General features: G+C 42.2%; 1 protein-coding gene and 1 long non-coding RNA gene across 8 annotated transcripts; both read right to left on the bottom strand.

The window, feature by feature from the left end:
* Window positions 1-32,726: 32,726 nt before the first annotated feature.
* LOC128336560 (uncharacterized) lies at window positions 32,727-47,166 on the bottom strand. The gene is made up of 2 exons (XR_008312003.1): window positions 47,031-47,166; window positions 32,727-34,083 (listed from the first exon to the last, which is right to left on the bottom strand). It is a non-coding gene; the product is annotated as an uncharacterized LOC128336560 (long non-coding RNA).
* Window positions 47,167-58,593: 11,427 nt separating this feature from the next.
* On the bottom strand, window positions 58,594-122,220 carry SLC35F5 (solute carrier family 35 member F5). Of its 7 annotated transcripts, none has more exons than XM_053276404.1 (17): window positions 122,176-122,194; window positions 115,809-115,881; window positions 112,690-112,860; window positions 111,389-111,530; window positions 109,323-109,466; window positions 104,526-104,588; window positions 101,993-102,074; window positions 100,187-100,377; window positions 97,640-97,721; window positions 93,496-93,583; window positions 85,211-85,266; window positions 83,812-83,916; window positions 78,738-78,897; window positions 76,737-76,827; window positions 66,301-66,455; window positions 65,127-65,218; window positions 58,594-64,334 (listed from the first exon to the last, which is right to left on the bottom strand). In XM_053276404.1, exons 4-16 carry the CDS (start codon window positions 111,521-111,523, stop codon window positions 65,134-65,136), a joined length of 1,437 nt encoding a protein of 478 aa, XP_053132379.1. In that variant the 5' UTR covers window positions 111,524-111,530; window positions 112,690-112,860; window positions 115,809-115,881; window positions 122,176-122,194; the 3' UTR covers window positions 58,594-64,334; window positions 65,127-65,133. The 7 variants fall into 7 exon arrangements, with proteins under 7 accessions (XP_053132379.1, XP_053132370.1, XP_053132352.1 ...); XM_053276395.1 differs by lacking the exon at window positions 122,176-122,194 and adding an exon at window positions 121,979-122,160; XM_053276377.1 differs by lacking the exon at window positions 112,690-112,860 and having other exon boundaries at window positions 122,176-122,220.
* Between the last annotated feature and the right edge of the window lie 21,959 nt (window positions 122,221-144,179).

The raw sequence follows: 144,179 nt of genomic DNA, 5'->3' as shown, positions 1-144,179 counted from the left end.
ACTGAATGTTTTAGATGTTTGGTATCCCAGGCCTGTTTTGTTTAGTATTTGTGAAAGTGGGGTCATGGCGATTACAAACAACGGAGGGGATAGTGAGTCCCCTTGGAGAATGCCTCTTCTAATGCTAACCTGTCCAAGTGTCTTGCCATTGATTGTTAACTGTGTACTCCACATGCTCATTGCTTTTTTAATAAATATCTGAATGTTTTTGCTGACACCAGTTGTTTCTAAACATTTTAGTATCCATGTGTGAGGCAATGACTCGAAGGCTTTCTTGTAGTCAATCCATGCAACACTTAGATTTGTTTTTCTTCTCTTGCAATGTTCTAAAATCAGTTTGTCAATCAGCAGCTGGTCTTTTGTGCCTCTGGTGTTTGGGCAATTTCCTTTCTGTTCAACTGGAAGCTGTTTGTTAGTTAAGAAGTGTTCCATTACTTCATCTGCTATTATTCCAGTTAATAATTTGAACATGGTTGGCAGGCAGGTTATCGGTCTATAATTACTTGGAACTGCACCTTTTGCTGGGTCTTTCATTATGAGATGAGTTTTCCCAGTTGTTAGCCAATATAACCTCCTTGCAAAATGTGATCGAACTGCTTTGATAGTTGTTTATGAAGGCTTGTTAGGTTTTTAAGCCAAAAGCCATGCAGTTCATCGTCGCCTGGCACAGTCCAATTTTTAATTTTCTTTGCTCTTTCACTTATTAATTCTGGTGTTATTATTAGATCTTGCATTTGTTGGTTACATTTTTTGACCTCTTTCACCCAGCCTGCTTTTTATTATAATTTATTGGATTGTCTCATAATTTCCCCCAGAATTGCACTGGTTCTTCTTTATTTGGTGTTTCTACGCTTCTTGCAGTTTCTCCTTCAACGCTTTGGTAGAAACGTCTCTGATTCGATTGGAATTGAAGATTCTGCCTGTGTTGTGTAATTCTTGCTTTGTATCTGCTAATATTTTTGACACTGCTATTATGGTGCTTTATTATTTCCAGGACTTCTCTAATTTTCCTTGAATCTAGGTGGTATTTTTGGATCAGATACTGTTTGGTGTTTCCATTCTTCAGCTTCTTGTCTTTCATATCTTTCAGTTTACTAGCATCTGATCTAAGCCTGGAGATTTTATTTTCTAATCTAATCTTCCATTTTGGTGATGTACTAATTTCTTTTTTTTTTTACAGGTCCACTGATCTTATATCTGAGCTCTTGTGTTGTTATTGTTGCTGCACTGTACATTAGTTGGTTTGTTTCTTGCTAATTATTGGTTGTTATTTCTGCAAGTGCAGCATTGACAGCTTTTAATGCCTGAGAATTTTGGTGGGGGGGGGGCAACTGTTTTTAGAGCTGGAAGTCGAACCCTGGTGGTTGTTTTTGGTTCATATGCTCAGTTATTTTTTGCTTTAGTTCTTGTTGCTTTTCTGTTATTCAGGTTTTTGAGGTGAAGGCAAAGGGGAGGTTGCCTGGTTTTAATTTTGAAACAGTTCAGCAACAGTGGTATCCTCTATTTCCAACACCTCCTCCACCTGCGCCTGAGCAACTTCTTCAGTTGGTGGTAATTCTTCTTCCATATCTTGAGCCTGTGTTGCTCTTTGCAGTTCTTCCAGCTCAACTCCTGTGAATACTTTATTTCTTATTATGAATCTTCTCTGGTCTGCTAAGCTTTGTTCTGTTATTTCTGTATCTGGATGCTTCTCTTTCCAAATTTGGTACATTCTTTTAAAATAACTTCTTCTAGTTGGACTAGACTTGTAATAGCAGATCATTATTTCCTTGTTGGTGTTTTTCGTATTTTTCCGGTTAAGCAATGTTTCTCCCAGTAACCTTGCAGTCTCCAGAGCCCTGGTTGCTCAACTGAAGATCCTGATTCCTGTAGCCCACTTGCCACCAGATGTCCAGGGACTCCAGCAACTGGCGTGGTCCTTGTTGAACTGGGCGATGACCGATCCGGTATAGATTTATTAAAGTTACGTCTCACCATATTGTTGATGGGAGAGGCACTCTTTGTCTGGCTCCTCTGCTGAGACCTGTCCAGAATGGTTGGACCTCTGGCATAGCTCTCACCTTCCTCAGAGCACGCAAGCCCCACAATTACGCCAAGGTAGTGCCTCACTGGGGATTGTTGTTGTTGTTGTTGTTGTTTAAACTTCTATACCACCCTTAAAAAAATGGCTCAGGGCAGTTTATACAGAGAAATAACAAACAAATAAGATGGAACTCTGTCCCCAACCGGCTCACATTCCAATTTTCCAATTGTATCATTGGATCTGTTGGGCTGTGTTTGGGATCATTACAAACAATACAACTGAGGTACCCCTATGGAACACTCACTACAACTGTGCCAAATTTGGTTGAAATCAGTTAAACACTCCACAATTTAGCCCACTTGTACTTCCCCCATCTTGAATTGGGGTAGATGACATCCTTATGAACTATGCCATTGAGGTGTCCCTATATGTGCCTAAATTGTACCCAATTTGGTTCATATTGGTTCAGGCATTGTGAAGTTCCTAATGGGACACACACACACAGAGAAAGATGGAATGCTGGGTGATCTCATAAGCCTACTGGAAAATAGGCTAATAATAACTGTTGACTTCTTCATTATTCAGATAAGAAAGCAATACTTGCTTTCCAGGAGTAAATCCAAATCAAAACTACTGTACGATTTTGTATAATTGTGCATTTGCTGCTTATTGTTCTAATAAAATTTTCCCCTATATGCATCCTTACATAATTCACATAACTGCATCTGTGCATCCTATCACACCATCATACTGCCCTCATACATTTGACATAGGTTTTTGGAAAGGGTGGTGGGAGAGTAAACTCATGACAGAATGATGAAGCCTTTAAGTTTCAGAATACAATGTAGTTAGGTTTAGTTTCTGCTACAGACAAAAAGTACCAATGTTTCTAACAATAATAATGAACTGTGCAACAGGTTTATTACATTCATGTACAAAAGTATTTTCTAATGCATTTTTCCATTCTGAAAATGGCAGCAGTCTTGGATCACATAGTGATGGCTCCTGTAATGGCAGCAATCATGGCTCACATAATGAACATACTAACATAATGTTATGAAACAGCCAGTCAGATTTGATTATATGAAAATTTCTCAAAGCTTATTTAGAGTGAGGGAAATGTTTCCTATTCTTACTCTTAATGAGGAAAACTACATTGCTACATAGCCAAATCTGACTGACAGTGCCACAAAGTCAGTTCAGAGTGAGGGCAATACTTATTTCCATTTTCCCTCTGGATGTCTTTTGTCCTCCTGTCAATCCCTTTTTACATATATCCCTGAAAAATCATTGATATGGCAAGTGATGAAAATACTCTCCTTTTTGGGGTTCAGGTGTCTCACATGGTGAGGAATTTCAAGTCCAGGAAAGTTGACAGATGAGGGGGAGAACTGATCCTTGGGAGCAGTGGTGTTGGATGGAGCAGTAGTTTGGATGGAAGGAAGTAGGCTTAGCTGTTAATTACTGGTCCTAACACTGGCCCCTTCCCATCACATCCCAAGTGCAGAGGCTAGCCCTTCAAGTCATTTCTGTTTAGGCAAAACTTACTCTGTACTAAACCCAAGTTAGGTTATATATCAGAATTAATAAAAATTAATAAATATCGTACCAGCTGAGGAAATGGCCCACACTTATTTTAGGACTCCTTGTCCTTTTCCTTTCTGGAGATTTTTGGGTGAGAATACATTTTCAGGTTTTTTGGTCTGTAGTGAATGAGCAACTGGGATGCAAGATATAGTTTGGTAGAACATTTTCAAACGGAGAACTGTTTTCCATTGTGGTTATGTATATTGGAAAAATGTGAAAAGCATCTTTGCTATATGGAACAGAATATCATGAGAGGACATCTTCACCTCATATCTGAGATATTTTTGTAAGTATAAACTCCAGCATATTGACATTGATTGCACTCTTTGAAAGCTCTTTTTGACATTTTTTTTGGCATCACCTATATCTTGCATTCCAGTTGCCGATTCACTACAGACCAAAAAAGCTGGAGCACATGCTCCAGGTGCTCAATTAACAAAGCAAGGCAAAAATGCAGGGTTTTGCAACTGTTGTTTTTAACCACCAAGTTCCTCTCAGCAGTTGATATCAGAATCTGAAGTTTGGCAAGCAGAGCACAGCACATGATGGATTGACCCTATAGCAAAATGCACAGGATGTGCAGGGAATAACAGTCTATAAAATATCCTTCTCTGCTAGTTCCACTAGGTCAGAGAGAAAGACAAAGACATTTCTATATGTTACGTTCATTACTGGGATTAGACAGAAACAAACAAAATGCTTTCTAATTCATTGTAGTACAAGGAACACCTGCTTTCCTTCCAGTTTCCTGTTCAGATTACTGGGTATTGTAGCATACTCCATATTTGATCAACAAGTTTCTTTTCTAGGTAAAATATTTTGCTAGAACTTTTATTACCCATTTATAGTATCTGTAAAGTAAATACATGATGTTAGTGGAGGAATCATAAACCAGGAATAGTAAACGTAACCCCCATTGTAGGCAAATGGATTAAAATGCTGCTTATGATCATCATTATTTGAATGTTTTAAATTATTTTAACAGCTTGTTTTGTTTTGATTTTGTTGTGTTTCTTTTTGTAATCTGCCTAGAGCCTTTGGAGTCAGGTGGTATATAAATTAAATAAATAGTAATAGTAATAATAATAGTAATAATATTTCATATGAAAGCATTTCGCATATCTAAAACTCATCAAATATCATAATTCTAAGAGGCAAGTCTCATGATAGTGAGACTCACCAAAATGAGGTCTGCGTGCCCTGGGCGGCCGGATTGGCTGCCCACACAACTGCCAGCTCTGTCATGGAGCCGACAGGGACTGCGGGGATTGAGGGCCGTATGCCCCCCGGAAGTTCCAGGATGCTCTGCGCAAGCATGTGGGGCATGCTGGAGCCCCTCCTAACCTTGGCTAAGGGGAGGGGTACTTTGGGAGGTTTGCTGCCAGGAGCCACGCAGCTCCCGTTGCAGCACACGATTGGCTGAATTCGGGCTAGGCTCCTTTAGCCCAATTTTGGCCGACCGTGAGAATAGTCTCTAAGAATCACACACACGCTGCTTGCAAGGGACAACTCTAGTTCCCCTTTGAAGCACTGAATTGATACTGATAAAGATGCTGAGTGAGTACATATTGATTACTTAATGTTAGTCCAGGGTGATGCAGTTGATGTTTCAGCAGCTGAAGCTAATATCATGACAGGTTTCCCCATTACCTGGAAAACTCTCCAGCTCTGGGGATGTCATACCCAAAGTGAAACCATCTAGCTACTGGGAGAGTACAGAGGCACAATCTGGAATTTGCTTGCAGCTTGAATTTAGAAGCTATCCATATCTCCAACCTTTTGTAAAAAAGATTACAGCCTGCAACAAGCAAAACAAACAAACAAACAAACAACAAAACCCAAACACCAGGAATTAATTACAAAAAAGCAAACCAATGGACAAGTTCCAGCCTAAGTTTGCCATGACTAAACACCATTGAAAAAAATGTAATTAATTTCAGTGACTGACATACAGAGCAAGGATGCACCTATGCAGTGAGAGAGCAACCTAACAGCACTTCTCTACTAACTGCACCGGTGCAGCAGGGAAGTGCCAATTTTTGACACCATCCCCTTATCTAGGAAGCCCTCGGTGCCAACTAAAAATGTTTCTCTGGGAGTTGCACAGCCATTGGGAACAGGTGGCACCAAGGGCTCCCCAGGAAAGGGGAAAGCATCGAAAATGGCAGCTTCCCCACTGCACTGGTGCCGTTAGTGGAGCAGTTAGGCTGTTCTCTTGCTACACTGGCCGTACACATTGCTTTGTATGTCAGTCAGTGGAACTTAGTGATGACTTACTTAATCTAGAGCCTGTCCAATAATGCCACATGCAAACAGTAACCGCCATTTTCATGGAAGGCACGCCACTGGGCGAGTGCAGGGACTCTTTCAGAGAATCGGATGCAAGGTTAGTACATTTGTTGCCTTTGGTAGCAATGTAACTTGGCTTCCAGCGTGCTCTGCTTGTGCATTTCTGAATAAAATAATATTACAAAGACATCATATGTCCCCAAAGCCTGTCTGCCTAAAGAAACTAAACCCTGTAGCACTCCTAAGGCTTAACACCATTCAGGGATCTGGGGCACACATAACCGTACCAAGCTACATTGCTAACAGCCAGTTCAATAGATTAAACACAAAATAAATTGTTCCCACCTAAACGACATCTATTTATCAAATGACATTTTCCAATATCCATTCATTCCTTTCTTGTAATTAAATTATCCAACAGAACACATTTTTTAAAAAGACATTTAGCATAATTAGCTCTGAGTGGTCCTTCTGGTATCTAGCATAAGTCTGCCTTACCCAATATATGCATCTGCCATTGCAGACTGCTTCAAATCATAGCTTATTTCCAGTGTAAAAGTACTGGGGAAATGTAGATCATCAGATATTCCAATCGCTGATTGCATCTGTCCCTGTTTCAGTGCATCTACCACCTGAGATCAGGCTGCCTGTTTGACAAAGATATTTCCAAGTCTCTCAAAATGGGAACAATTCCCCATTAAATGGGGGAAATCCTCCAGCTCATTTTAGCTCTCCTTTAACTCTTAAAAAAAGGTTACAACCTCAGATAAAGAGAACAATGAACTTAATAATGTGTATTGTATTTTTCTAAAAAAAAAAGCCAATTCTTGCTTGTTACAATGGTATCAAATCCCATCATCTTGCATTTATGAGATCTGCTCCTTCCCATTCTTAATGTAGTTCTGAATAACTCCACTGCAACAAAGAAGCTCCACTACAGCAGGTGCTGCCACCCCTTCCAAAGTTCTTCCACGTAGTAATAGTCTTAGGGGTATTAAGCTGCTGCAAAGATGTTAGGGCTGAGCAGATCACCAGAGAGGAGGGCAAGCGGGTTTTTGGCTGTCTTCCTCGACTGATTTCCAGCTGTTGAAGTGACCTTCATGGTCCATAGGCAGCTGGCAGAAGTTAGCCCAGGGATCAAGCTTAGGACCACATTGGAACAGAGGCTGATCAGGCCATCATTTCTCACAACCTGCAAGGTTATTCTTCAGACTACAAATAAGAGGGATCATGATGAGATTTTAAAATGAAAGTACACACCGGATTTTAAGATCACATTTGTCTGCATTCTGCAAATGCGGCTTCTACCCTTCCAAGACAGACAGCACATTGCTGTTACATTAAATCATTGTGCAGCTTTCCCAGGCACCGATGATATCCTCGTTCTCCTTTGCTGCTGCTTATGAATTTTCAAGTCCTTATTCTGATGGTCTCCACCTGCAGTTCACAGGCAGGCAGCCAGCTCTTCAGCACATTTTGAGACCCAGCCAGAAGCTCCTGTGCTAATATATATTTGCTACCGACTCTGCCGGGCCATATCCTTTGATACCAACATGGTTTTGCTGTGACAGCAATGAAGATAAACCACCCTTTGTTGTATTAGCAAAAAAAGAAGAAGAAGCAGCTCTGAGTTATTAGAGGAAAGATGTTCTGCTTCTAAATAGCTAAAAGACCTACCTCTTTCAGAAGTAGCAAATTGTTGTTCATCTCCATTGCTGCCACTAGAGAGACATCAATATTAAAGGGCTTGGCCCAGCCATAACATAGAGATGCATTAGTCTTGGCATCACCAATTGGGACTCATTAAAAACTTAGAGAAGCAGGCAGCTTGCCTGGGCTGTGGAGGTAGAAGAAGAAGAGAATACAACAGAATACAAAGCAGTGGGGAGGGTGAGAGAAATGGACTCAGCTGCAGGTAAGTTGGCGAGAAATCTATCTTCAAGCTTCATTAACACCCTCTGAGTGCACAATAATTAATGATCAGATTAGTTTTCCAACAGCGCTTTTCATATGTCAATCTCAAAGTGATTCCTGAGCTCCTTAAAAAGTTGCCTTGCTGTTCCATTAGGGAATCCTGTGGACATACTGCATTTGTTGGACAGAACTGCCTTCGGGTGTGTTAGCCAAACAAAAATACATCTTCAGCACAGGGCTGGTGTATGTATAATTGGATAGGGCTTTTGCGCTTTTCAACAGTTATGTAGTGTGGAGGAATTCAACAGGTGCAACTTCTTTTACCCTTAGAGCTCCATATCAATAGAATGGACACTTCTTTTCTCTTTTGCACAAGGCCCTCATAAGACACTGCCATGGTGAAACAGAAGCCCAGTCCTATAAAGGACTGGATCTGATACTCCCAATTCCTTGTTGTCTCGGTTTTAAAATAATAATAATAATAATAAATCATAATTAATAAAGTTGCTTTTTGACCATCTAGAATTAACATGGAACCAATAATCTTATCCAACAGCCAGCATAGCTAAAATTAAAGTCCAGGAAAATAGTGGTTTCATTTCTGATAATTGGAAATTGGGTTCTTGATACCTAAATTGGGTTCTTGATACCATTGATGTTCCACATTATTTCTCATGGATTTGTTAATGTTTTACACTGATCACTGAATGGCTGATCACTGTTGCTGGATTTACCAGTAGTCAGATATAGTTGCCTTTTCCATGCAGAAGTATCATAAGCCCAAATCAGACATTATGGAGTACATGCATGTAGGTGTTGTACACATGTACGTGTTTATGTGTGAATTACTGGACATGTGCTCATTATAACAGTGAACCATGGTACAAGCCCCCTGAAATGCAGGGTTCAGATAGGAAGAGTATTGCTGTACAACTGTACTATTGAGCATAATGTGTGAATAACTGTGTGTGTACTGCACGGAGATCATACCTGCACTAAACACAACATACGGACAGTTCTCTTGAATTATAGGGTGGCTTCACATGGCATGCACCAAGCTGAACTGCTGGTTCCCAGGGAGTGTATGTCCTGATGTGAGCCACAAGTTTTGCTTGTGACAGCTGAACCCAGAGATGTCAGGTTCCTGAGCTGTACTTCCTTCACCTGACATCTGCCACTCAACTTAAAACCCTGAATAGAGATGTGAAGGAAGTGTGGTTCTGGAAGCAAACCTTATTGGGTTCTGACATCATGAAACAAGCAGAACTTGTGGCTCACACAGGAACACCACCTCCTGGGAACTGGTTGTCCATAGAGTATTAGACTTGAAAGGCACTCTGGAGTAAGTCCACTCCTTTTTCTATATGACAGCCCTTCAGACACTTGAAGACACCAAGCATAAGCCCCCACTTAGACAGTATATACACGACTGCCACTTGCTAGGATAAATACTTTGGCAGTTAGTTGACTATCTAGGCTCCCCAAAAGCTCATGGTGTGCATTCTACCATTTCCCCCCATCAACTGGAAGAAGCCTAGAGCACAAACACCCAAACGGAGGGAAATATCTTTCCCAACATAACAATCCCTCTGCCTTTCTGCCAAAGACACAAAACAAACCCACACTCTTGCCCTGTACCAAAGTGGTTATGGCTTTCCATGTATCACAGCCTAGACTGTGGGTGGCAAACCTCTGGATGTGTGCAAGACTCATGTTCACTTGCCTACTGGTACAATAGGCAGTTTCTAGTCATTTTGCATATAGTCATTTTGCATTAATCCTAATGGTGACTAAAGAGAAAAACCAAATCAAGCTTCATATATCTGCACCCGTATTGTGTGTATGCAAGCAAAAGGGTTTCTCACAGAAGTGGATTTAGAATTAATGTGACCCTGTGCTCAGTTTCATGTCATTTGCAAGACAATTAGACTTTACCTATTTACAAACCAACTAGCCTGCATGGTTAAACTATGGCTTAACTACAAAACTCTTACTTGCCCCAATTCAGTTTTAGCTCTCAGATGTATTACATGGCAAAAACCACCCGACCCAGCACCCTTGAGCTGGACCCAAATAAAGTGAGGTATTTAAGTCAATAAAGTGAGTTGCCTATCTTCATTGTTCTTGTAGCGCACACACACACACCCCATACACACCACAGACCAATTGAATAATGCATGACACATGTATATAAAATAGAAAAATAAAAATAAGTTTCTCTGAAGAAAGGATTTGGCATCAATCTCCAGCTGATTTTTGAAGACAAGCTAGAGATATGATGAAAAATACTGGGGTGGGAGGAATCTCCAGGAAGAAACAGCTTCAGGCAGACTTGACAATCATTTTACAAGCATTCCTTTTTGTAATGTGAACATGCATTTTATTATTATTATTATTATTATTATTATTATTATTATTATTAACATTACAAATACTTGGGCATTCTCCAGGCTGATAACATTGCACACGGTAAAGTTAAAAGAAAAATTGGAAGTGAATACATCAGGAGAGTTAGAAAAATCCTCAAGTCCAAACTCAATGGCGGGAACACCATACAAGCCATAAACACCTGGGCTATACCTGTTATCAGATACACTGCAGGAATAATAGACTGGACCCAGGCAGAGCTAGAGAAGCTAGATCGTAAGACCAGGAAAATCATGACCATCAATCATGCTCTGCACCCCCACAGTGATGTAGATAGGCTATACCTCCCTCGCAGCTCAGGTGGAAGAGGAATGCTGCAAGTCCATCGAACAGTAGAGGAGGAGAAAAAGAGGCCTAGCAGAATATATAAGGGACAGTGAAGAAGATGCACTTAAAATGGTCAATAAAGAGAAACTATTCAACATCAATGAAACAAAGCAGGCCTACAAGAAAGAACAAGTCAGGAACCGAGCAGAAAAATGGAGAAATAAGCCACTGCATGGTCAATATTTGCACAATATAACTGGAAAATCAGACATCACCAAGACCTGGCAATGGCTTAAGAATGGCAACTTGAAGAAAGAAACAGAGGGTTTAATACTGGCTGCACAAGAACAGGCATTAAGAACAAATGCAATAAGAGCAAAAGTCGAAAAGTCAACAACAAACAGCAAGTGCCGCCTTTGTAAAGAAGCAGATGAAACCATGGACCACCTAATCAGCTGTTGCAAAAAGATTGCACAGACTGACTACAAACAAAGGCATGACAAGGTAGCAGGGATGATACACTGGAACATCTGCAAAAAATACAAGCTACCTGTAGCCAAAAATTGGTGGGACCATAACATTGAAAAAGTGGTAGAAAATGAAGATGTAAAAATATTATGGGACTTCCGACTATAAACAGACAAACATCTGCCACACAATACACCAGATATAACTGTAGTTGAGAAGCTTTTTGACTGAAACAAAGTGTTTGGCTGAGTCCTTTTTAACTTACATGCATTTTATCTATTCTGTTTGTGTTTTATATCATGTTTTAAAATTTTGTATTTTTAGATTCCCTCCCCCTCAGTCTTAATGCTACATCAGTTTTAATCTCCGTAATACTGCAACATTCTCTTTATATTGCATTTACTGTATAGTATTACTGTTTTACAACTTGTGCTGGTCAACGACCGTAATAAAGATTATTATTTATTTATTTAAGAAAGAAAAACAAGTGAAAATAATCGACATAGCAATACCAGGGGATAGCAGAATAGAAGAAAAAGAAATAGAAAAAATCACAAAATACAAAGATCTACAAATTGAAATTGAAAGGCTGTGGCAGAAAAAGACCAAAACAATCCCAGTGGTAATTGGCACCCTAGGTGCAATTCCAAAAGACCTTGAAGAGCACCTCAACACCATAGGGGCCACAGAAATCACCATCAGCTAATTACAAAAAGCAGCTTTACTGGGAACAGCTTATATTTTGCGATGATATCTATAATAACCAGCAGTATTGATGATAGAAATTCTGCCATCCCAGGTCCTTGGGAAGGGCTCGATGTCTGGATAAAACAAACCAGTCAATAACACCTTTCTGACTGTGTAAACAAGAAATCATCATCATCATCATCATCACAAAATACAAAGATCTACAAATTGAAATTGAAAGGCTGTGGCAGAAAAAGACCAAAATAATCCCAGTGGTAACTGGTGCCTTGGGTGCAGTTCCAAAAGACCTTGAAGAGCACCTCAACACCATAGGGGCCACAGAAATCACCATCAGCCAATTACAAAAAGCAGCTTTACTGGGAACAGCCTTTATTCTGTGACGATATCTATAACAACAGCAACAACACTGACAATAAAATTCAGCCATCCCAGGTCCTTGGGAAGGACTCGATGTCTGGATAAAACAAACCAGTCAATAACACCTGTCTGACTTTGTAAACAAGAAATGATGATGATGATGATGATGATGATGATGATGATGATGATGTTAGTGTACATTAGCAAACATCCCAATTATAGTCTGAAACCACCACCCACACACTGCAGGAGCCTCAACTAAATACTTCCTTGCTCAAATAGTCACATACACAATCATTATATTCTCAAGTATTTTAAAAGCATCAAGTGCAAGATAATTAAGTAAAGTACAGTGTTCTGTCGAGTTGGTGTCGACTCCTGGCACCCACAGAGCCCTGTGGTTGTCTTTTGTTAGAATACAAGAGGGGTTTTCCATTGTCATCTCCCGTGCAGTATGAGATGATGCCTTTCAGCATCTTCCTATATCGCTGCTGCCAGATATAGGCATTTCCCATAGTCTGGGAAACATACCAGCAGAGATTTGAACCAGCAAGCTCTGGCTTGCTAGTCAAGTCATTTCCCTGCTGTGCCATTAGGTGGCTGCTGCAAGACAATTAGACTTTACCTATTTACAAACCAACCATCCTGCACAGTTAAACTATGGCTTAACTGTAAAACTCGTATTCGCCCCATTTCAGTTTTGGCTCTCAGATGTATTACATGGCAAACAATTAAAACAGCCATAATTATTACAAGATGACAGAAACCAGCACCACTGTTAACAACAACAACAACAACAACAACCACAACAAGCTTAATCGATGCAGAGCATCTGTGCGTTAATACTTGAGTGCTCCCCTCACCCCCTGCCACAGCCCCCCTTACCTCAAAGATCTTTCCTCTCTCACCTGAGCCGCATTCCTGCTCCTCTTCCTCCATCCAGTTGCTTCCATCCCCCTCCCACTCTTGGTCACTCCTCCATCTCTTTACTCTACCCCCCTCACCCCTCTTGGTCATGACTGCAGTGTTGCTGGCACCTATTGGCCAAGCTGCAGCCCCTTATCCTCAGAGACCTCTTCACCTGAGCCCTGCTCCAAGAACAGCAGCAGCAGCAGTTGACCGAGCCCTTCCTTGCTGCTGTCACCGCCATGGCTGCTCGTTCCCCTCAGGCTGCTGACAGGCCCAGGCTTGTCCCTTACTTGCCTGCCTCCCTCCGCCAATGGCCCAAACAGCAGAAGTGGTTGACTGGGCCCTTCCTTTCTGCTGCCATCATGGCCGCTCGTTCCCCTCAGGCTCGGGCCCATCCCTCGCCCTTCCTTCTTTCTCTATTGCCCTCCTTTTCTTTCTTTTCCTCTCTCCTCCACTTGCTTTCCCCCTCTGTCTGTCTGTCTCCCCCTCCCTTAATTCATTCTCTCTCTCTCTCTCTCTCTCTCCCTCCCCCCCCTTTCCTGAGTTAACAGACCTTGTTCATCTTGTTTCAGTTCACACAACAGCAGCCTCCTTCTCCTGAAGGGGCTCTTTCCTCCCTCACAACCCCTCTCTTCGCCCACTATCCTTTTATATATAGATAGATTCCTCTCCTCTACAATCAAGAACATCTTCCGACCAGTAACAGTTGCATTCCAACTGACCTTAACGAGCACAGGCTCCTCCTCCTCCCGATCTGGCCTTATCCACCCCCAGCACAGTACCTCCAGTGACTGTTGCTGGTGTCTATTGTGTGTTTCTTTTTAGATTGTGAGCCCTTTGGGGACAGGGATCCATCTTATTTATTTACTATTTGTCTGTGTAAACCACCCTGAGCCATTTTTGGAAGAGCGGTATATAAATTGAATTAATAATAAATAACACGAACTCTTGCAAGAGCTGGCACACAGGGATTAGCCATGGGTATGGTTTAGAGAATTAAATATATAGATAATAATAATTTTATCAATGCCCAAGGTGTCAAGATGGTAGTACAGTACCAAAAGAACTTGAACACCATCTTGATACCTTGGGCATCGATAAAGTTACAACACATCAACTACAGAAGGCCACACTACTCGGGACAGCACAAATACTATGACACTGTCTTTTATTTTTTTAGTTGTCCTAGACCTTTGGAAAGGGCCTGATAATTAAAGTACCAAATCCAGTCAACAGGGGCGTATCTAGGGGTAGGGCAGGCAGGGAACGTGCCCCGGGCACCACTTGAAGGGGGCGCCATTTTGTAAATTTTTTTTTAAAAAAATGGCTGCCAAAAACAAAATGGCCACCGTGCATGCTCAAATGGCCTCTGTGAGGCTCTAGGTCATGCCAGGCTTTGCAGAGGCCATTTGAGCATGTGTGGTGGCCATTTTGTTTTCAGTGGCCTTTAAAAAAAAAAGATTATTTTTAAAAACGGCCACTGCAAATGCTCAAATGGTCCCTGCGAGGCCCTAGAGGCCAGCAGGGTGAGGGGGAATCTTTGCAAACCCCCTCCCCCAGCCTTTAGGAAGCCCCCCAAAGGGGCTACGGGTAAAAATAATAATAATAAAAATATAATATAAGACACTGTACACATATTCAGTTTGGCACTATGTACAGAGAATCAGGGCTTGTGAATACTGAGCTGACGCTTAAGAGCTAGGATTGTATTCATTTGCTCTTACTTTGCTTCTTGTGATAAGTGAGTTAAATGTGATGTCTTGCTAATATGGCTATTAATGGTGAGTTTGTCTTTGAATCAGTGTGAAACCCTTAATATTAAGGCCCACTGGGAGTTTCTTGCTCTCTTTTAACTGTCTTTCTGAAAGACTAGAATATATTCCAACAGTGACACAGTTTACTCTGCATATCCTTTAATTATTTACAGAGTATCTGGGAAAAGTCAAATTCTCCATTGATTTTTAAAACTTATGTAATGGTGATGCTACAATGCATAGTAGAGAATTAGATGGGCACTTCTGTTTAGTTTTCCAAGTACATCTCCACATAGTATTTGGGTATTTCATGAGCCCCCACATACTGAAATTTGTAGTTTTCCAGCATTTTTTCGGCTGGCTAAGTCCACTGCTAAATTGTTTTCGAAATATTAAAAGATTAACGAACTTGACTTGTATTTTTCAGCTGATATTATGGTAAAGTTATCTGAAAGATGGGTGTCAGATTATTGGACAGGGGGCACAATTTCAGTGTTTGCCCTAGGCTCTATTTTCCCTAGATGCGCCTCTGCCAGTCAATAACAACTGGTAGGCTGTTTGTAAATATATGATGATGATGATGATGATGATGATGATGATGATGATGTCACAATCAATGGCACAAAGTGGATAAGCATATGGAGGACTTAGAAGTTATTGTGATCACATCCCCATCCCCATCCCCCAAATGTGTCACTGAGAGAAAATAATCCAGGAGGAGTGAATAATAAGATAAGAAGCAGAACTGAAAGGGAGGGAGGGAGGGAGGGAGGGAAAATTAATGTAAATGGGTTATTTTTGCCATTTGTTTCTCAAGTTAAACCTGGCTTTGGCTTCAGAGGCGGTGGCTGCTGCTCTTAAGGAGCTACTACATCCAACTCTCCTTCCCTCCCTCATCTTGTGTGCGCATGCCCAAGCATGGATACTAGCCAGGTAAGCTAAGGATGGGACAGGGGCATCAAACAGCCCACCAGCAAAGTGCATGTGCACGTGCTGGTGTTGGTGTTAGAAGGGCTGTGTATAGCAGCAGCTGCGTAAACTTCCACACTGCCTTTGCTGAAGAGAAGAGAGCTGGTGAAGGCTCCACCCCTGTCAACTCCGCCCCTGTCAGTAAAGATAATGATGTGTTGCTTTGGAATGTTTACTCCCAGCTGCTTTGCACCAAAACATGTTCACGCACACACAAGCACCACCCAGCACCTCCTCCTGAAGCACCTTTGTTCTCCTCACCACCCCTCCCCCCACTGGGTGCCCCAGCCTTCTAATCACGGAAAGAATCTCTCCAAACTTGTGTTTTCCTCTTCAGGTGCAGACAGTGCAGGGAGCTGCCATAAGGGTCGACAGTACAGTGTGGGTAAGGCTTTTGGGGCATCAGTGCCACAGCTGAGCTTTCGGGTGTGCTCCCAAGACATTGTACATGCATACGCTGCACCTTTAAAAAAAAAAACATTTGACGTAAGGGATGGTCTTGCAACCATCTCCTACAGTCATTCTCACCCAGCAATTCAATGTGAGCAGTGACCTCTCTGCTCCGCTAGACACCAACCATGTGGAGACCCTCTTGTCCCTTCAGGGGTCCCATGCCACTGGACAATCCATGCCACTGGACCACTACCACACAACCAGAACACACACACACACACACACACACACACACACACACACACACACATAAATTCCTGGGCCAGGGGGACTAGCTCTGGCCCTCATTGTCCCCCAAAGTGGCTCCCCCAAAGGGACGACCTTTGGTATTACCCTGTTGGCGACAACCCCACTGGTGGCAGGCCTGCCACCACAGGAAGCATTCCTATATAGGCTCAGAGTCGGCTAGTCTAGGCAGGTGGTACACAGGAACTAATGACTCACCATGGGCCCTAGTCCTGCACAAACTTCCCAAAGAGCTTCTTGGCCTTTTGGCTAAGATCACGTGCAGTGGGCATCAGCAGGGAGCAAGTAGGCAGTAGGGATGTACACAAAACCAGCTTGGCCTGTTCGGTTTGAATTTGAACCAGCTTTGAACCAGGGTGGGTGGTTTGGTTTTGCTTGAACACCTCCCCCCCCCAGTTCCGTTTGAATTTGAACCCAGTTCAAAACGGTTCTAAAAGGTTCTACATGGGGTATAATGGGGACTCAAACTGGCCTGTTACTCCCTATGTAGAGTGCCTGGGGCAAAAAACTGGGGTAGCTGTAGGCACCCAGGGGTATCAACCACCCACCAAACCCCAAAGCAATTGGACACTCCTACGATTTTTAATGAATTTTTGAAGATTTTTTTTCCAGTTTTTGCATTTCTCCCATAGGAAATAATGGGGATTTGAGGCAGCCCCATCCCCACTTTTGGGGGTGCCAGGGCACCCCAAAGTGGATCTGGAGGCACAGTGGGTTGTACCACAACTCCCCCCAGGCAGCCCCGAGCCACAAATTGGATTCTTGGTGGCTGTATGAGTTCTCTCAATGAATCACAATCATTCATATATAATCTATATCTATATCTATATCTATATCTATATCTATATCTATATCTATATCTATATCTATATCTATATCTATATCCAGACCAGAGAAGCTACTCTGATCACTTGTTAAAAGGACAGTAACTGGAAAAAATCCTGGAGGGAAAACCATGAACTCCAATGGCTTGGGGCTGCCTGGGGGGGGGGGAGTTGTGATACAACCCATCATGCCCCCAGACCCACTTTGGGGTAACCTGGCACACACACACACACACACACACACACCCCGGGGAGAATGGGCTGGCTGGGCAACATCAAATCCCCATTATTCTCTATGGGAGAAATGCAAAAATTGGAAAAATCTAAAATCATAGAAGTGTTCAATTGGTTTGGGGTTTGGTGGGTGATTGGCAACCCTGGGTGCCCACCACCCACCCCAGTTTTGTGCCCCTAGCAGGCCACCATACCAACACACAGTGACACAACTAAGAAGACAACCAACTGGAAACCAAAAAACCACCACAGAAACAGACCTCTTGCTGTGCCCGCACTACAGCAAAGCCAAGGGGACCAAACCAAACAACAACACAGACTACACAACAGCCACAAACCAACAAGACCTAACTAGACGATGCAAGGCAGTAAAACCAACCTGGCACACAAACTGCAAAGAAAGAGGGACGAAACAAAAACACACCAACACACTGGAGAACTTAAAGTAACACGCTCTTGGTTCTTCTGCTCTTCTCTTCGTGTGCATTGCATGTGTTTTGCCTGTGGGGAAAGAAATGCCTCAGAGTGTCTGGTCCACCACATCTTTGCTGGAGGCCACTCAGGGCCCCAGGCACATGGTGGCACCAGCGGTGTGCATGCGTATTTGCATTTGGTGTGTGCATGTGTAGCACATGTCTAGCTAGAAGAGGGGAAAGAGAAGAGGGGTCTGAAAAAATTAAAGGGATAGGAAAGTCCGGCTCAGAGGCAGGTCAGTGGAGGACGTGGTGTGGCGGAAGACCACTTACTCATCATGGCCGGTGCATGCATTTCTGGTGTGTGTGTGTGTGTGTGTGTGTGTGTGTGTGTGTGTGTGTGTGTGTCAGCAGAACCAAACTGGAGAGGGGAAAAAAGCAGGGCAAATGCCGAGACTCCCACAAACTGTGCAAGGCGCCAAGGCAGACCCACTTAAACCACTGGACTGATTTAGCAGGAGGAACTGCCTGTTGCACTGGTGCTGCTGCCTGGGATGCCATGCCACTGGACTGGGAAGAAAAAGGGGTGGGAGCTGAAGGGTCGCTTGCACTGCTGCTGCTGGGTGTGGGTCACGCAAGCTCAGGGAGTGCACCATCACCACCCTCCTGGCTTCTGCCAGGGCTAGTGACCTCCTCTTTCCTAACTCTATCGACCAAGAGGTCCCTCCACCTAGGCAAGTCATTGGCACAAACGGCATTGCCCTTGATGGTTGGGTCACAAAGACAAGCCAGGACATACTCCTCCCTGTCACCCAGCTCATCGACCAGCCTGTCGACAACCCCTGCACTCAGCCTTCCAGCCAGAACACTTCCCTCTGGCGTGGTCAGCGAAGTCTGGAGTTCACCCATCAGCTTCTCCAGGAGGAGAGCCGTGGGCAGTGCCTGGCTCAGAGGAGTGGTGTCGCCACACAAGGTCTTCATGGCAAACAGGAAGGGCTTGAGTGCCGACACCATCTCGGACATGAGCTTCCACTCCACATTGGATAGGTCGCATAAGCCCAAGGACTCGTTCCTCGCCAGGTCGTCAAGGGCTACTTCCTGTTCCAGCAGTAGCTGGAACAAGAGGAAGGTGGAGTTCTACTGAGTATCTGCATTCGTGGGGATGAGGATGTTGGAAGCCCATGTGCATGCTGCCGCTTGGAAGCCCATGGACATGCTGCCGCTTGCAAAGCAGGAGCCTGAACTTCTCACTCGAGTGGAAGTGGGCTGCAGTCTTGTGGGACTTCTCCACAAGCACAGCCGTGGCAGCAACAGCATCAACCATGGGCGTCCCTGACAGTCAGGTGGAGTGTGTGTGCCATGCAGAGGATGCTCACACACTCCAGCACTGACTCTACCACTGCCGTTACGTTGGAGACATTGTCTGTCACAATAAAGCCCCGGGAGAGGTGTGGCAACCCACCTATCCACTCCTCAATTTGGTGGTCGAGTACGGCTGCCATCTCCTCCTTGGTGTGATTGACATCCAAGATCTCCACCTGCAAGACGGCCCACCTATGCTGAAATGTGCTGTGGAATGTGCTGGGGCCAGAGGCAGTACCAGAGGTCCCCTCTCTCTCTGGAACCCAACAGTGGTTGGTCAGGGCCAGGAAAGCAGCATGCATCCCTCTCACATTGTTCCACAGATCAGTGGTGAAATGCACGCTGGTGCCAGCCGGTGCTGCACGCAGCATGGCTGACACAAGCTCCCTGCACCGCCTGTACAGGGAGGGGACTACATTCCGGCTGAACACGGTCCTTGAGAGGATTATTATTATTATTATTTATTTACACAGTCAGACAGGTGCTATTGACTGGTTTGTTTTATCCAGACATCGAGTCCTTCCAAAGGACCTAGGATGGCTGAATTTTATTGTCAATGTTGTTGCTGTTGTTATAGATATTGTCGCAGAATAAAGGCTGTTCCCAGTAAAGCTGCTTTTTGTAATTGGCTGATGGTGATTTCTGTGGCCCCTATGGTGTTGAGGTGCTCTTCAAGGTCTTTTGGAACTGCACCCAGGGCGCCAATGACCACTGGGATTATTTTGGTCTTCTTCTGCCACAGCCTTTCAATTTCAATTTGTAGGTCTTTGTATTTGGTGATTTTTTTTCTATTTCTTTTTCTTCTATTCTGCTATCCCCTGGTATTGCTATGTCGATTATTTTAACTTGTTTTTCTTTCTGCTCGACTACAGTTATATCCAGTGTATTGTGTGGCAGATGTTTGTCTGTTTGTAGTTGGAAGTCCCATAATATTTTTACATCTTCATTTTCTTCAACATTTTCAATGTTATGGTCCCACCAATTCTTGGCTGCAGGTATCTTGTATTTTTTGCAGATGTTCCAGTGTATCATCCCTGCTACCATGTCATGCCTTTGTATGTAGTCAGTCTGTGCAATCTTTTTACAACAGCTGATTAGGTGGTCCACTGTTTCATCTGCTTCTTTACAAAGGCAGCACTTGCTGTTTGTTGTTGATTTTTCGACTTTTGCTCTTATTGCATTTGTTCTTAGTGCCTGTTCTTGTGCAGCCAGTATTAAACCCTCTGTTTCTTTCTTCAAGTTGACATTCTTAAGCCATTGCCAGGTCTTGGTGATGTCTGATTTTCCAGTTATATTGTGCAAATATTGACCATGCAGTGGCTTATTTCTCCATTTTTCTGCTCGGTTCCTGACTTGTTCTTTCTTGTAGGCCTGCTTTGTTTCATTGGTGCTGAATAGTTTCTCGTTCTTGACCATTTTAAGTGCATCTTCTTCACTGTCCCTTATATATTCTGCTAGGCCTCTTTTCTCCTCCTCTACTGTTTGATGGACTTGCAGCATTCCTCTTCCACCTGAGCTGTGAGGGAGGTCTAGCCTATCTACATCACTGCGGGGGTGCAGAGCATGATTGATGGTCATGATTTTCTTGGTCTTACGATCTAGTGTCTCTAGCTCTGCCTGGGTCCAGTCTATTATTGCTGCAGTGTATCTGATAACAGGTATAGCCCAGGTGTTTATGGCTTGTATGGAGTTCTAGCCATTGAGTTTGGACTTGAGAATTTTTCTAACTCTCCTGATGTATTCAATTCCAATTTTTCTTTTAACTTCAGTGTGTGCTATGTTATCAGCCTGGAGAATGCCCAAGTATTTGTAATGTTCTTTCTCTTCCAGGTTCTTGATGTTGCTTCCATTGAGTAGTTCTATTCCTTCTGTTTTTGTTATTTTCCCTCAGTTCATAATTAATGCAGCACACTTGTCTAGTCCAAACTCCATTGCTATATCGCTACTGAATATACGGACAGTGTTTAGCAGTGATTCAATTTCGGACTGGGACTTTCCATACAACTTCAGATCGTCCATAAATAGCAGATGGTTTATTTGACTTGATGTTTTAGATGTTTGGTATCCGAGGCCTGTTTTGTTTAGTATTTGTGAAAGTGGGGTCATGGCGATTACAAACAACAGAGGGGATAGTGAGTCCCCTTGGAGAATGCCTCTTCTAATGCTAACCTGTCCAAGTGTCTTGCCATTGATTGTTAACTGTGTACTCCACATGCTCATGGCTTTTTTTAAAATAAATATCTGAATGTTTTTGCTGACACCAGTTGTCTGAACATGGTTGGCAGGCAGGTTTTCGGTCTATAATTACTTGGAACTGCACCTTTTACTGAGTCTTTCATTATGAGATGAGTTTTCCCAGTTGTTAGCCATTGTTCAATATCACCTCCTTGCAAAATGTGAGTGAACTGTTTTGATAGTTGTTTATGAAGGCTTGTTAGGTTTTTAAGCCAAAAGCCATGCAGTTCATCGTCGCCTGGCACAGTCCAATTTTTAATTTTCTTTGCTCTTTCACTTATTTATTCTGGTGTTATTATTAGATCTTGCATTTGTTGGTTACATTTTTTGACCTCTTTCACCCAGCCTGCTTTTTTATTATAATCTATTGGATTGTCCCATAATTTCCCCCCAAATTGCACGGTTTCTTCTTTATTCGGTGTTTCTAGGTTTCTTGCAGTTTCTCCTTCTATGCTTTGGTAGAAACGTCTCTGATTCGACTGGAATTGGAGATTCTGCCTGTGTTGTGTGATTCTGGCTTCGTATCTGCTAATCTTCTTTGACACTGCTGTTATTTGCTGCTTTATTTTTTCCAGGACTTCTCTAATTTTCCTTGAATCTAGGTGGTATTTTTGGATCAGATAATGTGTGGTGTTTTCATTCTTCAGCTTCTTGTCTTTTATATCTTTCAATTTACTAGCATCTGATCTGAGCCTGGAGATTTTGTTTTCTAATCTAATCTTCCATTTAGGTGATGTACTAATTTCTTATTTTTATAGGTCCACTGATCTTATATCCGAGCTCTTGTGTTGTTATTGTTGCTGCCCTGTACATTGGTTGGCTTGTTTCTTGCTAATTATTGGTTGTTATTTCTGCAAGTGCAGCATTGACAGCTTTTAATGCCTGAGCAAGTTGTTTTTTGGCAACTGTTTTTAGAGCTGGAAGTCAAACCCTGGTGGTTGTTCGGTTCATGTGCTCAGTTATTTTTTGCTTTAGTTCTTGTTGCTTTTCTGTTAAATGGCATTGGGTTTTTTGAGTTGAAGGCAAAGGGGAGGTTGCCTGGTTTTGATTTTGAAACAGTTCAGCAACAGTGGCATCCTCGATTTCCAACACCTCCTCCACCTGCACCTGAGCAACTTCTTCAGTTGCTGGTAATTCTTCTTCCATATCTTGAGCCTGTGTTGCTCTTTGCAGTTCTTCCAGCTCAACTCCTGTGAATACTTTGTTTCTTATTATGAATCTTCTCTGGTCTGCTAGCCTTTGTTCTGTTTTTTCTGTATCTGGATGCTTCTCTTTCCAAATTTGGTACATTCTTTTTAAATAACCTCTTCTATTTGGACTAGACTTGTAATAGCAGATCATTATTTCCTTGTTGGCATTTTTTGTATACTTTTTCCGGTTAAGCGATGTTTCTCCCAGTAACCTTGCAGTCTCCAGAGCCCTGGTTGCTCAACTGAAGATCCTGAGTCCTGTTGCCCACTTGTCACCAGATGTTCTGGGACTCCAGCACCTGGCACGGTCCTTGTTGACCTGGGCGACGACTGATCCGGTATAGATTTATTAAAGTTACGTCTCATCATATTGTTGATGGGAGAGGCACTCTTTGTCTGGCTCCTCTGCTGAGACCTGTCCAGAATGGTTGGACCTCTGGCATAGCTCTCACCTTCCTCAGAGCATGCAAGCCCCACAACCACGCCAAGGTAGTGTCTCACTGGGGGATGATGATGATGATGATGATGATGATGATGATGATGATGATGATTTAACATATTTTTATGCCACCCAAAACTATAGGTTATAACCAGCACCTTGTATTTTGCCCAGAAACTTATTGGCAGCCATTGTAGCTCTTTCAATACAGGAGTGATATGGTTTCTCCGAGATGACCCAGAGACCAACCTGGCTGCCGCATTCTGGACCAGCTGTAGTTCCTGGACTACATACAAAGGCAGCCCCAAATAAAGCATATTAGAATAATGTAATCTGGAGGCTACCAGCATATGTATCACTGTCCTGAGGTCATTTATCGCATGAAACGGATGCAGATGGCGTATCAGCTGAAGCTGATAAAAGGCACCTCTGGTCACCACCTCAACTTGGGACACCAGGGAAAGGCTCAGATCCAGGAGCACCCCTAGACTGCGCACCTGTTCCTTCTGTGGAAATGTGACCCCATCCAGAACAGGCAGATCAAAATCATCTCCCGATTTTCGACCCCGTACAATAAGTACCTCCATCTTATCTGGATTCAGCCTCAGTTTGTTATCCCTTATCCAGCCCATCACTGCCTCCAGGCAGACATTTAGGGAGGTTATGACTTCCCTGATGAGGCTGACATGGAGAAATAGATTTGGGTGTCATCAGCATACTGATAGCACCCTGCACCAAATCTCCTGATGATCTCTCCCAGTGGTTTCATGTAGACGGAGAAACCATACGAAAGTTCAGATTTTGAAGAACAACAGTCTCCAAGGGACACCATCTGGAACCTGCCCAGAAGGTAGGAGTGGAAACACTGCAAAGCAGTGCCCACCCCACCTCACTCTCAAACCCTTCAGACCCTCCAGAAGGATACTATGGTCAATAGTATTGAAATCCGTCGAGAGGTCCAAAAAACCCAACTGAGTCAAACTTCCTCCATCAATTTCCAATTGGAGATCTTCCATCATCTGCCGAAAGCCAGTCTGAAATGGATTTAGATAATTGGTTTCTTCCAAGACTGTCTGGAGCTGGCAAGCCATGACCCTCTTAATTACCTTGCCCAACCACGGAATGTTGGAGACAGGCCTGTAGTTACTCTGCTCTGAGGGATCCAAGGCAGGCTTCTTTAGAAGTGGTCTAATAATTGCCTCCTTAAGACAAGGAGGCATCCGTCCCTCCCTCAGAAAAGCATTTATAATCTCTACCAGGCCTCCTACAACAATTCCCCTTCTAGACAGTATAAGCTATGTCGGGCAAGGGTCAAGAGAACAGGTGGAAGGCTGCACCTCTCCAAGCCGCTTGCCCACGTCCTCAGGAGTCACAAACTGGAACTGATCCAACCTAACCACACAAGAGGAGTCGCTGGACACCTCCACATCAGACAATGATGTAACTGTGGAGACTGAGTCTAAGTTGGTGCAAATACGAGAGATTTCCCCCACAAAGAATTCATTAAACATGTCACAGCGGGTAATCGATGGTTCCAGATTCTTATTCAAAGGAGGAGGGGCACGTACTAGCCCTTTCACAACCCTGAAAAACTCTGCCAGACGTGAACTTGCATATGCAATACGGGCAGAAAAGAATCTCTTCTTTGCCACACTTATTGCCTGAGCATAGATCTTCAAATGTACTCTATGTTGCAGTTTGTTGGATTCATGTCAAGTCTTTCTCCACTTGCACTCCAGTAGTCTACTTTGCTGCTTCAGCCCCCGTAGTTCTTCTGTATACCAAGGGGCAAATTTTGCAGTGGGTCGGAGAGGATGTTTAGGAGCAATCATGTCTACAGCTCTGGTGAATTTGCTGTTCCAGTTCTCCACCAGAGCATCAACAGGATCGTCAGCAGAGCCAACACTAAATCCCACCAGGGCTTCTTGGAATCCTATTGGATCCAATAACCTTTTGGGTGGACAATCCTAATAGACCCTTCAGCCCTGTGAAAGAGTGAAATGATTGTGCATCCAACCTTAACCAGATGGTGGTCCATCCATTGTTTATTATTATTATTATTAATAATAATAATAATAATAATAATAATTCGATTTCTATACCGCCCTTCCAAAAATGGCTCAGGGCGGTTTACACAGAGATATAATAAATAAATAAGATGGATCCCTGTCCTTAAAGGTCTCACAACCTAAAAAGAAACATAAGATAGACACCAGCAACTGCTGGTGGTACTGTGCTGGGGAGTGATAGGTCCAGTTACTCTCCCCCTGCTAAATAAAGAGAATCACCACATTCAAAGGTGCCTCTTTGCCAGGTTAGCAGGGGTCCACATCCATGACAATGGGGAAATCTCAGGAGTCTCCACCCACAGAACACCACCCTGATCAGAGTGAAAGACCAAATCATGCATTTGACCAGCAGTGTGCGTTGGTCCTAAGACCACTTGGGATAGGCCCATAGTCATCATGGCCTCTATGAATTCCTGAGCCATCCCAGACAAATTGGTCCCAAAATGAATATTGAAGTCGCCCAGCACCACAAGCCTTGGGGTCTCCAACACCAAGCCCGAGACCAAGTCCATCAGCACAGTTAGGGACTCCATTGAGCAGTGGGGCAATTGGTACACCAACAAAAGTCCCAGTATATCCCTGGTCCCCAAACTTAGGCACACACATTCAATATGGTCTGGCACTTCAACAGGGATCCTGGTAAGGGAAATGTTATTCTTATAGACCACAGCCACTCCACCTCCCCACTCACGGTCCCTCTGGGATGGTGTAGTTGGGCGTTAGCAGCTGGAGTATCTGGCAGAAGACAAAGTTCTTGACCACATGAAAAGGTTGGTCGTCAGTGGCCATCATCTCCCCTGTGAGGCAGGTGAGGAGACGTGGGTCCATGTGACCAGGCCACTTCTTGTCCGACGAGTGCGTCCACCGCTTGACTGGCTTTCATGGAAGCTGGCACACCACCCTTGTCAGTACTAGTAGTAGGCACATAAGATGCATTAGCACTGCTAGCGGAGTCAAGAAGGTCCAGGTGACACCATCGCATGTGTCACTACATGAAGGCCATCGGCAGATGTTTAGCATCCTTGCCCCAAATAACCTGTGCCCTGTAATGGACACAGCGAGCAGTGGTTGGGGCATCTTGAGGGACCACAAAATGCCACCAATCACTGCTCTGGGTGACCTCCGATGCACTGGGTGCCATCTTTGGCCTCTTGGGTGATGGCAGACCTAGGGAGGGGGCTGCTGGTGCTCACCCACTGCCACCCCCCCTTCTGCCCTCTGCGGAAGAAGAAGGGCCTGGCTTCACTGGCAGAGGGGCTGCCCCCTCCACCTCAGCAGCAGACCCATCCCCCTCAGAGCCAGACTGTGAGGACCCAGTACTGGACTCAATTATGACCTGGGCACCGTCAGGGGGCCCCCACTGAGTGGTGAGAAGAGGGTTGGAGGGGCCGCAAGAGGGAGGGAAAATCTGGCTGTCAGGCCCATGCCCTCCACCCCCACCACAGAAGAAGATTCCCTGGCAGGAGAGCCCCCCTGCACTGCCAGGCTCTGCACCGGGCACCAGCCCCAGCAGTGCACCACCCGATGGACCTGCCACTGGTCCAGGACCTGGCTTGGCAGCAGCTAGCTCCTCCAGATAGGAGAGCCTTTGTGCCACAGCCTCACGTGGACCAAAGAATTTGCCAATTGGGTCCTGTGGGACCCCAGGATGGCGTATTCTCTGCCCCCACCCTCGCCTCCTGCACCAGCTTGGGGATCCCTCCCAACTTCGCCTGCCATCCTGCTGCAAGCTTTGCTCACCACACGGCACTCAGACATTTCCGAAGATCCTGGGGGCTTTTTTTTTTTTTTTAAAAATGGGAAAATGTTTTTTTTTTTTTTAAACGGAGGGGGGATTTAAAACAGCCACCACCACAACAACCACCCTATTTAGGGGGAAAACTATTTTTTTAAGCCTATTGGGAGAACCTAAAAATACCCACCCCTATTTGGAGGGGGAAACCCCCCTTTTAAAAAAATAAACCCTATTTAAAGAAAACTCTTAAAAACAAGCATACCCAACCACTCCACCCACAACAATACAATACAATTAAAAACAATGCAATAAAATACACAATGGGAGGGAAACTAAGGGAGAAGCTGTGAAAACAAGAAACAACCTGTAAATAAATATATATATGTACATCCCCACACCCAAACATGAAAGGAGGCCCTATTTAAGGAACACTAAAGGGGGAAAGGGGGACTACAAAAAGTAACCACTGACCCCCCTCATTGTTCTGGAGATCTTATGCCTCACACAATGGTCAGGAGAAAGAAGAAGGAATTCCAGACCAGTGGCAGGCTGGCACAGCGCAGACTGGCAGGCACAGCCGGGGTGGGGGGTAGGGCAGAATGAAAAGCTTTTCAGCTATTTCACCCACCCCAAAAATAAATTAAAAGTAAAAAATACTGAATAAATAGATCAAAAGGCTGGTGGAAAAAAGGCTGTGGGGATGAGGAAGGTGGGGATGAAAGGAAAAGGGAGGACAGAGGCGCTGGAGTCTGGAGCAGGTGGTGTGCTAAGCACAGCAAGAAAAGGATTAACAAAGAAAAGCACCTGCACCAGAGAAAACAAGGAGGGAAAAACCCCAAAGAACCCAGAATAAAATAAAAACAACTGGCAGTGGCTTCTGAGCTAAAGAGGACTCTCTCTCTCTCTCTCTCTCTCTCTCTCTCTCTCTCTCAACTCAGCCAACAGATTTAAAGGCAGCAGCCACCAAAAGCAAAAAAGGGGGGAGGGAGAGGAATGGGTTAGGGAAATGGGCCAGAGAGAGGCCTCAGGCCAAAGGGCCTGGGCCCCCCTGGCCCAGAGGAGAGGGGAGAGAGAGAGAGACTGACACTCACTCGGGGAAAAAAATAAAAGCAGCAGAACAAACACACACACAGTCACACCAGGTGGAAAAAGGATTAAAGCAGGGGAGAGAAAGGGTGGAGGCAGAGAAACAGGCAGAAGGGAGGATTGGGAACAAAAACACAACAGTCTGCCAAGCTGACTCTCACCACACCAGCAGTAGCTGCAGCAGGCCAGAAGGAAGCCTAAGATCACTACATCCAGTGATTTTGCTAGGCCAGAGGCTTGGCTTTAAATAGGATTTGAAACTCCCTCCTTTGGGAGCCCCCACCTTTGCCCTCCCCCCTGGTCAATAGGGTGCCAGTTCTCAAGGACCGGTACAGTGCAGAGCCTACCAGAGAGCCAGACCCATCTGGTCAATCAGGGAAGCCATAGCTCAGCCAATGAAATCAAGCAACACAAGTCACACAAAATGGAAGACGGCATCTAAAATGGCCTCTAGAACCTTTGAACCGGCTCGAACAGGCTCGAACTGAAACTGGCTCTATCGGTTCAAACTCGGACTGGCATTGCCAATACAATGCTGTTTGGTTCAAGTTTGAACCTTCGAACCGAACTGGTCCGAGTTCAAACCTTTGAACCAAACCGGTTCAAATTCAAACCGGCTTGCGCATCCCTAGTAGGCAAACAGCAGCAGCAGACCAACAGCAATGCAAGCTCTCACTCTGGGGGCCATCAGGGAAGTAGATGTTCTGTTTCTCTCCTGCAGGGCTTCTTATTCCTTGAACAAGAATGTATAAGTTTCTATTTAAAAATAAATAATAACCTCTTTAGTTTTAAATCTTACTCAGTATCCTTGTTGGTTCTTGCCATGCCTAACCTATACCACCTCCTGGATGTAGGTTTTTAAAGAGGAAAGTTTGTAAGGCTTTCGTATCCTAGACTATGGGTAACTGGTAGCAGCACAGACACATTCAGAGGTAGAATTGGGGGTCCTGGTTAGGGCAAACTCTTAGATAGATAGCAGTAGGATCCTTTAAAGGAGGGTCTGTCAGTGTGTAAGTGCACACTTATAATCAAAGATACAATCCAGTCGGTATATCATGGCCACTATTACAAGTATTCCCCTGTACCTAGTCTCTTGTATACTATACACTATAAGTAATCAATAAACACCATATCCATAGCAGTAATGTGAGAATTACTAGCTGGCATTCTGACTAATGAAGTCCATGCACTTTGAAGGACTGCAGGGTGCAATGGGAGCCTTTGTGCAGTCCCCCTGATTCCCCTCACATACACACGGTTTCACAAGAGTCATTGGAGTCAAAACACTTCCCATGCTCTGGAAGGGCTCTTTGAGATCAGAAACTTGTTGCTGACCTTCAGTGATGGGTTTCCAATCTTAGAGAGCCTTTCCAGAGCTCAAGGGACACTTGGAACTCTAATGGCTCTTGCACATCAGCACATGTTCAGGGGAATAAGGGAGTTGCACAAGGGAGCTGTGTTACCCCCCTAATCCCTCAAAGTGTGTAGGTTTTATTAGTCAGGATATAGCCACTGTCCCCACCATCTCTTGACCAGCCTCTTACACAGCACTGGCGTACTGAAGCATAGCCAAGGGTCATTCATATAAAACAGGCTACTCGGGCAAACCTCTTCCTACCCAAGCAGCCTGTGTTGTCTGGGAGACCAGGAGATCTCCCAACCCAGCAGCTGCAGTCCTGGGCAAAATACAGTATGAGGTGGGACAGAAAAGGAGCCTGTCCTACCACACTTGTTGATCATGTGCTGCATCGGGACTCTGAAAACAGGTACCTGGAGTGGTGGCCGTAGAGCCCCAATTGCAGCCTGGCCAGGCTGCCTATGTGGGGCATTGTGGGATGCAGGAGGACTTCCTGCCACTTCGAGCAACCATTGCAGCATTGCTTGTGTGGGTGTGTGAGTGGTGATGCCCCAAAGGAACAATGCTCATGCAGGGGAAGTTAGGTAGAATCCTGCCTTCAACCTCAACCTCCCGACCCAAGCCCTGTGGGTCATGTGAACAACCTTATTACGTAGCAAATGGTCCTTCTTACTCAGTGCTTTTCAGAACTACCCATGTGGTACTTCTGAAAAGCACTGAATAAGAGGAAGAGGTTGCAAAATTGCCACTGAGAGAACCACTCACTATTTGACCCTGAACAATTTGAGACCAGAATGCCACACTAGAGGGTCTGGTCATAAAGCATTAACTAGTGGGCCTGGGTGCAGAGCATCTGTGCCTCTAGTTGGGCCCAGCCACTCCCCCTCCCCCCATGCTGCAATGCCTGGCTTTCTGGCTGGGTGACTGGCCGCTCCCCACCCCCCACCGCCCCCCTGGGCCAGGCCGTCCTGCTGCCGCCAGCCAGGCTAGGCTGGCCCACCAGCGCTTTCTCCATGCAGCCGGATCAGGGCCTGCTGCCGCCTCACCCCAGTGGGTGGGCTAGAGCCAGGCCATCCTGCCGCCACCTCCCACCTCCTCCTCCCAGCTGGCAGGGCTTTGCCCGCCATCCACACACCTCCTCACCACCGCCATTATTTCTCCCTGCCGCCTCCTCTTTCTGGCTGGCAGGGCTTCACCCGCCATCTGCCCATCTCTTCCAGATGGTGGGGCTTTGCCCGCTGGCCCTCCACCTATGCATCCTGGCTGCTGCCATTATTTCTCTCCGCTTCAATGCCGGAACTCTCATGTGCTCTAGAGCAGCGATTCCCCAGTGGCCTTTGGTTGGGGATTATGGGAGTTGAAGTCCAATAACATCTGGGGACCCAACGTTGAGAATCCCTGCTCTAGAGCATCTGTGCGTTAGTACTTGATTGCTCCCCTCACCTCAGAGATCTCCCCACCCTCACCTGAGCTGCACTCCTGCTCCTCCTCCATCCCGTTGCTTCCATCCCCCTCACCCTTCGTGGCTGCAGCATTGCTGCCGCCTATTGGCCAAGGTGCAGCCCCCTATCCCCAGAGACCTCTCCACCCGCACCTGAGTCCCGCTCCTGCTCCTCCTCCCAGGAGCAGCAGCAGTTGACCAGGCCGTTCCTCACTGCTGCCACCACCATGGCCGCTTTCCCCCCTCAGTCCGCTGACAGGCCCGTGCCCGTCCCTTGCCTGCCCGCCTCCCTCTGACTATGACCTCGGTAGCCCCAAACAGCAGCATTGGTTGACTGTGCCCTTCCTTGCTCCTAGTACTGCCATGGCTGCTCATTCCCCTCAGGCTGCTGACAGGCTCGGGCCCGTCCCTTGCACTTCCTTCTGTCTCTCTTCTCCCTCCCTTCTTTCTCTCTCTTTCTCTCTCCTCCACTTGCTCTTCCCCACTCTTTCTTCCTCCTCCCTTCATGTTTTTTCTCTCCCTCCCTCCCTCCCTCCCTCCCTGAGTTAAGATTTTGTTCATCTTGTTTCCTCATCTAATTCACACAATGGCAGCCTCCTTCTCTTGAGGGGCTCTTTCCTCCTTCATGACCCGTCTCTTTGCAGACCACTGTCAGCTATCCTTTGGTAGATCGATAGATCCCTCTCCTCTACAATCAGGAACATCTTCTGACCAGTAACAGTTGCATTCCAACTGACCTTAACCATCACAGGCTCCTCATCTGTATATGGGATCCCCACTGCGCAATCACCACAGTGCCACAGGCTCCACCTCTCTATCTGTATATGGAATCCCCACTGCCCAATCACCATGGCACTTCTGCTCTCATAGGCACCTTCTCCCCATCTGCATATGGAATCCCCACTGCCCAATCAGGTGCTTCTGCATGTGAACTCTGTCATCCAATCACCTCCTCCCCCTCTGTCAGCCAATCGCCTCCTTTCTGCCACGTCCCCACACATGGCCCGTCTTGGAGAATTAATAATATAGATGATGGTAAAAGAACAGAGTGGGCATGATGGTCTATTTCAGCTTGATTGATTTTTGCACATTGGTGTGATACTGTGAAGATTGAAAAGGGTTCTGTTTTAACATTGGCAAGATATTGTAAACATTGGGGGAAAGTTGCCACTGGTTTGAAGTGACTGAAAGATGTTATGAGATTAAAATAAGTTCTTCTTTCAGGTTTTTCTAAAAGCTCACCTGTTTCTTTGGGGGGGGGTAGCATTCCTTTCTAGGAGTAGTTCATCATATGTTATGAAATAACTGATGCCTTCCTTGCATTGTGTAAACAATTGTTTACATTTGCATAGTATAATAATGGGTTTTACTCTTCACTGTTAACACTTTAATTCTAGTAATTAAGTCAAATAAGCATAGCAAACGATGCAGCATCTGTAAGCTTCCAGAGAATAATATCCCTCCACCATCAATTTAAGTCATTAATCAGCCTTTATGGAAGGGCCATCATGTCACTGGAAAATTGCTACACACCAACAATACAATAGGAATAAAGGAAATTCTATCTCCACCTCTCCAGCTATTCTTTTTGTCCCTCGTTAAAAACATCTAAACGCCTTTTTAAGAAGGAAAAAAAGCATCCTTGATCTCTGTAAATTGATGGCAGTTACTTAAAAATGTAATAGTCTTGCCACAATTACTAAGTCAATATAAATGTGGCATTCTTTTGTATTTTAGGTATTGCTAAAAATTGACCAGGATGTCTTGTGTCTAATTTTTCCTATTAAGCAGAATACAAAAATGTCTGGCTATAAAACCTCTCATGTGGAAGATTGTTACAAATACAATATGTACTCATCACAAAGAGATAGTGACTGGGTTCTCAGAGGCAGAACAGTACAAGCCCTGGTTCTCCAAAGTGACAAATGAAATATAGGCAATAGGGTCTCTCAAAGGAAGAGGCAGTAAAGAAGAGTTTGGAACTGTCAGTGTTTATAAAAAGAAGAAAATGGAATAATCCACACCAATCCTAATTCCTACATGTAAATAATGTAACTGGCTGATTTCCTTTTGTGACTGTAGGAACTAATAACATAGCAGTAAACAAACAAAAAAACACCTTTCTGAGTTGGGTACTAAATTGAACCCCAGTAATGTAGCTGGTATTATCAATCATACCCACCTAGGAATATTCCAGTTGCACCGCCCCACTTATTTTTGTTATGCTTTAGACCCTAGCCAACACATGCTAACTGATGCATGCTATAACATCTTCTTATAACTGATGTGTGAAAAGTCTTGTTGGAGTGTGGAACTTCTGCTGCTTGTAACTTCTAAAGATGTGTGCTTAAGCCTGGAAAGGTGGACTGCACAGCCTTCCAAAAAGCAGACAAGCCAGAAAAGAAAAATGGAAAAATGCCTTGCTGGGCAATGGAGTAGGGATGGGGGGGGTGGTACCAGCTTTGCTGGTATTTTTGAAAGACTAAATGGGTTTTCTGGGCTTAAAAGGTAAAGCAGAGAGACACTTAACTTCTAAAGAGGAGAGGTTAAGGACCTGGCCTAAGACCCATACAACCCATGCAAGGACATCATTTGAATTGTGAGTCTCATGCAAGCCCCCCCCCCCCCCTGGCCAATTCTCTGTTTTGGAGCACCCAGTAAGAAAGAAAGAGCTGCTGGTCCTTGGAAGGACATCTGGGTGAACTGTATTCATTTCCGAATGAGACTCAAATTGGCAAGAGCTCATTTCTATCCCCTCTCCTCTTTCAAAGCCTCTCTGAGGCCACTGTGCAATTAATAGGAAATTAACGACTTCGACATCAATATGCTGCTGAAAAACACAGCTTTATCTCTGTTTTCACAGTGCTGCCCTGGCCTACGTGTGCGTCTGACATCTGCCTGTCTTGGCAAGGCCTTTGGAATGGGTCTGCAAAAGACTTTAGACAAATAATTTAAACCCCACTGAACATTCAGATTTATGCTCAAAGGTCAGCCCACTGTGCTGATTAACTCTAGAACCAAGGTCAGAAATCGATGACTCATGGTCTTTGTATGGTTAATGTCATTTTGGAAGGCTGACTGCGACAGCACAGCAGATGTGCACTGCAGTAGCTCCCTCTGCTGGCTGAAGAAGATAAAAGTCTCTATGGAGAAAACTGAGAGCAAGAAAAGACACAAGGGATTACAAATCTCCACATTTTTGGAAGAAAGCTTTGCGTGTAGTGTGAATTCATCATGTCCCTTGTGTCCCTGTCTTTTCCATTAGCTCCTGCTGTTGAAATGTTGTCCGTAGGGTCTGGAGTTCAAGCTAATCAACTAGAAATATATCTGTAAAAGGAGGAAAAGATGATACAATAAAGTTAGAAATTGTAAGTGATAAAGGAATAGATTAGTAACTGCTTTAACTAGGTAGTTTTTCAGAATATTAAGAAATAAATTGGAATTATATGTATAGTCAAATTAAAGGAAACATAAATAACTTTATCATGTATTAACTGTTACTATGAAGCTCTAGGTTCAATCATTGTCATACTGTACATTGACTATTTTAAAAAATGTATATACTGTTAGCATAACTTTAAAGAACCCATGGTACAGTTTACAAAGCATGGCATCAGCAGCTATAAAACTTCACATCAATAAAATCTCACACTCAATCAATAAACAAACTGCAGCATTACTGCGATAATAATAAAAAACTATAACTAAATCCATAGCAGCTGAAAAAATCCTTATTTAAATATAAACAAACAAATAAATAAAACAGATGTCTATGAAACAATTGATTTTCATAGGTTTGCTGGTTGTCACTTGTCTTTTAAACAACATGATTTATTGGGCCTGTCAAGCTTCTTCACAAAAACGCTTTGCTTCCACCTAGAAGGTTCTGCCATGTCTGTCAACGTGACTGTGTATAACAGTAACCAGCTCGTCCTTCTTTAGATGGCAGCAGCTGAAGCAAACAGAAAGCACTGCTGGCTTTGGATGCTTGCTGGGCTAGCAGAAGATGTCAAGAGCCAAATTCAGACACATCCCTAACAGCAGAACTTCTATAAATGCCTGCTTGGAGGCAGTAATGGGCTAGATGAGGGGTAACAAACTGAAGTTTACGCCAAATAAGACTGACTGTGTGGGGTCGGGACCCAAGAGAGTTTAGATCTGCCTGTTTTGGATGGGGTTACACTCCCCCTGAAAGATCAAGTGCATAGCTTGGGAGTGCTCCTGGATCCAAAACTCTCTCTCTCTGGTTTCTCAGGTTGAGGCAGTGGCCAGGAGTGCTTTTTATCAGCTTCAGCAGATACATCAGCTACATCTATTTCTGGAGGTAAAAGACCTTAAAACAGTGGTGCATATACTGGTAATCTCCAGGCTCAACTACTGTAATGCACTCTATATGGGGCTGCCTTTGTACGTAATCAAGAAACTACCTTTGGTACAGAGTGCGGCAGCCAGACTGGTCTCTGGAAGAGACCATATAACATCAATTATCCAAACAGACTATATAACACCAATTTTAAAATAATTCCACTAGCTGCTGCTATGTTTCTGAGCAAAATACAAAGTGCTGGTTACAAAGCCGTCAATGGTACTTGAGAGTGCCTTCTTTGTCATGAACCCTGTCACCTATGTTCTTATGCATCTGAATACCAGTTGCAGGGGAGAAACAGCAGGAGAAAGGGCATGCCCTCACCTCTTGCTTGTGGCCTTCCCAGAGGCATTTAAGAACATAAGAACATCCTGGCTGGATCAAGCCCAAGGCCCATCTAGTCCAGCATCCTGTTTCGCACAGTGGCCCCTGTGGAGATCTGGTTACGGTTGCCACTATCTCATTTTGTGGAGACTCAGGACCGCGCTTTCTCTGTGGCTGCCCCAGAGCTCCGTGTCAAAATAAGAGCATCTCCATTGATTGCTTTTTAAAAGACCCTCAAGACACAGCTGTTTTCTTGGGCTTTTAATTGAAATTAATTTAAAACTGCTTCATTGTTTTTATTCTATGGAATTGTTTTAGACTTTTTATTCTGTGAAATTATTTTAATTGTTTTTACTCTGTTTTAATTTTTGTGTTTTAAATTGTGTACACCTTCTAGAGATACACAACATATCAGGAGGTATATAAATATGGTAAATTTAAAAAAACAACAACCCAAAAACAAACCAGTGACCTGATCCAGAACTGTGGACACCTAAAATCTGCTGTCCAGGGAACATTTCCACCATTTCTCTTTTGTTTCTTTATCTTCATCCAATCCATGAATGGTTCCAACTATCTGTTGGAAACTGCTGCTTCACGTGGCACCAATACCTAGACATAGAGTGTGGAGAGTCATTAGCACAGGGTCAGCTTGGGCAATGAGTCTCCTGGCCATCATAGACTTGTGGAGGACAAGCGTGACTGCTCATGTCTCCCCTCAATATGGTGTGCCATAGTAACTGCATGGAGGATTATTTGTGTAAACTGGCCTCCACTCAATAAGGAGGTGAGTGCTAGGTGTGAGAATAGATTGTGTACCTACACTCTTCCCCATGGGTCTGAGAGACTGGTTTGGAGTATCACTTAAACTAGCCTATACAGATGGCAGCTATCTTCTCTCAATAAATTTGGAGAGCCTTGCAAATGGGTGTGGTGCCAGAAGAATGGAGATGAGTTGATGTCATCCTTGTTTTTAAAAAAAGCGGGGGGGAGGAGGTTGTGGAAAACTACAATGGTCAGCTTGACGTTGATACATTACATGGTCCTAGAACAGAATTCATTCTGGAGAGAATCTTATCTAGGTGGTCACTAAGAGTCAAGTCCAACTTGACGGTACTCAATCAATCAATCAATCAATCAGAACAGATTAAACAGTTTCTGTGAGCACTTTATAATCAGTGGCGATCAGTAGGAATCAATATAGGTTTGCCCAAAATAAGTCATACTAGACTAATATTATCTCCTTTAAACAAAACAAAACAGAGTTGGTCGTTTAGTAGATTGTGAGAATAATGACTGTATCTAGAGTAGTTGGTCATTACTAAGCTCATTAATTTCAATGTGAGCCAGAGCATCTTGATTTCAGCAAAGTCTTCCACGATACCTTCATTGGCAAGATAGTAAAATACAGGCTAGATCTGGTTAGGTAGATTCACAGCTGGCTGAACAACCATAATGGTGCCCTGTCAACCTAAGGGTAGGTATTGAGTGGAGTTGCACAGGGCTCTGTTCTGAGCCCGGCAGTATTCAACATTTTAATAAAGGAACTGGTGAAGAAATAGAAGGGATGCTTACCTAATGTGCCGATGGCACAAAGGATGGCAGGAGAAGCTGTCTTAGAAGAGAGAATCAAGATTCAAAACAACTGAATTGTTTCTCAAACAGTGTTCCCTCTAAGGCATGCACACGTATGTGTGCTCACACATTTTTTGATGTCTGCTCAGTTAATTTTAGATCCGGCTCAGGTTGAATCAGGAAGGCCCCACTCTGAAGGCATGTGTGCACACATTGCCTTGATACTGCCGTCCAGAACAAAACTCATTCTGCACACAGATGAAAAAGAATTAGAGAAACACTGTTCTCAAGCTTTGGGCTAGAATCAACAAGATGAAGTTCAAGAAATATAAATCTAAAGTAGTGGTGCTCTTACCCTTGGGCACCCTCTGGGGCCCCCCAAATCCTCTTTAGATTGTCCCAGTGGGTGTGGTCACTTCTGGCCTGCATTGCGCCAGGTGGCCGAGTGTGATTGTGGCCTGAGCTGGGTGGTTTAGAGATAGAGCGGGGAGTGGAGAAAGAAAATTGTGGGATGGGAATATGTTAAATTGGCATTGAAATGTTTCTGCTACTGCATATTTGCATCAATATACTCCACATGTTAAAAATACTGTGTTTGTCATGGGGTGTGTGTGTGGGGGGGGGTGATGCTTAACTTGCAGTGGTAGGGGGGCTCCAACGGCCTTTAAGTCCAGGTTCCAAAATTACTTAAGTGCATCTCTGAGCTAAAGTCCTGCTTTTAAGCATTCTAAGATGGGTATACTATCTGGCTTGGCAGCAATACATGTGAAAAGGATCTGGGTGTCTTAGTGAGCCACATACTGAACATAACCGAGCAGTGTGATGTAGCTGCTAAAAAAGTTAATAAAATCCTGGGCTGAGTCAACAGAGGCAAAGGATACCTTCCAAAGTAATGCCCCTACAACATGCACTGGCAGAAGGCACCCTCCCCACCCTTTCTCTCTAGCCTAAGCCTACCTTGGGTCCCCCTCTGCAGCACAATCTAGGCCATTGCTGAAGGTCTCCCAACCCTATACTGCAGTGTTTGGGGGCGCCCAGAGTAGGCTTAGTAGGGAAGAGAGAAAGGGGGAGGTGTTTTTTGCTGGTGCACATTGTGCTAGCAATCTTGTAGATGCTGATTGATTGATTGATTGATTGATTGATTGATTGATTAAGTGCCGTCAAGTCGGTGTTGACTCTTAGCGACTACATAGATAGATTCTCTCCAGGATAATCTGTCTTCAACTTGGCCTTCAAGGTCTCTCAGTGGTGCATTCATTGCTGTTGTAATTGAGTCCATTTACCTTGCTGCTGGTAGTCCTCTTCTTCTCTTTCCTTCAACTTTCCCCAGCATTATGGACTTCTCAAGGGAGCTGAATCTTTGCATAATGTGTCCCAAGTATGGTAGTTTGAGCCTGGTCATTTGTGCCTCAAGTGAAAATTCTGGACTGATTTGTTCTTTGATCCATTTGTTTGTTTTCCTGGCTGTCCATGGTATCCTCAAAAGTCTTCTCCAGCACCAAAGTTCAAAAGCATCAATGCTTTTTTCTATCTTGCTTCTTCAAAGTCCAGCTTTCGTTGTAAATGCTACTCATCATGAAAAGTTATTGTTCCACTCTATTCTACATTGGTCAGACCTCAGTGACTGACATCCTGACTAACAAGGCACATGTGTAAAGACTAAAGCACAACTAGGAGTCCTTCTATACATATGTTGTTGCACAAAATGTCCCCACTCTGCCTGTGTTCCACAACTGATCTGGAGGAGAGAAAACATGTTGCTGTGGGCCAATGACATATTTCCTCTCTTCTGGGTTGCTTCTGGAGTGTGGGAAGAATGGGTACATTTCACCCAGTTGTGCAACTGTTAAAATTAAAAATTGGACTACTCCAGGCGACGATGAACTGCATGGCTTTGGGCTTAAACACCCAACAAGCCTTCATAAACAACTATCAAAACAGTTCAATCACATTTTGCAAGGAGGAGATATTGAACAATGGCTAACAACTGGGAAAACTCATCTCATAATGAAAGACTCAGCAAAAGGTGTGGTTCCAAGTAATTATAGACCGATAACCTGCCTGCCAACCATGTTCAAATTATTAACTGGAATAATAACAGATGAAGTGATGCAACACTAATTAACTAACAAACAGCTTCCAGTTGAACAGAAAGGAAATTGCCCGAACACCAGAGGCACAAAGACCAGCTGCTGATTGACACAATGATTTTAGAAAACTGCAAGAGAAGAAAAACCAATCTAAGTGTTGCATGGATTGACTACAAGAAAGCCTTCGATTAATTGCTTCACACATGGATACTAAAATGTTTAGAAACAACTGGTGTCAGCAAAAACATTCAGATATTTATAAAAAAAGCAATGAACATGTGGAGTACACAGTTAACAATCAATGGTGAGACACTTGGACAGGTTAGCATTAGAAGAGGCATTCTCCAAGGGGACTCACTATCCCCTCTGTTGTTTGTAATCACCATGACCCCACTTTCACAAATACTAAACAAAACAGGCCTCGGATACCAAACATCTAAAACATCAAGTAAAAGCAACCATCTGCTGTACATGGACAATCTGAAGTTGTATGGAAAGTCCCAGTCAGAAATCGAATCACTGCTAAACACTGTCCGTATATTCAGTAGCGATATAGCAATGGAGTTTGGACTAGACAAGTGTGCTGCATTAATAATGAAAAGAGGGAAAATAACAAAAACAGAAGGAATAGAACTGCCCAATGGAAGCAAGATCAAGAACCTGGAAGAGAAAGAACATTACAAATACTTGGGCATTCTCCAGGCTGATAACATCGCACACACTGAAATTAAACGAAAAATTGGAAGTGAATACATCAGGAGAGGTAGAAAAATCCTCAAGTCCAAACTCAATGGCTGGAACTCTATACAAGCCATAAACACCTGGGCTATACCTGTTATCAGATACACTGCAGGAATAATAGACTGGACCCAGGCAGAGCTAGACGCTGGATCGTAAGACCAGGAAAATCATGACCATCAATCATGCTCTGCACCCCCGCAGTGATGTAGATAGGCTATACCTCCCTCGCAGCTCAGGTGGAAGAGGAATGCTGCAAGTCCATCAAACAGTCGAGGAGGAGAAAAGAGGCCTTGAAGAATATATCAAAGACAGTGAAGAAGATGCACTTCAAATGGTCAATAACGCGAAACTATTCAACACCAATGAAATAAAGCAGGCCTACAAGAAAGAACAAGTCAAGAACCAAGCAGAAAAATGGAAAAATAAGCCCCTGAATGGTCAATATTTGCACAATATAAGTGGAAAATCAGACATCACCAAGACCTGGCAATGGCTTAAGAATGTCAACTTGAAGAAAGAAACAGAGGGTTTAATACTGGCTGCACAAGAACAGGCATTAAGAACAAATGCAATAAGAGCAAAAGTTGAAAAATCCACAACAAACAGCAAGTGCCACCTTCATAAAGAAGCAGATGAAACCATGGACCACCTAATCAGCTGTTGTAAAAAGATCGCACAGACTGACTACAAACAAAGGCATGACATGGTAGCAGGGATGATACACTGGAACATCTGCAAAAAATACAAGCTACCTGTAGCCAAGAATTGGTGGGACCATAACACTGAAAAAGTTGAAGAAAATGAAGATGTAAAAATATTATGGGACTTCCGACTACAAACAGACAAACATCTGCCACACAATACACCAGATATAACTGTAGTCGAGCAGAAAGAAAAACAAGTGAATATACAAAGATCTACAAATTGAAATTGAAAGGCTGTGGCAGAAAAAGACCAGAACAATCCCAGTGGTAATTAGCGCCCTGTGTGCATTTCCAAAAGACCTTGAAGAGCACCTCAACACCATAGGGGCCACAGAAATCACCATCAGCCAATTACAAAAAGCAGCTTTACTGGGAACAGCCTATATTTTGCGACGATATCTATAATAACCAACAGTATTGATGATAAAATTCAGCCATCCCAGGTCCTTGGGAAGGACTCGATGTCTGGATAAAACAAACCAGTCAATAACACCTGTCTGACTGTGTAAACAAGAAATAATAATAATAATAATAATAATAATAATAATAATAATAATAATAATTATTATTATTATTTTTAATTCTCCTGTGCTTTTTAACTAGACTTGTGGCTTTAAATCATTTTAAGGTTTTCATTTCTGTTTTATGTTGTTGCAAACTGCCCAGAGACAGAAGTTTGGGGCAGTGTACAAATATAATAAATATAAAATAGAGGGGAGATTGTAGCTGTCTTCTGATATCTGAAGGGCTGTCACACAGAGGCTGGAGTTTTCTCTGTTGCTCCTGAGGGCTGGACTAGAACTAGTCAGTTGGAATTACAAGGGAGCAGATTTAGGCTAACTGTCTATCTGTAAGAGTGGCTCGACGGTGGTACAGTCCACATTGTGTAGTGATGGGCTCTCCTTCATTGGAGGTTTTAAACAGTGCCTGGACAGCCATCTCTCGGGGTGAGCTTCCAGCACTGATCAGGATGAGGGAGGGTTGGACTAGAAGGCCTCCCAGATCTCTTCCAGCTTCAGAACTCTTATGATCCTATGGTCTTAACACAGACTTCCAGGTGACATCTCCTAGCACTTTCATTTAAATCTTAGAAGGAGACACAAAAACAAACCTTGCAGCAATCCAAATTATTGGTTTGTGAGCCGCCCAGAGACACAAGTTGGGGGGGGGGGTAGAAATATATCAAATAAATAATAAATAAATAAATAAAGCGATCTATAGCTCAAGCCTATTTAGGTTTACTCAGAAGTAAGTCTCATTATGTTCAGTAACGTTGCTGGCAATGTCATTGTAATGTGGAACACAAGTTCCTTCCCATCTGCCCATCCATAGGAGGTAAGAGATTCCATTGCTCTGGAGTTCTTTTCTTTTTCAATTTTCTACTGTGTGCTTATGGCTATAAATGACCTCAGAAGAGTAGTGCATATGTTGGTAACCTCCAGACCCTATCTAGCAAGGCTAGATGCACCCTATTTTCTGTACATAGAGATGAGGATACTGCAGCAGATGGCTAGTGTTGTGCTAGCCAAAGGTTCAGGATTAGACATAGGATGAGAAATATTCTATCTGGAAATGCACAAAGTAGTCTCAATATAAATCTAAGAATGAACATTACAGAGAAAATAAAAGGAATACCAACATCAGATCATTGTATGATCACTTGATGCTAATAAAGAGCAGCATAACTAGGTGCAAAAGGGACCACAATATATAAAAATACAAAGTACAATAAATGCATCAAATTAAAAATGTAGTTCAAACTCTTCGATAAATCTAACAAGTAAGAGCAGAAACCTATCCAAAATCTAGTCAATACTATATTTCACCAGATACAAAATTAATTTTTTTTCAATTAATAAGATTTAATTTCCCCCCCTCTCAGTTAACCCTACCTATGTTGACATGAAAAAACATGCACAGCCCTTGTACACTACCCAGGATTAATGAATCCCAATTAACAGCTTTAGTTCAGTACTCAGAATCATACCTCAGGATTAGAATAACTCCTTTTCACTTCAATATTCTCCTGTGTTCTGTAGTAAAATGTAACAATGTAATAAACTTAAGTGATTTTTCCCCAAATGTGATCTTTGAAAATTGCTTTTACCTAACAGCACATTACAACATTAGTGTATTATGGCTGAACAAGTCCTACAGCAAGGCTTTTAAAAGTGGAGAAGTGTAGTTGTAAACAGAAAATGCAAACTTTGGTGTTCAATTTCTCTCTCACACACTCTTCACTTCTAATAAATAGTCGAAAGGGTAATTGTTCATGTTGAAACAGGACAGGAATCCTAAACAGTGTTCCCTCTAATAGGGATTCCCAGATGTTGTTGACTACAACTCCCAGAATCCCCAGCTTCAATAGCTTTTGTTTGGGGATTATGGGAGTTGTAGTCAACAACGTCTGGGAATCTATGTTAGAGGGAACACTGTACCTAAACCATTTTTGCTGATGATTTATTTTTAATGAGTCAGCTGACCACACAAACAAAATACGCCCTCCAACTTGCATTAGCGTCTGTTTCTTTGGATGACTATCGTTTCAAAACAATCCCAATCCATAAATCTGTATGCAGGTCACTGTCAATGTCCGTCTGTATATACTCTGGCAAGACCAATTGCCTGTGTAAAGGAAAGCAGCCTGAATGCAGGCTTTCCAGCCACCACCAAAAATGTTTTTAGTGCTGCCAAACCAAATAACTTGGCTATCTGTGTAGTTTTTCTTCATATAGGCAGGGGTCATTGCACAGTGGTGCTCACATGCTTTGTATCCAGAAACTCCCAGGCTCAGTCCTTGATGCTTCTAGTTAAAACTTCATTCCGGGGTCAGGACTTTGAGAGATCTCTACTTGACACCCTGGAAGGTAATGGAAGACATTGACTCCTGACTGCGATGAACCAGTAGCCTGACTTGGTATAAGGCAGATTAATGTAGTGTGTACAACAGTAGCAATCGTGATACCCTTGGGTGTTGAGTGTAGTAATCCAGGCACAGAAATTCTGCATGGTGTTACCACACCAGATTGTGTGTGCAAGCTCTAATTCAAGAGGAGATTGTTCTGCATCAACCTTCTGCACGATATATATTTATAATTATATTTATAACCATCATTTAAATAACCTATATGTATATAACCATAATCACACAGTGAAAATCTAAAATAATCATCTTGTCCTTTTTATTCTGAATGATGTCTATATTCTCTGCTTAAATGAAGTCACTATGAACATTAATGAAAGATCACATGAAACAATCTCATGGTAAAGCTAAGATTGTGTGAAGGGTCGATTTCTCATGATTTAAAACTTATATCAAAGAGAACAGAACACAAAGGGTTGACAAAAGAAGGGCAGGCGGAAACAGTGGGGAAGGGCTGAGATGGTTCCCAAGGAGACAAACACATTTATATCGAAATTACTAAATCCATCCTGCTATTTCTTGGTATTGAAAAATTGTTTCATGCACAGAACGTTACTATTAGCATGTTATTCTCTGCATGCACATTTTCATTATGGAATTGAAATCCAAACAAGATGTAGCATTTTCTCCCAGTACAAATAGTTAGCGAACCTTTTGATATCAAAGTTTATGTACATGCAAATATATTCTACCTGGGTGAATAATAATTGAAGCAATCATTTTACCAAGGAAAAAGAGTTAAAAATTGTATTGTGTGCTGCTGAGATCTGTATGTGCATTTAAACCACATAGGAACATAGGAAACTGCCATTTACTGAGTCAGACCATTGGTCTATCTAGCTCAGTATTGTCTTCACAGACTGGCAGTGGCTTTTCCAAGGTTTCAGGCAGGAATCTCTCTCAGCCCTATCTTGGAGAAGCCAGGGAGGGAACTTGGAACCTTCTGCTCTCCCCAGAGCGGCTTCATCCCCTGAAGGGAATATCTCACAGTGCTCACACATCAAGTCTCCCATTCATATGCAACCAAGGCAGACCCTGCTTAGCTATGGGGACAAGTCATGCTTGCTACCACAAGACCAGCTCTCCACCACAGATGGCACAATCACACCAGAAAAGAAAGGGTCCAAAGTAGTATAGAGACATTCCTGTTGTCAAACGCCATGTGCTTTTGTTTACAAACAAATGCACGTGGCTGGAGGATGACGCCATAGTGACGTCACAGGGGCGGGGCATGCAACTGTCAAAATGCACTTACGTCACCGGAAATGCGTCAGCGGATATGCGTCAGCGGAAAGAGCCAGAGGAGACCCCCACGTGGCAGGAAAGGGTCAGAAGTGGGGGTACGCCCTCACCCTGGAAGTTTTGTACCCACCCTACCACACCTACCCCAGAATATGTCCCAAAGGTGGGCATGTGACCCCTCTACAAACATGCCTAGACACCCTGGACCAATGGGAACAGGTTTCAGGCCCCGGAAAGGTCCAAGTGCTCAAGTGTGATAATGGTTGGGTGGCCATTTTGTGTAACTTTATTGACTGAATCGGGGTCAAGTGATCCCTCTACGAACACGCCTGGCCATCCTGATTCTGTAGGAATAGTCTGTGTCTCTCTGAGCCACTTTGTTTTTGCAGACTCACTGTTTGTGCGATCATGGGTTCCCCAGAGAGATCCTTGGAGGTTATTGTACAAGAAACAATTGTAAAGCATAGCCCAAGAAAGCATTCTATTAGCACAAGTTCTGATGATAACTTTCCACCAAAGCCCCCTAATTTCCTTTCTTCTCACAAATACGCACATGCACACTTTTTTTTTTAAAGCAAGACTTTTCTCTCTCTCTCACACACACACACACACACACACACAATATAAACATTTCTGGGATATATATCCTTTGGTTGCAAAGCTAAGCACACAACAGTTACCTGGGAGTAAGCCCTCATGGGTTCATTAAGGCTTTGACTTAGAAACTGTATAGAATGGTTGCAATCTGGGCTGCTATGATTTAAATCACTCCACAGAACTTAGTTTTAATGATTTAAATCTCAATTTAAAGCACCATTTCCTATTAAAAGTAAATTCTTGTTGTCTAATATAACCTTAGTACGTATTCAGAGATGTAATACGTATTCAGAGATCATAATGCTGTTTCATTCGGGCAACCAGACCTTGCATTTCTTTGTTGCACTGTTTGCATTTTTGCACACATGCCTGACTTACCCACATGTACAGAAACTTGATTAAAATACTCCCAAGTGAGGTCTCTTTTAAGCGTGCAACCCTGATAGGTGTTTCCCTTCTAAAATGGAGGATACACTTGGAAAAGGTTTCCTCCATGTTCCTGTTGCTTGCCCAGATCTATTCCAACCTCCCCAGATCTCCTAGGCCTTCTTTATCCCGATTCAGACACTATTCTGTGGAGGTGTACACAAGTTGGTGTGAATTACTGTACCTGGGTTCATTTTAAAATTCAAACCGGGATACAGGCCCTTCAAGTGCATGGTACAGATAGGAAGTATAATGCTGTACCTGTGTAACATATGAATGACTGTACGTGTGCACAGATTTGTACCTACAGTATGCATACATTCATTGTACAATTGTTGAACATAATGTGTGAATGGACCAACAAGTTCACAGAATATAATTAGGAGTTATGATTAATACTCTTGTTCATGATATCTTTGACCTAGGTTCTTTAAATAAATAAATAAATAAATAAATAAATAGGTTTAAGAAAGAAATCCAATTTAAATTTAAAAATCTGGATTGTTAAAAACAACAACAACAAATCATTGTTTTCTATCAACCCCAGCTGCAATTCTAGACAGAAGATTACCAGAAGACAGTCCTCAAACTCTATAATGATCTGTCTGAGGCCTTCAAGTTTCAGAAATTAACAAAAAATGAGTACATGTATTCCTGTAGCACCACACATTGGGAGGGGGGAGGGGGGACATGCACACTCGTAGGGGCCCAAAAGCAGAGGGAACACATTTTTCAACCAGCACGGAGGGCATAGGAATGCTTCTGTTTCTTCAGATGCGTTTTTAACCATCAGAGGTGTCACATAGTGGCCCCGGTCCTCAGAATGCCTTTACTGAAGAGTGTGCAACCCAGAATGGTGCCTCTCGAGTAGGTATGGCCTCTGATGTTGACCCAAATGTCTGCCCTGAAAAGTGTGCTACCCAGAATGGAGCCTCTCAGGGAGGTATGGCATTCGATGTTGACCCTGCAGGGGGTTCCCAACCACTCTCTTCTGAAGAATCAGCAGGCATTCATGAAGAACCCCCACCCATATTCGAGGGGGGGGGGTGTTATCTGTTTTAACAGTATCCCCCCCCCCGCTGTGTTGGCAGTGTATCTCAACCGGTCCCAGTCCCCAGGAAGATCCCGGGGGCCTTGCTAACTGGGTAGTAAGGGCCCCAACCTGTGTTCTTGCTAGCTTTACAGGTGAGGGTAATGTAAAGTTGCCTGTCACCCTTTTATAACGGTTCCGGGGATGCAGGGGGGCAAGGGGGGCACCGTCCACCTGCAGATGGCCTGTTACCCACCTGATTATAAGTTGCAGGCATCATTTTGAATTCAGTAACATATGCACCCCTCTGTCTCTCAACTTTACTGCTCCAGGATCTACAGTTTGTGTGGCTATGGTGGGGCTCCAGCTTTTGCTGGGAGCTTTTCTCTTTTCCTTTCATTTTCCCCATCTTCTATAATTTCACTAGCAAATCTTAGTAACACTCAGAAATCTAGAAAAGCCTGTTGCGAGCTTCCTCAGCTCTCCTCTCGAGGGGGTGGTTTAAAAAATAATAATGATATTTTAACTGAAATTACTCCTTGGATAATTTCAAACCTATCCTGTCTGAAATGTGTCTTTAAAACAGAAATACTTGTTTTTAATTTTTAAGAAATCTGACATTTTTGCCTTCTATTTATGAGCCAGCCTAACAGGTATAGCTTAGAAACCAGGCAAGTCCAAAATATTTAAGTAGCTGCACCTCTCTCTATAGTCCTTAATTGTACCAAGATTTTTTGTTTGCCGTTGGCTGGTTATTTTGTTTTTTTTAAACTTTGGTGACTGTAGTAGTATTGAAAGGAGAGATCTTCAGCATAAATTCTCTCTCAGGGCTGTGATCTACATGGCTTAATTTTTCAAAACTGATAAAATAAATGTTGCATAGAATTGCAGCTGGGGTTGATAGAAAACAATGATTTGTTGTTGTTGTTTTTAACAATCCAGATTTTTAAATTTAAATTGGATTTCTTTCTTAAACCTATTTATTTATTTATTTATTTATTTATTTAAAGAACCTAGGTCAAAGATATCATGAACAAGAGTATTAATCATAACTCCTAATTATATTCTGTGAACTTGTTGGTCCATTCACACATTATGTTCAACAATTGTACAATGAATGTATGCATACTGTAGGTACAAATCTGTGCACACGTACAGTCATTCATATGTTACACAGGTACAGCATTATACTTCCTATCTGTACCATGCACTTGAAGGGCCTGTATCCCGGTTTGAATTTTAAAATGAACCCAGGTACAGTAATTCACACCAACTTGTGTACACCTCCACAGAATAGTGTCTGAATCGGGATAAAGAAGGCCTAGGAGATCTGGGGAGGTTGGAATAGATCTGGGCAAGCAACAGGAACATGGAGGAAACCTTTTCCAAGTGTATCCTCCATTTTAGAAGGGAAACACCTATCAGGGTTGCACGCTTAAAAGAGACCTCACTTGGGAGTATTTTAATCAAGTTTCTGTACATGTGGGTAAGTCAGGCATGTGTGCAAAAATGCAAACAGTGCAACAAAGAAATGCAAGGTCTGGTTGCCCGAATGAAACAGCATTATGATCTCTGAATACGTATTACATCTCTGAATACGTACTAAGGTTATATTAGACAACAAGAATTTACTTTTAATAGGAAATGGTGCTTTAAATTGAGATTTAAATCATTAAAACTAAGTTCTGTGGAGTGATTTAAATCATAGCAGCCCAGATTGCAACCATTCTATACAGTTTCTAAGTCAAAGCCTTAATGAACCCATGAGGGCTTACTCCCAGGTAACTGTTGTGTGCTTAGCTTTGCAACCAAAGGATATATATCCCAGAAATGTTTATATTGTGTGTGTGTGTGTGTGTGAGAGAGAAAAGTCTTGCTTTAAAAAAAAAAGTGTGCATGTGCGTATTTGTGAGAAGAAAGGAAATTAGGGGGCTTTGGTGGAAAGTTATCATCAGAACTTGTGCTAATAGAATGCTTTCTCGGGCTATGCTTTACAATTGTTTCTTGTACAATAACCTCCAAGGATCTCTCTGGGGAACCCATGATCGCACAAACAGTGAGTCTGCAAAAACAAAGTGGCTCAGAGAGACACAGACTATTCCTACAGAATCAGGATGGCCAGGCGTGTTCGTAGAGGGATCACTTGACCCCGATTCAGTCAATAAAGTTACACAAAATGGCCACCCAACCATTATCACACTTGAGCACTTGGACCTTTCCGGGGCCTGAAACCTGTTCCCATTGGTCCAGGGTGTCTAGGCATGTTTGTAGAGGGGTCACATGCCCACCTTTGGGACATATTCTGGGGTAGGTGTGGTAGGGTGGGTACAAAACTTCCAGGGTGAGGGCGTACCCCCACTTCTGACCCTTTCCTGCCACGTGGGGGTCTCCTCTGGCTCTTTCCGCTGACGCATATCCGCTGACGCATTTCCGGTGACGTAAGTGCATTTTGACAGTTGCATGCCCCGCCCCTGTGACGTCACTATGGCGTCATCCTCCAGCCACGTGCATTTGTTTGTAAACAAAAGCACATGGCGTTTGACAACAGGAATGTCTCTATACTACTTTGGACCCTTTCTTTTCTGGTGTGATTGTGCCATCTGTGGTGGAGAGCTGGTCTTGTGGTAGCAAGCATGACTTGTCCCCATAGCTAAGCAGGGTCTGCCTTGGTTGCATATGAATGGGAGACTTGATGTGTGAGCACTGTGAGATATTCCCTTCAGGGGATGAAGCCGCTCTGGGGAGAGCAGAAGGTTCCAAGTTCCCTCCCTGGCTTCTCCAAGATAGGGCTGAGAGAGATTCCTGCCTGAAACCTTGGAAAAGCCACTGCCAGTCTGTGAAGACAATACTGAGCTAGATAGACCAATGGTCTGACTCAGTAAATGGCAGTTTCCTATGTTCCTATGTGGTTTAAATGCACATACAGATCTCAGCAGCACACAATACAATTTTTAACTCTTTTTCCTTGGTAAAATGATTGCTTCAATTATTATTCACCCAGGTAGAATATATTTGCATGTACATAAACTTTGATATCAAAAGGTTCGCTAACTATTTGTACTGGGAGAAAATGCTACATCTTGTTTGGATTTCAATTCCATAATGAAAATGTGCATGCAGAGAATAACATGCTAATAGTAACGTTCTGTGCATGAAACAATTTTTCAATACCAAGAAATAGCAGGATGGATTTAGTAATTTCGATATAAATGTGTTTGTCTCCTTGGGAACCATCTCAGCCCTTCCCCACTGTTTCCGCCTGCCCTTCTTTTGTCTACCCTTTGTGTTCTGTTCTCTTTGATATAAGTTTTAAATCATGAGAAATCGACCCTTCACACAATCTTAGCTTTACCATGAGATTGTTTCATGTGATCTTTCATTAATGTTCATAGTGACTTCATTTAAGCAGAGAATATAGACATCATTCAGAATAAAAAGGACAAGATGATTATTTTAGATTTTCACTGTGTGATTATGGTTATATACATATAGGTTATTTAAATGATGGTTATAAATATAAATATAAATATATATCGTGCCTCCAGTGGCTGTTGCTGGTATGTATACTTATGTTTCTTTTTTAGACTGTGAGCCCTTTGGGGACAGGGAGCCATTTAAAAAAAATAATTAATTAATTAATATCTGTGTGAACCATTTTGGGAACTTTTGTTGAAAAGTGGTATATAAATATTTGTCCTATTCGTATTTGTCCTATTCATCTTCGTCTTCATATTCCCAGTCACTGTGGTCAGTAGCCAGGGATGAGAATGGTAGGCCAACAAATTGTAGGCTGCAGTTTGACTTAGAAAAAATAAGACATTAAGAGGAGCTAGCTTTGTGGGGGGCAGCTCATAAGCTAGAGCAAGTGTGGCTATGCCTATTTTAGGCATACTTTAACTATGGTGACATTCTGCTCACCAAACACAGGAACATAGGAAGCTGCCCTATACTGAGTCAGACCATTGGTCCACTCATTATTGTCTACACAGACTGGCAGCAGCTTCTCAGAGCTTGCCTCTCAGCTTCTCTCTCAGCCCTATCTTGGAGATGCCAGGGAGGGAACTTGGAACCTAGATGTTCTTCCCAGAGCGGCTCCATCCCCTGAGGGGAATATCTTACAGAGCTCACACTTCTAGTCTCCCTTTCATATGCAACCAGGGAAGACCTTGCTTATTTTAAGGGGACAAGGTACGCTTGTTACCACAAGACCAGCTCTCTTCCCTTACTCCTTGTGAACAGGGGAAGGTTATGCCATTGATATATAGGTGTACTGAAAGCCATGGGATTTGATGAGATCACCAAGGGACAGTGCGTGTGTAGTGGGGGAAGGGAGAATGCGTGCACACAACATGGCACAGAACATATGCCTAAGGGGCTGCGATTCAGGGAAGAGGCTACTTTCCTACAGGGAAAGCAAAGCATCCCTGTAGGAACACCAAAAGAATAACTAGGTAGGTAAGAAGAGAACCATCTGAGGTCAGAATCAGAAACTGAGGACAAAAAAGGGAGTCAAGCAAAACAGAGTGGTCAATTGTATCAAATGGATTTGAGAAGTCAAGAAAGGTGGAGATGTAGCTCAGGGACAGAACGTCTGCTTTTTATGCAGGTCCCAGGTTCAGTTCCCAGCCTATCTAGGCAGGGCTGGGAAAGACTCCCTGGTTTCAAGTGAAGTTCTGCATAATGTCTGAACCAGCCTAGTGGCATGTTTGAATGCAGTAGGGTAGGAGCCAGAAGAGAAAGGCAGACTGATGATGTGGTGAAGAGGAGATGGTAATCAGAGTCTGAAGGGAATAGGGTCAAGAGAACACATTAGGGAACTGGATAAGGAGAGCAGGGTAGTCAATGGATCGAATGAGATGGGGGAAAAAAAAAGGGTTGAGGGAAGTGAAGGAGGAGGAGTGCCAGAAGAGGAAGGGAAACAGAGGCACAGCAATGAAAATGGATGGTTTCATTGTAGACACTGTTGCCAGCAAGCTATATTTCAGGATAGAACAGCGAGCACCCCTCTACCAAAATAACTCAATTGCACTGGATCATGGGCTCATGATCCTAGTTTGTTTGTTTGTTTAACATATTTTATACTGCCCAAAACTTATGTCTCTGGGCAGTTTACAAAATAAAAACAGAAAGTAAAACATTAGTTAAAAGAAAAACAAAAAGTTTAAAACATTACAACAATTTAAAATTTTTTAAACTATATTTTAAAACAGCATTAAAACCATTAAAACAATATTAATTGTATTGAGTACTCACTTTACTCAGCCTAGACAAAAGAACTTGACTCTTGGCTCAAAGCAAGTCAATGACACAGGTTATCCTGGCAGCGTGCCTTCAGGTCTAAACTATCAAGGCAGACCAAAACTAGTATGCGCCCACACCTCACTAATGAGGAATGCCAGGCTATTCAGACTATACTTCAAAGGCAACCCACTGACAGGAGGAGTCTCTTCATCTAAAAGAGATAACAGTGTAGCACTCTAGGGAGTAATGCAGATAAAGTGGAACATTTCCCAAACCCAGTCTGAATTATCAAATTGCTGGCAAGGACTCAGTGGAGAGGCCCATAAAAGCTATAGATATGTAATCTTTCCACACCTGGTCTTAAGGTAGTCAACCAAGTACAGTCCTATTCGCCATGTACACCACATTTACCTAGCTTCTTCCTTCCTTTGTTGGGCAAGTTACGCTCAGAGTGATTATGTTTGAGTGGCCATAGTTTCTTTCATGAAATCTGTCACCTGCTGGGTAAGTAGAATGGTGTGGAAACTGCCTCAGGGCACATTTCAAGGTATATCTACCTCTAGGCAAAGGACATGGCCTTGGAATCTGCTTGGATAACTATCCTATGGACTTTCATACATGCTCTCACTCTCTCCGCTACGCCCACAGGGGGCAAGCCAAGCCACCACATCCCACAGGTGAACAGCTCACCCTCCTAAAACCCAGAGGAAGGGAGCCACCCACGGCTTGCCCTGCTACGCCCACAGGGGGCAAGCCAAGCCACCACATCCCACAGGGGAACGGCTCGCCCTCCTAAAACCCAGAGGAGGGGAGCCACCCATGGCTTGCCCTGCTACACCCACAGGGGGCAAGCCAAGCCACCACATCCCATGGGGAAACAGCTTGCCCTCCTAAAACCCATTGGAGGGGAGCCACCTATGGCTTGCCCTGCTACGCCCATGGGGGGCAAGCCACCACACACTCCACCCTACCCTGGTAGGGAGGAGCTCCACCAGAGCTGCAGACAAGCCCAGTGAGGTATCTTTTTTCCCTGCAGGAGGATGCCAGACCACCTGGAAACCCCCAGAGGACACCTCAGATGATGTGCCACCTCCCACTCACAAGTTGAGACCAGATTTTTCCGCTCTCCTGGCTTGGACTCTACCCTGGACTCTTTCCAGATTCACATACACATGGAACCAAAGGAAGACTTACATACATTGGCGATGCCTTGCAGCTCGTGACTAACTCAGATGGACACTTATCTTCTTATGGCTGTCTTGACCTGCATGTATGTATGTATGTATGTAACCTCCCACCTTGGAAACGTGATCTATAACATATCTGCGTGCTAAATGAACTATGCCAGTACAGCGGCTGACCATGCCAGGAACTCCTGCTGACAACACCCCTGGAGGACCCCCTGGACCTGGAGAAGACCCTCCGCCATCAAGGACCCACGCCCAGAGGCTGCAATTGGCAGAAGAAGACTGGCACCGCCCTGCCGGCCACATGTAAGGTGAGGCTGGGATCTGTCCCTCCCTTGGACCTTTTGGACATTCCTCTCACTGAACTCTTTTAACCAGACTCTACCCAAACCCGTAGGAACTTGTGTACAGTGCTATAGTCTCTCTACCATTGCAACCACACATTTGTTAGTACGCGGCCGTGTTTTATCGGGAAATTCTATTCACTTTTGCTTTTGTAAACCATATGTTAAACATTCTCTGATAAAAGTCATCCTATGGACTTTCATACATGCTCTCACTTCTCCCCTATCTTCCATCTACAGACTTCACTGCATTCTCTGCTCCATGTCAGGAGCAGACAAAGCAGGCAGGTTGGTTGGTGGGAGAGGGGGCACTAGCACTGACTGTATGCAAGCTCGGTCCTCACTGCTGCTGCATCTGGCCTAAAACATCAGCATGCTAGGAAGGTGAGGCCAGTCCAGTGAGGGGAAGGGGGAGAGCGGTAAGGCTGGCGAGAAAGGTGGGACCAGTGTCAGCATCAGTGGACAAGGTGGCATCAAAGCGAGGGGCAGGCATCTCATTGCCTTTTGCCGGAAGCAGCAAAAAGTGATGTGCCAGTACTGAATGGTGCAAACATGTCAAGAGATGGAGAATATTGTAGGTGGAAGCTGCTGCATTTCCAGCTAGAAGTGGTGGTAAAGGTGATGAAGAAGCAAATCCTCCAGAGAAAGTAATCAGAGGTATAGATTGCAGATTGCAAATTTGTATTACAAATCAGAGCTCTTTTGCTTTTGAATGTAATTGCCTGTCTTGGATGACCCCCTCTCTCCATTTCAGAAATGGGTTGAGATTTGACCTTGAGACATTGTAATAGAATTACTTCAATTCTTTGGCTTTCCACCTTGAAGGATGACGCTTACAGAACATGAACACAAATCTCCCCATTTGACCTTGAATATGAGGATTCCCCCCCCCCCAGATCAGCAGTGCAGGAGCACTGTTAATTTAATGCAATTAAAATATACAGTAAAACTATTGATAGGTTAAAATTAATAGACTATGTTAGTATCAAGCTGAGAGTTGGATTATACATTCAAATCTACACGTTAGGGAGGATTTGGACAAAATGTCCCTTAATGGAATGAAATAGACTATAAAAACCCACATAGTGTTGAGTATTTAAGTGCAACTGCAGGTGGCTGGCAATTAATCTTCAAATCATACCATTGGACCTAATTGATAAACTCATCATATTATACAAGACCATCCACCCTGACAAATTATTAAACATAAGAGTCAGCATTAAGTAAGGACACACCACTAAGTGGAAACATTTTATGGAATGCAGTTCTTAATGTGGTGCTACTCTCTGAAACAAAACTGAAAAGATCCTAAGAAATATTAGTCCAACAAAATCTAAACTAACTCCATGATAGGATGATGGGTTGTAACATTGCCCCAGATAAGTATGCTTGAACCCATTGAGTTAGATGCATGTGCTGCATATATATTACACAGTAGATGTGTTTGCCATTGTGAACATCATATGTATGAAGGGGAGATGTATGTTTGTACACATGATGCATCAGCCAGGTAGTTATGTTCATTTCAACTGTGATCTCTGTGTTGAAATGTACTGTATCTTCCCTTTACCATATTCACTTGGAGACTTGGAGTGGAGACATGTAGCAAACGTGTGCATCATACATGTGAACTGGCTAAAAATATCTGCAGAAACAGAGGATTTAGCTATTATTGTCCACATCCTTTTTTAAAGTTATATTTTCAGTACTACTGTTTCCGTTGGTCTACATACACACAAGTGTTCCACTAGTGTAATACCCTCACATTAGCACAAGGACATAGCACAATAAGGTGCAAAGAAAGGCACATGGGTTCCAAAATCGTTCTTGCCCTAGCAGAGGATTTTGACACGTTATAGTGCATTGGAAAACACACTGCATAATGCCTTTCACAACTTTATATTGGGGTGTGCAAACAGGTTCGGAACTGAATCGGTCCGACTTTGAGCCAGTTCAGTAGGACACTTCGAGGCTGAGCCGAACCATACCCGGTTTGGATGAATCTTGGACCATACTCCCCTGGCCATTTGGGGGGGTTGAGAACCAAAAAGTTAAAAGATTTTTTTTAAAAAAAATCCAACTTACCCCCTCGGGGGGGCTTCTCCAAGACAGCGGGTGTGTGTGTGTTCTGTGGAGGTTCCCGCTTCCCCCGCCAGCATCCATTATGCACCCATTTCCCAGTTCAGTCAGTCCCTTTCCGGGCCTTTCTCCCAGTGTGGCAGCGATTTTGGAGGCTGCTGCGCATGTGCAAATGGCCCTGACGTGGCCTAGCTCCCATCTCTGTGAAGCTATCAGCCATTCATTAGTCAGCCATTGATTCTCTGTAGAAATATTTCCCAGTCACAAACTAAAGTGTGGAAAAATATCTACCCCAGTTTACTGTGAAAAACAAGTAATAGCTCAGCTCCATAAATGTGTATCTAAGCCTTAAATAGGAAAACTTTTGTACATTTTATATTTCTTACATGGTTCATTCTTTTGAAAGCATCTTCAATAGGTTGTGTTCCTTGTTGCAAAATACCTAATCCATGATACATTATAATTGTGGATATATTATAATCCGTCTGTTGCTTCAATACCACTATAAAAGTGTTACAGCTTGTTTTAAGTTTGTTCCCTTAAATATCCCTTGAGCAGAGGCCAACAGCACCTTTTAGCTGAAAAGGATTCCCCAAATCCTCTCTGAACAATAGGAGTATTCAAAGTACCACTGTGCAGATTTAAACAGGATTATCTAGATTCTGTGAAAGAAGTCGAAAGCAAAACGGCAAAGATCTTCCGTGTTCAAGGCATGTTGTGATAAGATTTCCCTCTGCGCTAACAGCACCCAAATGCAGTGCACTCTCACGTCCGTTATTCCCATTCCTAGTTAAAGAGGGTGTAAAGTAAAGTGTGCCGGTGTCGACTCCTGGCGACTAGAGCCCTGTGGTTGTCTTTTGGTAGAATACAGGAGGGTTTACTATTGCCACCTCCTGTACAGTATGAGATGATGCCTTTCAGCATCTTCCTATATCTCTGCTGCCAGATATAGGTGTTTCCCATAGTCTGGGAAACATACCAGGGGGATTCGAACCGGCAACCTCTGGCTTGCTAGTCAAGTCATTTCCCCGCTGTAGAGTCATGGAATTTTCGCATTGGAAGAGACCTTGAACATCCTCTAGTCTAACTCCCTACTTAAGTGCAGGGAACTGCTGCTGAGAATCACTGACAGATCGCCATCCTGCCTTTGTCTGAAAACCTCTGGGGAGAGGGAAAGCCCACTATTACATGAGGCAGCATTTGTAGATGGTGAATCTGTTGGGGACAGAGAACTGTTTTCTCATTCCTCTTCCTAGGTAAACTGCTTTGAGACCATTTTTTTTTGGTGAATGCTGAAAAGCATATACATATTTTAAATAACAGAACAGTGATTTCAAAGAGCTACCACGATGTCCACTTCAATAGCAGGGCCAGTGCAGCAAAACCCTGCACTAACAGTGAGGCAGAGTAGATTTACTGCTGTAAAAAGTAAATCTTGCATTAACCTGTTGCATACCTTAGGAATACACTGCATGTAACTTGGGTTTTGTTTGAAATGGCCCCCTCTAACCCCTAAATTATACTTGTTCCTAAAAAAAACCACATTCATTATCAACACGATGAATGGGATAACCTTCTGTTTTCCTAATTCTTTGGCCCAAGAGCTGCCAACAGGGGGTACTATTGCCCCATGGGACTTGAAGGGTTTTCCTAGGGGGTACTCGGAGTCCTTCCTCCCCAGACTGCAGCCACACTATTTGCTCCCAATCTGAGAATTGCTGGCTTGAAGCCAACATATCCATAATGATGTGTCCACTGCAGAAGGGTTGGAGGGGGGGAACCCTCCTCTTTTGCTCCCGACTGGTGAGCTACATTATGAAGTTTAGCATACCCCTCCTCTCAGCCTGACTGACAAGCTTCAGAAAATTAGCACTCATGAAGACTCCCCTTGAAATTAATGGGACAAGTGAATCTATCTCATTAAATGCAACAAGACTGCTTATGAGTAGTTTTAATATGGATGTGAGCCAGTAACCTTTCTTCCTAACTAACACTTCGCTTTCTGTACGTTTGTGTGTACACACACACACACACACACACGCATACACACACTTTAATATTAGTTATGAGATGGCCTACTACAATCACTGGCTTACATTAAGATCACATTACTCATAAGTAGTCTTAGTGAAATTAAGTTTACTTGTCCCATTAGGTTCAAGGGGAGTAGCCACAAGTCATTTAGTCTGGATATAAGCCAGTGACTGGAGTATCATGTTCCATAACTGTAACATTTAAATCTGTGTGTATACACACTAAAATCTCGCTGGGGTACCTGAACTGAAGGTTTGCAGCAGAAGGGGTACACTTGTTTAAAAAGGTTTGGAACCACTGCTTTAGCCTTCTTTTTAAAAAGGAAGGTGGCTGATGAGATCATGATGTTTGTCACCTTCTAGTAACTTTTGGGTTTACAGTCCAATACAAACCATATTCAAGCATGTCATAGGGGACCACAAGAGCAGTATTATTGTTTTGCTGATCTACCATCTTGTTTTTAAATAGCAACCAACATATAGGCCACAGCCCTCGTAACCAATGTGCTGTCAGTTGGATGCAAACCATGTTAAAAGAAGCATAAAAGGAAGCTCCGTTAGTTCTGCTTAGAACTACTTGTTTTGTCTGCTCTGCTCTGTATCTTTATATAGACTGTACAAAGCTCAAGACCTCATACCCAATATAAGCTGTTCATAATTCCCCAGAAAAAGAGTGACAGATGTTTCTTCTAACTGTGCTATCTTATAAAACTCTCTGCAGGCACCCACCTATGCTGGTGTTTTTACTTTTGTTTCAGATGCTCTTACTTATGCTAATTTATAACCACCTGCCAAAAGTTCTGGCCTTGGGGGAAGCCAGCCATCTTAATCAAAAATGCCAATCTAGAGATAGGGGCATGTAGTGCAACCAAGGTCATGTCCCTGAGACACCCTCAAGGGACCAGAACGCATGAATAAAACAAGGCAGAGAGAAAGCAGAGGAGGTGGAATTTATTTATAGGAATCATGGGAAATGAGAAAACAACCAGGGGTGGGAGTTCATTATCATTGATCTAGCCGGGAAAGAAAAGAGCAACCAAGTCCCAAGCAAGCTGCTTATACTGGGATAAATTCAGGTAAACAAAGGCTCCTGAAGCAGAAGGAGCTTCAGGAGCACAAGCAGCACTTGTTCAAGTGCTAGCAAGGCCACTTATAGTAAATGCCCCTCAGTTGGGCATAGCCTACTTTTCTGTTTTGGTCTGATCCATTTTAGTCTGTGAAAGACCAATACCTGAAATGGACTTTAATCTAAAAGGTGGCATACAGAAAATACATTAGCCCACATTCCCTCTTTCTTAATGAAATTATATGACATTACTTCACCGCTTTGCACTATTGCCATTATAAAAAATGATGGCGAAAAACTCAGAAGTGGGACACAAGGTCATGTGGTATTACTCTCAGTCTTGAAAGTATACAGAGAAAGGAGCCTTGGTTACTTACTGTGAAGGCTTCTTCCTGCTGTGGGATAGGACAATATCTCGTGGGTTATACTTCCCTGTTGCTCCATTTGCAGGACTACACAAATTAGTTTAGAAAGCTTTAATCCTACCCAGTCCTGAGTAGCCAAGTAGAGATAACAGAGAACAAAAAATACTAATTTAGGGGACAACTTTGAAGTACAGTACTGTAGAGAAAACAGGCAGTTCTCTCACTAGACATGGACAGCCCAAGCAGGTGAGCTGAGACATCTTCATAACCAGCAGAAGGAAGAAGCCTTCACGGAAAGTAATCAATGCTCCTTTCCCTGCTGCTGAAAGGGGACATCTCGTGGAACATGTCACAGCTGATGAGCCTGGTTGGGAAATGTCTAGAATCACCTGCTGTAGTACTCGTATATTGAAGGCAGCTTTGGCAGAGCATTGGATGTCCATCTTGTAATGTCTTGTGAAGGTAGACAGAGATGACCATGTTGCTGCTTTGCAAATCTTTAACAGGGGAACATTTGTAGAGAAGGCGGCAGCGGCTGCTGCTCTGGTTGAATAAGCTAAGATACGTAGAGGTGTTGGTATTTTTAAATGTGTCATGCGCCAGGGATATGCAGGCTTTGATCCACAAGGAAACGGTGGTTTTTGAGACCTCCTGGCCCATGGAAGGGAGGTATGACACAAACAAGGCATCTGAGGTCTGGTATGGCTCAGTAGGTTCGATGTAGGTTTTTAAGCATCATCAGATGTCTAGCTTGTGCCTTGCACTCTGACAGATGTTAGGGCAAAAAGAGGGCAGGATAACATCCTGGGAACTGTCAGTCAGAGTCTGGTGAGATTATGCATAAGTGTTTGTTTACAGATAGGGCCTGAAGCTCTGACACTCTTCTGGTGGAGGCAATAGCTACTAGGAATGCCAGTTTATAGGGACAGAAGGTGGAATGGAAGTGAGTGGATGGGTTCAAATGGGGCGGGGGGCGCCTTGTAGTTCCTGAATTGTGTGGAGATATCATTTCAGGAAATGATGTACAGTAGGCAGTGAAAGCAGTGTAGGTCCTCTGGGGAAACATTTGAAGTGAGATTGTATGAGGCGTTGTTGATGGGTGTTAGAGGCCAACAGTCCTGCATGCTGCTGCTTGTCGTTTCAGCATATTCTCTTTTAGACCCTTGTCTAAATCCTGCTATAAGATTTATAAATTAGTTTGTATAGTCCTGCCTCTGGAACAAGTATAACCCATGAGATGTCATCTTTCAACAGCAATAAGGAGCAGCACTTTTCACATCCAACACTGAAATTCAGATTCAGTTCAGTTTTGAAAAACAAAATGAGGCATTGAAATGAGGGAGAAAATCATAATTTGAGTTACTCCTTGTATTAAAACAAAATTGACCAATACTTGCTGTTCTAGAACGTGGATACAGGTTGGTTTATCATTTACCTTATAAGCATAGTTAATAAAGTTCTTCCTGCATGTTCTAAATTAGTATATTTGATATACAATATGGGACTTTAAAAAAATAGAAATATTGAGAGTAACATTTATCCTAGAAATAACAGTGCAGCCATGAAGAGTTTTAATTGTTCCAAAAAACCACAATTAAATGTAGAAAAAAACCACATTTTATTAAATGCAGGTCCAATGTCATATATAATGTGTATGTTCAGTAACTAATACTGTAACATGTACATTTTAACACACTGAAATCACTGTTTAAAAACCTAAAGAGATTTTCAGAGATTTTACACTCCACTCCCAGCTGTGAAATAGTAAGAAAAGTCTGGTATTTTTGTTTTGCTTTGTTTGTAGGCTGGCCTTTCTGAGCATATTGAAATGAATATAGTGTAATGAGATGGTCCCAGTACTGGAGATTTTTTATTGAAAAGTGTGTGTCAATAAGTAGTATTATAGGACATACAAAAAATTTAAATCTTTATCAGAAAGGTCAATTTATTGGGTTATTATTGCTATGCATTTAAAAAAACACCACCACCTCTTCCATCAGTGTTTAAAGAGTATTTTTGATGCGATGTGAGCATAAGGACAGGGTTTTTTTTTTTTTGCTAATAGCCATAGCTGAATGCTATATTTTTTTGTGTCTTGGGTGGCTGATGAGGATTAGCATTTATTTTCTTCTTATAAACATTGCAACCTTACCTATCTGAAAACAGAATGGTCCTCAGGAAGCAATTTAATACAGATGAAACCAAAGTTACTGCTCCAGTAGCCATGAAAACAATGTACTAGAGGACTTTTACTAACCAAGTATGACTGACATTTTTCTTTCTCAATCAAAGTGAAAAACATTAATGGTGCAAATCATTGCTATTGTTTACTTTCTCTACTGCCTAACATGTTAACAGAACCCCTCCAGAGGGGTTCAAGCTTTCAAGCAAATTCACTTTCCTAAAGCAATTTATCATCTTATAGGGCAGAAAAATCCTGTTCCTGCCAATGGCCAGAATATTAGCCAAGGTTGAAATCACAAATCAATCCAAGTCAGAAATCAAATGGCATAAAAACACCTACTCTTTTCATGAGGCATCTGTGGATGTGAAAGCTGCAATGACCAGCAGCTAGACACATATTTTTAAAAATATTCATGTGTACAAAAGTTGGCAGGTTATGTGCTATGATTGCCATTTACAACTAGGAATATATATTAAGATTATGAAAAAAATAATTTACTTAATGAAGTATACAAAACAAATCAGTCAAGTTACTTTCTGCACTCAAATTGTCAAGCTCTGTTCTTATTTCCATTATCTTATTGTGTTTGGAAACATCATTGTATGGGTATTATCAGCCTCAAGTACAGCGATTTCTTCAGTAACAATATTCTCTAGTGGGAGAGTGGAATGTATAAGCTGACAATGCCACTTTAGAGTATGAGTGTGGAGGATTTGAATAATAGATGGGCTTAGAAGCATGCAATTTTCATATAATAAATGCTGGGGCTTATATAGATATATTCAGTTCCTAGCTTCCAAACTTTGAAGGCACATTGCCTTTGTTTTCAGGGTTCTTCAGTCATTAGTGTTAAATCAGCAAATTAAATCCCAGTATATCATGATTCTTAAAGGATTTTCTGGGATTGACAGAAGTGCTTTATTGCCAGCATCCTACATTCAATCTCTTCCCCTACCATTTAAGCCCCTGCCTTGTGCTCTACTGCACTAGCTAATTGATCTGTAGTTGTCTTATGTATTAGGAGTCACTGCCAACCAGAACTTTAACATATGGTATGCCAAATAGTTTGAAAAATACAAATAGTAGCAGGGTATTTCCCCCCCATACAGATATACCATTCCTACTACCACTGACTCCCCTAAAATGCTGTTCAACTGTGCATTTTAAAGTTATCACATCTGTGACATGATCCAGAAGAGCAAGTTTAGATGCATGCAAGGACTTGTTGCTGAGCAGTAGACTTTGGCCCTTTTTCCTTTCAAATAGCATCTCTTGCACATCTTACTGTTAAAATCCTCTTAACTTCAAAACTGGCCTCTCCTGCATCCAGAGACCTTTGTTTGTGGGGGGAACAGGCATCAAAACCTCCACTGAACATGAATCATGACATGTGTATGGCTCTGCATGAGAGGGCCAAACTGCATGTGATGGACAATTCCAAATAAGATTCCTATTTGACTTTAAAAAAAGCAAAGGTTCCCCTATATCTTTTTTCTGCAGGTGGCAATTTTGAATGGAAAAAGAAAATGCGAAGGAGCCCCTCTCCCCCTACTAGTATTAGACACCCAATTTCAGTGCTCCTGAAGCTGCTTTTCAACAACAAAACCAATTAGAAGGCAGGAGGAGGAATCACGGACCTGCCCTAATTCCTGAAAACTGGGCCAAGGGGTACCTTTTAAAGTGGTGGATCACTTATATTTATTTTTAGTAGAGGGTCAGCAACTTTCCTTGTTCACTCCAGCACAACAACTCTCCAGTGGAGGTTGCTGTTATCCCCTGTATGATTCTAAGCCATTTTGGGACAGGGAACCATTTTTTATTTTCTTATGCTACATAAACTGCTTTGACAAGGTTTTTGTTAAAAAGTGGTATATAAATATTAATAAGAGTAGTGTGTCGTTTGGTCCACAGTCCAAGTATACAACTTAGACATTTTATCTCTCTACTATTGCCACTTGAACCATGAACATGCTTGTTTGTATAGAATAATTTGATTTGGCACATTTTAAAAATTGTATTTGTATCAAATGATTTTAAATTAAAGGTTCATTAACTGTAACTACCTTCCCAATCTAACGTATATACACACTTTGGCACTATTTATTTTTTCTGTTAACAGTTCTTTAAAATCTTGAATTCATTGGACGCAATGGATATTTTAAACATAAGGCACCCAAACTGTTACAAGAACTCACATAGATAAGAGGGTATATGTAGTGCTGGGAGCCATAATAGCTTCTGCAATAATGAAGTCATTAAATATATTAAAATATGTTCTTTCTTTTGTTATTATTCAAGTAGAGCTTATACATCACATAATGGTAACTCGTACCTATAACAGGTAATTGGTATTACTAGCTGACATCCAGACCAACGCTGCATTAGTGCAATGAGCAAGAATGCACACAGGCAAGGAAAATGCGTAGCTGAGTGGATGCCCCAAATTCCTCACTCTCTTGTGCTCTCAGTCTGCTTGTGCACGTGCTTCACTTGTGCAACTAGGATAGTGGATAGCTTTACATAATTTCTTGCAAAGCATGTGGACTGAGGAAGAGGTTTCACAGCAGGTGGTGTGCCACAAATTGCACAAACACAAGCCTGGAATGTAAGCTCCTGGAACTAGCCAGTGCAACATGTTTGCACTAGTGCAGTGTTAATCTGGATGTCAGCAACTTAGTTTTTCATTTTAAACCTTGTACAAAATTATGATTCACAATTTGTTTTTACAGAATTTGAAAACTATTTGTAAGAACATTGTCCAGCACTTAAAAATATGGAAGCTTAAAAAAAAAATCACTAGATCAGCACTCGTTTCCTTGATTATGTCAAGTAATTTCACCAGCTAAGTACTATAAGGCAGGCTGGTTTCTTAAAAGAACTGGACTTTTTTATAGTAAAGTAGCTCTTTAATAAAACTGATTCAAGATTGGGAACTAGGAGGAAAGAACTGTATTTAAGTTTCAAAAGAACTGAAACATTTAAAGATTCAGAAGAGGCACTGAAACATGATTCCATGGGGACTTTCCAGGTGATTGTCTCTTTGCTGAGTTCTCTCTTCAACTATGGAAAAAAGGGGGGGAAAGTAGTAAGGAATAAAAAATTACAATTGCACTTCTTTGATTTGACTTGATTAATCCACATATTCTAATTATGTTACTAAAGATTGAACAGTCCTAAGGGAATGGGCATGAAAATTTGATCAACGTTTTTGTACATAAAGGGAACTAAAGGAAGCATTTTTGGAAAAAGCAGGAGCTTTTGTCAAGCAACATTCTTGTGCTGATACTTGGACAAACATACTTGTCAGTGGCCAACATCCAGACTAATGACAGACATGAAAGAAAGCTTTGCACATGCAATGGAAGAAGGATGATTTTTGCAAATATCCCCTATCCATCTGTGCTCCTGAAAATATGTTCTTGAGGGCTGAGGTACCCTCAGGACATATTTTTAAGAAAGAAAGAGGGATGCAGTTGGAATGGAGGAGGGAGGTTCAGCAGAAATCCCTTCCTCCATTGTTCAAAACTTTCTTCTGTGCACTTGTCATTAGTATGGATGTTGGCTAGTGTTATGAACCCAAATCGGCAGCAGTTATTAACTAATAAGTTGTTATAATCTGATAGCCAAGAGAATCCATCCCATTATTTTAATAATGCAACTTTTAGAAGTACAACACTGAAGTTAAAGATCACAGGTCTTCTGAGTGATGTTTCAGATATAGTGATCTTCAGCTAGCACTATAAGCAGCTTATTATCATGCAGAACAAAAGTCATGAAGAAAAACAGAATCATTATATTCGGGAAACCCAATGTATTTTATGTATTTAAAAAAGATTTGAATATTACACACACCTGTTGTCTAAGAACAGTCAACTTCTCCATCTTCTTGAGAAACACTATGCATTGTGATGAGACTTTCACATTGCTCACTTTCTTCTGGTATTCTACATGATGATATGGATTGATGAAATTATTTGGGTTTGATGGAATCAATTTTGAGGAACTTTGCTAGATGCCATATTTGATGTCTCTATCTTGAACAACTGTATCTTAAAACCGTCAAAGGATCAGAATAATTTTGGTTTTGCCCTTCTATATTTCTCTTAAGTCAGACCTGCACAACCTAAGTCCTGGGGATCAGATATGGCAGGCGGGGGCCTTTTTTGCTGGTCCTCAAGTGGGCATATTATGCAGCAACAGTGGGAGCCATGAAGGGCTCTTGGCCCATTTTGCTGATGAGCAGCAGCGGCTCAATGCAGACACCCCTTGCCTCAATGGCTGGCCCTGGGCTACTGGGCTACTGACACCAACCCTCTGCCCCCTTGCTGGCTTCCTCATGCTGGCAGAGGCCTACCTGTCACTGCTGCTGCTATGGCTGTAGAAGTAACTCTCTTGCCTGTCCCTCTCTCCTGCCACTCACTGTTACTGCTTTCTCCCCAGGAGCACATTTGTATGCCTTAAAGCAACCCACAAAGGCCTCTTCTGTGGGATGCTTGAATGGAAGAGGCAAAGTCCAAAAGGTATGTTGCTTGGGAGACAGCAACGTCTGAGAGGAACTGCTGCAGCATCAGGAGGGCACAGGCAGAGCATACCCCAGAGAGGGACAGAGGTAACTCTTCTAGTCTTCTTCTCCGAGGGGAACCATCCTCTGTCCTCTCTGGAAACTGTCTAACAGCCTATACTATGAATGTTTCCCTGGAAATATGTCCCATGGTGTAACCAGTGTGGCTTACTCCCAAGTTAGCATGGCTATAGACGACCTCCAGTCTCAGAGGTAAGGTGCCTCTAAATACCAGCTGCAGGGGAGCAACAACAAGAGAGGGGACATGCCCTCACCTCTTGCCTGTATGCTTCTCAGAGGCATCTGGTGGGTCACTGAGTGAAACAGGATGCTGGACTAGACAGGCCTTCAGCCTGATCCAACAGGGCTGTTCTTATGTTCTTAAATTAGGATTATTTAAAAATATACATCAAAGGGGTCAGATAGTAAAAATAATGAGAGGAAATTGAAAAGAGTTAATCTTACCTCTGAATGCGATGCTTTCTGCAGATGAATGCAAAAACTCTTCTAATTCCTACCATTACTGGATCCCAGTTGTTGTAGTGACATAAGAGTGTTGCAATGAAAAATGAAAAAAATACAGGAATTGCCCCTGCAAAAAATAACCAAGAAAATTGGACCTGGGGGAAAAAACACACAAGAGCATTATTATTAATTTAAAAATTTATATTTAAATTTATATACCGCCCAACTCATGACGACTCTGGGCAGTGCACAAAATATAACAAAAGGTTTTTAAAAAGTAGTACTGAATTTAAAAAAAAAGAAAAGGCTTATTCATTCATAATAAAAGTAGAGTGAAGGAAGGACAAACTGTGTACATATAGTTTTATGTATATACAGTGTGTATATATAGTTGTATAGACTGGATAGAAAATTTATTTAAACACACTTCCCAAGGAATAGCATCACAATCATTCACACTTCATTCAAGATACCTACCAGTGGTTTATACAACTAAAGATGGCTTACAAAAACAGAAGTCAAACATCCAAGGGCATTCCAATGTCACTATCCACTTGCTAAAATTAGTGTAGAACAAAGCAAGTATGAAGCTCATGTGGATTTAGGTCAGAGTTTCCAAATTCCCAAGGCAAAATGTAGGAATATTTAAGATCTGCTACAGGGGGCTCATCTCTCTGGCCCACCTCTGACAGAAATTTGGTTGGTGAGTACCAGAGAAAGGCCTTTTCCAGTAGTGGCACTACAGTTATGATATTTCATCCTCAGAGAGTTCAGGCTAGCTCCCTCTATGATGGTCTTCAGACAAAAAGTAAACATTACTGTTCCAGAAGGCTTTTTTACTTCATGGTTCACTCTTGTTTTAATATTGCTTTTAGCATTGTTGATTTAGTCTGTGTTCTGATGTTGGTTGTTTTAATTGTATTTAATTGTTATCCTGCATAACAGCTTTATCATCAATGATTAAAAACAGGGTATAAACAATTATGTATATATTCTCAAAAAAGAGCTGGTCTTGTGGTAGCAAGAATGAATTGTCCCCTTTGCTAAGCAAGGTCTGTCCTGGTTTGCATTTGAAATGGAGACTACATGTAGGCACTGTAAGATATTCCCCTTAGGGGATGGGGTAGCTCTGGGAAGAGCTTGCATGCAGAAGCTTCCAGTTCCCTCCCTGGCATCTCCAAGATAGCACTGAGAGATGCCTGCCTGTAACCATGGAGAAGCCACTGCCAGTCTACATAGACAATACTGAGCTAACTGGACCAATGGTCTGACTTAGAATAAGGCAGCTTCCTATGTTAAGAACATCTGGAGAGTTCCGATTGCCACCAACCTGTTTCGCGGCAACTTGGGACCGGGCCTTCTCTGTGGCTGCCCCAGGGCTTTGGAACATGCTCCTTGCTGAAATAAGAGCATCTCCTTCTCTGTTTGTTTTTAGGAGGACCCCGAGGACGTACCTATTCAACCAAGACTAAACTTTTAAATTTTAATGTGCTTTTATTTATTATGATTTTTATCTTTTTATGAATTTTAAATCTTTTATATTATGCTTTATGTTTTAATTCTGTTTAATTCTGGTTTAATTCTGTACACCGCCTTGAGATTTTTATACTAGACGGTATATAAATTCAATAAATAAGTGAATAACAAAATAGAAAAAAATGGACAAATCTTGATGTAAAAACATAACATGCAATCTCACCAATACACTGTTGTATTACAGACTGAATACTGAAAGACAGGTGAAATATCTATATCTATCACTGCTTTGGTCTTGAAAAAGCCTATCTGGTTAGTGAATATTTTAAGTATTTCTCAACATCTGCTGATTAAGTGTGACTAAACTGGGGTTTTTGATGATCTGAAATTATTTGATATTTCATACTTCATTACAGCAATTCTTAAATTTGCATCAAAAAAACTGTAACTGTAAGTAATTTGGGAGGAATTACACAACAGAAATCGAGGCATTATCAAGTAATTCCATTTTTTAAAGTTGAGAATGTTGGGATGAAGGTCAGAAAAGAACTAATTTTAATACTGGGACAAAGAAAGCTTTCACAGCTACATGGCTTATTTATCGCCTATGCTGATGACTGAAATTGTATTAATGAGCAAGTTACTTCAAATTGTTCTAGTTATAGTAAGAGAAAAAGTCTTACCATTATAAAACAACTATTCTAAAGTCTGCTTTTTATTTATTTATTTAAAACATTTATATACCACCCCAAACCAAAGTCTCGGGGTGGTTCACAATAATAAAACAACAATACAGATAAATAAAACATTAAAATCAATTAAAACTCAAAAAAAGCTACTTAAAATGAAAAATTTACAATATTTAAAATTACAAAAGCTAAAAGGCCTGGTTAAAAAGATTAGTCTTCAAAGATCTTTTAAAAATCACTAGAGATGGGGAGTCATATCAGCGGGAAGCACATTCCAAAGTCTCAGAGCGACAACTGAGAAGGCCTGTCTCTGAGTGGCCACCAAACGACTTGAAGGTAGCCACAGACGGGCCTCCCCTGATGAACAAAGTGGACAATGGGGATCGTGCAGAAGAAGATGCTCTCTTAAATACTGTGGGCCTAAGCTGTTTAGGGCTTTATAGGTTATAACCAGCACTTTGTATTTTGCCTGGAAACCTATTGGCAGCCAGTGTAACTCCTGTAATATAGGAGTAATATGGTCTCTTCGAGATGACACGGAGACCAACCCGGCTGCCGTGTTCTGAACTAACTGTAGTTTCTGGACTATGTACAAACGCAGCCTCACATAGAGCGCATTGCAGTAATCAAGTTTGGAGGTTACCAGCAAATGTACTACTGTTCTGAGGTCATGAATCTCAAGAATTGAGATTGTTTTTAATGAAAGGTGGCATATAAATTCAACAACAAATAAATAAATGCAGCTGGCGTATCAACCGAAGCTGATAAAAAGCACTTCTGGCCACTGCCTCAATCTGAGGAACCAGGGAGAGGCGTGAATCCAGAAGCACTCCCAAACTGTGTACCTGTTCCTTCTGAGGAAGTGTGACCCCCATCTAGAACAGGCAGGTCAATATCGTTTCCTGAGTAACTACCCCACACAACAAGTACTTCTGTCTTGTCTGGATTGAGTCTCAGCTTGTCATCCCTCATCCAGCCCATTACCACCTCCAGGCAGGCATTCAGGGAGGATATGCCTTCTCCTGATGAAGTTGACATGGAGAAGTCGATTTGGGTGTCATCAGTGTACTAACAGTACCCAGCACCAAATCCCCAGATGATCGCTCCCAGCGGTTTCATGTAGATGTTAAAAAGCATTGGAGACAATATGGAGCCCTTAGGGACCCCATATAAAAGCTCAATTTTTGAAGAGCAACAGTCTCCAAATGACACCATCTGGAATCTGCCCAAGAGATAGGAGTGCAACCACTGCAAAGCAGTGCCTCCTACATCCAACTCCTTCAGACGTTCCAGAAGGATACTATGGTCAATAGTATCGAAAGCTGCCAAGAGATTCAAAAGGACCAACAGAGTCACACTTCCTCTGTCAAGTCCTAGTTGGAGATCATCCATCAGGCTGACCAAAGCAGTCTCCACCCCGTAGCCCACCCCAAAACCGGTTTGAAATGGGTCTAGATCAGGGATTCTCAACGTGTGGGTCCTCACATGTATTTGGACTTCAACTCCCATAATCCCCAGCACCAGTGGCCTTTGATTGGGAATTATGGGAGTTGAAGTCCAATTACATCTGGGGACCCACCTGTTGAGAATCCCTGGTCTAGATCAGTGATTCTCAAACTTGGGTCCTCAGGTGTTATTGGACTTCAACTCCCATAATCCCCAACCAAAGGCCACTGAGGCTGGGGATTATGGGAGTTGAAGTCCAATAACACCTGAGGACCCAAGTTTGAGAATCACTGATCTAGATAATCAGTTTCTTCCAAGACCACCAGGAGCTGGGAAGCCACCACCTTCTCAATCACCTTCCCAACCATCGGAGGTTGGAGACAGGCCTGTAGTTATTAAACTCTGAGGGATCCAAGATGGGCTTCTTAAGAACAGGTCTAATAATTGCCTCCTTTAAACAAGGGGGCATCCTGCCCTCCCTCAGAGAGGCATTAATAATTGCCACCAGGCCCTCCACAACAACCTCCCTGCCAGACAGTGTAAGCCACGCCGGGCAAGGATCAAGTAGACAAGTGGTGGGACGCACCGTTCCAAGCAGCTTGTCCACTTCCTCAGGAGTCACAAACTGAAACTGATCCAGTTTAACCACACAAGAGGAGTTGCTCTTTACTTTGATTTAATATTTCCTTATGCAAGTGTATCTTTTAGAAGTTATTTTATGATAGATGTAAATTATATGTTCATTAATCATAAGAAATGACTATGTACATTATATGTACAAATTATATGATATAAATTAAGCCAGTAGGTGACAAAGAACCAATATCTGATGAAAACAGAAAATAAAGATCCAAAGTAATCTGAGAGAATTTAAAAAACCCCAAACCCAACTGATAGAATTTTTGAATGTTAACTTACATTGTATAAATACACTGGCGGTCATCTTCTCTCTCTCTCTCTCATATGTACCCACCGCTAATACCATGTGTGGCAGCTCTCGCGAGAGTTCGCAAGCAGCTGCCGGATAGCGATGGGGGCGGGCGGGTGGGGGAAAAGAAACTGCTGGCCAGGAGAATGGCCGAGCGGCAACCATCGGGCAGGGAGGACAGAGGAAAGCGGTGGCCAACTTCCAGGGAGGGCAAGAGGAAAGCTGAGAAGAGAACTAGAGGCACAGATGCTCTGCGCCCAGTTCAGCTAGTTTTGATTAATGCAACATGTGCATTAACAGGGTCTACAGAGATGCAACAGGAACCTTACACAACTCCTGTGCTTGTGCTGTTGCACAAGAGTGCTAATATGTCTGAGTGCTGCCATGCTCTGTAAGTGCTCTGGAAAAGCAGAAATACATCACTGAGAAACAGTGACGTGTTTCCAGGCTTCCAGCATGCGGGGAGCATTCAGAAGTATTAGGACTCTTGCACAACAGGGTTGGTGGAGTTGTGTGAGGCTCCTGCTGCATCCCCACAGACCCTATTAATGTGTGTGTTTCATTAATCAGAATGTCTGCCACTGGAAACATTACAGAGAAAAAAGAATGTAAAGAAGAACCACGTTAGATAGTGAATCTGGGAACAACAGGCGTTAAAGTCAATGTAAATTGGGGGCTGAGGTTCCCACACTACCCAAAATCGCACCCCAGATGACAAAACTGGCCAAATAAAGTGCCCTACTGTGCTCCACTACCCCTTTAGGAATCCAAGGATGCCCCTCCCCCAAATACCATGTACCCCCTTTTTAAAAAAGAGCCATAAAATGACTCCTGAACTTAAATAGCGGCAGCCAGAAATGACCTCTGAGGTCATTTCTGGCCACCTCCAACCCACAGATATGCATGTTTAACCCCCTTTTTGCTTATTTTTTCTATGTATACCGGGGTCGGTTGTCCATTACAAAACTGCAGATACGCAAAACCGGATGGTGAGTCCGCGATTAACAAGGTTCTCCTGTATAGCACAATGTCTTATGGTCAGCTTACAAATGCAATCACAGAAAGGCAAAAGTCACTGAAAAAGGGGTTACATAGGAAGCTGACTTACCAAGTCAGACCATTGGTCCATTTAGCTCAGGATTGTCTACACAGACTGGCAGCAGATTCTCCAAGGTGACAGGCAGGAGTCTCTCTCAGCCCTATCTGGAGATGCCAGGGAGGGAACTTGGAACCTTCTGCATGCAATCATACAGATGCTCTTCCATGCTCTAGAACAGTGTTTCTCAACCACCAGTCCGTGGACTGGTGCCGGTCCGCGAGGCATTTGTGTACCGGTCAGTGAGGCATCACTAATAAAATCCCCCCCCCCAAAAAAAAAACCAATTTTGGGCTGGCAGGGCCTACCGGGAGCTCTCGGGAGCTCATTGTCGGGGATCCCTTGCTGATGGATAATCTTTATTTCATGTCCTCGAAATGAACATTATCCAGCAGTGAGGGCTGCATGGAAAAGAACTCCGGAAAGCTGCCCGAAATTGTTTTTTGGGGGGTGCCTGGTGGTGGGGTTGGGGCGAGGGGGGGTGTTCCCCTTACTAACTGCTGGTCCAGGAAATTGCACATGAATAATGTCCATTACTCCAAAAATGTTGAGAAACACTGCTCTAGAATATTATTTTCCTGCCAGAACGGCATCTGTTCTAATGTTGTGGTACTTCCTCTTGCAATGGCAATTCACCGTTACTATTATCCTATAATCACCAGCAGAAAATATTTTGGGTTGCTGGGCCTTGAAGACAAGGGATGGAATTATTCCCCAAGATAAGTAACAAGAGTTCTCATTCTAGGTATCTGAAGCATGTTGACAGTGGATACAGTGGAAAGAAGTGTGAACTATTTAATTTTAGGGTTTGAATTGTGCAAATTACTTGGACATCAATCTAAAGTCATTGTTGACTGTAAAGACTAGTAACTGTTAAGCTGGTCATGGACCGTAATAAACTTGATTTGATTTGACTGGTAGCTCCGTGGATGCTAATATCTCATGATCTGAAACATATGACTTTTATTCTACAGAGTCACAATGAGGGCAAATTTTGCCAGCATTAAAATTGACTGTGATGAAAAAGCCAAACACTTCCATTGCAACAGGTAAAACACAACCTGTTCATACTTGGATCATTAAGTGATATAATGGATTTCTAAAATAGTTTGTTTCAATTGCTATTCTGCAAGAAGTCTCTGAAACACTGATGCAGTGATTTCATTTCTCAAAATACATTCCCATGATCTCTGCATCTCTCTATCAAATCAGTCTGAATCAATGAAATCATTCCTATTCTATAAGACAATCAAAACTTCAACTTGAAAGTCATTTTAATGATATGACAACTGCCAGCCTAATTCAACAGCTTAATGCTTGTGGACAACTTTTTGTAGCACCTTTTGCACCTCTTGTAGCAACTTCACAGTTGCACCTTTTGTTATGTTCGGCGCATGTTACAAATGCCAAACATTTGTAATAAAAGTTTTCACTGCCAACTAGAACAAAGTGTGTATAAATGCTAAACATGGCATATCAGTTTGTCTGCAATTAAGATGCACAGCAACAGAAAAGGGCAGTCTAAACAACTACTTCCATAAAAAAAAATCTTGACATGCTTTGGCTCCTATTCCATTTCTGCTACTACAACCGCTAGCATTCTAAGATTTTCTATAGAAAGCTTTATACCATATTTACCCAAATAGCAAACAAGTCTGAATTTAAGATAACACTCTTTAAAAAGACAGGTTAAATGCAGGCTATACCTGTATTTACCCAAAAGGAGGAAGCCTCTGAATTAAAGACTATTCACACACACAAACACGTCCCCCCCATCCTAATATCAAAGACCCTGGGGAAAAACTAGTCTTGGACAGTAAATATGGTATTTTCAAGGCCTCCTTGAAAACACAATTTAAAATATATCCCTTACCACAATCTCTCAGCCCATAAAAAGCATATCATACAAGATCAAACAACTGATTTCGCCAGCTGGCTCAACTCCTAATAACAGCTATAATATACCAAGCTATCAATTAAAGATATCTATTTTTATTTGTAAAATTAAAGTTTATTTTAGAACTTATGGGGCTTCATTCTTCTTACTCAGGTACAATGCTATGAAAAAACTCCTCACAGAGCAAAAAGAACTCTATTTCCCCCAGTTGATGCCTATGGGCATGTTGGACTAGGCAGTTTCGGAAACGGGAGGTCAGCCCACCTCTCTTGTCTTCTAAGAAACTCTCATTTCCTAGACTACCCCTGTGACGGTGCCTGAATGTGGAGTCAATTATACTTGACTATGCTGTGCTGGTGTGAGAATCAGGACTCAATTGTACCCTACTTGTGTTATGGCCACAGATCCCCTGTGAGTAAAGGAGTGTGCCCTTATACTTATTTCATTTTGCAAAACTTCATTTTACATTTGTCATCTTTGTCATCATTTTATTCTGGCAACCTTATTTTATTTTAGAAATTTTTACCCTGGCTTTTCATACAAGTGGTTCAGTATGGCTTATGGCATAGATATAAAACATAGTACACAAAGAATAAAAGACTGAGAACTATAAATGCTTCTCCCCTCTGGGAATGGCTACAAAATGGGATGACATGTTCATGAGCAAGCTCTTGCTAATAATCAGTCTGGAAATAGAGTACTATTCCAACCTTTGTTAGGAATTGGTAACTTTTTATGAAATAATAAATTTAATCAGAGCAATGTTAGAGGACAAGTAGTTTGTGCTAATGTATATTGTATAGTTCCTAATTGGTTACTATTTTTAAAAATATAAGCACAATAATGTCAACAATGAGGGTTTTTTTTATTTGTACACACTAAACAATTATGGAAGAGAGGCCATTAATAATTTTATTTCATCATATTTATATTATATGATTTTCATCTAGTTTGCTAGTTTCATCCTTTTCTGGAGAAAGCAGATCTGGCCACTATCACCCATATCTTAGTCACATCCCAGCTGAACATACTCTACATAGAACTACCCTTGAAAGCTATTTGGAAACTACGGATGGTGCAAAATGCAGCAGAGGAGCTTGTAATCGATTTCTGACAGGGAACACATTAGTCCCATCTTGTTCCACCTGTACTGGCTTCCAGTTTGTTTCCAAGTGCAATGCAAGGTACTGATCATTGCCATTAAAATCCTAAAAGGCTTGAACCCAGGGTATCTGAAGGACTGTCTGTCTGTGTATCAGTCTACCTGCTCATTATGATCTTCTCTGTGTTCCAACACCTGCAGAGGTCCCACTGGCATGCACGGACAGTCTTTCTGATGGCTGTACCGAGACGATGGAACTTCCTGTCCTGCTTGGCCCAGACTGTCTCATCACTCTCTGTCTTCTAACAGTTGGTGAAAACAAGTTTCTTCCACTGGTTTTTTAGGGTGGCTGCTTTCTGTTGATGCTTTTCAAAATATATTTGTCTGGCAAATGGTTTTTAATCGTTTCTTTGTTTCAAATGTTTTATATGTTGCTTTGAGACTTGTGCAAAAAGTGATTGATAAAGTAAAAATATATTTAGGGCCATTTGTCAAGGATTAATTCTTCTAATAATCTGCATAGTTTTAATTATTTGTGATGATGGTACTTGCAATTTTGCTGTAATTAATACTATTAAACATAAAGAGACATTCAATAAACCATCATAAATGGGTAGCTAAATGACAGTGTCAGTAGTCAGCTAGATTGGGCATTAGCCTAAGGGTCCATGCCTATCTGAAGGCCCAGCCGGCCAAACACTAAAGCCCCAGCATGCACTGCTATCCATCACTTCCTGGTAACCCGCCCCACTGAGCCCTGGGCAAGCTTACCTGGGTGATGGTGGGCAGCACAGGAGCAATGGATTTACACCTCCTTCAATAATGGAGCCATTTTAGATTTCCCAGATGCCACAGCTCCCTGACACAACATCATAGGGTTCAGCATGGGAAATTAAAAACAGCCCTTTGTGCTGCTAACTGGGCAAAGAGGCACCTTTTTAATGTGGTGATTCTCTTTATTTAGCAGGAGGAGAGTAACTGGCCCTATCCACCCCCAGCACAGTTCCTCCAGTAACTGCAGCTGGTGTCTATCTTATGTTTCTTTTTATATTATGAGCCCTTTGGGGACAGGGATCCATCTTATTCATTTATTTGTTATTTCTCTATGTAAACCACTTTGGAAACATTTGTTGAAAAGCAGTATATAAATATTTGTATTTGTTGTTTGTTGTTGATGATGGAGGAGGATGTCCACTGCTGTTGCTCACCATCACCTCATTAAATTTGCCAGGGCAGGGCCAAACAGGAAGGGGCTCACCAGGTGGCAGTGGGTGGACTTCCTCCTTATTCAGTGCTACTGTTCTAGTGGCGGTACTGAGGGAAGGCAATGTCCACTGATTTTCTGTCACCAGGTACCATCAGGGGATGCAGTGCAGGGCTTTGCCCCTTAGCCTCGCACGACTTAGCACCAGGTCCGAGAGAGCTAAACATATTCTTAAAACCTAAAGGTGCTGAAATGTGATATTTCACTGATGAAAAGAAGAAGGAATAGTTTAAGGCAGAAAACATTAAATGCTATTGCTGAAGAAATAAAAGTCAGTATTTGCAATTAAGTACAATTTATGAACTAGTTCCCTCTATCAAAGGTATACTAAATTGTCCTCTGACAGAGTTTCTGGATAATCTATTTATTGAAATGGAAAGGTGGAATACACATCTTTAAATAAAATAAATAAATGTCTAATGCAGATTACAATATATAACAAAACAACAATCTTTCATAATTCAGAAAGACTAAAAGAACTATAAATGTTTAGGATTCTAGCAGTGCTCACAACTGTCATCAATAAAGTTTATATTACCTTATTCATGCACATATCAGCTATTATGGACAGAGGTATTGTAAGGCTCAAGGCAAGTGTGCCTATCAGTGAGGAGGTAAGAAAGCAGCCCCTAGGAAAATATTAAAATAGAAAAAGAGTTTAAAAGCTAAAACAGCTAAAGCACTGTTGAGGTGAAGAAGCAATTTCCGTGCATGTACACTATAAGCTTTTTATGATCATGTAAATACATAAGTGCTAGTTACTTATAAAACTCGTAAGATTTTTTTTATTCATCTACTTATTTACAGCCTTACTAGGCTCGTGGAAGATAATGCTGGAACACCCAATACACCAAGATCAAAACATCCAAAACTAAAAGTCCAGTTCAATTGTTCCCTTACCTACCAATCCCCAAATCTAACTATTTTCAATTTCAATTAATGAATTCTAATTTTATACATTCCGGTTCAAAAATTCTAAAAATATAAGGTGACTAGCAAATGCAATTTCACACAGATATAATTAGTGTTAATATTGATATTTTAGTTCTATAAACACTAAGTCTCTAAACACTAACTTTTCAATCTTACTCACATGGTGCCCCTCCCTAATGTTACCATTGCTTACATGGCTGGGACTAGAGCTAAATTGGCACTTAGTTGGTAAGCACCTGCCCACAAACAGGGACTAACTAAGCTTCTGCCCCGAACGCTCAAGCCTCGGCATATGTGATCAGATAATTCTATTTTACAAAAGGAGCACTATACATCCTGGCTGCTATTAAATTGTGTACTGCCAGGGTTTATCCTCAACTATTATATGGAGCTCAGCTTGGCCCTTATAATAATTTTGTATCTCTGGAAGCTGTCCAAACAGAATTCATTAGGACTATATTACAGCTTCCCAGATGTGTACCTAATGTTGTTATCAGGCAGGAAGTGGGCCTTGACTCGATGGAAGCGGAGTACTGGAAGTGCATTTTTGCATTCTAGTTAAAACTGGTCTTTCTTCAACCCAGACTTGCCCATTTGGTATTAACTGATCCTTTTGATTCCACTTGGAAACACTTTGTCAAAACAAAATCCCAATGTTACGGGCTTTCACTTGACACCCTTATCAGTCTGGGGCATGATACTGCGGGGAAAGTTATCAAGCAACCTATTTCCAACACTGATTTACAGTCTGAAGTTGCTAAAATTCTGAAAGGCTTGTACTTAGGAGATCAGATTTTCAGTAGTAAACCAGCTACCTATTTAATTAACATCACTCTCCCTAAGTTTAGGCGGGCCTTGTCTTTAGCACGTTTAAATGTGCTACTCTCAGCAGTACTTTTTGGGAGGTTTAGAGGAGTGCCATATACATCTCGCCTTTGCCTTTGTGGAATGAGTGTTATTGAATCTATTGAGCATGTTATCCTACATGGTGCACTTTACAAGGATGATTGTTTAAATCTTATTGCTCCTTTGCTTGAGAGGTTTCCAGGACATTCAGATGAATTTTATTTAGTCTTTTTATTAGCAAATTTTAATTATAGTGGCCATGTTTTGTCACATTTTATGTAAATTGCAATTGGCTATTGTGTAATGTGATGTTTTTGGTCAATGACTGAAATAAATTGATTGATTGATAAGCTTCTGTCCCCAAACAGGGACTAACTGATTTCCATTATAGCAAACTAGCATTATTTTAATATGAGGGGGGGAAAGCAACTCCTCTCCTATGAGAGACAAAAACTAAATAAATAATAACTGAGCATTAATCTCTCAGTTGAACAAACCAGGGAAGTACTAAGATGGGCTAGACCTGCCAACAGAAAGCTTTCATTAAGCACTAGAAAGAACCCTTGCTGAATGAAACTTATTGTACAGAAGGATCTTGGCTCTGGTGTAGGGCACTGCAAGTTAAGATATGAGATTAAATGCCATGAGGAACTTCTGCTTCAGTTCCACTTGCAGCTAATTGCACATAAGCAATGTTTTGGAAGCACTAACAGACTCTAGTGTGGAAGCACCCAGAGTGGACACAGAAAGATGTACATACCACAGCCAGAGGAATTCAGACAGAACAGTTCCAACAAGGCCATTCAGGACAATGCACCTGAGTTCTAATTTATTGGGAAATTCAAATTTCTCAAATCCAGTATAATGGAATAGGAAGAAACCTGGCCAGAGCAGCAGCAAATTAAACAAACCAACAAAACCTGCAAAAACCCAGATTAATAATAAATGTTAGTAACAAAAGAACCAAAGAACAAAAACAATACTCACACAATTTACCACATTTTTAAAGTGCTATATTTTTCTTAAAGGGAACTACTAATGTATTATATATTCTTCTGACTAGAAGGCTGATCTTCATTTGAAACTGGAGATATTCAGTTAAGAAATGAGAAATAAACCTTATTTTTGAACTTCTACTGCTAAAGTCTCAGATCAATTGTACCAATTTTATTAACTTAGTCTTTCTTTTTAACAATATAACCAAATTGTTAAAAATCTCACCACTATAAACAAATTAAAAAGCTAAAACAAAATACCAGAGGCATAACTGAACATCAAAGCAAATAAAGCTTAACAACTGGGCAGTTCCAAAAGTTCAGAGTACTCTCTATCAGACATCCAAAACACTAAAAGAGAAGCAGCAACATGGGCTTCTCTTGGACAGAAGTTCCATAAACGTAGTGCCTTTGTTGAAACAGGTCTTGTATAGCCATCCAACCCAAATCAGATGGCATATACAGCATGGACCGCGCAAAAAAGAATCTTCACATGAGGCTAGGTTCAGAAGGATTAGTACAAATAGGCAATTTCAGAGAAAGGTAGCAGCTAGACAGCAATGCAAAGTTGTCCTTACTGCAGAACCTGGTAAAAAAACTAAGATGCTATCCAATTCATATAGTTAACAAGTGTATTACTGGCTGATTACAATGGTGAAGTGGAACTGAAGACAGGAAGAGTCAACACAAATACAACTAAATTCTTGGAAGCCTACAGGCAGGAGTTGAGGGCATGCCCTCACTCCTGCTGTTACTCCCCTGCAACTGAGGCATCCTGCCTTTGTGGCTGGAGGTGGCCTATAGCCCTCCGACTTGTAGCCATTGATAGACCTCTCCTCTATGAAGTTATCCAAACCCCTCTTAAAGCTATCCAGGTTGTTGGCTGTCACCACATCTTGTGGCAGAGAATTGCACAAGTAGATTATGTGTTGTGAGAAAAAAAAACTTCCGTTCGTTCGTCCTAAATTTCCTGGCAATCAATTTCATGTGATGACCCCTGGTTCCAGTGTTATGTGAAGGAGAAGAATTTCTCTCTATCCACTTTCTCCACATCATGCATGATTTTATAGGCCTCTATCAAGTCTCCCTGCAGTCGTCTTTTTTCTAAACTAAATAGGCCCAGGTGTTGTAGCCTTGCCTCATAAGAAAGGTGCTCTAGGCCTCTGATCATCTTGGTTGCCCTCTTCTGCACCTTTTCTAGTTCTACAATGTCCTTTTTTAGATGTGGTGACCAGAATTGTACGCAGTAGCCCAGGTGTGGCCGCACCATAGTTTTGTATAAGGGCATGATAATATTAGCCGTTTTATTTTCAATCCCCCTCCTAATGATCCCTAGCATGGAATTAGCCTTTTTCAAAGCTGCCGCACATTGAGTCAACACTTTCAACGAGATATCCACCATGACCCCAAGATCCCTCTCCTGGTCAGTCACCGACCGCTCAGATCCCATCAATGTATACTTGAAGTTGGGGTTTTTCATCCCAATGTGCATCACTTTACACTTGCCAACACTGAACTGCATTTGCCATTCTGTTGCCCACTCTCCCAGTTTGGAGAGATCCTTTTGGAGCTCCTCACAATCAGTTTTGGATTTCACTACCCAATAGAGTTTGCTATCATCTGCAAATTTGGCCACCTCATTACTTACCCTACTTCTAGATCATTTATGAATAAATTTAAAAGCACCAGTCCCAGTACAGATCCCTGGGGGGACGCCACTTCTTACTTCCCTCCTTTGTGAGAGCTCTCCATTTATCCATACCCCCTGTTTCCTGTGCTTCAACCAGTTAGCAATCCACACATGTACTTGTCCCATTATCCCTTGACTGCTAAGTTTCCTCAGGGGTCTTTGATGAGGAACTTGGTCAAAAGCTTTTTGGAAGTCTAAGTATACTGTCACCTGGATCACAAAAAGGTTTGTGAGGTAAGATTGACCTTTGCAGAAGCCATGCTGGTTCTCTCCCAGCAGGGCCTGTTGTTCTATGTGTTTTACAATTTTATCCTTGAGGATGCTTTCCATCAATTTGTCTGGAATGGACGTTAAGCTAACCGGCCTGTAACTTCCTGGATCCCTCTTTGAAAATCGGTGTTACATTTGCTACTTTCCAGTCCTCTGGTACAGAGCCCGATTGTAGGGATAAGTTATATATTTTTGCAAAGTCAGCAATTTCACATTTGAGTTCTTTGAGGACTCTTAGATGGAAGCCATTTGGCCCTGGAGATTTGCTAGTTTTCAGTTTTTCCCCAGAGAGTTTAGAACATCATCTCTTGTCACTTCTACCTGACTCAGTTCCTTAAGCCTCCATCCCCGAAAAGCCTGGTTCAGGAACAGGTATATGCTCAGTATCCTCCGCTGTGAAGACGGACGCAAAGAACTCATTAGCTTCTCTGAAACCTCCATATCCTCCTTTATTATCCCTTTCACTCACTCATTGTCTAACGGTCCAACCTCCTCCCTGGCAGGTTTCCTGCATCTGATGTATTTAAAGAAGTTTTTGTTATTCCCCTTGATGCTTTAAGGTAGATGTTCCTCAAACTCTCTTTTTGCCTCCATTATTGTCACCTTGCATTTTCTTTTGCCAGAGTTTGTGTTCCTTTCTGTTCTCATTTGGGCAGGTCTTCCAATTTTGGAAGGAAGTATTTTCCCCTTTTATGGCTTCCTTGACTTTACCTGTTAGCCATGCTGACATCCTCCTGGACTTAGTGGCACCTTTCCTCCTTTTGGGTATACAAACCAACTGGGCTTCTAGTATTGTGGTTTTAAGTAAACTCCATGCATTCTGGAGTGAAGTGATACTCCTGATTTTCCCTTTCAGCTTTCTTTTCACCATACTCCTCATTTTGGAGAGGTTTCCTCTTCTGAGATTCAAAATGTCTGTGTTAGACCTCTTTGGTGATTCTCTCCCCAAATGTATGCTGAATTTGATTACACTATGGTCATTGTTCCCTAAAGGGTCGATGACACTGACATCATGCACCAGGTCTCGGGTGCCACTCAGGATTAGGTCCAAGGTTGCCTTCTGTCTGGTTGGTTCCAAGACTAACTATTCTAGGGCACAGTCATCCAGCGTATCTAGAAATGTGACCTCTTTCACCTTACTGTAAATTCACCTTACTGTGAATTTACCCAGTCTATGTGTGGGTAACTGAAGTCTCCCATTATTACAGCCCTACCTATCCTTGACGCATCCCCGATTTCCTCCTGCAACTCCCAGTCACTGTCAGCATTTTGATCTGGAGGGTGCTAGCACGTCCCCAGTAGCACATTTCCTTTCAGGCCTTGTATTATCACCCACAGGGTTTCTGTGTAGGACTGGGGTGCTCCTAGGTTTTCTAGCTTGTTAGATTCTATCCTTTCTTTAACATAAAATGCTACTCCCCCTCCAAGGCACCTTCTCTGTCCTTTCTATAGAGTTTATATCCAGGGATAACAGTGTCCCACTGGTTCTCACTGTTCCACCATGTTTCTGTTATGCCCACTATATCTATTTCTGTGTTAGCAACCAAGCACTCTAGCTCACCCATCTTGGCTCGGAGGCTTCTGGCACTGGTATATAAGCACCTATATGCTGAATCTCTCACCTGGTGTATGCTATCTTTCTTTTGACTCTTTGACCAGCTGGCACAGGCTCCTGTCTGCTCTTTATGTGGTTCTGCTCTATCCCCTTCTGTTTTATCTGAATGCTCTGCACCCTCGCACTTTAAAAGGTGGTATTTGCCAAACCGGATATTGCCCAGCTTCTTTCGGCTCTTCCCTAGACGTCATTTTAAAAACTGCTCTGCAACCTTTTTTATTTTAAGTGCCAGCAGTCTGTTTCCATCTTGGTTCAAGTGAAGCCCATCCCTTTTGTACAAGCCTTGCTTTCCCCAAAATGTATCCCAGTGCCTAACAAATTTAAACCCTTCCTCCTGGCACCAACGTCTCATCCACGCATTGAAACCCTTCAGCTCTGCCTGTCTCACTGTACCTGCATGTGGAATGCTACCTTGGGGGTAGCTTCCTAACACTCCAGTTTCCCACGCTCTAAACCTCTAATCCAGCATTGTAAAACTAGTGAAGCAGAAGAGGCACTGAATATGCAGTCTCCATCAAGAAAAGCATGAAGTGGCTTACTACTATTTATATATCACATTTCAACAAAAGTTTCCAAAACAATCTATATAAAAAAATATGTTCCCTATCCCCAAAGGGCTCACAGTCTAAAAACAGACATCAGGTAGATACAAACAGCAGCCACAGGAGGGATGCTGTGCTGGGGTTGGATAGGGCCAGTTGCTCTCACCCTAATAAATATAAGAGAATTGCCACTTTAAAAGGTGCCTTTTTGCTTTTAACAAAAAAAGGGATTTTAACAGCAAATATGGAGTGCAGTTTAGGTGGAGCAAATTTTGTCCAAAATATGCACCCATGTGCCCTGCCCTCATAGTTGTGGTAGCACAGTGCAAGTGGACACAGCACAACCCTGGAGCAGCTTATCTAAAAAGTCCATGAGTAGTGCACCTTCCTAGCATAATCTAAGAAGTGCTTTCCCCAAGCCACTGCAAAAGGAGGTTGAGGAGATGTGAGATGAAGGTATAGAAAAAGTTCATCCATATGGAGCCAATGACTTAGCCTTTCAACCACCAATGGCGGCGGTGGGGGGCGGGGTTCCTTTTTCTGCAGGCATTTCTTCTCTTAGTTGTAGCAAAGTAAGACAATCATCATCATCATCATCATCATCATCATCTAGCCCTCCTCAAGAGACTGTCCTGATAAGTCCTTAATATTTCACAAAGTCACATTTCTGAAAAACTGAAGATATGATCCCAGATTCCCACCCCTAAAAGTTAGTTCCTCACCAAAAAACATTGGTATATCAAGTTTGTCTTCTCTGTCTACTTTCCTTTTTATCATAACTATATAGATTGCATAAAGCATAGCTCCTCCAAGAGACCACAAGGACCCTGAAAAATAAAACACATAAACGTTTAATTCAAGTAACAGTAGTAAGAACGTTGGATGGTATATGGAGCAAGGAAGCACAGGTGTAATGAGAAAGCAGCCTAACAGAGCTTCCCAGCTAACTGCACCAGTATGGCAGGGAAGTAGCTTTTTTATGTTCTTCCCTCTCCCAGGAAAGAAACCCTCTGTGCCACTCAAAAATATATCCCCATATGAGGGCTGTGCAACCCTCAGGAACATATTTTCAGATGGCACAGAGAGCTTCCTGGGGAAGGGGAAGGCATAAAAAATTGCTGCTACCCTACCACACAGATGCAGCTAGTTTAGAAGTTCTGTTAGGCTGCTTTCTCACCACACCAGTACTTCCTTGCTCTGTATGTCAGCCTATATTATGGGCTAGAATTTCTTATAAAAATCAGAATACTAATGATTTTTATTTACAATCAAATCATTATTATATGAAGTAAAATACCAAAATTTGACAGGCCCATATAGAAATAGGTGTTTTGTTTTTTAAAAAACAATGATTCTGTGCCTACTTTCCTTTCACTATAATCTTAATAGATAATTTCCATCTTCACAAGTTAGCCCACTTAAGCCTCAAATGTTTATGTGTCTGCCATCTTGAATTGGGGTGTATGCCATCATTAAAAACATTCACCAGCAAGCTATACCTATGCATCCCTATAATCATACTAAATCTGGTTCAAATCGGTTAGGCGGTTCACAAGTTAGCCCACTTAAGCCTCAAATGTTCATGTGTCCACCATCTGGAATTGGGGTGGATGTCACAATCTATGCTGTTGAGGTGTCACCATGTGTCCCTGCAACTGTACCAAATTTAGTTTAAATTGGTCCAAGCAGGGTGATCTCATAAGCTTACTTTCCTTAAGGAAAGTAGGCTAAAAACAGTGGTGGAATGTCGAGGTGTATTTGTGCCATTTACCCCACAGCAACTTCCTGCAGCCCTCACCCAAAAAAGCCATTCCTGAAAATTGTGAGGACCTTGACAATGGGAGGACACATAGTACTAGGGGTTTCCAGAGGGATGAGTGAATCCTCAGAACCAGCTGGAGTTCTGAGGACCTTCTCTTCAAGATGCCATTCATGCCTTTACTCATTTTTCAACAGTTTGAAAATACACACTTCTAAAAATGTAGTACAATTTAATGTATTGCAATGCAATATACAAATCAGGGGTGTTTTGCTGTAATTACTGGAAACTATCCCAAAAAAGTACAACAATATCTACCCAGATATTACCAGTTTTTAGAACATGTGTTTTGAAAAACATACCTATTCCATCAGTTTTCTCAGAGCCTGATAGATTCACAAGGACCACACCACCAATGCTATTTGAAAAAAATAAAGTATTAAGTTAATGAAAGCTTAGAAATAATTTTTATATGGAACAACACTTCAAACTAAGTTTATTGCTGCTTACAATCATATGAATATTTTGCATTATGTATTTCATACATTCTTTCCATATTAGGATCAACTATATGTCGAAAGGTAAACTAATGTGATAACTCTCATTATCTCATAAATAAATAAATAAATATTTATTCTCTCTCTCTCTGGTGTACCTGTGGCTAATCCCATGTGTGGCAAGTGGGGTTCCATATGTGGATAGGGAGGAGGGGCCTGTGAGAGCAGAAGCAACATGGTGATTGGGCAGTGGGGATTCCATATGCCGACAGGGAGGAGGAGCCTGTGATGGTTAAGGTCAGTTGGAATGAAACTGTTACTAGTCGGAAGATGTTCTTGATTGTAGAGGAGAGGTAGGGGTGTGTGTGTGTGTGTGTGTGTGTGTGTGTGTGTGTAGGTGTAGGATAGTGGGCAGGGGCCTGTGAAGAGAAGGGTTGTGAGGGAGAAAAGAGCCCCTTCAGGAGAAGAAGGCTGCTGTTGTATGAATTAGATGAGGAAACAAGATCAACAAAATCTGTTAACTCAGGAAGGGGGAGAGAGAGAGAGAAAGGAGGGAAGGGGGAGGGAGGGGAAGAAAGACAGAGGGAAAAAGCAAGTGTTGGAAAGAGAAAGAGAGAAAAAGAAGGGAGGGAAGAAGAGAAAAAAGGAAGGGAGAGGGACAGGCCTGAGCTTGTCAGTGGCCTGAAGGGAATGAGCATCCAGAGGTGGCAGCAAGGAAGGGCCCAGTCAATCACTGCTGCTGTTTGGGGCTACCGAGGACATTGGTGGAGGGAGGCAGACAGACAAGGGATGGGCCCGGGCCTGTCAGAAGCCTGACGGGAATAAGCGACCAAGGTGGCAGCGAGGAAGGGCCCGGTCAACTGCTGCTGCTGCTCCTGAGGGGAGGAGAAGGATCAGGGCTCATGTGAGGAAGTCTTGGGGGATAGGAGCTACAGCTTGGCCAATAGGCACCACAATGCTGCAGCCACAATCATAAGAACAGCCCTGCTGGGTCAGGCCTAAGGCACATCTAGTCCAGCATCCTGTTTCGCACAGTGGCCCACCAGATGCCGCTGGAAGCCACAGGAAGGAGTTGAGGGCATGAGTGACCAAGAGGGGTGGGGTGTGTATGGAAACAATGGGGAGGAGGAGGAGGAGGAACAGCAGGTGAGGGTGGAGAGATCTCTGAGGTGAGGGGGGCTGTGGCAAGAGGTGAGGGGAGCAATCAAGTACTAATGTGCAGATGCTCTGCGCAGGTTAAGCTATATAGAATTAAAATTGGTGAAAGGTCACAATAATCTTATTTCAACAAGTCTTTGAAGTACAATTTTATTAGATTAAAAAATTGGTTTGTTTTAACGCTGTTGTTGCTTTTATACTAATTGTATTGTTTTTGTATTTTTGATATTGCATTTTGTTGTTTTGAATTATGCTTTGTTCACTGTAAACCACTGTTTGCTTGTTTTAGCATGGACAGAAAGTGTATAAATTATTAAACTAGAAATAATAAAAAGGGAATATAACCCAATAATCGTTGTTACATGTTTTTGCTATTGTTGTGGCCATTTGAATACAAAAGGGAAAGCAAAAATGAAAAAATATCTACAGCCCTACTCCGTCAAAAAAACAACAACCCACCCTTGACAGTGGAAGAAAATTGGGGGTGGGGCATACACCACAGTTGTTTACCTGTAATTTATGATCTGTAAGTGATCTTTGGACATTCATAAGCCTGGGTTCTGTGCAGCACCTCACCGTGGAATATCCATGCCCCTCATGGTGCTTATGCACCACCCCTCACGCTCAGCACAATCATTTATTTCAGCTGTTGGAATGCCATTCCTTCAGTTCCTGGACGACCACTTCCAAATGACAATAATTTCATGGAGCATTCTAAAGAGCACAGGTAAGACTTTTCCTATTCACATTGCTGTGGGGAAGATGGGAGGGTCTTATGAATGCCCATGGATCACATGCAGATCATATGTTAAAGGTGAGCAACCTGTTTATTCACAGCGTGATCCATACGGCCTAGGTGTTTATTGAGCTTTCCCAGGCGGAGGGAATAGGAAGCTATTGCAAGACCCTCTAAGAGACACCTCTCCCAAAGTTTGTTTCCGAAGCAGAATAAAGGTCAACTGCATAGTGTTTCACAAAAGGCAGTTCATATGACCAGGTGGCCGCCTTACAGATGTCTTCAGTTTTGATACCTGGAAAATGTGCTGCAGTTGTTGCTTAAGCTCTAATTATGCATGGTGGTTCTATCTTCTGGACCTTGTGAACTAAAGAGATTAGTTCTACCAACCAATGGGACAAACTTGCCTTGATATACGGAGGCCCTTTGGTCTACCTTTATAGGCTACAAAAAGATATTTACTCTTACAATAGGCCTTAGTCCTATCTAAGTAAAATAAGAGTGACCTCCAGATATTCAGTGCATATAAAGATGTCTCTAGAAGCTTTGTAGGGTTTCTGAAGTGTAGGTAGCACGATATCCTGATTCAGGCAAAAATCTGACACCACCTTCTGCCAGAAAAAAGGATCCATCTGCATGAGGATCTTGCCACGATAAAATTTTGTATATGGCGAGTCAATTCTTACAGCTGTTAACTCACTAACTCTCTTTGCAGTAGTTATGGCTACTAGAAAAGCAGCTTTCAATGAAAATTGAATAAATTGTAGCCATTGGCCCAAAAGGTGGCTCAGTCAGAGTCGAAAGAACCAATGAAAGGCTCACTGTTTAATTGGAGCCTTTCATTGAACTGTGTCTAACTGGAGGATATAAATTGTTTAGCCCCTTCAGGGATCTTTTGCAATCCGGCTGAGAAAATGCAGTCCTACCATTCCATCCTGTAAGTTTTGAAAATACCGCCACCAAGTGGAACTTCAGGGAAACATTAGCCAAACCACTGCATTTTAAACTTGTCAAATATAAAAGTTCTTGTCTAATTGTTACATCCTCAGGAGTAAAACCCTGTACATGACTTAAATCTCCCCCACTTGTAGGCATAATTATGCCTAATGGAGACCTTTCTTTCATTTAAAAGTATTCTATCTAGAAGCCAACTGAATAGCTGGAGCATTAAACAAGATGCTGCTTGTTTGGATCCTGCTGTTTATGGCAGGAACCATGTTGTTGCTTGCCCTGAGACCCATAACCCTTGCAGTGAAACTGGTGATAGGGTCTTCCATAATCTCTTATCTCTGAAGGCTTGTATGATTGTTTTGGATGACCATAAGGTTTATCAAGTGAAGAGAAATAGGGCTGGGCACCAGTAGACAAAGTTTTTTGCTGTATACTTTGACTTTTAACTTTTCCATTGTGTTCAGTTTCTTCACTGAACAAGCCTTTCCCATCAAATGGAAGGTCTTCAATCTTTTTTTATTTCATTTTGCAGGTTTGCAGAGCAAAGCGAAGCATGCCTTCTAACTGATACAGCGGTTGACAAAGCCCAAGACTCTGTTTCAGCCAAGTTCTTGGCAGTAATTAAGTGCTGCCAAGTGATGTCAGTGGACTTTGCCAAGGTAACTACAAATCTCTGCCTTGAGTCCTCTGGGAGATTCTCAACATCCTGATGTAACTCCTCCCATAAAGGAGGATGAAATTTTGCCATACAGACTACATAGTTTGTGATCTTTACTGATAAACATGCTGTTGAATAAACACTTCTTTCCATGTTGTCAGTCTTGCAACCCTTTCTGCCTACTGGAGCAGAATGTCGTTGGCTAGATTTGATAGCACGATCTATCATTAGCAAATCTGGAATCGGGTGCTTCAACAAGAAAAAGCAGTCATCCTCCTGCACCCAGTAAAGGCCTTCCAACCTTTTAGAGGTTGGTGTAGAAGTGCTGAGTGTCTTCCATGCTGATTGAGCAGTTTGGGATATAACTGGGAGCATAGGAAGAGCTACTGGCTGTGCCAATTGGGCTGCTGTCATAAAATAATGAACAGGATATTAAACCACAGAGGTTTGTTGCTTAATTTCTAGTACCAAGGCTTCAGCCATCTCCAATATTTGCACGTGGTAGGCGTTCAATTCCTCAGTGGGGGAAATTGACGGTCTAGTTTGGACAGCCGGCGTGGTGTAGTGGTTAGAATGCTGGACTAGGACCAGGGAGACCCAAGTTCAAATCCCCATTCAGCCATGATAGTTGCTGGATGTCTCTGGGCCAGTCACTTCTCTCTCAGCCTAAACTACTTCACAGGGTTATTGTGAGGAGAAACTTAAGTATGTAGTATACTGTTCTGGGCTCCTTGGAGGAAGAGTGGGATATAAAAGGTAAATAATAATAATTGTCCTCTGGAGATGGATCAGAAGGGTGCTCAGTCGCAGTAGGTTCAGCTTCAGCTGTGGAGACATGATCCTCCTGCTGAACTACTTGTGCAAATTTTACTGTAGTTTTGGAGCCAAGCCTGTGACTCTACCACCTGTGCCATCTGCACATGTGAATAATTAGTTTGGGTAGCAGAAGATGCAATTACTGGTGGCTGAGCTGTCCAAGATGAACCAAATTACATAGAGGTAACTGCAAATGGCACTGCATAACAGAGGAGGTTATCACCCGTGGTTGGGTTATTTGAGATGGACAGGAAATGTCAAGGAACTGGTATTGTGGTTTTAAAGATTGGAGCTCTTTGCTGGTCTGTGACCATACCAATAATGACTGATTGAAGATTGGAGCTCTCTGATGTGCTTGAGAAACAGGCAGCGCTGCTCTTAAATTTACTGAACGGAGATGGTTGCCCCTCATGCACTCCAAAGAAGCCCACTGTGCTTTCCACAGGAACTATTCTTCATAATCGTATGGGAGCCATGGAGATGCAGTACAATGATATTCCATGTGTTCATCCCACTCACGTGTAGCTATGTGAGTAGCTATGTGAGTAGTTGTATGTCACAGGAAGGCCCCAATAACCTGTGAATTTACAGCAATCTGAAAAACCCTAACCTCATCCTAAAAAAATCCTAAGCACCCTCAGGCAGAAAGCTATGCCTAGTGTGTGTGGAGTATTGTGAAGAGTAAAATCTCACTGGTGACCTAAAAGGTTTTTTTGGCACAACCATAATGTCAATATCTAATCATACCTCAACATCCACCTTGACTGAGAAATCCTTTAAACGTTGAGATGGATAGAGTCCTCTCTTTGGAATTGTAGTAGGGATAACATAGCCACCTGATCCAGTGGACTCTCCATCTCTTGAAGTGGATTCTGCTCCTCGACATCGATAATCAATACCAAAGGAGACACCGTGTCTTTGGTCTGAGGCACTTCCTCCTTCGATGCTGAGGGTGAAAGATGAGGTGTCCCCCCTCTTAATGCTCAGGGCAACTTATCTTCTAGTGACCAAGACTAACACAGAGGATGCCCACTCTTGATATCGATGAATACTCTCCCTCGATGTTGAGGGTGATGTTTCCCTCTATTGAACAGAACCCGCTCTTGGTGTTGACTTCTCCATCAACTGTGAAGCAGCTGCTTCCCTCAGTGTCAATGTCAAGGAACAGTGTGGCCCTGATACTGAGGAGGGGGAGTTTGGTCCTTGAAGGAGATGGAGTACGAACGCTTGTGCCTGAAGCAAATGCAGAGCTCTTATCTCTGAAGGGGAGATAGACAGCTCCTCCTCAGAAGCTTTACACTTCTTATGCTTTCTGTGGTGCATTGATGAGGTAGAACTCCTCGACACTTCAGCTGGACACTTAAAAACATGTTCAATTGAAGTGTAATCCACTTGGTGTTCAAGGTAGGGGTTTAGCAGCTGTTGCAGCTCCTGGCACTGATACTGATGGTTGTGGAGATCAAGGCATAGGAGTTGGCAGTTGAAATCACTATTCCTTCTTAGTTGTGTGCATGTGAGTGTGCTCACACATTTTCTGATGTGTGATGTGTAATCTCAGTTAATTTTAGATCCCACTCAGTTTGAATCAGGAAGGCCCCATTCTGAATGCATGTGCGCACACACTGCCTTGATACTGTCACCCAGAACAAAACTCATTCTGCACGCAGATGAAAAAAAGTTAAGAGAGAACACTGGTTGAAATGCCTGCTTGTAGAGCGCTGCACCGAGACAAAGTGCTCTATTTTTCAGAGTCTGTCAGGAAAACATTGTGCAAATCTTGCAAGTGCCCATATTATGACTCTTGCCCAGGCAGAACAGGCAGGAGTTGTGGCAGTCTGTAGATAGAAACCAGTAGCGGCCGGTGAGGGCACTGGTGGAGGGGTGGCAAGAGGCACTTTTAAGAGTAAAATAATTGGTGCTTATCTCTGCTCCCGCTGCACCTAAATGCTGCTTGGAGAAGCAGCGTGCCGCCGAGCACCCCCTGTGGTGGGGGATCGCCTCTTCCACTCACCTGGCTTCCACGGAGCCGATCCCCCACCCGCGGCCAGGTGAATGGCGGAGGCAATCCCCCGCCACAGGGGGTGCTGGGCAGCATGCTGCTTCTCTGAGCAGTGTTCAGGTGCGGCGAGAATGGAGGTAAGCACCTATTATTTTACTCCTAAAAGAATTACTCACCGGCCACTACTGATGGCAACCCCTTACACTTTTAAAAAAAGTCTTTTTAACATCCATCAAGATAAAGCCAAAAGCCAAACTGAGTCAAACCAAAAATCCGAGATACTAAAAACACTTAACTGACATCCAATAAGATTGAGAGCAGGCAAAATACAGTCGAAGCCCAAGCCAACATTTCTAATCAAATCTGCCCAATGTCATTCACAGAACCAAACCAAAAGCTGAGGCGTACAGACTGACAAGGTACACACTGTGGTGGTCAGAAAGGAACTAAGGAATGGCTTTCCAACTGCCAAAATAAACTGTCAAGCCAAGTGTGAGTGCCACTTGGATATTCCACTCACACGTTCCTGCGCAGGTGCAGAACCCAGGCGTATGAATTTCCTACAGATCACTCTATAGCTCTATAAGCTTCTCTACACTGGTTTGTTCACAAACAGCAGCAGCAAAAATGTGGTGCTTGGGACTGGCGCCTTCAAGTAAGCTCATCCACACTTAATCTTGATTAGGAAACAGTAATCCTCTAGGCAAGCACACACTTTGCACATTAGTAGTTAGTTCATGACTTGCATTTCTATATGCATTATGCCAGAAGTCAAAAGCCATGGTTGCTCTGCTTTCCTGAAGTAAAGCATCTTCAGCAAAGTAGAACAAATATGGCTTCTCTTTTGACACTACCATGATTTGGGGAGATCAAAGCTAGTAGCAGTGGATAGTAGCCAGGAATGATGGCAGTGGCTGGATGGGTGGGAGAATGTAGTTGGCAACTGCACTGTTGCAAAATTGTCCTGCTTCCTAACTTTCCAAAAGTTAGTACTTTTGATTATTCCTGGGTTACCAATCCCCAGTCACTATTTTGACAATATTGCTTGGGCTGCAATAGTCATTTGTTTGAATGACAAGTTGAAACGTTTGCACAAGATAAGCAAGGCCAGAGCCACTCAGATATTCCAGAATATCAGCAGGAGCACCTCAGCAGTGAGGATAAAGAACATGGTATCAACAAAGCACAATTTCCCCTCTTGATCTCCAGTCATAAATAATCTAACAAAGGTCACAAGCATAGTGTCATAACTGCTTGAATGCAGACTTGTGAGAGAGTGGAAATCAAATACCATTCAGTTATACTTGAAGCCACTGAACTCACTGTGCAGGGTACATTCCATAAGTAGCTGAATTTGACACTGCACTTTCCGTCAGCAAGGGTTTGTTTACTAAAAGTAAAGTAAGTCTTTTGAATAATATGTGAAAAAGTCCTTTAAAGCAAAGTAAGCCTTTTAAATACAAAGTATATAGTAGCATCCATACTCTATATGGACAGCCTAATTTTAGACAATCTCATAGCGTCATGATTTAAATTGTTCACTTGGCTATATTAACCTAAGTAGTTAAGGGAAGGGCTGTGACAATTCTAATTCTGGGTGGCTGGTAGCTAATGGAACCTTGGACAATTATGGGCAGAGCTGCTGCCAAAAAAGCAGCAACATTTCAGCAGACATTCTGCAAACTTATTTCCTCAACAGTTGTACACCATGTGCTGCATTTAAAAACGGTGACAAAGCCTTTACTACTAAATCCAGTGCTCTAGAAGTATATAAGAAAACTCAAGCCTGTGGGAAAGAAGAAAATTGGAGATTAAGGAGTCTATATTCCTACCTTAAAACGACAGTTAACAATTTTGAAAGGGTAAACCTATCTCCGCTGTTACTTGGAAACACTGCAGCCAGGATTAAGGTAAAAAGTCCTGCGGGGGAACAAAAACTTTTATTTTTATTCTTGAATACAAAGCAACAATACTGCAGCATCAGAGTAGAAAAACAACACTGAAAAAATGGTAACTAAGATTATTGTAAATATGCCAGGTATATGTAGTTGAGATAATCGGAGCCAGCGTGGTGTAGTGGTTAGAGTGCTGGACTAGGACCAGGGAGACCTGAGTTCAAATCCTCATTCAGTCATGATACTAACTGGGTGACTCTGGGCCAGTCACTTCTCTCTCAGCCCAACCTACTTCACAGGGTTGTTGTGAGGAGAAACTCAAGTATGTAGTACAACACTCTGGGCTCCTTGGAGCGGGATATAAATGTAAAACAACAACAACAACAACAACAACAACAACAACAACAACGAAAAAGTTGAAGAAAATGAAGATGTAAAAATATTATGGGACTTCCGACTACAAACAGACAAACATCTGCCACACAATACACCGGATATAACTGTAATCGAGAAGAAAGAAAAACAAGTCAAAATAATCGACATAGCAATACCAGGGGATAGCAGAATAGAAGAAAAAGAAATAGAAAAAATCACCAAATACAAAGATCTACAAATTGAAATTGAAAGGCTGTGGCAGAAGAAGACCAAAATAATCCCAGTGGTCATTGGCGCCCTGGGTGCAGTTCCAAAAGACCTTGAAGAGCACCTCAACACCATAGGGGCCACAGAAATCACCATCAGCCAATTACAAAAAGCAGCTTTACTGGGAACAGCCTATATTCTGCAACGATATCTATAACAACAGCAACAACATTGACAATAAAATTCAGCCATCCTAGGTCCTTGGGAAGGACTCGATGTCTGGATAAAACAAACCAGTCAATAACACCTGTCTGACTGTGTAAATAAATAATAATAATAATAAGATATTCTTCCCCATTTATCCCTGCCTCTACTTCTCTCTGTTGTCTCCCTTGTGTCAATATATGGATTGTAAACCCTATGGGACAAGGACTTATATGTTCATTCTTCCTAAAAGCAACATGTACATTGATGGTATATTATTAATCTTAAACTATTATTTAAATAATATTTTTATTATCAACTCTAATATGGAATTGGGCAGCATCCAGATTAAGTTAGCCATGACTAAGCCCCATTGAAAATAATGGGATTTAGGAGTTTTACTAAAAGCAACATGTACATGTATGGCATATTAATTATTCTCTTAAACATTGTAATGAAATGACATTGGTGAGCATTCAAATGAGGTTAGTCATTATTAAATCCACTGAAACTAATGGGATTCATGTTAGTCATGCCTAATTTGTCTCATTGATTTCAGTGATGCCTTATTCTGGATGCTTAGCCTCATAGATTCCAATGATAACTAGTCTGGATGCAGCCCAATTGCTTTTATTAATTTAGAACTAGTAAATATTTACATATGGCAGTATCCTGACTAGTTCTTGTACAATCAAACAGGATGTGAAACTGCCTACCATATTATGAGAGAGCTTAAAAACCAAGAAACGTTTATTTTTCTTCAACGTGGGTTAGGTTATTTTATTTTATTTGCTTTATTCGATTTATATACCGCCCTACCTAAAGTGACTTAGGGAAATTAACATTGAAACCAAACACATTAAAAATATATATATTTAAAAAACATCTACACCAGAATAAAATTAAAACTAGATAACATTAAAAGCCAGGCTAAAAAGATGGGGCTTTAAAGGCTCTCTTGAAGGCCTTCAAGGAAGATAATCCTATCATGTTGACAGGGAGCACGTTCCATAACCCAGTGGCAAATGAGAAGTTCCGATCCCAGCTCACCTCCAGATGAACTGATGGCACCCAAAGACAGAACCCTTCTGATCTTAATGAGCAGTGCAGATTTTGTAGAGAAAGGCACGCTCTCAGGTAACCTGGACCTAAGCCATTCAAGGCTTTAAAAAGGTAACATAACCAGCACTTTGTACTTTGCCCAGAAACATATCGGCAGCGAGTGTACTGTTTAAGAACAGAAATAATGTGGTCACTCCAGGATACCCCAGATACCAATCTGGCTTATGCATTTTGGACTAACTGAAGTTTCCAAACTAAGTACAAAGGCAGCCCTATATAGAACACACTGCAGTAATCTAACCTGGTTACCAGCTGGTGTACCACTGTTTTGGGGTTATTCTCCTCAAGGAACAGGGTGGGAGTTCTTGAATCAATCACAGCTGGTAAAAAATGCTCCTGGCCACAGCCCCAGCCAGAGGCACCAGGGTGAGACCTGGGTTCAAGAGCACTCCCAAGCTACGAACCTGTTCTCCCTGGGGGAATGTAACCTCAACCAGAAGTTCTATTCTGTTTTGCAGATTACAACCCGCCCCCACCCCCAATGAGCACTTCCATCTTGCTTGGATTCAGCTTCAGTTTATTCTCCCTTATCCAGATCATTACTGCCAGAAGGCAGAAATTTAAGGGGCTAATGCCATATCCTGATATTGATGAGAAGGAAAATAGATTTGGGTGTCATCAGCATATTGGTAACACCCAGTACCAAGTCCCCCGATGACCTCTCCCAGAAGTTTCATGTAGATGTTAAAAATTGGGGACAGAATGGAGCCCTAAGGGAACTCCCATTTAGAAGAGTAACTGTCACCAAGAGCCACCGTCTGAAATCTACCTGAGACATAGGAGCAGAAGTACTGTAAAACCATGCCTCCTATCGCCAAACCCCTCAGGTGATTCAGAAGGATACCATGGTCGATGGTATCAAAACCCGCTGAGAGATCCAAAAAACCCAGCAGAGTCACACTCCCTCTGTTAGTCCCCTGGCAAACATCATCTATCAGGCTGACTAAGGCCATCTCAATGCCATAGCCCACCCTAGAGACAGCTTGGAGCTGGTCAGCCATCACCCTTTCAATAATCTTTTCCAACCATGGGAGGCTGGAGACTGGCCTATAATTATCCATCACAAGGGTATCTAGAGTGGGCTTCTTAAGAAGAGGTCTAACCACTACCTCCTTCAAACAAGATGACAGTCTGCCCTCCTTCAGTGAAGTACAATAGGCTAGCTCCAAACACCTCCCTGCAGGATACGATCAGTCATATTGGGTAAGGATCCAAAGAACAGGTGGTAGGCCGTACTGCTCTAAGCAGCTTGTTCACATCCTCAGGAGTCACAAACTAAAACTGATCTAATCTAATCTCGCAAGAGAGATTGCTGGACACCTCCCTAACTGGCCCTGCAGAAATACTGGAGTTCAGATCAGACTGAATGCAATATTTTATCTGCAAAGAAATCACTGAATGTGTCACAGTGAGACATTGCAGTGAGACCCCTAACAATCCAGAACAGCTCTGTTGAATGAGAACTTCAGGCCTAACCAGGTTATAATTTAGAAGCCAGAATGGCTCTTTCATCCACGATCAAGTCATACATGATTTTGATCTTAATTTGAACTGACCTGGCATTAAGGAGAATGGTTAGGTCCAGTGAGGAGTTAGAACTACTCCCTGAGGAATAAGAGCTGACAGGGCAGTCAGAAGGAAAAACAGTAATTAAATTACTGGACTTCCTTCCCCCGTAACAGCATGCTAGCCAGCCAACGTCTAATTCAATGCTGGCCAGCCAACACCACAAATACTGATCTGCCCCAATGTAATTGAATGTGCCCCCTATTCCATCCTTAACAAGAGAACCCAGACACATCCCTGTGAGCAGCCTGGCACAAACCACAAACAAAACAAAGTGTGTTAAACAAACCAACAAACAAAACGCATAGCAAAAAACTAAAAGTAAAACTAGAGAGCGTTGAGCATAACCTCCTCAGACCTCAATCCCACACCAAAGGCCTGGCACCAAAGGGGTGTTCTGTATCATGCTCAGAACCCTCAAAATGGCCCGTTTCAAGGTGGAATGTTCCAAACTCAGAACATCCTGCACACCCCTATTTTTAAGTGTTATTATTATTATTTATTCGATTTCAATACCGCCCTTCCAAATATGGCTCAGGGCGGTTTACACAGAGAAATAATACATAAATAATGTCAACAATCATGAAATACATGTTTCAAATCTTACCAGAGGTTGAAGAAAGAATATTAACTATGGCTACCCTGGTTTCTGAGAGTGCTTCTTGATAAGAGAAGTTTGCCAAGAACCACTAGGAGATTAAAGAATACATGTTAGTATAACATTTTATGTCTCCCCCCCCCCCCCATCCATGTGATTTTTAGTTTCCTTTATGTGTTTAATGGCGGGGGGGGGGGGTTGTTAAATTTTTTCAAATAACTCATGAAAAAATTCAAAAAAGTTAATCAAAGGATTTACAACAAGAACAAGATCATAAATATGTTCATTATAACAGGTAGTGTAAGAAAAGGAAATAAGATATCAATATACTAACTTTTTGCAACTGTTAAAGACATTACAAGGATGTTTTGGAAAATTACTGAATTTTGTTTTAGCATGCATTCAGATTCGTCAGCCATTTTATTGTTGCTTCCCTAAGGATCCTTCAACACCATAGCCATAAAAAAAATTAAGAACCACAAAAATGCCAACATACTAGTTCCACACCTAAGATAATTAATTGCACTTAAGTCCCCTCTGTTTCAGTTGGACTTAAGTTAATCATGACTAACATCTCATTTATTTTAATGAGACTAAAGTCTACATAGGTTTCCCTGGATTGGGGCCACTGTATTTCTCTGTAGCTTGAAATATGTAATAGATTACCATTCCATTTAAACAGGATAATATACTGGAATTGATGGAAAGCTGTAGATCTTTAAAATTGGAAACACACATCACTCATATGCTATTTGTGAACACTATGGAAGAAAGGATTCTCTCATAATCCTCTACTTCTTCAATGGAAGTTGCTAGATATATTATCTGACATCATCTGAGGTGACTGGATACAGTCACTTGAAGTTGTATAAACTTATTGGGCCACACCTACAATAGTACTTCCACCAATGGAAGATGTTCTGCTACTGTAAAGTGAGGAGGAACGATTTTCAACAATCCTCTGTGCTATCCCTGAAATCTGGTCCTCAAAGGCCCCAATCCTCCGGAACACATTTTAAGGGAGCACAAGGAGCTACAGGGGGCGGGAGGATGGATTAGCAAAAAATCATGTCTTTTCCCCTTAGCAGTTCATCTTCCATTCATGAAAGTACTAGTCTGGATGCTGCCCATTAAGCCTAAAAACATATCCAGATCCTGAATAAATTTACACATATTCACCTTTTCCATGAAGCCTTTGGCATGGCTCTTTAGTCTCCATGCCCAACAGTAATTGCAACTAAGTCTAAATGTGTGTGTTCATAAAATAGCACATATTATTCCCTCTAATCAACTTCCTCTGTCATCTCCATTGTGTCCATTTCTAGATTGTGAGCTCCTCAGGCAAGGGACCTCACCTCTCATTTGCTGTAAAGTGCCATTCATGCACGTGGTACTTTATAGCAGATAAGAGGACAGCTTTTCCCAGGGACCTACAAAGACACACACTCTCTCTGCACAGCCTTACGAGGCAAGAGCTCCATCCTCACAAGGAGCCATTAAACTAAATATGGGTGAAGCCTGGCTCACAGCACAGTGCGGATGGAGGTGGATGCAATTTTCACACCTCTCCCCTCCCTGCAAAAACCCTTTTTGCATCCAGGAATATCTGTGAGGGCTGCACAGCCATTGTCAGTAGCCACTCCTGGGTTCTGGAACACACTCCCCATAAAAATACAAGGTTTGTCATCCTTAAAAGCATTTAAGGGAGCCATAAAGTCTCAGGGTTTTTTGTGTGTTTTTAAATTATTGTAATAGGGTTTTATGTCAAAATTTTATACTTTTAACTATTTTCATTGTTTTTAATTATGGTTGTGAACTGCCTGGAGCCATTTGGGTACAATAAATTTTTTTTAAAAAAGTTATATCTACCCATTCACGTCAACTTGAGACACATGCAATGCAAATAATGTTTAATAAACTAAATATATAACTTTTCAAGTGTTGTATTGCAAAAATAAAAGGTCTACTGCATATTATATTCTAGAAAGTATCTTTAAACTAATTTAATTTAGACATATTATGGAATTATTATAGCTGCAAGTATTAAGATGTCCAACAGCAGTCAGTTAAGCTGAGAAATGGAGTTGGGAATTACATGTTTTTACATTTTTACTTTTTTGTGAACCTGCTTTGATTCTTTAAATTACTAACAGGAAATGAAACAGATTAATTCTGAAAAGATTATTGCTTCTACTTTGAAGGAAAAAAAATATGGTGATCAATCTGCTATTTTGGAAATACTCCTCTAAGCATATTAGCTCAGGAGTGCCTCCGACATGCTGTGAATTTGGTATGTATGGTATTGGGCTGTAAACACAGAAGTTATTAAGGATACGCACACACACACCCCTCATCAGTCTTCTTCGGCACATAAATAGGCTAAAAATTATGTCTGTACTCAAAATGGCTATTCTATTTTCAATATCAAGCAGCAGTAGCTGCTTTTTTTTTTTTAAACACACACACACACACACAAACTTGGGCTAATGCTTAGTATACAAAATCACAGACCTGTTTTTTATATTTAAAATACTTAATAAAGAATAGGTGACGTACCACAAAGCAAAAGAAAAAGCTGATTTTTGCAACTTGAGATGCAGTAAGCTTCCCAACAGCTTTTAATATTGAATCTTGTTCCTTAACTGTTGGATAAGACATACGAGACAGCTTTGCTTCCAATGCATGGCTTGATGGGAGTTGTCGAATCTCCATAATATTACTGAACCTTACACGAGGCTTTTTGGGAGCTTTAGGAGAGAAAAAGCATGGTTCCAGTATTATACACCTAACTAGCTGAACCAGGCGCAGACCATCTGTGCCTCTAGTCCTCCCGCCGCCAGCTTTCTCTCCCCCCAAGTCCACTTGCCAGTCGTCACTTTCTCCCACCCGCTGCTTTCTCCCCCCCCCCCGGCTGCCACGGCTTTTGTTCTCCCATCCGCTGCCGCCGCTTTTCTCTCCCCTGCATCTGCCTGCCGCTTTCTTCCCCCTCTCCTCCTCCCTCCTCACTCGGCTGGGTCTCTCTCCGGAACTCTCGCAGCGTGTCACGAGAGTACCGCCGCCAAATCCTGGGCACCCATGCCTGCTAAGAGAATTAAATATATAGATACTGGGGGGGGGGACACCACCCAAGATAAGGGTACTGCTCAAATTAAATTTCAGAACTTCTACCCACCTACATTTTACTAGTTTGTATAATGAGCATTACTAGAATTCAAGTGTTGTTAAATGTTAGCAGCAAGAATGCCCCTTTGATGCAAAAGAAAAGCTGAAATGGAAACCTGCAACTTCGTGTTTTCATCTCTATTATACACACTGACTGTATTCAAGAAATGCATCACACATGCTAAAAATTTCTCATCAAAAGACGAATTTCTCATAAGCTCGATGATATGTTTAATAGCACATCCTTGCTTACAAAATATTTGAGCTAGCTTAAGTATGGCTATTACACCATCTTGTGGTTACATTAACAGAAGGCTTGGTAATTACAAGTTATAAACTATTGTCGTAAATTATATTAGCCTATTCCCAATCTTGGGTACTTGTTTCCAAGAGAAATGGGGCTATAGCAATGACAAGGAGCGCCTAAGTTTCAAGTGCACACAGTGCTGTTCAATTTTCATTCCTCAGATCAATATCAAAGGATGAAAATGTAATGCACTATGGAATTTTGTGGCAGCAGTATACCATCCAACAGCAATAGGCTGAATTTCTGTCATATCATGGAATATGTGTGTGTGTGTTTTCCGGGGGGGGGGGCGCAAGGAGGAGTAGGTCATATTGAAAAACACACACACAAGATCGAATTGTGTAAAAATAGCAAGCTGTATTTTCTTAGCAGAAGTTGCCTAAATATACCATATACATTATATTTTTGTTTCATTGAACTTTGTGAATACTAACAAAGCATTGAATTCAGGGAGTTGCATCGTACATTTTAATTCAATGAACTGGAGATGCTTTCATTCATGATAAAACTCTGGCATGAGAGTAACACTCCTTTCATGAGTAGAATTGCCTCCAGATCACAGAATGAAAACTTAAGATACAATTCTGAATCTGAATATCTTTTTCTCAACAGCACGATGGTCAACTACTCATTTTAGTATTTGCTCAGGTCATGAAATCTGAAAACTGATGCTGTTTCAAGGCTTGAACATCAATAGTTTAGCTTTTAATTTTAAAATTTATAGAAGATTGTCTGCATTTTACTATTTTGAATGTTTTATAATTATAATTTAGGACATAAGCGGTGGCATAAAACTCAAATCTTTAGGTACAACAGAAAACGTATCAACTGCTGGCTATCATACCTTCATCATTAAGCAATGTACCAAAAGTTATACAGAAGTATTTACTCACGTTTTTCAGTATCATTATTAGTGCTATTACTTTTTTCATTTGGCAAGTCATGAAACTTGACAGGTACATACAAAGGTTCACTCTGAAATACAGCATAAAAAACGCCCAGTATGATTCATAGTTGCAACCCCAAAATCTACTAAGCTTGCTAACAAATAACTAAATCTAGGTAGTAAGAATCATTCAATGGAAAGAAACAAATGCATTTATGATTTGTTCCTTTGCTCTCAAGCTCAAAGACTTACCATGCATTTGTATTTTTAATTCTAATTATCCTTCTTTTAATTGTATATATATTTTTTGTTTGTTGCTGGTCATAGACGGTAATAAAGAAGTGAACTGAGCATTCTAATTATACATCTTGTAAGTGTAGAGGCCAGGATCCTTAAAAACGGTGAGATACTTTCACATCTCACAGGAACCTTCAAGCTTCATCTTCTCACAATAGCCCTCTCTTCCCCTTCCCAGAAGCCAACCATGAAGACTGAAGGATGCTCTAGTGCTGCTGCACATCATACAGCACAAATAACTGCAGCTTCAATCTTTTGCTGGAGGCAAAATTGGCGAACTCGCATGCAGGCCCAGAAATACTTTAGATGTGTATAAAAAGCTCTTTGGATTCCTGCCAGATTTAACTCTTTAAATCTGTTTAAAAACAGTGCTTAAAAGCTACTAAGAGGCAAATACAATTTACAATAAATCTAAATGGCACTGGTTATCAATTGATAAAACAGTGATTTTTTATTTTTGGAGAGAAAGACATGAAATAAACTAACAGTGAAAAATCTTTTCAACAAATTAAAGCAAACATTAAAACTTTTAATCCAAATAGTTTACAAATACTGAATTTTACCATTTTTTAGGTTGAATATATCTTCTTAAAGACTGGACCTATCTTTTCAAGGTGAATAAGAACTGATGGTTTTAATCTTTTTAAAAAGTTCTTTTTTTACGTGCTGGCTATAATGAGTTTCTTTTTTAAAACTAAAATGAAAACTGACCTTATAACCCTCTTATGAACGGACGCTTTCCTTTTCTTTTGCTAAAACATCATTGCCAGTCATCATCCAGCAGAATAGCTAAGATACTATGGCTTGATAATGAAGACTAGAGACTGGTATGTAATGACTGGTGTCATCTAAAGATCTATTCCGATGACCTTTTACCTGTGTTATGCCTACATGATCTCTGCCATTAGTTCAGAATCAGTACTCTAATTACAAATGACTACCCATCAAAGAACAGAGACATCTAAGTTCTATCTTATACTGATCTGCCCGGTAATATATTTTTGTTAGGTAGTAGGGTATGTGTTTGTGAAACAGTTATATAACAATGAGAAAGGGGCAAATTAAAAAGGAAAGGAACATTGGAAAGAAGAAACAAAGGAGGACTGCTGGTCTTGTTGTAGCAAGCATGAATTGTACCTTTTGTTAAGCAGGGTACACCCTGGTTTGTATTTGAATGGGAGACCACATGTGTGAACACTATGGATATATTCCCCTTAGGGGATGGGGCTGCTCTGGGAAGAGCACCTGCGTGCTTGCACGTAGAAAGTTCCAAGTTCCCTCCCTAGAATCTCCAGATCATGCTGAGAGATCCTCCTGCCTGCAACTTTGGAGAAGTCGCTGCCAGTCTGTGTAGAAAATACTGAGCTAGATGGACCAAATGTCTCACTTGGTATAAGGCAGCTTCCTATGTTCCTAAGTACCTTCTAGTGCTGATTCCAATCAGTACCTGCCCACATACACCAAATGGTCATAACAGATCCTATTTAAAAACAAAAACATGGCAAATACAAACAGTGCAACAAAGAAATGTAAGACCTGGTTATCAGAATGAAGCAAAATCAGATCAATATGTTTTAAGGGTCATGGGAACCAATTAGTATGCACGTCTATTCCCGAATTATATATAATACATTGAAATAAAAATGCATTTATATTCTTGGTAATGTAGATCATTATTTAAATTCATCCATTCTAACATTTGGCTTTGATGATAGCCTAAAGAAAAATCACTGATATAACTAAAGAGAGTTCCCCTTGTGCAAGTTCAGCTTTTCTTCCAGTCAGAAGTTCCAGGAACTTCTGCCTTTAGCACTTTGCTCAAGGCCTGGTTAGTAGCCTGTATAATTTATAACTTGGATATTGGTTGCCTATTTACCTTAATGCTAAAATGGAGTTCTTCATAATAGAGGAAACCAAGCTGTCTATATTAAGTCCTTTAAAGTACATTTCAACCAACCAATAATGAACCTGGACTTTATGCAAACCAGTGACTGAGGAAATGTCCTGACTATATGCCTTTATTATTGAGGTAAAGTATTAATGCATTCTAGTGAATCAGAAACATGTGTGCTCAGATGCCTGCCTTTGTGTGCCTGCCTTTCAAAATCCAGTTTTTAAAATCATATATATGTTCTATTCAGTCTTCTGTGTGTATTTTCATTACAAGCTATTTAAAAATTTAAGACACAGACATTTCATTGCCAACAGAACACTGCTTCCACTTAAGAATAAAGAGAACTTACCAAAGAACTGTTTACAGTATTGTCAGTTGCACAAGCAGTAAAATAACCTTCAGCATCTGCAAACTAATCAGAAATTTAATATTTAAAATTCAACTAATATCTGTGTGCATATTAAAATGCAAAGTATGCTTGGACTTTGATTAGCAGCCAACTCTTTTCAAGACAGTTTTGAATTCAGAAAGGTTGGCCCACTGAGCAAGCCCTCCCCCTTTTCTGCCACCTAGCTCAGAGGTAGGCCAGCATGAGCTGCTGCAGCTTTGTAGAGAAGACCTCACTGATATGAGGCCTATTCCAAGATGATAGAGAAATCCTTTGATGCTACAACCCCTGACATCAAAGGGGACACATGAAAGGTTACCTGTTAAATACCACCTATGAGATTTCCCTATTAATTCTCTTTTCTGGAATAAGCCTCATGGCAGCCTGGAGGTCTGCCCAAGGAAAAAAATAAAATAAAAAATTAACAAGGAGGCAGCCAGCAGCCTCAATGGAACAAATATTAGTCTACCAAGTACAACTGAATTCAAACAAACACATAAATAATTATTTTAATTACTTAAACTAAATTAAAATTGTTCTGTGAATCGTTCCACTTCAAACATCTAGAGAACTCTAACCATTTATACACTAGGAAGTCCTTCAAGCTTCCTTAAAAGATCACAACTTCACAATGTTTACCAAGCTCACTCAGTTTGCCAGCTTGCGTGCACCCCCAGATCAGAAATAGCCATTTTCTCTCTCCCTTTCTCAGACCCTTTCACCTCAAACCTCCATCCCCCTTCCTCAGCACTGCTATATGATTAATGTGTATTATGGGCAGAGAGTCTGCAAACCCATTCAAGGCCTTGAGATTGTTTTAATGAAAGGCAATATACAAATTTAACAATAAATTAATTCATGGGAAGATCATTTTTCAGCTAGTTTGCTAGATGGTAATCCTTGCTTTAAATCACCTTCTTTCCTCCTTCTATACCCCAATACCCCTCAATAAAGCAACTCTTTGTTTTCAAGGGACATTTCTATCTTATTTTCGTCTCCTTCCAGTATACTCATATCACAATAAATTTTCCCTAAGTACTTTAAGGTTAACACAGCTTTTCTCCAGTCTGCGCTCGTTTGAAGCTAATTTTCCCCGCTTGGAGCAAAGTAGTCACAAAGGGTGGTTACTGCTACACATCAGAGCAGACATGGCAACAAACCTCATAAGTAACATTTGGGAAATACAAACCAGAGGTGGGTAGGGATAATTTCTTTGTAACAATAATTCACCCAGCTCTTCTACAGTATTCCAAGCTGCTCTGCCCTGTGATCAGAAGAGGAGAGCTGGTCTTGTGGTAGCAAGCATGACTTATCCCCTTAGCTAAGCAGGTTCCACCCTGGTTGCATATGAGTGGGAGACTAGAAGTGTGATCACTGTAAGATATTACCCTCAGGGGATGGAGCCACTCTGGAAAGAGCAGAAGGTTTCAAGTTCCCTCCCTGGCTTCTCCAAGATAGGGCTGAGAGAGATTCATGTTTGCAACCTTGGAGAAGCCGCTGCCAGTCTGTGAAGACAATTCTGAGCTAGATGGACCAATGGTCTGACTACTGAGTACTATATGGCAGCTTCCTATGTAAGACCCACAGCAGACGGGAATAGGAAGAAAGCTTCTCATCCACAAAGTATCTCCAGGAGAGGATTTCCCTCATTTGGAAAGGACTGTAGAGTTCACAAAGGACTGTACAGTTTATAGACCCTGTTAATCTAGAAAGTTGTCTCCTTTTTCAGCTGAGAGAGATCAGTATCCAGCTCACTGTAAAGAGCAATAAACTATGTATTGCTGAAACAAATGTGTTTGCTACCTCACTCTCAGTTCCTAGATGAGATACAGAAAGAATGAGAGTTGGGTTAAGGATGAATTCAGCACAACTATATTTTAACAATAAGAACAAGCTGTTCTAGTAAGAACTAATCAGCCTACTTTCCTTTCACAGTCTCTACAAATGGACTAAATTTGGTTCAAATCGAGGTCCACAAGTTAGATCGCTTGCACCTCAAATGTTCATGCATCCATCATCTTGGATTGGAGTGGATGACATCATCACGAACTACACCATTGGAGCATTCCTATGTGTCCATACAGCTGTAGCAAATCTGTTTGTTTATTTATTTATTTATCAAATTTATACCCTGCCCAAACTTACGTCTCTGGGCAGCTAACAACAATTAAAACACATATAAAAGTTAAAACAGTTCAACATATAACACCACATATAAAAGTTAAAAACAATACAATAATTTAAAAACCATAAAATTAAACAAACAGTATTTTTTTAAAACCTGAGAAAGCTTGCATTAAAAAAATTGGTTTTCAAATTTTTTAAAAAATTGCCAGAGATGGGGAGGATCGTAACTCAGCAGGGAGCACATTCCACAATTTCAGGGCAGCAACTGAGAACGCTCCTCTCTGTGTGACCACCAAACGAGTTGGCGGTAACTGGAGACGGACCTCCTCAGATGACCTCAATGGGCAGTGGGGTTCGTAACGAAGAAGGTGCTCTCTTAAATACCCAGGACCTAAGCCATTTAGGGCTTTATAAGTTATAACTAGCACTTTGTATTTTGCCCAGAAACCTACTGGCAGTCAGTGTAACTCCATCAGCAACAGATTAACGTGGTCTCTCTGAGATGAGCCAGAGACCAACCTGGCTGCCTCATTCTGAACCAATTGAAGTTTCCGGACTACGTACAAAGGCAGCTCCAAGTAGGGCATTAAAGAAGTCAAGTCTGGAGGTTACCAACAAATATACCACTGTTTTGAGGTCACTGATCTCGAGAAATGGGCGCAGCTGGCATATCAGCTGATAGAAAGTTCCCCTGGCCACCGCCTCAACCTGAAAAACCAAGAAGAGGTGTGGATCCAGGAGTACTCCCAGACTGCGGACCTGTTCCTTTTGGGGAAATGTGACCCCATCTAGAACAGGTAGATCAAAATTGTTTCTGGAGTTCTGAACCCGCACAATAAGTACCTCCATCTTATCTGGATTCAGCTTCAGTTTATTCTCCCTCATCCAGCCCATTACTGCTTCCAGGCAGGCATTTAGGGAGGATATGTCATCTCCTGAAAAGGTTGACACGGAGAAGTAGATCTGGGCGTAGAAGTAGATCTCACCCAGCTCCAAATACCCTGATGATCTCTCCCAGCGGTTTCATATAGATGTTAAAAAGCACTGGAGAGAGTATGAGCCTTGATGGACACCATACTTAAGCTCAGATTTTGAAGAACAACAATCTCCAATCGACACCATCTGGAACCTGTCCGAGAGGTAGGAGCGGAACCACTGTAAAACAGTGCCTCCCATCCCCAACTCCCTCCGACGTTCCAGAAGGATACTATAGTCGATAGTATCGAAAGCTGCTGAGAGGTCCAAAAGGACCAACAGGGTCACACTTCCTCTGTCAGTTCCCAATTGGAGATCATCCCATCAGGCCGACCAAGGCAGTCTCCACCCCATAGCCCACCCAAAAACCAGTTTGAAATGGGTCTAGATAATCAGTTTCCTCCAAGACCGTCTGGAGCTGAGAGGCTACCACCCTCTTAAATTTGGTTCAAATAGGTTACACTGTCCAAACGTTAGTGCACTTGTGCCTCAAAAGTTTATGTGTCTGCCATCTTGGATACCAGTGAATGACATTGTCAAAATCTACGCTGCTGAGGTTTCCCTATGTGTCCCTACAGCTGTACCAAATTTGGTTCTAATCAGTTAAGCAGTTTACAAGTTATCCCACTTGTGCCTCAAAAGTTTACATGTCCTCCATCTTAAATTGGGGTTGCTTACATCATCACCAACTACACCACTCAGGTGTCTCTATGTGTCCCTACAGCTGCAGCAATTTTGGTTCAAACTGGTTAAGTGGTTCACAAGTTAGCCCACTTGCGCCTCCAAAGTTTACACGTCCACCATCCTGAATTGGTATGGATGACATCATCACAAACTATGCCATTAAAGTGTCCTTTGTGTCACTCACTGTAAATGTACCCAATTTGGTTCAAAAGGATTAGACAGTCCACAAATTAGCCCACTTGCGCCTCAGAAGTTCATGTGGGTGCCATCTTGAATTGGAGTGGATGACATCACCATACCATTTGGGCATCCCTATGTGTCCCTACAGCTGTAGCAAATTTGGCTCAAATCAGTTAAGCGGTTCACAAGTTAGCCCACTTGCGCCTCAAAAGTTTATGCATCCACCATCTTGGACTGGGGTGGATGACATCATCACAAACTATGCCGTTGAGGTGTCCCTATGTGTCCCTACAACTGTACCTGATTTGGTTCATATTGGTCCAGGCATTGTGAAGAGATGGAGGGGCACATGGACGCAATGCTGGGTGATCTCATAAGCCTACTGGAAAATAGGCTAAAAACTGTATAGAATCTTTGTAGAGCAATTTAAGAAGAATAACTCTAAAGAGACATTTACTGACACATCTTTTTAATTGGCTAATAGGAATATTTCAAAGAGGCAGATCGTAGCAAAAAAAGATAAACCACATGTCCAAGCCCTGATTCCAGGCATGAATTAAATTTTATATCATTTATTCCATTTCAATTCTACCAAGAAGCATTACGGATGTAATTACCACTTCTGTTTATGCAGTGATTCACTTTGAAATGTTAGAGTAATGAAAGCATTATTTCACTAAATGAACATCTGGGGGTTAGTTTATGTGGGCCTTTTCTTCCAACATACGCTTTGATTTTGTGTAATTTGCAGAAACCACAATGTTGATAACATTATTAAACTGAAAGACTTACAAAAGCTGCATGCCTGCCACGAAGCCCACGTGTGCATTGTTGCCTCCACGGTTTCCAAACAAGAAATCCCAAAAGGTAAAGAACAAACATCGATGTTTTTGCAAATGTACTGAAAAACGGTTTCTTGTATGTGGTAAAAACATACTGCAAATGAGGAGGTTGGGGAAAGAAGGAGGAAGGATGAAAGAAAGAAACATTATCATCACTGACAAATTAAGGCATGATATACTACTAAAATAATTTTGCTGCTCAGCTTTTTGGTACTAGTAGTAAACGACTTGAATCACAGGCAGTAGATAATCATTCATACACAGCAGAACTGGAAACCAAACAAGGAAAAGCTAGGTTTACTGGTGAGGGAAGAGGGCACAGGTTTTAAATACAAGCATGGGGAACACTTAGATTTTGAATGCAGTTGTCCTGCTCTGTGGCCAAAAGTGTAGAGGTGAAAGTGCCCCAGAACACAGATGTATGTATTGGTAAGAGTTTCTGGACACTCTGGGCAGCATCCAAACTAGTTTTGTGCCCACATAAATTATGTTGCGCTAGTTCAAGGATGTAGCACAAGGTCATGGCAAGAAGACTGTAGCCCAGACTAGTAACTGATACTGCACAATGTGATGTACTAGCCAACTATTGTGCAACGCACCCTACTACCTCTTCCATATATATACCCCCACAAAGGTTCCTCTTTGCCTAGCAATTAGGCAACATGACAGAGCACTGTGGCGACAAAGACCTTCTACGAGCATCACCATGGATGCTACTCTCTGGTAAGACAATTGTTTTTACTTTAATCAGCTATCAGCTGAATTGTTTTTACTTTCATCAGAACTGAAAAATAGCTGCCCCACTGAGAACTACTCCCAGGTATTAGTCTTCCCACTTGTGTTTTAACAACCATTCAAGAGAAGCAGCTGGATAAAAGTCATGTGTAGTCAGAGCTAGTGCAGAGGACAGATTCTCCATATAATTTCCCTTCTAGGGTTGTTACAATAAAAATAGAATATCCCTATGTACACTATCCTGCACTCCTCAGAGGAAAGATAAGTTCATAAATTAAAATATTATGATACCTGTGTCTTATAAAGCTTGAGATCTACACTAGATTTGATACATTCTGTTCTCAGGTCCGACTCATCTGACCTTTTTTGCGGGATGCCCATTTTATAGCACTTTACTATCCATGTTAAAGACATACATTGTTGGAACCAAAGCTGAGAGATGACACAGGTCCTAATAATCTGAACACATCATTTCTCTGAAATCAAGCCCTTCAGCAGAAAGACACCACGGATATAGTAGCAACTCAACAATATACAAAGTCAATGCAGAAGAATTATGGGTTCTCTTATTTCATGAAGAATACTTCATATTTGTACTTTAATATTAGGAGAGTAGGATGACTCTACAAACCTTCCTGGCCTGGGAAAAATCTTGTTTTTCCCAGGACTCCACAAGCCATCCTGGCCCCAACTATATAGAAACCTGCTTCATCACATCATAGTGCATTTGTATCCAGATAAAAAGAAGCTCTTCATTCCCAACATTCTATTTATTCTCACTGCATTTGCAAGATTAATTGTATTTAACTACAATTCAAAATGACATAAATCCTCTGAAGGCCTCAAGCTGGATAAAAAAATGCAGCCAGTCAGGAATGAAGGTGCTTAACCAATACCAGCCCATCCAGTTCTAGTAAGCAAGAACAAAATTACTGTACACATTCATGGTAATAAATTTAATTGCTCCATGGGAGGGGTGTAACTATAATTGAGCGGATGGGTTCAAAGAACCCAGGGCTCCCAGCTCCTGAGGGACCCACAGTTCCCCCTCCCTACTCCTCATTATCTCCCTTACTCCGAGGGGCCGCCAGGGAGAGGGGCAAACAAGGGGCCCCTCTCCCCTAGCTATGCCCCTGCTCTGTGGTAGTTTGCAGCATTAGGCATCATAAAGTTTAAATGTACATTTACAATGAAGAAAGTCTCCTTGGGTACAATGCAGCTTCCTGCTAGGTAAGTGTGCATATGACTGAAGCTGCAATATCACTATAACACAACACTTACCGAAGAGAGTTCAGAAGAAGCAACCCATATCACATCAACCAGGAGAAGAATGACAATTCCAAGAGCCATTCGTCTACGCTGACTGGGAGAACTGTTCTGCGAGTTCATCCGGTTCATGATAAAAAGCCACACCATTTGTAACCTATCGTACAATACCAGTACAAATTAGAATATGCAGCAACAGGCTTTATGCTGGAGAAACAGAGTGGGCAAGAAATTCAAACTGTAGCTAAAATGTGAACTACTAGCCAATCTGTATAATGTGAAAGAGAAAATGGGAAGCAATTTGAATTTATTCTATAGAAAGATTTTTCAAAACTGACGTTACAACAAATATTAGCAGAAATAAAGTTATATTCCTTTGAGCAAGACTGTTTTATCTGTGGTGAGTTAATACACTGCTAGGGTTATTGGTCCAAGAGATAGTGGAAGAGAGCGATTTGTGCATATTGGCATTTAAGCAAATCCCATTAACTCCCGTGTGGCTAACAACTCGGCTGCTAAAGACTTATTTCAAAACTAGACTTATACTGCACACAAGGAGAGAGCAGAAGTGCTCGACTATATGGTGAAATAACAGTCACATATTTAATATATCAATTTGTTAGAACTATAACAAATAAAATTTATACTAAACATACTATATTAAAACACACACTAATTGCTAGTGAGCCAGTGAAATAACTGCTTAATTAACTACTTAATTAATCCCAGGCAGAATATAGAGTGGCACTGTAATGAAAATTAACATTTCCATCAGGAACATTTTGTATCTCACTAAAACAGAAAATCAAGGCTGCTTCTATCTCACTGTAGTTAATAGGATGTAAACGCAGCCTTATGATGCACAGAATAGAAGCCCACACCAGTTTCTTTAGAAACTGCACAGTACCTAGTGACCAAGCTAAACATGACATAAGGGACACATGAAACATCTCCCAAAGACTCATCCTCCCCACTCCCAACTTCAATACAGCCATAGGGAGCACAAGTGGTGTTCTGAGTTTGCAGTGACAAGGAAATAGTGGGACTGCTCAAACACAGAGACACCCACACAACCATTTTCATACCTGTTCAGTAACCATTTAAAGTGAAAATAATGGCTGGACTCTGATGAGGTTCATGCTATCACGTTAAACTGTAAACTCCTGGCCGGCGGGGGTGGGGAATGATAATGAGGATTAAAATAGAAGACTATGCCTTTCTAACTTTGCCACCAGGCCTTGTTTGCCAATTGAACTTGCAAATGCTCACCAATTCTACAATCAAGGTATTCCCCATTTTTGAGTTTTTGCACTCACGTAGGTTGTAGCCAGATGCACTTCAGGGCGCTCCAGAGCCTCCTGCCTGATTTTCTTATCCTGAATTGCTTAATCTCCACATAACAGCAGAGACTTGCTCATTAAGCAGGTGACTGTTTAATTTCTCCTTTTCTACTGGGGAAGTCTCACTGGCAAATTTCATAATGGCTTCTAAGAGAGGAAGAAAGAAATTTCAGCCTCTTCCTACTTGCCACCGCCATCCTCTCCTCCAGGAAAGTTTTCAGAGGGAGAAGGAGAAGGAGCTCTTATGATGTTTCTTAAGACTATGTGTGATGAGTTAAAATCAAACTTAAAAAACATTACAGCTTCGATTACTTCATTTCAAGCTTCTGTTGATACTATTACCACCAGATTTGGGATGTTGGAAGGTAAAATCTCTCAATTAGAAGATAAAATTTCCTCTGTTGATTCTGCTTGGGATGCATGACAGGTGGTCAATAAGAGCCTGCAAACCAGGGTGCGCACCCTGGAATTAGAATCTTGCCATTTGAATCTGCGTATTTTGGGGATTCCTGAACATTTGGGAAAGACTGACAATTTACTTCATTAAGGAGTTCCTTTGCAAAATATTTTCCCTGCCTGAGGAGTATGAGTTGGAAATCGAAAGAGCTTATTGTATTTCTACTCCTCCCTCACATATCACCAACAAGCCTCATCCATTTATCATAATGTTTTTCAAATCTATGGTTAAACAAGATCTTTTAAGGCATGCCCGAAAGGAAAGGAGTTAATATGGGATAACTCTTCAATCATGTTTTCCCCAGATTTTCCTAAAGAAATGGCTGATAAATGTCATTCCTTTCAGAAACCATGTCAATTGGCTAGAGAGAGAAATCTGCAATATCATGTTTGCTTCCCAGCTGTGTTTTGCATTTAATTTGAAAATAAATTAAAATCTTTCCAAGATTCCGTAGCTGCTGAGAAGCACCTAGTTAGACTGAATCCTGCAGGAGCATAGTAACTGTTTTGACTATTCTCGCCTATTCATATCTGAACATCTGCCAGTGGACTCTTATCTTTAGATATTTCTTGGTATATCTGTGTAATGCAGTTCAATGTCTTTGTACTGTTTTGCAGTCTTCATACTGATTTTAATTGCTTCTTGCAGGGGGTCGACCCAAGTGAGCTGTGAGCGAAGATTACCATGCTAGACCTGGGAGTGAAAATGGGTTTTTTCTTGGGGTTCCCCCACCCCAATCTTCTCATTTGTTGTTATTGTTTTCCTCTACACTTATTGGGTTAACTGGCACTGGTATTGTGTTAAGTTTTGCCTATTAATAATTATTTTATAGAGTATTAGCACCCTATTAAGCTCTATTCATTTACCTCTTTATTCTCGCATACATTTATCATTTTCTATGAGCCAGTTCAGTCAATCACAATTTTGTTGTGATTTTGTCATTAATTGAGTATGGCAGTTAGGGGTATGCAAACAGGTTTGAAACCAACTGGTTTGAAGTCAAACTGGATTGGTTTGAAGGCTTGGTTCAGCTCGACCCTGGACTGAACCCATTCGGGGGGTCTGCAAACATTTTTAGGTAATTTTTAAAAAAACCCTATCACCTCGGATGTGTGTGTGTGTGTGTTCCTCCAAGGTGGTTGTGGGGGTCTGCAGAGGTTCCCCCTCCCCGCCGACCTCCTTGCCTTCCAAAACCGGCCGGTTCCCCTGGGCATTCCCCTGGCATGATGAACATTTTTGAGGCAATGGATCTCTGAATGGCCTGGGTCATGCCGAACGGGATGGTTTTGGAAGGCAGGAAAGCCGGTGTGGGGAAGGGGAACCTCCATGGACCCCCCCCCTCCTGCCACCTTGGAGAACCCCCCCTCCCAGGAGGTAAATTTTAAGAATTTTTTTTTAAAATTTCAAATCTAAAGATCTTTGCAAACCCCCTGGATCAGACCAAACTGGGCGGGGGGGTGTTCAAGGGGGTGCTGAACCAAACTGGCCCAGTCCGGTTTGGACTCGAACCAGACCAGCCGGTTCCATGCACAAACCTAATGGCGGTTTCCATGGCTACTTGGAATGTGAAGGGTCTGAGTCAGCCTTCGAAGCTCCACCAGGTTGGGGGAAATGGCTATTGAGGTTGCTTTTCTTTCTTTCTTTCCTTCTTTTTACAAGAAACCCATATTTTGCCAGTTGATAAATTGCTTTTGCAACGGGCATGGGTGGGGAACGTCTATGTTAGTGGTAATTCTAATAGGGTGAGAGATGTCACTATTTTAATTCACAACCTTCTAAATTAATTGTTGAACAGGAAACAACAGGTGATGAAAGTCTCTTTCTTATTGTTAGTATGGGTGGTCAATGTTTGGCATTAATGAATTAGTATGGTCCAGTCACAGATTCCCCAGAATTAATACACAGCTGTTGTGAACATTTACATACTTTGGCATTTGATCACTTGATTATTGAAGGGGATTTGAATCAAACTCTTGATCCACTTCTTGACCATAATAATGCCCCCACTCCCCACAACTAGGTTACACTCTTAAACCCATACCACACTGAAGGCCTATATGTTAGATTTTAATTTAGTAGATATATGGAGACTTCTTAAACCTTCTCAATGGATTAAGATTACCTTTATTCTTCTATTTATAAAAATTATTTAGGTTGGATTATTTTTTGATGTCTCAAGCAAGTAACATTGACGCCATAGCAATCTCAGATCATGCCTGTTAAGTTGTTTGTTTGTCTGAAAGGTTGTTCCAGTACTTCATTTAGGTGGTATATGAATACATTCTTGATTAATGATATGAAATTTACTAGACAAATGGAACAGGAGATACCTGCCATACTTGGTAGAGCGGTCAGAACCTTGGGCAGAAGGATGAAGTATGGCGGACTAAACCAACAACAGGTCTGGCCAGTGGACCCCCTCGGCCCCAACATCTTGTGGAACCATGTTGGACCAAGCTACCCAGACGAATCACCAGGAGTACCGATGCCTTGCCTTGCAGCAAGCCGATGCCATTTTCCCCCAGGCGGATGACTAGTACATGTGTTGGTCCCAGCATCGTACTCATGTACTTGTCCAGCAGCAGAAGGAAAGGTTCCACACTTGAAAATTGCTATGCCATTGTACAGTTTTTCTTACCTTTTGGACTTTATTGGTGTCAGACAGCCAAATCCCATGGAACATGGTTTTGATGCATGTGTCTGGGCATTTTCTGTAAAAAGTCAAGAAGAAACTAATGCTTAGCAACTCTGCTACTTTGCCACATTCATAAGGTTATAATGTTCGTTATCATACCCCTTCCATAAATCTGGCCAAGATTCCTTAAATTTAAGCAAAAAATGCAATTCAGTAGACAATAAAGGTTTTTTTAAATTATAGAAATGGTTCAGGCATATAGAAGCATTTCAGTTATACACCAGCTGTTTAAATTGTTACAACGCTTTTTAAATACAAGTAGCAATATACATGTATGTAAGAGAATCATATACTTTGCTTGCCATTGTAAGAGATTTTTAGATGCCCCCAAACTCCCCACAGTCAGGAATAAATGGGGATCCCAAAATCTCCCACGTTAACAGAGACTGTGGATTCTTTTGATGGTCTTGGCTATCAAGACTCTCTCTCTCTCATTTTAGACAAAACCATTTCCACTACTGAAAAAACAAGTTACTTTTTCAGGTAGTTTGTCTCTTTGGCAAGGAAAGTTTCTTTTCAGTCACAGTCCAAATAACTAAGCCTGAGCAACTAAATTACCACATGCATGCAACACAATACTTCCCCATGCATATTTTTTCATCCATTAGCACAAAGGATGTTATAAATTTTTCCCATTCAAAGCAAATAATTGATTTCACTACATAATTAACAAAACCCAACAGAAGATATTATCTACTTTTATCACAAATTAGAAACTGGTTGTTTTGTATGTAACTTCTCAATTATTATAAAACTGAAGTTCTCAGCGATCAGGTTCCAGTTTGAAAGCAACTAAGTGCAAAGGTTTTAACCTTCATTTTATACAGTTACTTCAGAAAAAAAGACTGATATTAGTGTCTATTTTATAACAGAACTTGACATCAAATATTGCTAACTGACCCACAGTCTTCAAAACATGCAGAATTCTTCTTTTTGCTAGTTATCTCTGTCAATGTTGTGTTATGTAATGACACCACAGAAGTCAGGAGGGACACACACAATTAAGTCACCATGGAAATTGGCTAAAGAATTTTGCAGCCTTCCCTACTTAAAGAAACATTTATTAAAATTGCCAAGATACTTCACTGCATATTGCTCCAAGGGTTTTCCATTCCGTATCCTATGGCTCATTAAAAAAAAAAAAAAAGTCAAGCCAAGAATGAAGGCCATACTATTTTACTTTTTGAGTGACAAGGTTTTAAACCATTCTGTACAAAGACTGAATATATTTCTAATTCCTAGGCACTATTGCATTTTTATGAATCTGAGAGATCAGGCAATGGGGATTTTTCCAGTGCCAATTCTGTGGGTGTAATAAGCAAAACAAAGGTTTACCAAATGAAGTATAATCCAAATTTATGATAGATGATCATAATCTTTCTAATTAAGAGATGCATATGGATAGTTCAAAATATCATCATAGTCATAGCTACTAGAACTCAAGTCTCTAAACTAAATGTATAATAGTTTTAAAAGCATGATTTTATTTTCCAAAGCCTCAAGCTCAACACTCAAACCATGCCATAGCTGCCCACATAAAGTTACACTGTGTACAGCTGCATTACAAGTATAATATGTTCAAACAATCTGAACTGATGCAAAGTCTTTATAGATCAATGCCTACCTGAATATATAATTTGTGTGTGTGTGTGTGTGTGTGTGTGTGTGTGTGTGTGTGTGGTGGCAATGGTGCAATGTTACTGGTATACTTGGCTTCAAATGTCTATACAGTAAGAAATACTAAGATTATTAATTATTATTTATACAGCATTATCTGTATGCATGGCAGTTAACACAGAATAAGAAGGAAGTCCCAAAGAAACTCATAATATTAAAAAGAGCCAACAGTGGAAAGGAAAAGTTGAGGCAGAGGAATCCTGGGGAAGAATATGTCATTATTTCATGTTCATGTACATAAGTGTAATTATAGCATTACTATACCAAGGCCAATGAATGGGACCTTGATGTCTTGCTTCTCCTGCTACAGCAATCAGGTGAAAATGACTCCATGAAGACACTAATCTCTGAAGCAAGGAGCCAAGTATTAGTTGGTCTTTGCCAGTCAATGCAGGAGTCTTTGGTACCTCACCTCAAATATTAATTTATATTGTATTAAATAAAATCCACTGTCTGGATCTAACATACTATGTCACTAGCAAAAAGCCAACCAAGTTTGACCAGCAAGGGAAAGTGTTATTTTCCCTGCTCCCTCTATTCCCTACTCTCCAAGCCATCAAAGCCATTGCCTTAAACATAGTGCAGTAGACAAAAGTTCACTTGGACCAAAGACTTATCTGGAGTCTGGGAGCGGGTGTTGCTTGGAACATGGTATGTTGGATAATGAAATGGATGGGATTTGGCGGTTAGTGAGTGGTGGGGTTTTTTGTTGTTGTTTGTTATGATTGAAGGAGCTGGGCTAAGCAAGGAGGGTGGTTTAGATCTTTAGGTCACGTAGGGTTAAGAACCAGTTAGAAGGTAAATGTTCGTAAGATAAAAATATACCTGAATAAGCGTAACAGTTTCACTTGGGGATACTTGGTATGTTTGTTTTTTTCACAATAAAACAGGTAATCATAATACCTGGTATAATCTCCTAAGACCCACGTATCTTCAAGGTCTGAAGAACTGCCCCAAAGTCAGTGGCGACCCTTTGTGACCCTGCAGCTTTCTTGAGAAGATAGTGGTGCAGGAGGGTCATGCTTTCCTGTGGTGTTCCAACTGGGAGTGTTTGAGCCACCCCAATGCCTGAAATGCTGGACAGAATTTGCCCGTACTGTAAAACTGCTGTTTTACAGTATTGTAAAAAAGTGCTACTGTTATCCCATCAGCTGTCAGGAATGACAGCAATTCACAAACATAGAAAAAAAGTGAATGGATCAAAGCTGCTCCATTTCCTTGCTGGCCCCAGCCCCCAGCCAAGAAGAATCAAACTTGCTCTAATTGGGTAGTCTCATTCTGGCATCTTTATATACAGCCTTAACTTTGGAGAGTGGGGCACAACATTAGGAACTGGCTTCTCTATATAGATATACCCAGTTTCCTTTAAATGTGAAAACATTTTGGACTACAGAAAAATTAAAGTCTTTGTATGACAAATGACAAAGTTTCATCACACTATAGAGTTTATATACATCTCCTGTCTGGAAAAAATCAAGTAAACAGGATAGCTGTTTTATTACTGGAAATGGACAAAAGGGGTGACACCACGTCCACGCCAACTGGAAAAGGATGAACTGAATGGTAATATTGCACAAAAGAGGTCCCAATGTTTTGAGGGGAAACCTTTTCTTTGGGTGGAAGTATACAAAAATAAAAATGCAAACTTCTGTCCAGCAGGTAGCATATTTTATTATCTGTTGTATTTGGTTCTCTGATTAGTTTTTACATTTCTTACTGTTTTATAATGCTGTGATTTTGTTTTTATTATGACTATAATGGTAATTATATATTGTTACCATTAGCTTTTTATTCTTATTTATTGATTTGATTGATTTATATTATTATTCCCCTGAAATAAGCCCATAAGAAATAAGTTTTTCTTTGAAATATGTTTGGATCTTGCTTGAATAAACTACTATATGGTTTCTTCCTTTCTTCCTTTCTTAGACACTGAGATGGAGCTTGATGATTCCCAGGCACCAGCTTGCCATGGTCCCTGGAAATATAAGCATGGACCCTAAGCCAGACAATGGATGGACATGGCCAGGAGGAGGAGCAAGCAAGCTTCCTCCAGATGTTGCTGAACTAATGCTTTTGGATGAAAGTATTGTTTTTACTGCTGCTGCTTTGTGTTATGTATTTTTTTTAATGGATTATTAAATTTTAAATAGAGAAATTATTATTTTTATATTTATATTATCTGTACTTTTGTTTTTAATTATGCATTATTTTAATTATACTGTAAACTGCTTTGAGATTATGTTAATAAAAAGTGGTATATAAATTGAACAACAAATGAATAAAATAAAATAAAGATGTAGGAAGGAGGTTGTCCCCTCCTCCTCCTGGTTGTAAGTCAGATGGCTGTGACAAGGAGGAGGAGTGAGTAAGTACACACACAGATCCACACCCGGAGTGGAAGGCATTGCTGGGGATGAACAGTGAGTTCCCTCCATGGAACAGAGGGCAACCTTGCTCCTAATGTTTTGGACTGGCTCCTAGAGCCAAAGAAAATTTGTTGAGGCTTGCTAAGAATACCAGATATGGGTGATTCAGTAAAAGGTAGGCGCCTATGTTCAGTTTGGGGCCATGCCTTGGTTAGTGCATGCCTGTCCCACAAACCAGACAGATATGCATTGGAAAGTGGTGAGGAGGAGAGATCATCAACAGAGAACCTTCTCTCAAAATAATCTAGCCATGTATAAATGAATCCTACATGGCTTCTACTAACTCCACCTCCTTCTAATTCGAAGCTGACCTATCTCGATCACCCCCAGTCTGCTGGTACCTCCTCCTTGCCCGTAGGTGCTCTGGTTTTCCACCCATAACAGTCCCAATTTTCAGCACTTCCACAATCAGTACATAGATGGTACCAGCAGAGTGGGAAAAGAAGCACACACGGCATGACCAAAATACAAACATAAGAATAGCCTCAATCCTGTACAAATCCCCTATCTTCTTGAAAACAACACTGGAACAATAATTTATAATAGCAACAAGGTTTGTGTTTCAAACCCTGGAACAGGCATGGAATAAAAATAATTTGAGTGTAAAATTAAGACAGGGTCCTGTTGCTATTTATACAGCACAATCAGGTTACAAGATTATGCACACTTACATAGGCAAAAACAAACAGATCCCTACCCGCACAGAACTAACAACTGCAAAGAAATTTGGGGAACACCCTAAGTTAAGAGCAGCCTTGCTGGATCAAACCAGGAGCCATTCTAGTTCAGTATCCTAGAGGAGAGCTGGTCTTGTTGTAGCAAGCATGACTTGTCCCCTTAGGTAAGCAGGGTCCACCCTGGTTGCATATGCATAGAAGTGTGAGAACTGTAAGAACATAGGAAGCTGTCATATACTGAGTCAGACCATTGGTCTATCTAGCTCAGTATTGACTTCACAGACTGGCAGCAGCTTCTCCAAGGTTGCAGGCAGGAATCTCTCTCAGCCCTATCTTGGAGAAGCCAGGGAGGAAACTTGAAACCTTCTGCTCTCCCCAGAGGGGCTCCATCCCCTGAGGGGAATATCTTATAATGCTCACACTTCCGTCTCGCATTCATATGCAATCAGGGTGGACCCTGCTTACCTAAGGGACAAGTCATGCTTTCTACCACAAGACCAGCTCTCCTTGCTAAGGATATTACCCTCAGGGGATAGAGCCGCTCTGGGAAGAATGAATGCATCCTCTTCTTCCAAAACCAGTTAAGCTAGTGGCCATCATCACTTCATCTTGTAGTAGTGATTTCGATGGATGAATTTACACACTTTACTGAGCGGGGAGAGAGTGGAAAGAAGAGGAAATGAAATATTTTTGCTTTTGGAAAAAGAGAATCCTGAACATACACATACATAGGAGTTGTGAGTGGGCAGGAGAGCCAGGCGCTTTTCATACCACCTAACAGGACGAAAGAGAGCGTGGCTTCCCCCGCCCACACCCTTGGTTGCCAAACAGGAAGCGCAGCCAGAGGATAAAGCAAAACACACACGTCGCCAACCCTGCATACCCTGTGACCCTCACAGGGGGGTAGGCTATTTACATCCTGTGCCACGCACGTGTGGCATATGCCCGGCCCGCACACACAGTATTTATCATTAGCGTGAGGTGGAATAAAAGTCACTAAGAGAGCAAAGCAATCCTACGCATGCACGTTTGCTCTGAAGTCCGCCCCAATGTTTACACTGCACAAGGGCGAGACTATTCCACCCTCCACCCACCCCGAGGGGTGTGGGCACTGGGCAGAATCTCCTTGCTTCCGTCCCCACCCCGGTCCTGCCCCAATGCCTCCCTCCCAAAGTCACTTTAAAAGGAGCTTCATGTCTTAGGCAGGCGGCGGCGGCTGTCGCTGCCTTCGCATATATTCCTGGCTAGAGAGATCGGCAGGGAGGAAGGCTCAAGCAAGGTACGCGCGCAGCCCGACTGTAGCAGCGCACAAGGGTAGCGCAAGCGGTACCTGTCCTCTTCGCGCGTGCCCGCCGCAGCCCCCTGCCTCGAGATGGTGGCGCGGCCGCCCGCTCCGCTTCCAGAATCACAGCTGACTCGGCTTACTTAGTCCGCTCGCCTGGGCCGAGGTGAATCGATCGCCGAAAGGACCACCCGCCCCGATCGCCATCGATTCGCTCGGCGTTCTAGCCTTCGACCCCGCCTTACCTCCGCCAACGCCTCCCTCGGTTGTTCTCGCGCGCACGCCCTCGCCCTTCCTTCCGCACCTCAACCCTGGAGACAGTACTCTTAACATTCTGTTCCGCGTGGAGGATGGAAAGGGGCGTGGTAGTAGAGGCAGGAGATGTAGGGTGCTGTTCGTGGAGCAAGCCCTAGCCTTCCTCCAAATTGTGATACGTGAATTGGATTTTGTGGAAAACACATAAATGAGTTCAATACGTTAATACAAAAGAATGTTTAGCCGCTGGGAGTTAACTGTTTTGAACAAGGTCTAGAGCCTTGTCGGTTTAGACTCCTGGCGCCCACAGAGCCCTGTGGTTTTCTTGGTAGACTACAGGAGGGTTTTACCATTGCCATCTCCTGCGCAATATGAGATGATGCCCTTCAGCATCTTCCTATTTCGCTGCTGCCGGAAATAGAACATACCAGTGGGGATTTGAACCAGCAACTTCATGCTTACTAAGCAAGTTACTGTTATTTCAAAGTAAACAACTAGGGCTGTCAATGTTTTTTAGTGTCGTAGATCCACTTACTGACTATCCTGCATGGATTTAGTATATGCCTGAGCAGGTTGGGGTGGCTCTGCAACTCTAGACTCTTAACTATGTCAGAAACACGACGCAAGAACAAAAACACACAACTCCTGTAGGTGAGACCAGCTGCAGACACAAGTCACATCTATAACTACACAGATACATGCCCTTAAGGCAGACTGTAGCCAGCCTCAAAAAATAAAAATAACAATTGGGATTGCAGATGTCAGGAAAGGCAGGTTATAAAATGTTCAGTGAAGACAGTCAGTGAGGTTGGGGAGGAAAGAGAATGTTTTGGTGTGGCAGGTACACACCATGCCACCAGCTGGCCATGGGCCTGCCTTAAGGGGTGTGTGATGTAGCAGTCCAGTTTCGTTTGATACTCTGTGGTTATGGTTCTGGGTTAGTGCAGTGATCTGGGGCTGGATGCTGCTCCTTAGTCTCCCTGTCTACATGTTAGTTGTGAATGGCTTAATCTAGTTCCAAAAAATAAAATGATTTCATCAACCATCTTGTCTGTGCTTATGCTGAACTGGAGAGCAGAACACATAGGAACATAGGGAGCTGCCGTATACCAAGTCAGACCATTGGTTTATCTAGCTCAGTATTGTCTACACAGACTGGCAGTGACAGTTGCAGGCAGAAATCTCTCTCAGCCCTATCTTGGAGATGCCAGAGAGGGAACTTGAAACCTAGATGCTCTTCCCAGACCCAGAGCAGCTCCATCCCCTGAGGGGAATATTTTACAGTGCTCATACTACTAGTCTCCCATTCAAATGCAACCAGGGCAGACCCTGCTTAGCTAAGGGGACAAGTCATGCTTGCTACCACAAGACAAGACCGGCTCTTGTGGGCATTAGAGAGCTGGATAAATATAAGTGTTTAGCAAAGAAGCACTTCAAGGGCATTGTACAAAACTATTTACTCATCAGACAGCCAATCAGCCTTCTCCAAGCTGTTTTGTTGTCCATACATATCCTCTACAGGTCAAGTATCCCTTATCCGGACTGCTTGAGACCAGAAGTGTTTCAGATTTGGGATTTTTCTGGATTTTGGAATATTTGCATAATGAGATATCTTGGGCATGGGATCCAGAGCGCCAAAACAGACACCAACAGAGCCGGCGCCAAACTGAGCAGGGAGTGGAGGAGGGGGTCTTTCCCTTTTCGCTCTAGCGCCAAAGCGAGAACATCAAAAACATTATAAAGCTTCACAATAAAAACAGAGCCACAACTAGAGAGAATTACAGACAAAACCCCTGTCACTAACAGCCTTCTGAAATAAGTAAGTTTTGACTGCATGTTTAAAAGCAGCAAAATTGGGAATCTGTGAGCGAGTGCGCTGAGGCATTTTGTTTTTTGTTACGGTGTGGTGTCTGGATCTTATAGCATTCCAGATTCCAGATGTCTGGATGATGGATACTCAGCCTGTACTGCCACACCAGAGTCTGGATACCAAGTGAGCAAGGCAGATGTTCAAATGTTCACTGCCACTCAGCACTGAGAGGGTATGGTGACTGGGGCTAGTGTCACTGGATGCCAAGAATACAGTGCCCTCAGAAAGGCCCACTATTGATCCCTGAGACCACTTCAATGGCTCTAGTCCATGTGGTGATGGTGTAGCTCTCTTGGGGGAACCCACTCAGAGAGAGGCATTGAAGGCAGTTTGTCTAGGGCCTCCTGAAGTCTGATGATGGTCTCAACTTGAATTTCTCTCAAAGCAGGCACTACATATGCTCATACACATTTCCAGTTTATGCATGTGCAAACTAAAATGTGACTGGGAAACCAGGCAGGAAAAGTAATTTTTTCTTCCCACCTACTGCAAGAAGAAAACCAGAAGCGCCAAAAGCAGTCAAGCCAATAGTTTTCTGACTAGCTAGCAACTCTAGATATACATCCAGCAGAGGGCAGTGTGCAGGCACTATTTCTGACTAAAGAGTGAATCATAATTGAGTTGACTAGGGAGAGGGACGTTGGGCTCGGACAGTATCAAAAATAAAATCCTTCTTCCCAGATTGAGGGTGGAAGAGAGTTGAGACCTCTTTGCACTTCCAAAGTACTTGCAGGAGGAGGAGCACAAACCAATTTTGCTTTCATGGGTATACTCTATTCATATATTGCCAAGCCAACTGTTAAAAGAACCTCTCAAAAGGCACATGACATTTGCAAGCTGCTGTTCCTTAAACTGATGTTTGAAGCAACCACAAGGCCTCCTCCCAAATGTTTAAAATGTTGTACTCCACGTATCACAATTAAAAAGTGAATGTAAAAAGCTTCTGAGAGTGTCAGTTTTTGAATATGAGTGCATGGAATGGTCAATTAACTGTGCACTTTTGACAATTGCTACAATTACTTTTCCTGCATCCTTATTTAAACCATTTGCAGGCATAAATGTTTCTGAATTCAAACCAATTGGTTTGTTTTAGAATAATTTATGCCTGCAAAGTGTTTAAATAGTAAATATTTTTACACTTTATGTTTTTTTAAAGCAACATATAACCTTTTAGAAACTAGCAGTACAATTTACTCAGAAGTTAGTCCTACTTGTTGGAAGTTAAAGGACTTTGCGCTGTCTCTTTGTCTCAGTGGAGGACAGACTAGTAAGTCAGAAGGCTAGAGGGTCAAGACATTGGTCATCACTTCTCCACTGCTCTGATGCTATCCCTTTGATATGTAGATTGCTAATCTCAGTGACTAACTTCCTCTCTCTCTCTCTTCCCTACCTGCCCTTCTACTTTGCACATGGCAAGCCTCTCTCCCTGCACCATATGTGCAGATAGGATGCAGAATCCATCTGCATCCAGCTAGATAGATAGATTAGAGATCCTAACTCCTCACTTTCCTATCTAGAATGGAGTTCCTTAATAAATGCCTTATATATTGATATGAAACTATGAATTGGCTCCAAGTTACTTTACTCTCAGCATACACACGCATGCCTAACTAAATCCGCTGTGTTGTGCCTCTGTGCACTCTGCTATAATGAGAAAGGGATTCTCTCACCACAGAGAATTTCCAACACTACTGAGTTCCCTGGGATCTTGACTTCACTCCCAAATGAATATGTTTAGGATTGCAGTTTTAGCGTGTGTGTTTTTAAAGTAACATTAAATAGAAATAGCCTGGTTTATATTAAGATACTTCTGCAGAAGCTATAGTACCATTTACTCCAGTTCTGGAAGGTGTATTTTAAAATTCCAGCCAAAATACAGTTTTAAGGAATATCAGAGAAAGATTTGAAAGCCATTTTTAATGAGCTGACAAATTATAAGGGTTTGGGTGAATCAACTTTTAAAATTACAGTTTGACTACGTTGCTAAGTATTTTCTTTTCAAAAGGCTATATTGAGTCATTCTATATTTGCATTTTTAAGAAATCAAGCAAAATCTATGACTCATAGTCACCTGATCTATTCACTAGATCCATGCTTCCCAAATCTTTGTCAGCTAATACATGTTTTTCCTAAAACTGGTTGCATATATCATTCTTATTCTCAAAAAAGTAAAAAGATTTAAAAATCACCTGCCCTCAGAAGAGCCAACATCTGTGTCTGCTTTAATCACTGTTCTGAGTGTTCCTCCTAATTAGAAAGAAACCCGATTAGAAGGTATTGGGTAGTGGCATGCAGGCACACAATGGGCAACTTTTTCCAGGAGGGGACAATTCTACATGTACAGTATGCACTGGGAGGGACTAATTGATCCACTCACAACCAGCACAGAGTTATGGAAGAATTATCCACCCAAGTGGAGGGTGAGTGGAAGGAGGCAAAACTAAAGCCATTAATTATATGGGGAGGATACAGTAGGCAGGCATCCTTGTCTGTAGGCTCACAGGAACCTATAATTATTTAATATATTTTGCAGCACATCGGCGTGCCCAACATATAATTTTGTAAATTATTGAACTACACATACTACTCGGTGATAGAAGGATCCAGTGACAATCATATCGTTTGTACTAACCTAGCAAATATGGAATTTAATCAAGAATATATATTAAAAGAAGCACACTGTTCTCATTTGTGGGATACAAAATTATGGGAATGGTTTTTAGTTCCTCCTCTGTATTTTAAATATGTTGATGACAAAGGTGCCTGCTGATGCAGCAGGGCTTTATTTATTTATCTGTTTATTTTATCATTTTTATACCACCTGATATGTACATCTCTAGGCAGTGTACAAAGTTTTACAGATTGAGAAGGTGCTTTTGGTGTCTCAGCACAAGACCCTCAAATGAGTCAACCTTCCATAAAAGTAAGTGACACAGACTAAGCAAGCTATAAATTGATTGATTGATTAAGTGCCATCAAGTCAGTGTCTACTCTTAGCGACCATATAGATAGATTGTCTCCAGGATGATCTGTCTTCTTTAAGGTATCTCAGTGGTGCATTAACTGCTGTTGTAATCGAGTCCATCCACCTTGCTGCTGGTCGTCCTCTTCTTCTCTTGCCTTCAACTTTCCTCAGCATTATGGACTTCTCAAGATTGCTGGGTTTTCGCATAATGTGTCCTAAGTGTGATAGTTTGAGCCTGGTCATTTGTGCCTCGAGTGAAAATTCTGGATTGATTTGTTCTATGATCCATTTGTTTGTTTTCTTGGCTGTCCATGGTATCCTCAAAAGTCTTCTCCAGCACCAAAGTTCAAAACATCAATACTTTTTCTATCTTGCTTCTTGAAAGTCCAGTAAAGGATCCAGCAGCCAAGAAATATGCCACAAACTAGCACTTGCTAGGGTTGCAATGAAGGCCTTGAAAAAGATATTTAGATGCCATGACATGTCCATACCTACAAAGATTAGAATTGTTCAGTCACTGGTTTTTCATATGACACTCTATGGATGCAAAAGCTGGACTTCGAAGAAGCAAGATAGAAAAAGCTATAAATATAGCTTATAAATATGTCCCTTGGCTGACATACTCTGCAAGGGTAAATCAGTCCCCATCAGTTTATAACACTGGTTATACACAAGTTGCATAAATTGTGCAAGCACAAACATGGTGTAAATGTTATTACGCAAGAGTAACAAAAGCCCATTATTTCCAAAGGGCTTACTCCTGTGTAACATCATTTGCACAATGTTTGTATTTGTGCAACTTATGTACCCACAATGTTACTGGGCTGATGAATGCTTGTGTGGTATGTCAGCCACTCGTATATACTATATATACATTATACATATATACAATATATTTATTATAGATCTAGTTTACTATAAATGCACTCAGTGGCCAAACACCAAATGAAAGAAAAAATTAAATGCAGAGTTAAAAACAATTTAAGCACAAAAATATAGGGAAATGCAACAGTGAGTAATGCCTGCTTTCTGTGGCCAGTGCTCTGTACTGCAATAAAAGAGTGTGGTTTGTTTCCCCCCAATTAATATCTGTAGCATGTTTATTTCAGCTAAAATTAAAATTATCAATATTTTGTGGAAATAACATGTTCTTAAACAGCAGCTTTTAAAACAATTATTTTTAGTTAATCATTTGTGAACCTTCACAGTGGACAGTTCAGGGATTATTTTAAAAGCTGTTTAAAATGTTATTTCAATTATTAATCATTTTAATTTTAGCTGAAGTAAACATGCATATTTAACTTACATAATCTTTGTAATTTCACATGGTTGCTAGACTAGACAAATTCCTTAATGTAGCTCCCAGTTCCTTTTAATGCCTCACATTGCAACAAAAAATTACGGTTATAACATACTGGTAATGGAAGCCAAGAATGTATCCGTTTTTCATTAATTTTTTCTTTTTCTTTTTGTCTCTAAATCATCCTAATCCTGCATATAACAGTTATTAACTACCCAATACCTCTCAGGTCTCTTAGTCTGGAGAATGTAAAGAGAAGGCTCCTTTAGGAATGTAGGAAACAGTCAGACAATTTGTTGGACTGTTTTATAAAGCCACCTAATGGTGCAGCAGGGAAATGCAAGCAGAAGGTTGCTGGTTTGAATCCCCGATATAGGAAGATGCTGACAGGCATCGTCTCATACTGCATGGGAGGAGGCAATGGTAAACCCCTCCTGTATTCTAACAAAGAAAACCACAGGGCTCTGGGGGCGCCAGGAGCACACTTTACCTTTACAAGAGATTGACTGCTCCATATATCAGAAGGGGCTGGCTGCTATGTCCTGCCTGCTGGACAATCTAGCTGCTATGTCCTGCCATGATTTGCTGCCCACCCCCAGCCCTCTTCCCTATATTTTCAATCTACCTTTACTTGACAACACATAAAGTGGATGTTATTTTAGGCAAAACCCAGTGGAGATGGAATTCGTTACCCATAATTAGGATACCAGAAGTGTCCACAGTTCTGCATGTTCCCTCCCCCTTCCCGTGCTGCACTCAGTGTCAGGAATTTGACCCTCACATTCCTGGAGCATTCCCAGATGGGACTTTTAGCTTGCTGCTCTACCAGAATGGAGGGTGTGCGTTCGCACATTGGCCAGATTTGAGCTGAAGTCCGTGTGAGATATTGGGGAGCACTTCACACACGATTTGGGATTTTCATTGTGCATTGGAGCGGAGCCTGATTAATGTAAGGGGTTAAAAAAAAAATCTACTTTTTGCATCGGGTTTCTTTTTTTGTGGGGGGCGCGTGTATTTGAACTCACAGTATACTCATGGTAAAGTCTGCTATCTGGGAAAGCTCCTGGTGAGTGTTATGACCCAGCATTCCATCTGCACCAGCATTAACCATAGCTAGGTCCAACCAGCATTTACAACCTTTATGTTAACCATGGTTAGCAGTCACCTTGGATAATGCAACAGTTATTCCCTATCACAGATAACACTAACCAGGAAGGAAGGGAACATTGCTAGCATTATGTCTCTCTAGGCCATAGACATATAAATGAGGTGTTAAAAGAGAATGAGAAGTTAAAAAGCAAGCAAACAAACAAGAAGTTACAAAATTGCATGTAAAAATGCAGGCTAACTTTTACATAGCAGTCTCCAAGGATTTCCTACCCATTGGCAGAGCTGCTGTGATGCCAAAAAAGTCTGAAGTTCAGGACTAGTAGGCAGTGGCTGACATCCTAAATGAATTACTTGGCAGAAGTCCTTTTGAAATTAAGTAGTCCTTTAGAGTAATTCCAGAGTAATGCCACTGAGTAAGTTGGTCATCTGAAAGTCAGCAAGTCTGTTCTGGCTTTATACTATTAAAATGACAGCTCCTTGAACCACTGGCTAAGTTCTGATGTTATTTTAAAAAGTTCACAAACATCACAGAATCTCAGACATTAACCGTCACCACAAAGAAAGCAATCTTGGAACAGATGGGCTATTTGCTTACAATAGGACAGGAGCAGTGGTGGATTAATGGAGAGGCAGAGTAGGGATTTGCCTACGGTGGCAAAATTTGAGGAGCAGCAAATTTTGCCCCTCCTCAAATTGTGCCGTCCCTCTCTGTGGGCAGTGGCAGCTGCAACAAGGGTGGAGTGGGCAAGGAGAAAGTCCCCCTTTTTACAAAAAAGAGGGGGGCAAACCTTTTTTTGTTTAAGGTAAAAGGACAGCAAAAGCCTTTTTTACCTATGGGCAGCAAAAAGCTTAATCCTCCCTGGACAGGAGTGATGAGGAGGACTCATTCGTGTTTCCTTTCCCAACTCTTTCCCCAGGAGCACTGGTTTCAAATTATGGTAGTGGCATAATTAGCAGAAACCGATTAGAGTTTCATTTGGGAAAGCATCTTAATGTGCTGTCCCATATGTATGCTGTCGAGAAGAGGACTGCAATAAGTTTCACTTAGCTGAGATTCATTGGAATAAAATGTCTGATTTTCCTCCTTTCCACCATATTACCAGCTGCTGCTCACTTGATATCCTTGTTAATCTGTGAGTACCGACCTGAGGATCCTGACTATCATGCAGCAACCAACCTTGCTTTTTAACTAGTTTAGCTGTTAAATTAGTTTGGAATGAAAATGGGACTTAAATATTAGAGGTGATGAGAGTGACAGGCATGGAGCCTTTCAAGTAAGATGTGGAAACCAATATTTGCTGCTCGATTTTTATTGATGTTGGTGAAGGGTTTCTTAGTCACCAGACTCAGGCAACAGGAATGCTGGCTGCCAGATATTTGTCTGAAAATAACTTCTGTCTGAGTTGCAATTCAAGCGATTGTGCTAAACGTTTTCTTTCCCAGGATAATTTATTATTTATTTATTCAAAATATGGATAACACCACCCCTTCAAGTGCACTACTGCTCAGGGCGGCTTATAACATTAATAAAATAGATATAATATAGGATTTTAAAAACTGATGAGGTTAAAAGACCAGACTAAAACAACAGTTTTTAAAACTATGATTTAATTGTTTAACATTTTAAATTTTAAAACCACAAGTTTTAAAACTGAAATTAAAAGTTATCAATAAAAAGCCAAAACTAAGAAACCTATCAGATAAAAACAGAAGATAAGATATTAATGTGTCTGGAGAAAATGGGCCCATGTGATAATGAGCCTCTTGATTGAACTATTGTGAAATGTTGGGGATAGCATGGGATCAGATGGCATATTTAGCTCCTCTTGACCTTTGCTTTCTACTGCATGAACTCACATGATGATCTTATGTCTAATCTGCTGTAAAATGTGTTATCATCAAGTTAGAAGAGAGGAAGTAAATAAAACTATTTCTTATCCTGCATATAAGAAATGAATATCGTACAGATTCCTAAGTACATATGTAAGTTACTAAAGTTGAATTGGAGAAACAGCAGTCTCATAACAGAGCATACAACTCTTATGAGAGACTTTTTTCTTTTTTCTTTTTGCTGTAAAAACCATGAGTATGCTGGTGTATATATATTGGGAAAGTGCCAGCTTCTACTAGAATGCAAAGAAAGAAATAATAAAGAACTTGTGGTGAGTGTACGAATTACCATGGCATGTTCAAGTTCTTAATATTTCTGAAACAAACAGCATTTCTTGATCAGTAGCCTTTTGTGGCTAGTAGCGCTGTTGCTCTTTATTTGTACTTATTCCTGAATGGGTGTCCATTAAAATACAATTCTGATTTCTTTACTCATGTCTGTAGGGCGTTCGATATACCATAAGACAAAGCCAATGTGAAAATCATGGGTGGTGATTTTTAATGAATGAAAGAAATTGCCCACCCTTCTAAATACATACAACCCCTCTTGTAGGATTGAATTGGATCCTTTTCAGTTTGTTACTTCTGAAGACGTGGATAAACTGCTTTGGACTGTACACCCCACCACCTGCTCTCTTGACCCTTGCCCAACTTGGCTTATTTCATCTGATAGTCATATTATCAGACGGGGTCTGGTAAATATCGTAAATGCTTTGTTGAGGGAGGGAAGGATGCCTCCTTGTCTTAAGGAGGCTATTATTAGACCTTATTTGAAGAAACCTACTTTGATCCCTCAGAGTTAGCTAATTACAGACCTGTCTCTAATCTTCCTTGGTTGGGCAAGGTGATTGAGCAAGTGGTTGCTTCTCAGCTCCAGGCAGTTTTGGATGACACAGTTTATTTAGATCCTTTGCAGACTGGCTTTTGTGTGGGCTATGGGGTTGAGACTGCATTGGTCGGCCTGATAGATGATCTCCAATTGGCGATCGACAGAGGGAGTGTGACTCTGATGATCCTTTTGGATCTCTCAGCAGCTTTCGATACCATTGACCATGGTATCCTGCTGGGTCACCTGAAGGAGGTGGAATTGGGTGGCACTGTTTTACAGTGGTTCCGCTCCTACCTCTCTGGCAGATTCCAGATGGTGTCACTTGGAGACTTTTGCTCTGAAAAGCAATAGCTAAAGTGAGGGGGGTCCATAAGGCTCCATACTGTCTCCAATGCTTTTTAATATCTACATGAAACTGCTGGGAGAGATGCTTTAGATCTGCCTGTTCTGGATGGGTTTACACTCCCACTAAAAGATCAGGTTTGTAGTCTGGGAGTGCTCCTGGATCCCAGACTTTTCTTGGTCTCTCAGGTTGAGGCTGTGGCCAAGAGTGCTTTTTATCAGCTTCGGCTTATATGCCAGATCCATTCTTGGAGACTAGTTACCTTAAAACGGTGGTACATATGCTGGTAACCTCTAGGCTTGACTACTGTAATGCACTCTACATGGGGCTGCCTTTGTACGTAGTCCGGAAACAATTGGTACAGAATGCAGCAGCCTGAGTAGTCTCCAGGTTTACCCGAAGGGACCATATAACACCAATTCTAAAAGAACTGAACTGGCTGCTGATATGTTTCCGAATGAAATACAAAGTGCTAATTATTACCTATAAAGCCCTTAACAGCTTAGGTCCAGGGTATTTAAGAGAGTGCCTTCTCTGTCATGAACCCTGTAACCTATTAAGATCATCTGGAGAGGTCCAGTTTCAGTTACCACAAACCCATTTGGTGTCATGGCTCAGACCTTTGAGTCAGAAGAGTCAGAGGCGGAATGGGAGGACTCGGCTGGGAGTGCAGGCTCAGAGGCACAGCAGCAGGATTTGGCTTGGAGAACAGACTCTGGACCTGCGCTGGAATGGCAGCATACAGAGGAATCTCGACAGCTGACAGACATGAGGGCTGAAGAGGCTGATCAGGAGGAAGCTGGAATTTCACCTATGTTAAGAAGGCATCTCAAGAGAAAGGCACAGTGGAAGACATGCAGGCATAAGATATCACAGGAGAGGAAATAGAAGTGCTGAGTCAGGAAATCCTGATTGGCTGCTGGTTATCTTGAGCCCTATATAAAGCAGATTGTTATTGGCACAGATTGCTGTTAGCAACTTTTGCTTACAGCAGGCCGTGTTCATACTTAGCATTCTTCAATTTTATGTTCCAGCCTGCCTTTGTTCTGTTCATTCCCTGCTCTGTTGTCCCTTGTTCTGTTCATTCCTTGCTCTACTGTCCCTTGTTCTGTTCATTCCTTGCTCTGTTGTTTTTTCAGTTATTACTCAATTATCATAGAGTGGGGTACCTAGTTTAGTTCAAGGGGCTATATTTGTTTACTACTATTTTTCTTTGTGAGTCTTTTTTTCACTTTCATTCATGCAGCTTCGCTGCTACTCTTATTTCCAGACTTTCTATTTAACTCACAGAAGTAGAGCTGAATGGGTTGTAAATCCTTTTGGGTTAGCTGAGCCAACAGATTTACCACATTTGGTGGCAACTCCGGACCGGACCTTTTCTGTAGGGATGTGCAAACCGGTTCAAATTTGAACCAGTTTGGTTCGATGGTTCAAATTTGAACCAAACCAGCCATGAAGTTCGAGCTGCAGGTTCAAATTTGAACCAAACTGGGGGGTTTGATTCGAACCAGGTTGAATTGGTTTGAACTGGTTTGAAACTCCAAAAGTGGGTGGGGTGGTAGCTGGCACCCATGGGTACCTACCACCCAACCCCCAAAGCACTCATAAGATTTTTTATGAATTTCTGATTTTTTTCTTCTCATGGGGTATAATGGGACCCAAACCAGCCCATTATCCCCTATTGTGGAGCACCTAGTGGCACAAAAGTGGGGTGAGTGCTAGGTACCCAGGGGTGCCTACCACCCACAAAACCTCAAGGCAATCAGACACTCCTCCGATTATTGGTGAATTTTAAAATACTTATAGGGAACAATGAGGATTCCAGTAAATGTATAGCTTCACGTCAGGGGGAAAGGGGTAGCCTAGTGTGGAGTGTGGTGGGTGATAGTTCCCAAGGGAGGCAAGGAAGCTACCAGAATTATTTGAAAGGAATTGGGCAAAGGGCTGGTTTTTAAGTGATTTTTGAAGTTTATGCATCTTTAAGGTTTTTCTCCATAGGGAAGAATGGAGGTTTAAGCAACCCCATAACTGCACTTGGGGGGTGATGGGGTGGCCCAGAGCGAGTGGTGGTGTAGTGCACAGAGGGTGCCAACCACCTCCATGGGTTGCTAACCCATGGGGTACTGAGTTTTGTTGTTTCTGAGGTGTTCTGAGCGTAGATTCTCTGGTAGCATATGAGATTTTCAGTGACAAACCATGAATCCACTCTCATTTGCTACTAGAGAATCTACAGTCAGAACACCTCAGAAACAACTTGCATTCTCAAATGGTTTTGTGTGGCTCCAGCTGAGCTAGAATAATCTCAGTGGGCAACAGCCAGACTAATTAGTCATGACTAAGTACTATTGAAATCAGTCTTCTTGACTAACTACCATTGAAATCAGTCTTCCTGACTAACTAGTCTCATTATCTTAAGTCCCATTTATTTCAATGAGACTTCATTACGACTAACTTAGTCTGGAAGTGCTCTTTCTCACCAGGACTTTCTCTCCAGAATTACTACTGGAATAAGATTTACTCGACAAGGGGTAAGGTAGAATAATTTGGTGCTGTGCTTTTTGGAAGAAAAAATGACAGCATTCTGATGCATTTACTTCCTTATGCTGTATTCCAATTGACTTCAGTTTGATTACTTGAAACTGGAAACAATTTTAAAAAGTAGTCTGACTCATTTTGATCTGACTCATAACTTTCCTGCAAATGTAGGATTTTGCAAACCATTTGATGTAGTCTAATATTGCACATATACATATGTAAAGATGAAGAAAAAATGAGAAAGAAATATTACAACCAAATAGGCCACAAATAACAGATCATATACAATGAAGAAAGTGTCAAACTGCAAGCCAGGGTACACAAGTGTAACACAAAAGGGGCTTAATTAAGCTGCTGCAACAGATGTATTCATCACTTTATGGTGAAACCTGCTGGAGATGTAAAGTTCCATTGTACTTACCACTATTATTATGTATATTATTACTATTATTATTATTTTTGTTAATTCGATTTCTATACCGCCCTTCCAAAAATGGTTCAAGGCTGTTTACACAGAGAAATAATATATAAATAAGATGGATCCCTGTCCTCAAAGGGCTCACAATCTAAAAAGAAACATAAGACAGACGCCAGCAACAGTCACTGGAGGTACTGCACTGGGGTGGATAGGGCCAGTTGCTCTCCCCCTGCTAAATAAAGAGAATCACCACGTTAAAAGGTGCTTCTCTGCCAAGTTAGCAGGGGTGCTATATTTCAACCGAAATATTCTCAAAACTGTTTTCATGAAAAAATAATAATATTAGGTAGATTGCTTCCCCCCCCCGATAAATATAAGAGATTCACCACTTTGAAAGGTGCCTCTTTGCCTAGTTAGCATTGTAAAAATAATTCCTGCCCCTTCTGCTTTATGTATATTCTATTCGGTGATACTTTTTGAGAGAGAGTAAGGATTTATTGGGATTCACTAATACTGCCTGCTTTTCAGAGGCATCACCATTGCTGATGGATGGAGCAGGTAGGTACAGAATGGGCTGCGGTTGCATCTTTCTCTCTTCTCACCTTGGCCTGGCTTTAACTTGAGCAGTATGGGCTATTCATTCGTCAGGCTGCTGATTCGCTGAGTTAGGATCCCCAGTGAATGATCAGCCTGCATGATTCATTGTCCATGCACCTAAGAAGACACGAGAAACTGAGTGGTGGTATAAATAAGGGCCACATTTTATTTAACTGATAATCAACTTTGTTAGAACAGGGATTGGCTCTCCACCCCACACAGTGCGGTATCCCTAGGCATGCGCCACCAGGGCATGCCTCGCCTATGGCATAGGGCGACACACCTCGGCTCCGGACAGCCCCACTGCTCTAGAGCGGTGGCTGCCCATCTTAGCCGGCCTAATGTCAGGCCTCTGCCATAGCAGCACCCCCCAGTAGCCGTTCCAGTGATTCCGGGGAGCTTAGCCTGGCAGAGCAGATCGACCCAAGGCAGATCTCCCTGAGCCATTAAGTCTCTAGAGAGTTGCCCTGTCCGACCTAAGGCCAAACGCTTACCTGAAGGTGCTTACCAGCCCCAGATGTTATTCCCAACTGCACTGTACCTGCCAGAGCAGGGGTTAGCCTAGCTTAGCACCCTGCACCACCCACAAACCATACAAAAACCACAGCCAATCCCTGCTTGAAATCCCTAAGGAAAAAACTCATTCCCTAGGGTGGAAGGAAAGCTCCATCTCCCTCTAAACCAATCACGTGCCACAAAGACATTGTCCGGGTGTGCCAAAGCCCCTCCCACAAGTGACCGGGCAAAAGGAGCCCTGTGGCATCAACCATATGTCAATCCCACTCGATTTTATAGGGGACCCTGGTGCCCTTCCAAAGCCTCCGCTGCTGCATATCGGACAAATGATTATAACTCCGAGGAAACTACACCTGAAACCGTGTAAGGTCTTCGCGGGTACTATGGGTGATAGAAAGCCCTGACTACCTAACTAGATCGTTCCTGCCCATAAGGACCACCAGGATGCCGGGTGGTGGATAAGCCAACGGGAACTCCTGTAACATGGGCAAAAATTGGGCAGTTACCCCAATCCCACTGACTGATCCAGAAGACTGATGCTCCTTCCCAAGTCCTGGTGTGCTCCAGGCTGCACTCCACACGCCGCTCTGTGGGCTCAGAACCCAATTGCATGACCCTGGGTGAAGGCCCGCGCCCTCTCCGCCAGTCGCATTGGGCCCGCAAGGAGAAAAAGCCAGCCAGTGACTGCAGTCAAGGCACGTGGCACATGCATCGGCCTCTGCTGGACCACGTGAACTTCTTAACACCCGTACAGGGCACAAGGCTGGGCTGTTGGAGGGGTGCACACCACAGACTGCTTCCTCCCACTCTGGCCCAGGATGAAGGCCTGCGCCCTCTCTGTCAGTCGCGTTGGGCCAGCCCCGAAGGACCACGTAACTCCTCAAGGCCTGTACCAAGCACTGTGTTGGGTTGCCGTAGGGGTACAACACCACAGCCTGCTTCCTGCCCCTCTGGCCTGAAAAAAGAAAACAGTCAGTGACCGCAGTCAAGGTGCTTAGTGCATGCAGTGGCCCCCGCAGGGCCGCGTAACGCCTGTACACCTGTACTGGACATAGTGTTGGGTTGCTGGATGGGTGCAGTGCCACAGGTTGCTTCCTGCCCCTCTGGCCTGCAAAGAGAAAACAGTCAGTGATCACAGTCAAGGCCTTAGAGCACATACCACTTATACATGTTGGACCGCCCACAGCCAATGCGTTGGATGCCCTCCCCACGATATACGTGAGAGGCTGTTCCTAAGAAGGAATGCAATATATCAACAGGATCGAACCTGGGTGCAAGACAACCCTCTATGTCCGTCCCGATTTTCATGTGAGCCATCTAGGGAGTCCCCACACATGGCGGAACATAGCATTCACACACTGGGTCACCTGAGCTGTATGGTATAAGTCACTCCAGTGCACCCAGATTCCACGGGGGTGTGGACCCCTGGCACCAGAAACCCAGGGGATATTTGCCCAATCAGATGCACGGATATGAAGCCGTCCCCCTCAGTTGCCTTGGTGTAGGCATGGGCTCTTCTGCACCACAAGCAGGTCCAATGTCGCTGTTGTGGGTCCAGACTCGTCTGTCCCGAAAAAGCCGCCCCACTTCGAACCCGATGTCCTGGCCAGGTTTCTGCTACATAATTCAGAGCATACTTCTTTATGAGAGTCTTAAGCTTTCTAAGCGCACCAATCATACCCCATTAACTGCAGTAGCCAGACAATGGATCTGTAGTAAGTTACAAAATTGTTTAATATACCTTACCCATCATAGTCCAAATATCTCAAATATGGGGCATCTATATGGGAGAATTCCCTTCCCCCCCCCAAACACAATATAAACATGATAAGCCCGACTGATAAGGTATTCTTTAACAAACAAGAGCCAGAACAATTAGGGTCTGGAATGTGTGCCGGTATCAGAGGTGGGCAAACGCTTCCTTGTTATATTTTCAAATATTTCTTTCTGCAACGTGGTGACATAGCTGCCCTGAGATATATGATTTGGGGTGGTATGCAAATAGGATTTAGTGAATTATTGTTCGTGGAATACTATTCTACGTCCTAAGCACTCTGCTGCTGGGCTGTTGCTTGTTCCAGACCTTTGCCCATTCCTGGCATCTGGTTAACTATCGTACTACATCTGCAATGTCACCTCTCTCTTGTTCCAGTCACAGATCTGAACTAACTCTCTGGCAAGATGTTGAGGACATTTATCCATAGCCACCGTTTTGTTAATAAATGAAATGGGGCATCCTGCTGGATATAGTCATGTCCTTCCTGAGCCGCAATGTGCCTCTGAATTGAAAAATGATACGTAATGGATATGAGCTGCCACAATCAGGGGCATAACTAGGGGAGAGGGGGACTGTATTCACCCCTCTCCCCAGCGGCCCTTTGATACTTAAATTTATCCTCACAACAACCCTGTGAAGTCGGTTAGACTGAGTGAGAAGTGACTGGCCCAGAGTCACCCAGCAAGTATTATGGCTGAATGGGGATTTGAACTCAGGTCTCCCCAGTCATAAGAACATAAGAACAGCCCTGCTGGATCAAGCCCAAGGCCCATCTAGTCCAGCATCCTGTTTCGCACAGTGGCCCACCAGCTGCCACTGGAAGCCACAGGCAGGAGTTGAGGGCGTGCCCTCTCTCCTGCCATTACTCCCCTGCAACTGGTCCTAGTCCAGCACTCTAACCACTACACCATGCTGGTGTAGAGTGAAGGAGATAATGAAGAAAATAGGGAGGGGAGGAGCTAGGGGCCCCTCAGGAGCTGGGGCCCCGGGCTCTTTGAACCCAGCTGCTCAATTATAGCTACAACCCTGGCAGCAATGACAAATTTAGATGCAACCGCCACTCTCCCGGGTCTTATAATGAAAGCTGGCCCTCCAACACAATGTTGAAGGAGTTGAAGAATGGTAAGGCCTTGTTGATGTGCCCATTCACTGCACTCTTACACACCTTAATCCTGTGTGACTAGCAGTCATTCACTTATATTGTCCTGCAGAGCCCTTCTGAATTTACAGTGCTGTGAAAGATGGCAGGATTCAATGCAATATTGATCAGACATCTAGTGCTTATGTGGGCCTAGACAATGAAGCCTCATGGGTTCCATTTGAGAAATGTGTGGCGGTGGATTCTCCACACTGTCCCGATATCTAATTTTAATGTCTCTCACTTAAGATGAGATGAGTTTGAGTGCTTTTGCTTATTTATTATATTCCTTGAATGATCTGAGTAAATATGAGGGCTAAACTCTCTGCTGTGCCAGTTTAGTACGTGTAGGGAAAAGAAGAGACTGTGACAGTTCCTGTATCCACTGCCCCCATTTAGCAACATAGGAAGCCGCCTTATACTGAGTCAGACCGTTGGTCCTTCTAGCTCAGGATTGTATGCATGGACTGGCAGCAGCTCTCCAAGGCTTCAGGCAGGAGTTTCTCCCAGCCCTACCTGTAGATGCAGCCAGGAATCGAACCTGGGACCCTCTGCTTTCAAAGCAGGGACTTTGTCATGGAGCCATGGGCTGGTCTGAATCTTAAATGGGGAAGCATGTAATAAAACCATATTCTCCCTTCCCCAGTAGGCTGAAGTGATACAATACAGTATTCTACCACTTCATTTTGACTATTGAATAGATTTAAATGAGAGAAAAAAGTGGGGGTGGAAAATTGACTTAAATCTTCAATATGGGGATAGATTTTTGAATGTTAGGAACATAGGAAGCTGCCTTGTACTGAGTCCAACCATTGGTACATGGCAAAGCCTCTCCAAGGTTTCAGGCAGGAATCCATCCCAGTTCTAGCTGAAGATGCCAGGTATTGAAACTGGGACCTTCTTTATGCAACATAGCTGCTCTAGCACCCGCTACTAGGACAAATGCACATAGATTGCCTACACACAACTAGAAATCCAAAGACACAGGTGTAAATTCAAAATCAACTTTAGGTAAGAAGATATAATTCTTGAAGAGGCCATCCCAAAGGCCCTAACAAACTCCAGGCTCTGTGCTGCCGCTCCCAGTTGGGTGGGGGGCAAACAGTTCAGAAATGGGGCCATGGGGGACCCGTGCCACCTCCATGCCACTGATCCCTGCGGCTTGCCACCCGGGAAGCCCTAGTGCAGCCCCAAGGGGGGGTGTCTTAGCCCCATATGGCCCACTATGGGCCCGAAACACACTGCCAGGCATGCTCCCGTGCCATCGCTCACGGCATGGCTCTCCCCCCGACACACACACCAACTGTGGCTCGCCCAGGAAGGCCACCCAATGGCCTGGCCCTCACCCAGCCCACAGGCCCTCTATCAAACTGTGGGGGGGGGGGGAGTTGCTTGATGAAACTTTCCCCTGCTCTTGTAACCTCCAGGCCATGCTGCTGCTGCTGCCACCACCACCACCTCACAAGGTGGAACCCAACCACCCCGACACCAGCACCAAAAAGGTGGCCGCACTCCCCAAGGCCCGCTTGCAAGGCTGACTGAGCTCTGGCCTCCACGTCTGCTCCCCTTGCCTTCTTGGAGCAAACTGATGGTTGCTGGCGTCGGAGCTAGCTGCACAGCCAAAACTCCGCCCCCTGCATGGGCCTTCTGGCCAATCAGAAGCCAGGATGCCTCGTGCTTCTTACAGGGGCGCTGGGCAAACTGGTGCAGCTCAATAGGGCTGCGAGCAGCATGAATATGGTGAATGACCACTCTGTACAGTTCAAGTTAAAACTGGGGTGAAGGGGGGGTTGTATTCAGACATAATGGGTCCCGGAGACAGAGCAGCCAGAGGTCCCCAAACCTCAGTGTCCAAATGCGAGAAACTGCAGTTTGGACCCTAACTCAAACTGAGGGTTCACTCATCAAACTCCAATTTAAACCCTCAGTTTGAAGAAAGGACCGCTGCTCTGGTTTCTGCCTCCATTATGTCCATATTCTGTAACAGAGGCAGCCTTCCCTGGGACTGGAGTTGAGGGAAGGAAGCTCCTCCCTCTCTCCAACCTTATTGGCTGCCATAACTGTCCATCAATCAAAGAAGGAAGCCCGGCAGCCAGCTCCCCCTACTCTCTGAAGTTTCTAAGACTGCAGATAGGAGGCCAGAGCTTACGTATGAATTTGGACAGATAAGCAAATGGCGGCGACTGGGGCGGAGCCAAGGATCCATTGGCCCCTTGGTTCTGTGTTGTGTCTGAATTCAGCAAGAGAGAGAGATGCAACTGTGGTCCATTTGGCACCTGCCTCCTCTGCTTCCTCAGCCCTGACACAGCACCATCAACCACTGGAATTGAGATAGACTCCATCCTTGGACATTTCTCTCTTGTTCTTTTCAGCTTCTATGTTTGTGTGTTCTGCCCAGCAATAAAGAAACATGTTTGTTTGACTGCAAATAAAAATGAGTGTTGTTCTTTATAGCTGCTTCCCTTGTAAACACAAAGAAACCTTATGCTGCTTTAACTAAGGCTTTATTGAGAAGCAACTCCATTTTTCTCCTTCTCCTTTCCCTCCCTTTTCTTTCTGACTCCACCTCCCACACTCTCTACAGGATCCCCCAGGGACAAGCATCCAAATAACAAAACACAAAGATTACTAAATAGAATAGGAGTTCATTCTTCTGGAGTATGGCCTCTGTACAAAATTATCTATAGCATGATATCTTGATTTGTTATAATTATATAATAGTCATAAACAACTATAATAATAATAATTAATAATAATAATAATAATAACTAATTAACACCCAACAATTTCTCAAGTTCATATGTAGTAGGAACTGTGATTTGTTCTTAAAGTGAAAGAAGCAGTTTTCACTTTCCTTCTCTATCATAAGAGACCAGAAGAAAGGGGCATGTGTTTGCCCATGGATCCCTTAGACTTGTTAGATCGCATCAAACCACAAGCTATGAGGAGGAGGAAATGACAGAACAACACTTCTTGAGAAATGCAAGTTAAAAATGTAGTAATGTTAGCCAGTTTTAATTCCACAGTGATACTGAAACTCAGAAAGGCTAGTTATGTTTTCCTGCAACAGATTAAAAGCCTGCAGCTTCTTGAATGCTTACCTTTGATCATGGAAAGTGCAACAGTGTAAACATAAAGATCAAACAACAACTAACCTCCCACTGAACAACTGATACTTTATTAAAGGAGGTCAAGGGATGTGAGTAGACATATGGTTCACAAACATTTTTGGTAGTGATGTGCAATTTGATCTACACATGAATCAATTTGTGCCATTTGGGGAGATTCGAGAATTCAACCTCAAATTGAATCGTCCCTAAAATGGCCTGATTTGAGGTTGAATAAAATCAGCCCTGATTCGATGCAAATTGATTTGAGTGATTCATGTCATGGACAGCATTTTGTCTGTGTTTTTCCTTGCTAATTGGATTTCTGGCATTGGCTTCTGATTGACTTGATATCTCCTTGCTTCCTGGTTGATTTGTCATCAAATCAAGTGTTGGCATGGACAACTGTCTTCATTGGCTGGGTCAGGGGAGAAATCAGGAAGGGGGAGGCCAAAGGAGGTAGTTTCCGAATGTATTTAAGGGGCTGCTTGGAGGTAGAGAGACAGAAATCCATTTGTGTCCCAGGAGAGAGGGATCAGAGAGAGAGACTGAAATAGCTCTGAGAGGAAAGCAGAGACTGGTGGTGGTGGTGGTCTGGGCCTGCCTGACTGCCTGGCCTAGTGAGTGGAGAGACAGACAGAGGCTTATATCTCTTTTTTATCTTTTATATTTGCAGTGCTGCCAGCAACTGCTTTTATTTTCTTCTGGTTGTTGTTGTTGTTTTTTAAACCACCCACACAAGGGAGGAAAGCTAGTCTTGTGGTATCAAGCATGACTTTGCCCCCTTTGCTAAGCAGGGTCTTCCCTGGTTGCATATCAATGGGCTGCTCTGGGAAGAACAAAAGGTTCCAAGGTCCCTCCCCGACATCTCCAGTATAGGGCTGAGAGAGATTCCTGTCTGCAACCTTGGAGAATCTGCTGCCAGTCTGTGCAGACAATACTTAGCTAGATGGACCAGTTGTCTGACTGATACGGCAGCTTCCTATGTTCAACACACACATCCCCCCGCCCACATTCTTATTGCTTTTGGATTTTCTCCTACAAGCTTATTGCTTGTAGCTAGCCTTCAGTGGCTTTAGGAACATAGGAAACTGCCATATACTGAGTCAGACCATTGGTCTATCTAGCTCAGTATTGTCTTCACAGACTGGCAGCGGCTTCTCCAAGGTTGCAGGCAGGAATCTCTCTCAGCCCTATCTTGGAGAAGCCAGGGAGCAAACTTGAAACCTTCTGCTCTTCCCAGAGCGGCTTCATCCGCTGAGGGGAATATCTTGAAATGCTCACACATCAAGTCTCCCATTCAGATGCAACAAGGGCAGACCCTGCTTAGCTATGGGGACAAGTCATGCTTGCTACCACAAGACCAGCTCTCCTCTCCATAAGAGAGAACTTTAAGAACTGGGGTGCTATGCTGGGTTCCCCCCACTTCTTGTAGCCCCAAGCTGCACTCTTTGCTGCTACTGCTGTCGGCTCTGAATTATTATAATTTGTTCAAGCTGGTGTGTTGTGACTTCTCTTTGGTGCACTTTTCTTTTGTGCGTTAGGTGGTAGGTAGCACCCATAATGTCCTACCACCCAACCCACTTTGGTGGCTTTAGG

The sequence above is a fragment of the Hemicordylus capensis genome, chromosome 1, assembly GCF_027244095.1.
Source record: "Hemicordylus capensis ecotype Gifberg chromosome 1, rHemCap1.1.pri, whole genome shotgun sequence".
NCBI classification, from domain to species: domain Eukaryota; kingdom Metazoa; phylum Chordata; class Lepidosauria; order Squamata; family Cordylidae; genus Hemicordylus; species Hemicordylus capensis.
Note: the sequence above shows the minus strand (reverse complement) of the source record. Positions and strands in the feature narration are given on the sequence as shown.

Bases quoted from the DNA above. Each gene is read 5' to 3' on its own strand.
- SLC35F5 (XM_053276357.1), bottom strand. From the start codon at position 122,137: ATGGCGATCGGGGCGGGTGGTCCTTTCGGCGATCGATTCACCTCGGCC. The intron at 97,722-100,186 runs GTACGTCACCTA...TTAATCTCCTAG, and splicing joins GCTTTTTCTTTTGCTTTGTG to TGGTTCTTGGCAAACTTCTC. The intron at 78,898-83,811 runs GTGAGGAACTAA...GGGTTTTTGCAG, and splicing joins TGATATACCAATGTTTTTTG to GTTTTGTTGGTTTGTTTAAT.